General features: G+C 46.2%; 1 protein-coding gene and 3 long non-coding RNA genes across 10 annotated transcripts; 2 read left to right on the top strand and 2 right to left on the bottom strand.

The window, feature by feature from the left end:
* Positions 1-29,416: 29,416 nt before the first annotated feature.
* Positions 29,417-33,481, bottom strand: LOC129202527 (uncharacterized). The gene is made up of 3 exons (XR_008575734.1): positions 33,440-33,481; positions 32,253-32,552; positions 29,417-29,749 (listed from the first exon to the last, which is right to left on the bottom strand). It is a non-coding gene; the product is annotated as an uncharacterized LOC129202527 (long non-coding RNA).
* Positions 33,482-39,047: 5,566 nt separating this feature from the next.
* On the top strand, positions 39,048-45,113 carry LOC129202526 (uncharacterized). Its single transcript, XR_008575733.1, has 3 exons — positions 39,048-39,509; positions 41,417-41,583; positions 45,017-45,113. It is a non-coding gene; the product is annotated as an uncharacterized LOC129202526 (long non-coding RNA).
* A 17,551-nt stretch (positions 45,114-62,664) lies between these two features.
* JCAD (junctional cadherin 5 associated) lies at positions 62,665-126,803 on the bottom strand. Of its 7 annotated transcripts, none has more exons than XM_054815484.1 (5): positions 92,743-92,839; positions 79,105-79,463; positions 71,904-72,347; positions 68,704-71,825; positions 62,665-64,524 (listed from the first exon to the last, which is right to left on the bottom strand). In XM_054815484.1, exons 2-5 carry the CDS (start codon positions 79,401-79,403, stop codon positions 64,490-64,492), a joined length of 3,900 nt encoding a protein of 1,299 aa, XP_054671459.1. In that variant the 5' UTR covers positions 79,404-79,463; positions 92,743-92,839; the 3' UTR covers positions 62,665-64,489. The 7 variants fall into 7 exon arrangements, with proteins under 7 accessions (XP_054671459.1, XP_054671460.1, XP_054671457.1 ...); XM_054815485.1 differs by having other exon boundaries at positions 79,171-79,463; XM_054815482.1 differs by having other exon boundaries at positions 68,704-72,347.
* On the top strand, positions 90,534-93,795 carry LOC129202528 (uncharacterized). Its single transcript, XR_008575735.1, has 3 exons — positions 90,534-90,638; positions 92,259-92,453; positions 93,107-93,795. It is a non-coding gene; the product is annotated as an uncharacterized LOC129202528 (long non-coding RNA).
* Positions 126,804-144,179: the final 17,376 nt, after the last annotated feature.

The raw sequence follows: 144,179 nt of genomic DNA, 5'->3' as shown, positions 1-144,179 counted from the left end.
GGATGCTCCCCATCGTGGCAGCCTGTGCGGAGTCACTGCCCCACAGGGAACTGCAGCCATGGCTGCAGCCATCAGAGGTGGAAAGGTTAACGAGATGTACCTAACGCAATGCTGGGAGAGGCCAAGGAAGATTAGGGTTCGTATGTCTTTTTTTTCCTAACAATCTCATGCAGGTTCTCAGCACTGTTAGTAAATGCCTCATGCTACCGTGGGAGGATTTAACACCCCAGAGCCTGCTTTGGGGAAGCGCTGTGTGCCCCTGGAGCCAGCCCATGGCTCAGGCACCCTGTCCCCAGCAGCACTCGGGATGCCACAGGATGGGGCTCCCCAGCTTAGATCAGTGGGGACAGTCCGGGGTAGCACAAAGGCCAAAACGTGAAGCTAGAGGAACGTGCACAAGGGAGAATGGCAAAACAGTGCATGTCGGGATAACTCCTGACGGAGGCTCACTGAAAATGTAATCACGACCCAGGCAATTTTGCCAGCACTAGTAGCTGAGACAAGTGTTTGGTCGCATTTTTTTTTTTTTTATCACCAAAAGAAGGCATGGAGTTCTGCATGGAATAATATTAAGGGTTGATTGATTGCAGATTAAGAGCCTGAATAAAAGCTTAATGACGTCAATGGAAAGATTCTCATCGGCTTGAGCCAGCCCCAAGACGCTGCTCGACTGATGCAACAGGAGTTGGTGGGTTTTTTTAAATGCAATTGTTATAATGTAAAAGCTTTTGTTGGACAGAAATATCTCATAGAAACAGAATTAGAAAAAGGTCCTGAACAAAAGAACAGATCTAGCTGCCCAAGATTGCTATTTCAGCGTGGATGTATGTTTATGTGATGTTTCACAACAACGTACTTCACTCTTTACATCATACAGAGGGAAAGCTCAAGCGTGCTGGGGACAGTTACCATTTTGAACCTTGGAGTTTTCCTATGTAAACTAGACCAGATCTCTCTCATACAGTAAATGAAATGTTCTTTATAAAGATTTTTCTGTGCCTATAAGGACCTGCCTGCTATTGGGGAGAACTTTACCAGCCCTGAGTGATGCTTTTAGCCTCCACACTCACAGGAGCGTGTCATGCTTGGCACAGAGATACAGGCGTTGTTTGCAGGAAAGACAAGGGCTCTGTCCCCTCCTGCCTGTAACATATATTACTCATGAGAAGCACACATATAAATATATCCAAATTTATATTACAGGTTATTGTCCTCTTTCTTCAAAGCTAAGGAATTTTCATGAAGTGTGAGTACATCTGGTATCGGATCAATTCAAGATTACGATAAAAAAATTATTTATAGCTCTGCATTGACATTTGTTTATTGTATAGATGACATCACCATGCCAGACCGCTGCTTTAACTCAACATTTCCCACTTTTATTGCATTTGTGATCCTATATATGGCCACAGAACAAATCATTAAAGAGGATTGCATGAAGGATAATGAATACCATAATACTTTTAAGCCTCGCATACACTCTTTAGCTGGACTCAAATTCTTTTGATCTGTTGAGCAAAGTTGCAAGAAACAGAAAATAACGGACATTGAATGACACATTTGCTTGTAATCTCAGATTTTCTAAATCCCCCTGGTGTACCTGTGTTCCCCTTTCCCTCACTAATGAATTCTGACACTGAAACAGATGTTGCCCCGTAAATTCTCTTACATGCTTTTATTTCCCAGCAACACTGCTGCTCCAGATTCATGCAGTAAGAGGCAAATGCTCAAACACGCTGACCCCTTCGTCATATCTTTCCTCTTCCCCTCCCCTTCCTGTTTGCCAGATCATGGTGGACTCCATCCTGCATCACACAATAGCGACATGGGAATGACCAGCTTTTAATGTAAACCACTGGTCAAGTTTCTATTATTTTCTACAAACAAAATATTCCATTGGGTAATTTATTAAAGCAGGCAGGAAAAAACCTAATTTTTTTTTTAAATTCTATATTTCTATGTTATATTTGGAAATTTACTACCAAAGTATGCAGCTGGACCTGACCTTGAGCCCCATCACAGCTGCCGAACTGGGAAAACAGCTTTGCACTGCCAGGCTCTCCGGTCCCCCCCAAGCCCTCCAGCAGTGCTTGTCCAGCCTTGGTCCCCGAACCCGCCAAGGACCACCCAGAATGGCACCACCACCACGCTGGCTACTGCTGGTGCAGCCATCACTGGGCTTCCCCTCCACATCAATTTGCCTTTGCACAAGCAGAAAGCCAGTGCACCCTCTGTTTTGTTGTTGGGGCTGGAGTGTTGTTTTACATGACCTTACAGTTTTGCTTGTAAAACACCTTCTTTTGGGTAACTGTAGAAAGCAGTCGTTCTACCAAGGGACTTGTTCTAGCCATTTTTTCTTTCACTGTTCTAAATTTTACAGAAAAGAGAGGTTTATTTGTGCAAAGTAGGAAATGGATTGCATTGGCTCTAAAATGTTTATATTAGGGGCTTCACCGGCCCTGATCTCAGACTAATTGGCCAAATTAAGTTGCCTCAGATGTCTTTGAAGTATGGCATGAAATGCACTTGCTATTAAGGCACAAACGTCGTGGCACAAAATAATTTTATGCCTCTGTACAGCGGATCTGCCAGTGGAGTCAGAGGCTACACAAGCTGAGTGAGGGTGGCCTTTCGATTTCCATGTGGTCTGTTCAGATTTCTGAGAAAAGGCCCATGTGCCAGATCAGAACCTGTTGATCTTTTTTTCTTGAATAACTGCTGTTGTTCTCCCCACTCATCACTTTTCATTTTCCTTCTGCCACTCTCTAAATTTTCAGAACTTCCACATTTTTATAATGTCTTGAAAGCTTAGGGTAACAAAGGGCAAAGTGAAAAAAAAAAGAGAAAAGTGCTACCCTGTGGCCACCACTTAGTTTATTATATTTGGCAGCAAATAAGAAACTCAAAGCTAAACTACTAGAAAGTTGAAATACTTTGAAAACATTCCACAAATTGTGAAAAACGTAAAAAAAAAGTTCACCTCAGACTTTGAAAAATGAAAATATTTTTTATTCCATTCTGGTTAGGTTTTATTCCGTTCTGGTTTCTTATTGCATTCACTAAAAGACATAACTGTTTACGCCTGAATTGTCCCACCCAGTGTGGGCTGCGAGAGCAAGGTTCACAGGCATCCTTGTGGGTTTTGCTGGCTGGTTGTCACTTGGGAGGAAAGGCATGGCCGTTTGCCTCTGTCTCCCATGGGAAAGGCCTTGGTGGCCAAATCCGGTGGTTTCCCAGGAAAACACATGAATTCAGAGGGAGTTCTTGGAGGTGGCCTGCCCTTTACCTCGTGGCCAGCTCTGAGTCCGTGCCCTTTTCCTCTCCTCTGGTCCACTCGACCACAGTGAAGCGTGACTACCAAGGACCTGCAACTGTGGTGGCCTTCACTTGATCCATTGCCGCGGCATCATGGGGAAGTGCTGAGCGAAAATTCCCTGTCACCTTGGGCTGTTGTACATGTGGGATTCATGGAGGGCAGGAGGTCAAGGCTCTGCACTGCTTTTGGGAGCCCTGTTTGCATTTTAATTTGAATTTGCAGAGGCAGGCAGCCCTTGCAAGCAGATCCTGCTGCCTGAGGGGACAGCAACCCTGTGTGATATGGGTCTCTCTATGCCTGGGTGTCTGCTGCAAGGACCTCTCACCTCTCCAAACCAGCAGGGTTGGTGATGCAGCGTGCGAGGAGGAGGCTTGCAGAGGCCTCGGCTCCGTGCTGCTGGGCACTGGAGCTAACACCTCCAGCTAACACACCTCCAGCTACCACTGGAAGACCCGCAGACGTACAGCTCTGCCCCTTCTGCTGTCATGGGAGAAGCTCACTTGAAACCATTTTGCCTCACACTGCGTGCCCAGATGTGCAGGCAGCCAGGGGAGCATCTTCCCTGGCAGGGGTGCTCCCGAGCCCCCGCACAGCTTTACGCAGGCAGTGCTGGGCTATCGGAGGTGTCCGTGCTGTCGGCAGTCCTGGTCACCCCTGGGACTCTTGCCTGCACCTGGGACAGGGTGCCGTGCATCGTGCAGTGGAGCGAGAAGCAGCACAGCCCCATATTAGCATCTCCATTGTAAACAGGGAACAGAGAGGGATTCTTCCCTCAGGGGGGGCTTCTGGATTCACAGACGTCTGCCTGTAAGCACTGCAAATCCAAGCTCCAAAGCCTTCACTTCCCTAAAACCAACGAAAGTTTTGCCTGAGTAAAGGATTGCCATAAAACTGAGCAAGCGCTTCAGGATCTGCCTTTCTGGCATCTTCTCATTTTGTCTTAGCTGCTGCCTACATGTGCTTAGGGATATACCCCCAGAGCTCAGTTTTTGCTGCGTTTGGCTGCTAACTGCTAGCTTTCCAGCCTAAGATTGTATGTAATTTGGCTTGGGGACACATCACATGTAGCTTTACATCAGAAATGGTAGTTTGCCAATTGTAGGTATAATTAACAGACTGGGAAAAAACCCCAAACAATAGTTTCAAGTAGCCTCGAGCCAAGTTGTGGGTAGAATATTAAATAGACTACATTTTTCAGAGTGTATAGAGAGAATTAAATCTGTGGCTGGGGAGCGGCTCCAGAAAACCTGAGGGGAGCTTTGAAAGGCTCATTAGCTTGCAATGCTGACATCTAAAGTTTGGATTTGTTGGGCTGTTCAAGCCCCAGGAGTATTTCTTGGGCTTTCACAATTTAGACTCAGCCCGATTGCTCCTGTACTCATTTACCTTGAGAAAAAGAGGACATGGCAATTGCTGACATGAGACTCATCAATGGTTCATGACAGCCTGTCCTGCCCTCAGGATTAGTAGGGTAGTTGTGCACATAAGATACTCTCTGGACATCCAGGAGATTTGGGTTCAGTTATCAGCTTTGCTATGGATTCTGCAGAGTCTGGCTTCTCTTATCTGCAAAGTGGGGATAAGTAACAATTCCCTCTCTCTGCCTCATGTCATTGGATGTAATGACTTTAAAGAAAAAAGAAACTCCTCTGGAAAAAGAGGCAGTCAGATCTCGATGACACTTGGAACTAAGAAACACTTGCGATATAATTCAACAGGCACTATGGAGAACTCAGTGTCAATCAGACAAGGAAAAACAGTGTGGGATTCAGGGCAGGACAAGAACAGAATGCAAAACCGGGTGAGACAGTGTCAAATGCTTTGCACAAGTCCAGATGATATCAGTTGCTCTTCCCTTATCCACCAATGCTGTAACCCCGTTGTAGAAGGCCACCAAACGTCAGGCATGATTTGGCCTTAGTGAAGCCACGTTGGCTGTCACCGATCACCTCCTTATTTTCCATGTGCCTTAGCATAGTTTCCAGGAGGATCAGCTCCATGATCTTGCCAGGCACAGAGTTGAGACTGACCAGCCTGTAGTTCCCTGGGTCTTCCTTTTTTCTTTTTTTAAAAATTGGGGTTGTGTTTCCCCTTTTCCAGTCAGTGGGAACTTCTGCCACAACTTCTCAAATATGATGGAGAGTGGCTTAGCAACTTCATCCACCAGTTCCCTCAGGACCCGCGGATGCATCTCATCAGGTCCCATGGACTTGAGCACCTTCAGGTTCCTTTAATAATGTAGCTTTTCAAACCTTCTGGCAAAGTTTAATAAATCTGAGTTACTTAGACACATGTTTATCATATAACTATTTGTAGGAACATGGTATATATCAAAAAAGTAAAATTTGCTTGCATTCCTGTAGAGACATATTGTAAGGTGTGAGAAGAATGTCCTAGTCAACAACTGTCCTTTGCTTTCAAAAGCTGAAATATGTTCTCATATAAATAAAAGAACAAGCCAGTAAGTGAAGGTTATTTCAGTGGAGGAAAGTAATAGCTAATCCAGGAGTTAGTTTTTTCATTGCAGAGAGCATTTTACAACTTTGAAGTTTCTTTCATTCCAGAATGAATATTGTAAACAAATCCTAATTGTGAAAAAATACAAGATGGTTAAAACATCTTGTGCTAACAAAAAATCAAGACTTTGATTGAAATAAGCTTTTGGGAAGAGGTTATAGTTTATAATACAAAGAAAAAGAAAGATGATATCCAAATAGAAAAATGTTCAACGTTATTAAAATTATATTTCCATTTTTTTTCTTCAGTTGATTTTTTGAAGGCCAAAAGTATCCTCAAGACAGTTAACTGTAGTCAGCGTTTTGCAAGAAAAATCTTTCCATTGGAAGACTTCCAGGCAGGTCTCCATTTCAGTTCTGTAGAACATATAATTGATTTTTCCATCTAGTTCCAGTCTATCAGATGTATTTAAATCTGTATTATGCTGCCTGTTTAATGTGGGTGACACATTTTATTAATTTTAAAGGACAAATTTTTATTTCCAGTTTTCTCGGTGGAATTTTGCAGTTACTATCCACAACCTGGATTTTGATGCTCTTATTCTTGCTTTTGAACTGTGGCATGATCTGCCTGATGCTTGTAACTACAAGTCTGTTGGGGTGACAGCATGCACATGGACAACAAATCTAGACTGTGAGAACACAGGTTGTTCATACCTCGAGATGCTACGTGGTGGCCAGTGTGTGTGCCCCAGCCTCCAGGCCTTCGTGGTGACTGCCCACAAAAGGCATCACAACCTGGCTGTGAATCCTGGGGTGGAATTCAGCCCCCAGAGCCAAACACCTAAAAGCAGGGAGCTCTACAGGTGAAGGTGTCTGAGATCCTCCTTCTATATCAAAGGAGTTGGAGAGCCTTTGGTGATCACATGTAGGCGTCTAGTCAAAATGACTGCTACTCCACTGGCGTATTGGCTAGATTGCTAAGGACCGTAATGGGCTTTAGACACCTAGATTGCCTGTGGGCGCAAGTGTCCTGATCCACGAGCTGAATCCCACCTCTAGTTTCTTAATAAAGCGGTTGGATCTAGGAATTGTGGATCTGTTGTTCTGCAGACTTCCCTCTTGTACACAACAAAAAGGCCCAAACTCTTGCAAGAATCTAAAAAAGGAATAAAACTCCCTCTTTTTCACTTCCTTTATTGGATATGTTAACCAGGATCAGAGCTGCAGAGCCACTCTGATGTGCTGGTTTGTCGTGATAGTTCCCACAAAGATACAAATGAGGACTGAAGGGCTAAAGCTGGTTCAAGGTAAGTTTCAGGGAAGTCCCAAACTTTCAATGGCATATTAAAGTTGATATTTTCAGTCTTTGAAGGCTTCAGGATCATTTCTCTCTTCCTATCATTTCACCATTTCAGATAGAAAGTAACAGTACAGCACATGAGGGAACTTAGGCTGCTGCATGCTTAAGAGTATCATCAGCCTTTAAAGAGAGGCCACAGCAGCATTTGTAGAGCAGGAGCTGCAAGAGGACTGAACAGCATATTTCTTACTTCTTGGTCTCGCTGGTTCAACTTTCATTCCCCTTACGTGGCAGTGCAATTACTGTGTTGGGTCCCAGCAGTGGAAGGAAGATGGCAGCATCAAAATACCAAAATTCAGATACATACAAATTGCTCATCAGGGATTTTCCACTGGCTCCTCAGAGTTTTTAAATGGCTCTGGCTTAGCACAGTTTTGATGTTTCTCAAATCTGAAGGTGGACACAGGAAAACTGCTGAACGAGAACGATCTGCAATGTTTGTTAGAAATTTTACAAGGCTGCAAAGACAGCAGCAAACAAGACAAGGGGAGGGGATCTTCCACTGCAGTTGAATTCACATGTGGACAGTCTGTCCCAGCAGCTTGAGAGTTCTTTGAGAAAAATCAGTGCCAGTTATATGACTCTTGGCTACAAAGAGTCTCACTACGCATCGGTGTGGACCAGGTCCAAGCCTGATCTGGAAAGCTGAGTGATCTTCACTTCAGTGTCTTTCACATCACATATGCCTATCCTACTTCTGACAGCTGCAGAATAAACATAAGTGTTTCACAGAGGAGAGAGCATTTGAGTATTCCCTTGGATAACAGTTTTGTGCCAGTTAGATGTTAATATTCCCATATTTTTTAAACTAATAAATACCTCCATGAAGGAAATCTTAAAAGAAAATTGTCCTTTACTTGTTTGGCTACTGAGCAATTGTGGGGAAAAGGGATCCCAGGACATCCACTGCAAGCTGTCTGCATGGTAGACATGGATTATCTAAACAAGCCTTTTTTATGACTAACTAAATGCCATTTAACATGAAATTTGCATCTGTCTCAGCTGCTCATTCATTGGATCATTGCTACTCTCATGTCATTCAGTTATAACGATGAATGAGAGACAAATTGTTTTATTTCTGGCAGAAAGAATGATGATTGTAGCGCACCTAAAATCTGATGACAGTTAGTATGTGGATACGTCTGCCTGCTGCCTGAAAGAGAAACACAGAAGTAAGACAGCAGCAGACTTTCTTGTGCACACAACATGCTGGAGAATTCCCAAACACCAAAGTCAGTGACACTGACTCCGGAATGACAGTAAAATGTTCCTGCATGGCACCACCACAGATTTTGCTCTGGGAAACTCATTTCTAAGACATTATTAGCGGCAGGAACTACAGAAATGAACCAAGACCCATAATGGTGACCCAAGACTTGGGACACATACAGGATGGCAAAGAAAATTCAAGTTATGTTATGACAGCTGGAGTAAATCTTTGAGTGACCATCAGGCTATTAGGAAGATTAGCACTTCTTTTTAGGAAAGCTGGTGTCTGAAGATGATAGGATATCAAAAGCTTGTGCAAGAAGGACCCATCTGAAAAATCCCTGCCTCACTGAAAAACACCTGCACTTCAAGAGGAAACCCATGCCCACAATTAAAAAATAGGCAAGGAACACCTGAATCTGTTGATATCTGCAAATACCTGTGCAGTGCGTGGACTGCCTTTGGTATGTACGGGAAAAGCATGGAATACACAACTCACTGTCTGAAACATGCATGGCAGTAAACTTTGTCTTTTACTGTATCAGAAACATGATTCCACAGCTATTTCATTCTGCTGAGATATTGGTTTTAACGGGCTTGTTCTGGAAGTCTATAAACAGTCAGCTTCTACTGATCCTCCCAGCAAGAACTTTGCTTGTTCTCAGCCCCATCCATATCATCCTCAGATGGAAATGCTCAAGTCTTAAGATGATGCAATCCACTACATACTTTGACTCTATGTTTAACGTTTAAGTACACCACCACTCAACCAGAGTCTCCAAGCCTGCTCATCAGCTTCTTGCTGTCAATGCAAAAAAAAAAAAAAAAAAAAAAAAGTTACTTTTGTAAACAGGTAATTAGAAGACCATACCCCCATGGCAACTGGTGCACAAAGAAGATTGGTAGGAAAATGCGCTTCAGTTACGGAACTGTGCCAGATGACACTTGTGATACTGTGCATGTACCAGCCACAGTCATCATCACAGAAGGAAATCGAGAAATGGGAGCATGGTGGTGGTGGAAACCTAATGTTCCCAAATGTGGCAATTCCAAATGGGCTTGGAAGCAGCAGTAAATTGTACATTTTTTAATGCTGCTACATTGTAAGAGATAAAATAAATTACACTTACACTTCTTTTTCTGTAGAAGCTCTCTTCTTTATTCTTGTGCCAATTTTTGCTCATCATGATTTTCCAGGCAGGCTTGGTTTTACTTTGTTCAGCCTATCAGTTGCTCATATTATTACCCAAGGTCTGTACAGTGACATCTTTTGGTATATTCCTGGGATTCACTTTCTTGGAAAGAAGAATGTTAAATTTTCCTGGTTTAGACAAGGAAAAGTTTAGAAGGGAAAATGAAGCACAGCATGCATTCTGTGTAAGAAAAAAGATCCATCTGCAAATCAGGGTCATGTTTGCACTTTCTGCGCACTTTTGTGAAGCAGCTTTGCCATCTCAGTGAAACACCTAAAGGTGTTTTGCGAACAATAAGTACCAGCCAGCACCTTCTTGCGCTAAACAAGTCCTGTACCATGCAGAGGAGAAAAGAAAAAGATATACTTTTTTTTGACCAATTCAGCACTGACTATGTAATATTATCTCTATTCAATATCACCAAATAGGCGTAAAATTGTAGAATGGAACATGTTTGTGCTGAGGGTCATGCCTACACACTAAACCTTTCAAGGATGTCTTGCTTTGCACTAGCTGGATGTGGTCCCATGGACCGAATGCCTCTGCATCATTGAATGCATGGCTGAAGTACGTCCCCGTTTATCTGAAAGGGATCCAATTTACATCCTCCAAAACTCCTCTGTGATCCCAGCCACAGCATGGCACATGGAGACATTTGCTTCAAAACCCCCATCCTGATGTGCACTAAGTAAGAGACACAGCCAGCATGCACCTGAGCTGTCTGTCTGCCTGGCACCGCAGAGGCACCTGGGGAGCTGAGGGAGATGGTGACTCCCTACTTTTATAACCCATCTGGCAACACTTCCACAACTTCTGACAGTCACAGTACCAACAGGATAGTTTTCCAGCTTTAACAGCAATGGCCTCCAGGTCCATGAAGTCTGGATCTTTTTATCCCTTGAACCCTACAAGCCAACTGCGACACCACAGGATACAAATTAAGGTTATTTCATGTTCTACAGCCATGTAAGGACATTTGTCATGAGGTCTCCCCTCACAGAAACCAAAGGGATATCGGCATGGACCCTGAGCAGAGCCAGCTGCCTGCCCCACCAGCACCTTGAGGCCCACCAGTCCCCCCATGCAGCCGAGCCATGCCAGTTGAGACCAGATGGAGTAAGCACTTAGGCTGTGACTGATTAAACAGGGGTTATGGAGTATCCAAGCAGGCTGCCAAAATGCCTCATGATTAATCAAAATCTTTAAAAAATTCAGGGAATCTGAGTGCTGCAAAATCTCACTCTGTTTTTCATCTCCCGGGAAGGTAAACAAATGAGCCTGCTCCACACCAGAAGTTAACGGGCTTGGGAGACCCTGGAGCTGACAAACCTCGTAGCCATTTCCAAAGCAAATCCCTGTTTCTTTCCTAGTGACTTTTTTTTTAGCTAGTGCACCCTCTCCCAAGGCCTCCTGGAGCATGTCCCTCAGCCTGGCCCCATGGCCCCTCTACTCCTGGCCATCACCCACCACCTCCATGCAGCAGTGGCCCTGGGGGTCCCCTCCGAGAGCTCCCCTGGGAAGTGCAGGGAAAAGCCCATTGCACACGCAGGTGTGACAGATGCACAAACACACAACGGCAGAGGGACAGGACTCCTGGAAACACACAGCATAGCTCAGGCAGGGGAGAGGATCTATCCGGTTACAGAAGTAAGAGCAGTTGCGTTAGGTCATGTCCATTATTCATGAAGATTTACAATAGGTGGAATGCAGCTCTTTTCATTCAGAGGTACCTCCATGCTCCTTCCCTTCTCTCAAGTGAAGAAGCTTGAAATATTATTCCCTCTGTTGCCTGAAATGCTGCCCAATGCCTCCAAGTGTCCCGGGAAAGGGCAGCTGACTGCTCTGCCATTTATCCCAAGGCACTAAACCAGAGATCCAGCAGTCACCATGCCTCAAACACAGGGGAAGGGCAGGCAGGAACTGCCCTTAAATTAGGAGACCAGAAGTTGTAATTTTGGGCAGGAAGACAGAACTGACAATACCAGTTTCATTTGTGGTGGAATTGTCTGAACACCAGCGAGAACATGATGTTCGTGATGTCGGGCTCTTTCGCCTGGGGTCTTCTTGCACCCCTGATTATTCTTCACGGTGCTTCAGGAAGCCTGCACTGTGCTGAGCAGTTTGCTAATGACTATGGACTGTTTCATTTTATATACACCTGGCTTGCAATTTGCCGAATGTGCACGCTTGCTTTCTCCCTGCCTAGCGCCATCAGTCATGGGATGCTGGAAACGGCTGGGAAAGCAGCATGGACGCCAGCCATCATGCAAGGCCAAGGGCCTGGTGGGGTCTGTTTCTGCCCACAGCTGGCTGAAATACCCCAGGATGGAGTGCAGGGAGACACGGAAACAGCTTCGGCACATATGGGTTATGCTTTCTGCTTACATAGATTGGATAAATAAGCACCGAGATAGAATAAAGCGTTTTTCTTTTAATAATTTATGTTTACATGTCAATGATTTGAAGTTTAAAACAAACATTAGGGGAGCTAATTTTCTGCATGGCAACGCACATGTTGGAAAAACTTTGGGCTTGTGAGTAAATGGCATATGCTCATCTGGGAGACCACAAACATCGACACACATTTGCAAGCTGCGGCTTTGTCTGGGCCTGAAGCTATAAGGGGCAGAGCTGTGTTGTCCTGGCACCACGGGCATTTCTGCATTTCTGTCTCTTTTTTTTTTCTTTTTTTTTTTTTTTTTGGTATCCTGTGCGCTAAGTTTCCCATGGCACCTTCTGTGCACCTTCTGTGACTGCTCAGCTTGGGATGTATCTTCTCCCCAGAGAAATAGAAAAATGAAGTGAAATTAAAATATATTCTTTGCTGAAGTTTTGTTAATCTGCAGAGGGAGCCAGACAGGAAATCTGTACATTGGTCCTCACTGACATTGCAAATAATATAAACTCCTTATTTCCTCCACAGCTGGCTGGAAGCTCGGCCCCTTCTACACAATGAGGGGAAATGTAATTTTCTGTTTGTTGTATTGTTGGAGGTTCTCATTTTCACAGCTGCTATTTGACTCCCTCTACTTTATATAAAAGGCTCTTGTTTCTCCTCATATGCAAGTTACCTCCCAAAAAATAAACCTTTGGAGGATCTGCTGCACAGTCCCCAGCTCTCACATCCGTGCTCGCAGTGGGCATTGCGCCTGGAAAGAGCAGATGAGCCATCAGCCTGGGGTGCACCTCGCGCCCCAGCCCTCCTCCGCCCCACTTCCCAGCGCAGCCACCCCGCAAGGACTCCTCCAAAAAGTGATTGAAAACAATAACATTGGTAATAGCTGATCTGGATGCACCTCAAATATTTGCCCCATGATACAAATGCTTGTGGTTATCCCACGAACCATCCTCCAGACAAATGTTTTGAATTATCTGTTTCCAGGATCAAGCTCTCGGGAACGGCTCGGAGCAGCTTTCCCAAACACGTTAGCGGGTAGCTCTGCCGCACAGGTGAAACCCTGCCCTCGGACCCCTGTCCGAGCTGCCTGAACGCCCACCTCTCCGCAGGCAGGACGTGGGCAGGGGCACAGCACGCTGGGGCACGGGCAGGGCAGGTGCCAGATCTGCGCAGGCGACTGCTGGGCTCCGGGCAGAGGCAGGAGCCTGCGGGCTGCAGCCCCGGGCGCTGTGCTGCATTGCCAGAGCCTTGCAGATGTCCAGTCCACGATGGCAGCCCAAGGACCCTTGCAGGTCCTGACAGTCTCCCAGGTCCGTTCCCATGTTCTCCTCGGGATGTGACAGTGTCTCGTTATCGAACCTCTCCCTATGGGAGACGTCCCACACAGCAGAGTTTGACCCAGCTCTCATAACTATCACATCTAGGCTCCGGTCTGCAGACTGTTAACAGCAGCCCAAATTAACAAAAAGTCCTTAGTGCCTTACGATAATAACCTTGGCTAATAAAACTGGGGGAAGTATATAATCTCAATAAGGCTGCTATGTATACACAAAGGCAGGATTAATAAACCGTTGTCAAGCTTGGGCTAAGTCAATAAAATGGACCTGATTGGAAGCCAGGACAGCAGGCAGGTAATCATTAATCTGTATGTGCGGTGTTGAGTTTAAAGCCCAGATGTTACTAGAAACCCGCGCAGATGCATGGGGCGTCCTGGAGGGCACCGCAGCCGCTGTTACCTTACACCCCTGCATGGGGAGCAGGAAGAGCTGCATTCTTTGTGATTAACCCAGCTTGAACTTTGAAATCTGAGTCCCAAATATTTGCAAGAAAGTTGCAACTAAGACAAAGGATTGGGGTTTGAAAGGGCCTTTGGTTGTACAGTGTGTGACGAGCTTCCTACAGGGCTTGGGGCAAGTCCCTTCACCTCTTGGGACCTCACTTTCCCATGTTCAGAACACGATTCTTCTCCAAACATATTTCCTTTGCATGCCGCATTTCCAGAGGGAATTAGTACTGAAGTTTGAGAAGGGAAAAACAAAAAAGCAAACCCAAGAAATACCAAACCCTAAAACTAAAAGTCTGAAAGAGTTTTTACTTATTTCAAAGAGCACAGGTGATCACCAAAATAATAAGCATTTCCAAGTTCAAAAGAAGTCTTTTCCTAAATACCTGGGTATTGCTTTGTTACTGATCTCATACTCACAAATGCCAGTATTTGCCCACATCGTTTATACTTGTCCATAATTAGCTGATCGGTGACTTGAAATATTGTATGAGAAGGCACCATGTTTCCAGCTTCATAGCTGTAAATTTCCTACGTTGAGAATATAAGTCTTATTATAAAGGGCTTTAACAGAGCTGTTTTCCCCAGCATTGGCCAGCCATTAAAATGATCCCCTTTCCTTTCCTCATCCCGGAGCATCCTCAGGGTCTCCAACGGACAGGGAGAGCAAGGGAGGTCCTGGGTGATGTGATCACCCTGCGATGCAGCGTGCCCACCCCGCGGGCAGGCGTGGGGAAAGTCCCAGCGCGCCGGCCTCCGCAGACCCACCCCACCGGCACCCCTTGCTTACACGAGTCGCAGCCAGAGCAGACTACTTATTCTACCCTTGTGAAAGTGCTTTAACTTAAGAATAAAATATTGTTTTACCCTCTGCCCTGCTGCTCAGCGTAACACCAGTGTTAGCTTCCATAACTATAACAAACCTCCTAAGCAAACAGGTTTTAATCTCTGCTTCCAAATGAGGCTGGATAAGGAGCAAGCAAGCTTAATTAGGTACAACGGCCAATTCATTGTCCCCTCCTCTGCCTCTGCTCACCTCTGGTCCCCAGGAGCATGCAGATGGGCAGCCCTGAGGGTGTCTGCCAAAGGTGGATGTGCTGCTCCCAGAAAGCTCACCAGGGTGTGCTGCGGGTGGGTGGTATGGCATCTCCTGGATGGACAGCTAGCTGCTTTCCAAGGAACGTTGAGAGACAGGGCTTTGTCCTTCCACTTTACAGCTCACCCTGAACTGAGTAAATGGGATATCTGTCTCCTTATTTGCATGGAGAGGGGGGATATTTTAATGGCTTGGAGCCAGCACAAAGTCTCTGCAATGTTAAAGCTGTGGAGTTTGCATGGATCACTTTTCCAGAGGAGGGTGAACATAGCCCTGCTGTGTCTCCAAGCAGCTTGGGTGTTCCCAGCAGTGTCACCCATGGGACAAACAGGGCTGAAGAAGGTGGCAATGGCTGGTCAGACTCTTTTCAAGGTGGAGGCGAGTCTCCTCATCATCTCTCCAAAGAGCACAGCCTTGGCGGCAAGCAGAGCTGGCAGGAGGGCAGGGAGGGAGTGATGGAAACTTCCCAGGGGAGGGTTATTAAACAGACTGAACAGGCTCCGATACATCCAAGCACAAGTAAACGTAGCGATGTCAGGCCCAAGTACCCTGTTTTGTTTCATGACAGCACCTTCGCAAACATCTCAAACATTTGTTTTCCTTTGTGCAGCCTCGCATGCCACCACCCAGCACCAACAATTACAAGCTCCTCACTTTTTAAGCACAGCCTTATGAGGAAATATTGTTACAATGAGCCGCAGCTCAAGCCTGGCATGAAGATGAAAATGAACACAGGAATAGCAGGCAAGCAAGAGTGAGTGCAGAAGTTGCAAGGAGAAGCGGGGTCAGGAACAATTTCAATGGCTCCCAGGAGCCCCAAAGGGAGAAGAGGACTTCAGATACTGAGAAATTCACGAGACCCCTTAGGAAGAACTTGCTGTGGAGTTAGTAAAAGCTGGTTTATGACTTTTTGGACTGAGATAGCCATCAAAACTGAGCAGGTAAGTATTTTTTCTGAGGTGCAGTGAACTGTGTTGCTGCTGTAGCACCACCTTCACCAAAAGGAGCTGCTGTTCCACAACAGGGTCTGTCCTGTGGGGCACGAGCCTTGCAGAGCTTGCATGAAATGTGGGGCCAGTAACTCTGAGCCCTTGGATGTGCATCTGCTCTACTGGATGTCTGAACAGGCCTGACTCCAGGGAACAGGTGCTTAGCATGGTCAAAAGTTCACATCTTCGGAAAGACATCCCCACTAGTCATCCCAAACCACTAATGGTTTTGCACATCCTGGCCTCAAGTCAGTCTTCTCGGCAGACTAATGCCAAGGACAGCAAGGGTGGCTGAGAGAAACAGCTGATGAGGACGTTGTGTAGCCCCAAGCCATGGATTTCATTGAGTTTAAGGGCAGATGATCACCAAACTGCCTGCAGATTAGGCATTTAGCCAGTCAAGGTTTGCCTAGGCACTTGTCACTGGAGCCCATAAGCACATGGATCCTCAGGGAAGAGTGCTAATTGCCCTAATTGTCACCAGCAAAGAGCAGGATTCATGTTGCTAACAGCCACACCCAAATCTTCACCCAAAATCTCCCAGTAGGGGAACTATGTGGGGAAAAAGAGCTTCACTGTAGAACAGTGGACAGGGAAGATGGGGAATTCTCTGCCAATTTCACATCCCATCTCCTCAAGACTTATAAGGTTTTCCCCACCCCTGTGTTGTGCTGTGGATCCCTCCCAACATCCCTTGAGAAGTGTAGACAAGGAAATTGTATTTCAGCAATCCTACCAAGGCTGTGTTGGAGAAGAACTCCTTCTCTATTGCTTTTTGATGGACCTCCAGGAGACCCTGGTAGGTCCAAGATTTCTTGAAGCCTCTATTTTGTTCCAGCCCAATGTTGAGCTCCTGCTAAGGCCTGGGGAGCCACTGCTGGAGTGATGACCTCAGCCCTTGTCTGAGCCATCACTTGCATCCCACCCTGGGTTTCTGATCAGTATTTATCTCCATTTCCATTTGCAAAGAGTGGCTGGTGTGAAGGAAGTAGAAGCTGAACTGCTCACACTGTCAGTGGGACCATCCATTAGCTGTGGGGGTCACAGTCTCATACCTGCACAGGAGCAGGGGTTTGTCCTGGGCCTGGCCACCAACAGGCACTCTCCTGGAGAGCTCCCCATGCTCCAGACCTCTTGTGGTTGCAGACTTGGCAGCTGGCATAAGCTTCCCCCCGCCAATCTTTCCCTAAATATTGTGTTTTTCAGGGTGTTGGTTTTAGCTGTTGTATTTGGCAGGTTTCCTTCATTGCCTTTAGCAGCACCAACTTACTGATAGGGAGCAAAATTTGAGGACGTTAGCGGCTTATTCCACCTCCCCTACATTCTCTCCTACACACACACACACACGCCACCCCCTTACTACCATGCCCAGAAATGGGGCCAGATGGTAAGGACTGGTGCTCAGGGCAGTATATATCTGTATCTTCCTCCTTGCAGAACATTTCCAGATCAGACTTTGTGTTATGTTTTGGGTTTTTCTTATACTGTTCACCAACTTCTTGGTAGGATGAGATGTGCGGTAGATCAAGAGGTTCAGACTTCCCTGTTGGGAGACTCATACAGAGTTTTTGTCCTTCTTAACACTGCAGGCTGGCATTTCAAAACTCCTCCTTAAATGCCAAAAAAGTAGCTACTGTCTCATCAGAGTTCAGATCCTGCGTGCTGTCTGTCTGTAAGGACCTCAATGGATACAATAGTTGCTCCCTGGCAATTTCTGAAAAACTTGATCTTATTTCTACAGCTACTTTTGAATGTTTCAGGCACACCAACACATGGTCAGAAGAAAGAGGAAATGGGAGCTGGAGGGAGGTGGGAAGAGGAGAGAGAAGTCATCTCTTCTTCCTAACACAGTTCTTTAATCTGTGAATATGGGTTGTTACTGCAGCATTAGGATTTGGGCTGAAGGTTTATAGCAAAGAAAGACGTGTAAAACCCCTCCCCTATTCTGAGGAAAACATGCATAAGCGGAAATAAATACATAAGTATTCAACAGAGACATCAGATGCTACCAAGGCCACCCAGTGATTTTTTTTTTTTTTTTTATTCTAGACCATCTTTCAGTTCTATATTTGTGCATGTCTTTCACCTTGGGATGCTTGGCTCCAAGGGAGACCATGACCTACCACTGCTGCACCAATAGCAGAGCGAGGCATCCTGCGCTTCACGTGCTGAGCTTTGCTGCACTCACCTCACCAAACGTCCTCCAGAAACAGCCGGGAAGCTCCTCAGGGTGGGAAACGTAGGGGAGGAAGGCTCTGGCAGGGCTGATTTCTGAATACAGTGGATGAACTTCATCTTACTCAACACTAGCTGCTGGAAGGTAACTGCTGAGCAGCTAATCTTTCCTATTTCCATTCCCACTAGAGAAAGTGAAGAAAACCAGAAGAAGAAGAAGAATCATTTACCCTAGATCTTCATGGCCTGGGGCCTCCTGGGAGGCAAGGTGAATCCCACCCTGAGGAGCTTTGCGGGTTTCAGTCCAGTTTGGTGAGAGCAGGAGCGCAGAGTCAGCCTTTGTCTCTTAGTTCATTCTACAGACCTTGGCCTGCCTTTTAGGAGCTCCCAATGTAGCCAAAACCCAATGTCATCTCCTGGGTTTTACTCTGAAAATGCGGGTCTGTACCAAAGGGTCAGCTATTCCTAATTCCTGGTGGTTCAAGACCAGCCGGCGCAGCTTTACAGGAGCAGGGGGCTGAGTGCCCTCCCAGGACCCCTGCCTGTTGGGCACTGCATGCTCTGGAGTTCAGCCGTGGAGACATCCAGCTCCCCTGTTTATGCTGCGGCTGCCTCCCAAACACCATTTGAGGATCCAGGCGAGACAAGAGCACTTCTTGTACTGCACACAATATATACAAGTTACAGGATAATTTCTGTCTCTAGGAACTCACAGTCTAAATTAAGACAAGATTGCAGTGAGAGATGTCACGAGAACTGGCAACAGGGAGAAAGGAGGATGGGAAATAGGATTCTTGCTACAATCTCATCCTTCTTTTAGCACACTGCCTTTTTGTTTAAAGCAAACTTTCCTGTTTTCTGGAATGATCTCCCAGCACATCCCACTTCTCTCCTGTTTATCTCTGTCGATACCTAGTGCTTGTATTGCATCTCTAGATACATAATGCATCAAGTTCACATGTGGTATTAATAAGCTCTGGGTATCTGCACAGAGTGGTCGCAAAGAGCATCTGACTGATTGCATTGCAGAAGGGCGCATGGAACTGGGGTTGTTTTCCCAGATGAACATAGGCAGGACATATCTGAGACCATTTTTTTCTCCATTCCTTCTCATCACATACATATTTTCAGGACTCAAAGTCTGGACAAGCAGAACATCATGATGTCAACCAAGGGAAGATGTAAATCTCCTTAAGTAATTTTTAATGAAAAAAAATATTGAGTTACTCTGAATGCCATAGTTTCTGGGTGGCTGGCTTTAACTTTAGCAATCCATACTTAAAGGGAAATTTTACAGTCTTAATATATTCCAGATGCTCTCCTAGTCCCAGATGAAAGCTCTGTCGTCATTTACTGTTAATATTTTTGTCAGCAGTAGAATTTTATTGTAATACCCCATCTTATTTGTAGTCACTATTAGTCATGAGAGAAACTTCCTCTACAAGTAATCCCTGGGTCACTCCTTGAGTGTCCTGTCTCACTCTATTTAATTAAAAACCATTAACTGTTTGTTGTGTCCAAGACTTGTCCATATAATGCATGTATACAATGACATTTTACATGATGAAAACCTTTTGCTTCTAGCAGTTGGACTAAAAAAAATAAAGTTATACTCTACAGTAACAATAGTTGGCTTTATAACAGCTCTCCGGTGGAATGAAAACAAGAGATTTGCTTTGAAAATAAACCTCCATGAACTTGGATCAACAACAAGGGACACGAAGGTTTACTGCAAAAACAAGAAATATATTTCATGCTGTTAAACTTTGATCAGATGTTAGTTTCTCACAAGGAGAATAGTATTTAAATGTGGCAATTTTGATCCTTTGTAGTGACCGATGGTCTGATTACAGAGGGAAGGGGATTTGGGGAAACATAATAGAGCAATTATCAAAGCACAAGTCCTCTGGATGGACCTCTGAGGACCTTCCTTATTCAATGAAGAGCAGTAGAGTAAAACGAAATGGCACTACATGATGGGCTCCATATGATATTCAGTTAGTGTGCAAGTTGGAAGCTGCTATGTTGTGTTTTTTCTCACCACTATGTCTGAAGATTAACCTGGATTTTGAAAAATCAAGACTTATTGCTCCTGCTCTTGCCTCACTACCTTCCTCACAGGGCTCTGGAGCTGCTGACTGCAGCTGAGAGGAGACACAGGGACACACACGCTCCCAGTGCTGTGGCCAACTCTTGGGCCGGCTCCTCAGCACCAGCAGCAGGTTCTGCTCTTTGGGAAAAAAGTCTTCTCTGTCTAGAGCAGTGTTAGGGATTAAGTTTGCTCCATCCGGAGGTGCTGCACGGGGACATGATGAGGATGAAGCATGTCTTTTAGTCCTAGGCTGTATCATCAACATGAACGTCCTAGGCTGTGAGCCACGCTGATAGTGATCTCTCTGACACATGGGATGTTCCCATGTTGGATCCCGCGAGGGAAACGTTTCACATGACGGGAGCCTGTGCAATTATACTGAAGCAACAGAAGGTGGCTGCTGGCTTTGACCAAAGTCTCTGCTGGGCAGCACCACTCCAGGCTGTGGCATTGTCACCACAGCCCTTTCTGTCTCGTGACCCAGCCTTGCAGATGCAGCCGGTCAGTGGTGGAGTGTGTGAACCAGCTGTGTCAAACAAGTGGAATCTGGGCATGGTTGCAGGATACTGCGCAGTGGAACCCAGCTGTGCAAGTCTTGCACACACACTCTACATTTGATTTGGCTGGGAAAACTATCACTGAGATGTCCAAAGCTGTGGAGGCCTTATTTTGCATTAATTCTGACAAATTCTGGTGATGTTGAACATCACCAAGACAAAGTGAGGGCCTTCTGAAAGGACTTACCTGTGCACCCTGCTGTGGGCTACAGCAGCTGAAGGTCTCCTAAGAAGGAGATGGCTACTGGAGTCCTGCACCCCAATTTACTAACCAGTGTTTATTCCATAATTAGTACCTTAAGTCTTAAATAGAATCTAGTTTTGCTCAGTGATGGACAAATTTTATTGCAGAAAGATTCCTACTCCAAAAACCTAAAACCGTCAGAATATCTAGCGAACCTATTAAGTATTGGGGAGTATGGGCTCTGTGTTGAACTCCATATCCAGAAGAAATCCTGCTGCAAACAGGAGCTGTAACTTCCAAACGTAAGGCTGCCTCTGCAATATACTATGTGAACTGCAGCCAGGACATACACCTGTAAGAAAATTGGGATGTGGACCTCTTATTTAAAGCCATGGATGAATTTATCCTTGAAAGGTGCAAGACTGCGTGGGGCGGTGGGGGAAGGAAATGCTGTCTATTCAAACATGACTTGATTGAAGGGGTCCAATTAGGCTGGAACTCCCATATTTGCTCTGCCCTCTGTGTCTCGTCTTCTAGTTTTGGTGCTGGGACACCCATGCTACTGCAAAGCCTCAGGGATATGGCTAGAACATAACAAGATTTATTCCAAAGTCCTTGTTTATACCATCTGGATGAATGTGAGCAAGTACAGATTCCTAAAGGGATGTGAGGGCATGTAATAAATGCCTGAGGTCTCTGGTCTTTGGGTGCCTCATCTTCTTGTGCAGTCTGTTGGCACCTCAGGGTGTAATCAAAGCTTTTTTTTAACCTTTTCAAAAGTTTCCTTTTAAGTTTACAAATATGCTTAAAGCAAGACTTAAAGTACAAGGTAAAAAGATATTAGGGAGCTAATTATTATCCAGAGGCAGTATTCAGTTTACAGCAATAATAAGATAAAGGTTTGTCAGGTTTCTTCTGTCCTGTAGCTGCAGCTGTGGTTGTATCTTCATGAAGTGGCCAGCAGAAAAGCACTCTCCATTCAGCTGAGCTCTTCACCGTGTGAAGCTATTCACAAGAACATAATGGAGTCGAGACCAAAGAAAGGAAGAGGCTGGTATGCTGCAGCTATAGAACATGTAATGAGCCTTCGTATCGTAGAGGCTTAAAGAGGTCACAGCTCATCTGAATGTCCTTGAGACACTAATGTACTGTTTCTGATTTTTATTTTGGACGGCAGTACTGTGCCCTGCTAGTAATAGCAGTGAACCACATCTAATTATGGATAGTGCAACTGTATCTGCTGATGTTCAGATACTGAGAGTTTCAGAAAGACTTTAATTGGAAGGAAATAGACCCCAGTAAGTGGACTGTGGCTTATATACACTCTCCTCTCACTTTGGCTCCATTAGCATCATCCAGGTGTTGCTATCATATGTGAGCACAAAATCTCCTGCAATGCCTGCACTGAGAGATGAATGATGACTGACAACACCAAACAGGCACAGCAGCAACTTCTGAAGCAGCCTCTGCTCTTTCCTGGTGTTTGTGGTTAAGATGGTCATTGGAAAACCTCATCTCTGGCTACATGGAAATTACACATCAGTGTTTACTACTGACTTAGAATCCAGCAGACTACTGAGCCATCCTCTGACACTGAACAGATGACACCACCACTGGATATTGTATATTGCACTATCTTTGAATCCTTTATGGCTTGAGTCACTCTGATACTTTTGAAGAGAGGAACATTCTAGCTAGTTGAAACCTGTTATGGTAATCTTCCTTTTCTTTGTTACTTTCTTCAAGCCCTGCGTCTGTAAGCTGTAGGCCGATAACCACTGGTCCTTACTTGGCACTGCAGTTGGCATACATTGTGATTTGCAATGTATTAGGGGTAAGTCAAGAGAAATATCAGACTTTACTGGATGCAGGTCAACTAATTGGCTGAATTACATGTGGTCTGCTGGTTAGCATCATCTCATGGTACATTCATGGACCATTACACAGCAATCCCGTACACCAGCTTTCTCTTGCTCTTCCCCTTTCTTTTCATTCGTTTTTGTTTGGGTGTTTTTTTTTTACCTTTAGTTGCTTATGGGATCTCTTTTTGTGAGCTGTGGTCTTAATTTCCTCTTATCCTCTAATGCTTCACTTTTCCTGAATTTTGTTCTTTCTGCCATGCCTCCCACCCCAGCCCCGCAGCCCACCACCCTCTGGGCCACCCTCGGGGCCCTCACTTCCTACCTGTGTTCCCCAGATACAGGCTGGGGTGATTGTGGTTGTCAGTGAGCAAAGAGCTGCTGTGGAGGTTGGGATTTGGCAAAGCAGTGGTTGGTACCACAGACTGTATTGGTTGGAAATGTGGAACAATTCTTTGTTCAATGGGGCACTGTATTTCCATTAGAGACAATGCATTTTTCTCTTAAGTACACGTTGGTACTGCCCTTCAGTACATAATCCAGGTCTTCTTATTTAAGGTGGAACGATTTACACGAGAGGTACCTTGAGTAACCCAAAGTGCTTAGACCCAGTCTTGGGTCACGTCAGCTCTGTTTCCTGTGCACTGCCTGCATCACTGGCATCATAGCTCCAGGTACCTGGTCCATACTGACAGCTTTTAGCTTTTGGGTTTGGTGTCATGGGACACCAAAATGTCCACATTTCACACAGTGACAAGACAACTCCCTGCACAGAGGATTCATTGAACCTTTGCAAGAAAACCTGTCATCAAGTGCATGAGGTAAGTATTTGCTATTTACATACACAGCCAGAAATTTTCTCCCATGCATGCCATTTTCCTACCTGGCTTCCTTCTCTGAAAACAAAGGTCTGTAATAGTATCATGTTTTAATTGGCAAAGCCTCAAGCCCCAGTGATTCTCAATTCAAGCGTGAAAAATGTGATGAAAAATGGAGAGCCCTGATTTGTTTTTGCTTTGCTCTGCAATTAAAATCTGTTAAAATGCGGGGATTTTCTCCCTGTTGAACTCTAACACAGAAAATCCAACTTTATCAGCAGTTGAGCAGCCTAGTGTCACCCTGTGAATTCCAGTCAACTCCTCCTTCCCCTCTCATGACCCAGGAATGAAATAGGTGTTCTCTGGTGTAAATACCGGGTGCCCACCTGCACAGATAATCGTGAGCTGATCTGCCAACAGGAGATCAAAATGGGGCGGATAACTGCTGAGCACTCACTGAGGGCTTTTCCCCCAGAGCAGGCACTGACCTGGGTCTCTGCCCTTTGTGCAGCCCCCAGGTCTTACGGGACAGGGAGGAAGAGCCTCTCCGGGACCCTCATCCCGCTCCAGCCTGGCTGAGTCGGCACACCAGCTGGAAAGGCTGGCTGGAGGCTGGAGGAGAGGGAGGGAGTCTTGACAGGCGGAGTGCAACCACATGAGCCTCATTTCCTTTGGAAAGCAGGCTCGGCAAAAAGTGTACAGGCCTTTTTTTTCTAGAGGGATTTCTTTCTGCAGCTGCTAGAAGCCTGAAGAAAAATTTCAGCCCTCTTAGACCCCTCTTACTTTACAGTTTGGGCACTTATGTGCATGTTCAAGTCATGTATATACATAGGCATAAGTGACGGGCTGAACCCACCTTAGGACTCAAGCATGGTTGGATGCTGCTCTGCCAGGAGAGCAGCTGTGAAGGTGTTTGCATCTCTTGGAGCAATGGGCTCCCTCTCCGTGGGTGCAGCAGCCCGTCAGTACCCCGGGGTGGGGTTTGTGCCCAGGGCCCAGCCGACCATCCTGCGAGAAAGGCTGCTGCTTCTGAAAACCACAGGCTGTTGCCACAAATGCCAGGGTAACGCATACTGCTTGCAAAAGCCCCTGCCAGGGGAGCCAGGCAGAAAGGACCGTGCTGCACTTTTACTTCAAAATTATTTTTATTTGTTCATGTGCAAGAAAGAGACAGAAATTTGCTGTTACTTTTAATCCCGCTCAACTTTCAGTTGTAGAGGTTGGGTATAACCCATGCAGCACAAAACCACGGGCCGTACAAGATGTACGTAAACAAGGCCGTGGGACTGAGGTGGAGATGCGGAGAGGCAGTGGCACTGCTGAAGGGATGACCAGGGACCCTTGGTGGGCTCAGAGCCAACGCTGCCTAAAGCAGCTGCATGGAGTTCACGTCCAGGTGGCTTGAGCAGGGCTGGGCTGGGCACCCCATCCATCCAGCTCCACCAAGCAACAGCCTTCAGGAGCGATCACTCCAGGAGGACTCTGCAGAGCTTCTCTCCTTTTTTGCTTGCCCCAGAAGACACATTTTGTTTCTGTGCCAACCACAAACAAGAAGTGGAGTTTCAACACCAGGTCTTTGGTGAAATGAAGCCAATCACCCTGAGTTCGCAGCATATACTACACTCTCCCTCCCAAAGTGGAATGCAGCTTTGGAAGGGCAGCACTTTATCATAAAACAAGCTATTGTTGTCTGTGTTTGAGTGCAAGCAGATTAATGATGAATCGGCTTTTTATGAATGCCTCTTTTCATCCCTTCCTTATCCCTCACCTGTGTCTTGCTTTTAAGACAGATGGTGTAACTTCCTTTGCAACTTCAGTTCCCATTGCTCACTTCTCGTCTTGCCGCTGGGGAGCACTCCCAGGTAGAGCAGCTCATAAATAAATCTTTCCTTACAATTGCTCAGTGACATGTGCAGCCTATAAACAATCCAGCAATGCTGAATAAGGAGCTAATTCAAGCTGGTGACCCTTAAGCATGAACTGAATACACTGAATAGAGACAGCTGGGTTGTAGGTTTTGCTACTTTTGTAAAACATGTTTTAAATTAAAATAAATACATTAAACGTGAACTTAGATATGATCCAAAAAAACCCCCTCGTAGAGTAGAAATATGAATTCCCAGATATACAAGACTAGCAGTCAGCTGTTTAAACGGGGTAAGTAAATTGATAAGCAATTGTCATTTCAGGATTAAAACGTGTAATGTAACGAAATTAGATGCATTATAGAAGATCCTGCTTCAGTATTACTCTGTTCCAAATTAATTATTCTGAAATAGTATTTCAAAGTTTCTTTTTCTGAAAGTAAAGACGAGTGTAACATGCAATATGCTTCCACAAACAGCATGTGCAGTTCCTCAGGACTTGCATCATTAGGGTTGTTAAAAAAGCCTGTATACTGCAGAGTAAGGATTTTTTTACAGTATGGAGCCCTATTAAAAGACAAACATTTCTTCCCCCCCGAAGGTCATGGGAACTGTTTCCCATAGAGCTCTGCCCAGGAGTTTCTAGTTAAATGGCAGCCATTTTATTACAACGTCTGTTTTCTGTCAAGGAAACTTAGCACATCTTTAACTGTCAGAAAAGGCTATACAAACATATGCTATAGCAGAACACAGAATCCATATACATTTGCTAATAACATGCTCTGACTTCACCGATAAAGACGAGTTTATCAAGTCCTGGGGTTACCACTGTCATCAATAAGGAGCCTTGCACTTGGCCACAGCTGACCACGAAGAAGTACTGCAGGAAGAGTATTATCTCTACCCTCACCTTCGGGTTAGGCTGTGGTACATGCCGTTGCATTTGTTATTACTGTCTTATTTCGAATAGTGCCTGTTATAGCAGGAAGATATGAGGTATCTTTTCTTAATTGCAAAGACCGGTCAAGCCAAGAGCCTGGAGCCAGACATTGTAGGGTCCCTTCCCACATCAGTACAAAGTCACTGCTTCATCCCAGCAACCCTCTCAGCTACTCTGTCCTTCCTACGCTGAAACTTATACACTCCATCACCACATCTGAGCACGTCTCCGTCCCGAGGTCCCCGCTGGGATTAGCTTCTCACATGCTTGCCTTCTTTTACTCTCTCTTCCAGTGTATACAATGTTTTGAATTTTCTAACAACACACACATGTTATTGTACATTTAAGAGAAGGTAACATCAAAGAAACAGAGTTTATACTGAGGGCAGAAGGTGATGAGGTATTTCCTGAGGAAGTTCACACTACGGTCTTAGAATTGCTAAATATTGTTGTTCTGAGGAGTTAAATCTTTGGTAACCTTAGGAGTTTATGTAGGTTTATGATGTTATGCGTGGTGTTCTTTAACCAACGTTTAGTATGCAGTTTGAGTTATTTGGCTGGGATTTGTATGGCAACCCAGTGACAGGAGAGCAGAATACAGACTGTAAATTCATGGTACACAAAAGTTTCTGAAGTTCCCACTTGAAAAGGCAGTGTTCTGTGGTATAGCACAGGCACCCTTTGAAACACGCTGCCCCGGGCACTCTGCTGAACCCACCTTTGGCAGCTTTTGCTGGCAGGCCAAAGTTCATTTCCCTGAGTTTGTACAGCAATTCAATAAAGCCTGAAGACCAGTTAAGATGCTAACACAGTTTAAATATTTACTGCTGTTACCGGGTTTGAGAGACAACTACTAAGTTCGCAGCTATGGATAGCTGGAACTGGAAAAAGATGTCCCTTGACTGCTGAGACATCCAAGAAGTGGCAGAAAAGAGGGCATGAAAGATGGGAGAGATCCTGGACTTCAACAGAGGTCTGGAGAGAAGGTCCGGCCAGGGAGTCACTTGGTTTGTACAGACCGTCAAGAGACAGGACCCGACCAGGAGGCACAGGAGAGATGAACAGGCAGAGAAAGGGAGGTCAGGCTCAAAGCATGGACAAAATCACGGAGAAAAGAGAAGCAGGAACTGGTAGAAGCAAAACTGATGTGATACTGAAGCAGAGAGCACTCAAGCGTTGTCCTATAGCTGAGCAGGTTCCAGATACTACCTTTAACATAGGATGAAGCCATTTGCGAGGAGAGGCACACAGGCATATGTAGCCTGAGGTAGAGCGAGAACATTTTAGCACCACAGCAGGGGGCCAGTTTTGTAATCCTGCAAGAAATTTCATATAAAAGAGCTATATACTCCTTTTCTTCTTATTGCAAACAATAAGAGAACCGTCCAATATGTGTATGTGCCTACATGGCACTCTTTGAGGGACACAGAAGGAAATAATGAAACAGAATAAGCACTGATGGAGCCAGATAGAGCTGTCTGGTTGGAGAGCAAAACAAAGGAGCCCTAAGAATAACATGGGGAAAATGCAAAAGAAAGCAGAAAGCCAGGAGGAGTTGGAGGACACATCCAAACCGGGATGAAGAGACCTTGGACAACAGGCCAGGCAAGGCACTGGAAGATGCCATGTAGCGTAATGAGTGGGACTCGTCACCAGTATGTCTGGGATATTTCCATGAAGCTAATTTCTTCTGCGGGGGACGAAGGAACCGCTGCTCTGGATCACACTCGCAGTCCAGCACCTCCTGTGGAAGAACAGCCAGAAGCCATGGCCACAGCGGAATGAAGCCTGAAGCTGACATGAGGGAAAAGACGTTGCAAGGCAAAGCTTCCCCAGGAGAGATGTGATAGATTCTGCCCTATGGCCTCAAAGTTTAGATCCTTCCCATTGCTTTTTCAGTTTTATTTGGTTTAACAGTAGAATGTAAGTGGCTATTATTGGTTTTCAAACCAACATCTAATTCTCATATGTGAAAACCTGTTTAGAATAATACTGCATTCTCACTAATTACTGCACCAAATAAAATCTATTCCGAAGTATAGAAACTATCAAGTATATGTATTGTTATTTCTTCAGTATCAGGAATTCCCACTTTTTCCCTGGTTTCCTGTCTCAAAGTTGCATTGTTCTAGCTGAAGAAGTTATTTCAGGATTAGTTGTAAGAAACATCTGAGATGATCGCTGATTGAGACATAACTCAGCCCTGTTTCCACAGAAGTTCCTGCTGACCTTTCATGTGATACTTTTGTTTCATTATTTAACATATTTTCTATTTCTAGTAAGAAACATACTCACATTTTATACTGACATTATATTTTCATGGCGATACTTTCCTAATGCTCTGCATGGAGATTTTTGATTCTTGTCATTATCTATGAAGATTTTAATCTACAGTTATTATTTTTGTTTCATTTGGCGTCTACATTTGGGAAACAGCCAAGGGAGGAAGCGACAAATCCATCAGATGAAGACGGGAAACCCTGTGATTTCAGAGCTGCTCACGTTTCATTAGAAGTTGCTTTTCCCTTTGGCTATTTCATACTAACATCCTTTCATGAGATAGTTTCTCTATTCATATCATTACAATATACCATCAGAACATTTATTATATATTATTATAAAATAATATTATATATTATTATAAAACCTGACTGGAATAAGTCTAATCTTGCCCATTATATATTCTACCATGTTTACACAGCACCCAAGACAGCAGATCTTAATGGGACATGGGGGCATGACTGTATATTAAACATAACACAGTAATAACAGCTTTACAAAAAGAATGTATCATCTGTCTAATTGCTATCCTGCTTATAAACTATTTAGCCTGGAAGATACTAAGTCAATCATGAGTACCACCTTGTATGTGTATGTTCCTAACATATTTCTGGAGTATCTTTCCTCCTTTGCCCGAGGCACAGTGGAAACAAGCAGCAGTCACTCACTCTGGCTCCTTCCCCATGAAAAAGACTGGGTATTTCAGCATCAGGGAAAGGGAGGTTTTCAGTTTGCTTCTCTCAGTAACAACTCTCAGGGTCTCAAGATGTTTATTACAGTAGAAAAACAAATGAGAATAACAGCATTGATTAAATCGTGCCTAGCACAAGCCCTGGATAGCAATTCAGGATAATAATAAAAACACTGCAAAACAACATAAATACCAATGCAATTGAAAAGCCTCCCTCTAAAGCAAACAAGTCAGAGCACAGAGAAGGAGTGTAACATCTAATGGCTGCCCCGACTTGCACAATATGTAACATCTCCTGTCCGAAGCTCTCGCCATCCCTCAGAACAGCCTCCAGCCAGCAGAAAACATTTCAGTCCCCAGTCAAGGGTCCCAAGAGGGCTCGGTGCCTCCGTGTACGTCCTCTAACTCCTCCTGTTGCATTGCCACACTAACAGGGCAACCACAAGGATGTGGATGATCAGCAGCAAAGCTTGGAGCAAGGCTGCCTGAAAGAAAAGGGAGATTAGGATGAGGGCTGTGTTGAACCAGAGCCAACCAGTCAAACCATGGTACTTACACAGTAAATAATCGTGATGACAACTTCGCTCACCTTTCAGCACTTGCCCCTTTTAAACAATTCTGTAGTATCTTGCGCCCTTACTCCTAACAGCGTATCACCGTGGGTGTTGACATTTAACCTGTTTGTCAACAGATCCATTTACATCTCATTTCACTGGCACCCCATGCAAGAGGCAGTAAGTGAAGAGCATTTTAGCACGAGTGATGAAAGATGTCATTGCTGGTGCCCTTTAGCACTGCCTGCACTGCCATGAAGTATAACTACCATTAGTAACAGGAATTTGAGTGTAATGTCTACTTTCACCCAGCAAGGTCAAAAATTTATGGTTCTGACCTTTTCTCTCTCATTTGATGTTGGAGTGGGCTCGGGTCATGTTTGCAAGGAATAACATAAAATCAAATAGAGTTGATGCAGGTTCAGTGTGAAGTGATGCAGAGAAAGGATTCCACCTCTCCCTGATAAAAATGACTTCAACAACTTTAATAATGAGGGCCATAAAGTTCCACAAACTTTCCAGAAAAGTTTGTAAGGCTGTAAAATGTTTCAAAGGGGCACACAAGAGAATGCAATTATTCCAAGATGACCTGCATTTATTCTTATCATTATATAGTTTCTCAGATGTATTTCTCAAGATCTCAAACATATGTTTCAAGAAGAGCAAGTCTTGTTATGGCATAAAGGTCTGTGTTAGTTAAAGCATAGCTTTTAAGTGCTGTGCTCTTAGCAGGCTGTAAACCGCTTGGATGTAGTTTGGGTTGGTCACTTTGCACATGCGAGCTAAAGAGACACACAAGCCCTCGTGCTGCATTCCCCTGATTTGACCAAGTTGGCTCAGTTGGACTGCTGTCTATGCTGACAAGCCTGGGAGTTTTAATGGACTCTTATATTTTTCCCCGATTCTTATTTTCAAGGCCAACCAGAGTTGAACTATTTGGCTGAGTCACTTTTCAGCGCTGGAGCCGTCTGATGTGCACAGCTGCCATACGGTCTCCAGCACGCTCCTCTTGCCCCGTCACCAGCAGCTCAGCACGCGAGGAGCAGGAGTGCTGCTCTCCGTGCACACCAGTGATGGAGGGCAACTGCCCAGCGACCGAGGGGAAGGGGTATTTTAGGGACCGTTGGCTCCTCTCTCACTAAGCGTGACAGACAGGAGTCACAAAGTTCAGCCAAGATCAATCCTGCTAGTGTTTAGGATTAGGGATTAGCTCAACCCATTGCAGACGCAGTGGCTCAGTGAGAAACCATTTTCCAAATAACGAGTTGCTCTGCGGTCTTGTTATCTGGAACGGTTTTTCTTTTTTCTTTTTTTTTTTTTTTTCTGTAAAGAAGGTCAGTGCAGTGTCCAACTGCTTAAATACATGCATAGTAACTATGTAGAAATTCAAACATATATCGTCCGTGATGCTGTAGTACAGCTGGCATAATGCATTTATTTTTGATGCAGTTTTGTCTACTTTTAATTTATTTTCTTGCTGTTTTTAACAGGAGTGAGAAATCACTTTGACAAGGAAAGATTTAGACCAATTCTGGACACTCATAAAACATGCTGATATGGGAGATCCGCAGATATCCTGCAAATTTTCTGTGGTGGAGCTTTTTTTGCTTTGTATTTGTAGATGCTCCCCCTGGCTGCAGTACTACAAATCTAAGCAAACGTAACCTTCCTTGAAGATAATCTTTCCCAAACTTTCTGCTAGGATGCATAACTTCATCAATTACCCCAGTTTTGGATCTCAGTTTGGGACTTCTGCCAGAAAATATAATGTCTATTAGCATTCAAGCTATCCATTTTAGTGTGCATACAAGCTGTCCTCTGCTGTCAGGGTCTTCAGCAAGAACTGTTGCTTAACAGTGTCTTTGGAAATATCAAGTCATACATAAGCTATGAAATAGATTGTTATTGTTACATGGATATTTTTAACACACTTGAGCATTGAGCAATTAATACGAACACATTTTGATTCCTATTAGCTAAATCCCTTGGTATCTAGCGTGCTTCCTCTCTGGTTTTTGTAGTCTAGCGGGAGATATAATTTGTACCAGCCCACCCAGGGCAAGGGAGCAAGAAGTAAGCTAATATATTGCATATCTTTTCTTGCTGCTTCTCACTGCTACAGTGACCTTACTCCCTGCTGTGAAAATTCATGTCCAAACTTCCTCCCCCATACCACAGGATGCTGCAAGTACTATCTGAAAGAAATGCAGGGGAAAAAACAAAGAGAGCAGTTGAATGGTGATTAGCAAGGATAACAAGACAAATAGGAATAGCTGTTACAATACAGGTTCTAACCCCAGCGAGACCACTATGAAATTATATCCAGCAATGTTCCTTGTCAAACTTAACGGATTAGAAGTACTTTGGCTGCTCCTTATATAGATACTTTAAATTCACTTTGTAAAACCATGAGGCAGATACACTGAACACCTACCTCTGGCCATCTGCTTGTCGTCGTTGCAGCTCGTGACTCGCCTTGCATACCGCTGTGGTCCACTATGTCCGTGCTCAGCCCATCCTTCCTGGTCAAGAATACGGAGGCATGGAAACTCTCCTAACTATGAGGTATCTTCAGATATGTGGGTGCTTCCCCAGGACTAGTGCAGCAGCGTGTTGTTTTTGTTACTCCAGGTGGCCAACACTTTTCCAGGCAGTCTGATTCCTCCAGGGAATATCGTATTTTTAATGCCACTCAGTTTTCACAGTGTTGGCTTTATATGGAACGAGTCGACTCCTAGAAACTAAAAGAAAGCTGAATCTTTTTAAGTTTTGCTGTTTCTAAAGTGCTGTTAGGCTGAGCCCTATGCTTCTGTTCCTCTGGGTCCTCCCGGGCCCATGGAGCTCTTCGGGCTTAGGAGGCAGCGATGCCTGGGGCACTGTGCGAGGCTTAGCCCAGCGTGGGAGCTGCACCCCTGCAGTGGAACAGGCGTGTGAGCCGCAACGCCTGTACGTTACTGCAGTAGAATATACTTACTCAAATGCCTGGTTTTCAGAAAAAATAAGGGTAAATTTTGGTTAGCTTTTTGTGGGTTTTTTTCATGTTAAAAAATCATTTTTACATTATTTAGTTCTCTACTTGCTTGCTGGACACCAGCATTTCAAACCTCACCACCACGGTAGCTGCAAAGCATTACCCCTAGTACAGGAACATGACACCATGCTCAGAAATACAATCTTTAAAGCACTGAATATTTTATGCCTTTTGTTTTGCTTTTTGCTTAGCAATTAAAAAGTGCCCTTTGTTTGTGTTTCAACAGCATTATTGTAGTAGGACACTCTACCAAAAAAGGCAAGAAAAGAGCTTTCATGCCAGTCAAGAGTTCTCATTTTTCCAGCAATGACAGAGTCACAAAAAAGGAATATTTCAGCTGTGGGCAATCTGGAGTTTGGTTAAACAGGAATGAAACAAAATCTACAAGTGACAACTTGTGTTTGTAACAAAGATTACCTCAAACCCAGGAAACGTTACAGAGTAAACCACTCCTTGTTTGCATTTCAAAACAAAATTTGAGTTGCTAAAATACTGCTCCTCTGTACTTGAAAATACCCAGTGCATATATTCCTCTCACGCCCTCCTCAGCAGGGCTTCAGCAACGGATCCACCCCACCGACTTTTCAGACCTGAGCTGCCATGCATGTGTGTCAGTGGTTTCTCCCCGGTTTTGATGCCAGTCTGGAAGGAAAAAGTGGAGCAGTTGGGTGAAGCCCGCTCCGTCCCACTCCCCCAGCCACAGCCAGCCTAGCCCCTGAGCAGACTATTTTCTCATCGTCGCATGACTAATATAACCACAGGCACTTGAAGTGCATGGGAATTTTTCCAGCCAGTATTCAGAGGGCAGCAGCAACCTTTCTGCTGAGGAGGGTCTTATGACATATTTTCTATTCTTTTTCTTTCAGTAAAGAGTTTGCCGGCACCGTTGGTACAGCAACGCAGACCCCAAACCTGGCACCATTGGAAAATGACTCTTCTTGAATCCTTCACACACCCTGAATTTCATGCCAGCACGGGCCACGCTGGTGACAGTGACAGTCCGTGCATTTTCTCAGGCATGTTCTCTAGTGAAGCTCTGCCAAAAATGGCCGAACCGATCATTTCATGGCTACTGCACAACAGCTCACAAGACAGACAGCAAACCTCTGCTAGGCTGTGCGATACGTTCCACAGCGTGTATGTTCTGGCAGCATGTGGTGGCGGCTCACGAGGTTGGTAAGAGCCATTTTAACTCTTGCATGTGCCGACACTGCCTTTTCGGGTTTTCCTCCAGTTATCCCGGAGCCTGTGAGCCCCTGAGCAGGGTTAGCCAGCTCCCTGCTGGGGCTCTCGCTAGGAGTAGCTGAGGCATTGCTGCTTCTTCTGTCCCTCTTTCTACATCTGCTTCTGTGTTTCTGAGAAGCCTTGCCAAGAACACCCCAATTTATTTAGCTCTCACGTCTGATTTGATTTGAAGCTTCTCAGCCCGTCACCCTTGGGTCTGGCCAGATTGCTGGAGCAGAAGTCACGAGATGTCTTAAAAAGAAGACATCAATAAAAAAGCTGATTAGACAAAACTGTTGAAAATCTCCAAGAATTAATTTACAGACTAGATGTGATTGATAGCTTCCCAGAATGGCATCTTTCCAACTGCAGTGTCCCTATCACACCAGTCAATGATGGGACAGATTAGGCACTGAATTCCCGCCAGCTGATACACTGGAGCATTTCTCTTTATGAGAAATGTTGCAATTTGGTAGGCTTTGACCATTCCTTTGAACTTTGGGTGTTCACACTGCCTGATTTTGGCAAGTTTTCACCTCAGTGGATAGCTGTGCGCTGTTCAAAATCTACATGACCACAGCAATGATACCTTTTATTTATAAATGTCACCCACACGTACTTTGGCTACACGAGGTCTGGTAAACAGAGAATGCAATTACACTTCAGCATGATAAGAGACACAGAGCTGGACTAGACCAGGGGGATTTGAAGATGTTTTACATGTTTCGATTTCAATGCTGTCTTCTGACTGAAAGCTTGATGAAAATCCTATCATCTCAACCACAAAAACTGAACAGCCAATTAATTACTAACATTGTCTCAAATGACTTCTAAATAAAGGAGAATGTGGGTGTCTTCGAGGCTGATGTTTTAGGTATGAAACTCAGTTTCACGTCAGAGATCCTCCACAGCGCGCTGCGATGAACCCTCTGCGGGGCCAGCCTGGCTGCTGGCTCTCCGCCTTGCCATCCCAGTGGGAATTCAGTTCTGCAAAAACCTCTGAGTGATGCTACTAGCATCAGCCCGCGGCTGACATCTGCAAGCTGGGAGCATCACTAGCTGGTCCGTAAGATAAATATGTCAGTGAGCCTTACAGAAACACAGGAAAGTCTTCACAGAAAAGAGCTGAAAGGAACTTCTAGCTGTGAATTTGCTATTGCAGTGACAGTGTGTGGCTAAAACCCAACGGCACAGGCCAAAATCAGATATTTGCACTTTTGAAATACAGAGGAATTCATATTTAAGCCTTCAGGCCTAATTCCTGCAGACTGACATTTCTAACTAGCTCCACAATGTCCAGTCCACAAGAAGGAAAAAGAAGTCTTCGTCAAGCAAGAAGAAATTTTCTTGTGACTGTTTCTCCAATTTTTGCAGAATAACTTATGAAAATTACAGTCCTTTCCCTTGGTTCAGTTTATAACTGGATCCCTGGGATAAAAGTACAGATTTGGGACCAAACTCTGCTTCTTGCAATAGAAGAGATTGTTTTGTTTGACGTGTTTCCTAAAGAGGTCAAAGAAGGGCAGGGTTGGTTTGGGGTTTGTTTTGTTTTGTTTTGTTTTTGTTTTTTCACAAATCTAAATAGGTATCGAGTGATGGTTAAAATAGGAAGATACCCCAGGAGCTCTGGCCTCTCTGCATAGGTGCAAATCTGTAATTTAGCTGAATTCATTCCAGAGCTATATTAACCTGAGTGCAGGTCAGCAGATGGCAGGCAGGACACAAGGGCAGAGTGGGGCAGGACAAGAGACTTGTTAAACCCTGAACTTGCAACCGGATCTCTGCCAGCGGCTGTTCAAAGCCTCCGGAGACTGCAGACAAGCTGGGGGCAGGCAGGGATCCGCGCTGGCACAGGCGGCCGCTGAACCAGGGCCTTGTGCATTGATTTATTTTAGAAAGTCCAGGGCACAGTTACTGGACAACCTAAATATAGCTCTATCAAAACTGAAAAACAATCTGGATTCAGCCATGGACAATCAACAAACCTCCTCACACCTCAGGCGCTGGGACATGCTGTATAACGTGCAAAAGTCAGCGCTTTGTGGGGGCAGAGGAGGAAGGAAAGCGCCAGCCGAGGGAGGACAGGCCCTGGGCAAGAGCCAGGTCTCCTCTGCAAATGCAGCAGCAGGTAGATGCAAGGGGACTTCAGCTGGCTGCTACCAGAGCAAGAAACAGCAACGCCCCAATGGCAAAAAAAAAAAAAAAAAAAAAAGAAAAAAGAAATCTGTAATTTCATGTGGATAAAGCTCTGTTCTCCAAAGACTTACTCTGAAGCAAGATGTGGAGGAAATCTGTTTTTTACTTGTGCAAGCAGTCTCCGCCAAATGTCTTCTCTTCCCTCCCCCTTCACTGCTTCGCTAGAAATCCCCTTCATTACTCACACACAAACAAGGCTGTTGCCATAGAAGTCTTTTTGACTTGGTTAAAAAGTGATTCAAGAGGATCACCCGGTGGCTGAACCGGCTTATGCTGAGAGTAAGACGGCAGAATCCAGGCCCTCTCTGGTGGCTGCGGCTGCGGGGACAGCCCCGACTCTCCCGTCAGAGCTTGCCAATCTTCATCTCTGGTTTTGCTCAGAAAGTGAAGCTGAACAGGAAATTATCGTGCTGCGTGACACGGAGCAGTATTATGCAGTATCAGGAAGATCATGTTTATGAAATGTTATTTTTCCACTTTAACGGTTAAACCTTTGGACTTGTTTTCTTAACATAATTTTCATTTTCTGCAGTTATTTATGTTTTAATGTTCTCCTCCTCCAAAGGATAGACTCCCCTCCTCATGCACTAATGCATAAACTCTGTGTCTCCACGGCAGCCCTGGGGCTGAGGGAAGGGAAGGTGAGTCCTGAGACATCCAAGCGCGTGGTGGAAATCACCCATCCCCGCGTGCCTCTTCACTACCGACTGATGCTGGAGCTGCGGGCCAGGCTCCTGGGCACATGGGTGGCTTCGGGGACACAGCGCAAGGCACAGAGAGGAGGCAAAAGGAAGGGGCTAAGTGGGCCCCAGTGAGTAGAGATGTGGTTTCACCTCCTTTATCTTTCAGAAATGGTCTGTAGCAAAGTGCTGGCATTGCAAGGGGCCCGGAGAGTGCAGTATAAAATAATTTATCCACTTCCAAGAGTAAGGCTAAAATAAAATACACACTGCTTAGCTCACTGTAAACATTAACAACCTTCTTTGTAGCCTTTCTGATGAGCCTCCTCTAGCTACTGCTACGCGCTGGAGCAGCAGTTTGGCATTACCATTGCAGATGAACACCCTCCCAGGAGCATTCCTTCTCTTGCCTCAGAGAACTTGCGCTTCTCACGTGCTCGTTAGAGATGGAAGCTGCCAGGCTCCAGAGGTGCCACAGCAGTGATCCTGCCCCTTGGCTGCTGCATGGCGCTGCCCCAGACCTGTGCCACCACAGCGGCCGTGCTGCTGCTGCAGGCACCGAGCAGCCGCGGGCTGCCCCGTGGTCCCTCTGCGCCTGGGCACGCGCTCCCTCCTGGCCTCCTAAATGTCCTTTGCCAACAGAGTGGCAAGGGGTGGGACACAGCATCCTGCCTTTAATGGGAAGCGAAGGATGGAGAGAGATCAGTGGCGTCTGCCCGCAGGAAGGAGGACACAGTGGAAGGCGCCAGGTCTGTTAGGGCCGATGGGGATGCCTGGAGAAGGCGGGAAGACAAGCTCACCAGCTCCCCTAGGTGATGGCAACTTGCTGCTGAGCTCCAGCTGCAGGGTTTGTGGTCTGAGCCTGCCCTAGGGTGAGCAGGCTGCAGTACCCAAGGCACTGTGTTACCCTCTGAGCAACAGGATGAACCCAATCTCTTGATTAGCTGTTGGTTAATTAACGGTAGCCTGCTGTACCCTGGGCGAGACAGAGGTCCTACAGGAGATGTAGCAACCAGAGGCTTTGCTACCGTGCAGGACGTGACACAGGGAGGCACAGGAGGGTAGCGTGGGCATGGATACCGGCCTTTCCTAGCCTGGGAGCTTCATTTGGTAGCTTCAATATTTAGTAGACATATTTTTGTGTTATTTTATATTCTAAAACACACCCTGAAGTTCAACATAAACCACTGTCACAGGCCTGAAGTTGAGAAGCAAGACAGGGCTCATGGTGTATCGTGTGTGCATGTGGATCTAACTATCGGGGGAGCATTAACAAAATAATCTCTCCCTGCTGAGGCTTACTAGGGCTCCCAAGACATCATCTGAGAGAAGTATCTGACATCTTTAGAGTGTTAAAGCTAAGGATTTTTCGCATTTTTTAGAGCTAAACATGTGGGATGCATACAATACATTTTTCCATCCTAATTAGCATTTTCATTGGCTAAACTGTGCCTGGCCCTGATACTTCTAGGAGACACACTGATTCCACACACCACGAGGGCTGCCGAGGAAAACAGATACACAAAGACAGTAATTATGCAGGATTTTAAGCAGTTTCCACTTAACCAGTGAATGGTGTAATACTAGTCTAAAAGCTTCGACCAGCCTTTGATGTAAAATTTAACTGTTGAAAGAGACAGAGAGAAAAGGAAGAGACAATAAAAAGCCCCGAACAGACTTTGCAGACTGGAGCTGCATAAAAACTGCTGATCAAATGGTTTGATCAGTTGAGAGCCATGATTTGAACAGGAGGAGAGCTGAACCTCTGTTTGAAAGTTGTATCCTACCCAGATGCGAACTCAAAAGATCACCTATCCGCTTGGTATTTAATTTGCAATATTGATGCACTAAGCTGCTCCCACGCACAGTAAATCAAGGAGCAAGGAGCAGAAGATAACTGCCAGCCCATACGGACAGTGACTCACTTCATTTATTACCCAGGGAAGTGTGTCCATTTTGCAAACAGAAGTGGCATTTTCCTCGCTCGGCGGCACAAAGTGTCTTATTACAGCAGGACTGTCAGGGCGAGAGACTTATCGACAGCTTGGGTTAAAAGCGCCAGGCACCCCGTGACTCTAACTCAGTCAAAGCCAGCCTGATGCAGACGTGGCCACTCGTATCTCTTTAAAGGACATGAGTATACCACAGTGATGCCAGAAGTTCTCAGGCGTTATTTATCTGGGAAACGATGTGTCTGAAAGGGAAAATAAAATAACTTTGACAAGCTGCCCATGCCAAATGTGAAGTGCTTTGCTGTCTTCTGGAAGCAAGTGGGGGTAAGCCTGAGGATGTACGCCTTCCCTGGCCTGCTGGGACGCAGCTGGGCTGTCAAACCCAGCCTTTGCCTCTGTTAAAACAGGCCAGGAGCTCAAGAGCTCAAGAGACGAAAAGCAAGAGATACCTGTTCCATCACCCACAACAGCCCTTTTCCACTAGCAGCTTTCAAACAGCTAATCAAAAAGCAAGCACAGACTGGTACAACGCTTGAAACATGCCGTTGCCTTTGCACGTCACTGTCATCCATCCTTGCACGCTCCAAAGCCCACGGTCTGGTTTTCAGGTGAGGCACTGGAAAAGCTGTTGCCTGTGAGGCTGAGCAGAGCATGGCACAATGATTCAGGAGCAGGGCAGAAGCTTTGCACTGAATTTGTAAGGCCTCAGAACCGAGGCTTCGGGCTGTGCTTGGTCTGAACTTTTCTTGACCTGCTTGCAGCTTTGTTTTACTTTGTTTTGCTTCGTTTAGCTGTGGCAGCAAGTTCTCTAAGTGACTGCGTGTACAAAGCTAATTTGTTTTACTTTTGTATATCTTTGCATGGTATGAGCATACTTTTATAGAGGTAGCAGTTATTCTATGCAGAATGAGAAATTTATGACTAATACAATAATGTAGCGTAGAGGAAGACAGGTCTGCTACAACAGCCGTGGAGAAGTGGAGACACAGGATGAGGCGCAGAGGAGAAGAACAGGCATGGGATGATGAGAGATGGGGCACAGGCTGGCACTGGTGAACCCACAGCTATAAACATCTCTCCCATAGTCATTTAAATAGAAGTGAAGCTGGACAAAACTGGGTTTAGGGTAAAAAAGAGAAGAGAGAACTAGCACTCAACATATGTAAAAGGCACCACATATAGTAAATTCTAATGAAACATGGAGCTGCAGACCAGTGGAGAAAGAGAAAGGTGTAAAAAAAACCACGTTAGCAAACTTACAAAAATGACTCCAAGTGGATCCTAGATTGAGGAAGGAGACACTATCAACCTGAACATCATGCTCCTCCCTGCAAAGCACTCCAGATGCCCCCAACTCACTGCAACACCCCCAGCCCCACCAGACTGAGACCATCCACCTCAGGGCACAGGGGAGCAGGGGACAGGCGAGCCTGACGCCAGGAAGAGGAGTAGAAATTAACTGTGTGTGGAATGATTTTAACTGCACTGTAGTTCTTTCTTTTTCTGTAACAATTAGATCAAACTAGCAGTGATTTCTTTTCACCTGTAAACAAGATTTTTAACATTAAAAATGCTGGAATTAATGTAATGTGGTGACATCAAAATGACAGAGAGGTCACAGATAGGAAACAGTCTACTGGTCTTCTGCGGGTTTGCTCTGGGTGTCACAATTCCCATGACTGAGCCGTGGTACAGGGTGACTTCTGGAGGTCAGATGAGGCACGGCTGGGAGCTGCACAGGACACCGTGTTCCTGGGCACGGGACAGCTATTTTGGCAGAGAGCGGCCACAGTGGCAAGCTTTCAACCACCACAAGGAAATCACTGCCTTTCCCAGGAAAGGGAACACAAATAGATCCCACTGAGGAAACGAGAATCCTGGGACAGATGAACTGCAATGCACATTATTTATGTTAAAATGCTAAAGATCAGGCCAGAAAAAGCTATAGCCAAATTGATTTGGAAGAGCCAAGCTGGATTCATGAGAAGGAGGCTAGCAGAGGATGGTATGTGTGTAATTTGTAACTTAACCCAGGCTGCAGAGATATGGAGACACCAGCTGTCATGCTCCTTGTGGATGCATAGAAAACATTTAACATGATTTAACAGGACTATTTGGATCAAGTGATGTTGAAGTTTGTTTTTCACAAGACCTTTGCTGATAGTGTTTTCTTATGGACCTTCCCCTGCTAAACTGTTGCCAAAACTCAGCAGGATGCAATTTCTTCTCCGTTTTCCCTGAGAAAAAAGCACTGCAATTCAGTGGGGCTAATCAAGCAAGTATCAAGTCTTTAACAGTCTTTAATCAAGTCCTTTTTTTTTTTTTTTTTTTTTTTTTTTCACAAATGGGGAAAGGGTATTTGCAGTTGCTTGGTTAAAGCACCTGGGCAACAGCAACCACAAAAAACAGACTCTTGGGAGGCCTGGGGGGGCAGTGTCCAATGTGTTATCATGCAAACTGCATCCCATAGAGCACTGACTACCAGTTCTGTAATCACAACTTTTATGAACTCCAGGAGCTGCAATGTGCCTTGAAAATCTAGGTTTTGGATGGACATATCTGGATGCCAGATCCAAGTCAGCCTATCCAGCTCAGCGGAATGAAACTTATGGGCATCATCAAGCTTTGCATCAATAGAAGCAGAAGACTGGCAACTCTTCAGATGAGCCAACGTTTTCAAAGGTCATTGCCAATTTTGCAATACCAGATTTTTAGTCAGACCTATGCCACCTACTTTACAGATACACAGAAAAGCTGGTCTTTGCTCCAAAGACCTTACTTTCTAAACACATGGATCCCATACAGGCAGGGCTGCTGCTAGAATTAATAGTCTACTAATCATGTTAGCTTTTACTTTTCAGCATATGCTGATGCCATATTTCTGCAGCCAAGTTATCTATAACATGATGGATAGTTTTGCCTGCTTCTAATTTTCAAGTAATAGTGGGAATATTTTAGATTTAATCAGAAGAACCTGACGTTACTCTATGGTTTTATTCTTGGCATTACTTTCACAATTCAAAAACATTCCCACTTTCAAACTCTTAATAGAGATGGGGGTGGTTATACCCAAAATTTCCCGTCTCCATCATTAGGAGTGGGACTCACTCAGGAGGTGAGCTGGTTTCCCGTTACGTGCTGCAGAGCCTGGACCTCCCCGGTTGCCAGCCCAGCACCAGGGCTGCTCACGCAGTGTCCACCCCGGCAGCCACCCCGTGCCTTGGGCAGGGGCCACAGGGCAGGACAGAGGCTGCTGATGGGGAATATCTCTCCTTGAGCCTTTCCGGAAAGAAGTCTAACCGCAGGACCTGCTGCACTGCCTTCCAAAGCGGCTGGCGGTGGGGAGGGCAGGCACAGTGGCTCTCCTGGATGGAGGAGGCGGGAGGGTGTAGTACCCTGCGGCGCTGCCACGGTCCTTGCTCGAGGTGGACCATGTGCTGTCGAAGGAACGGCTGGGGAATGTTTTGCTGTGCTGTGTTCCCTTTCCCATCCTGGCAAGATCAGTCATAGAGCTGGGCGAGTTCATTATGTGCCATGTTTGTTGATCTAAGTGAGACGGAATGAACTAAGACTGACTTTATTTGGCTCAAAAGGGCTGAACAGCAGCTAATATTAAACACCTCTCATGTGAAGCAGGGACATTGGTACTGAAAGAATTATAATGACTTAATGTGAACATTAATAACGTGTTCATGAATAATACATTTTAAATTATTACCTAGATATTGGCTGGCTGGAGCTCCAACCTTAGCCCATATTTCTTTGGCACTATTTAACCTTGCCACTAATTTAGGGAATTAGAGGTACTAGAAATCCTAGCTGTGAGGCAATATGGATAGACTTAATAGTATAATCCTTGTCCCATTCACACACTGTTTCCCCTTTCCTCCTATAAAAGGGGTAACAGATAAAATGAAGTCTATGAATGAAGTCCATAAAATGAAGTCTATGCCGAGTCTATGGCCTCTCCACACAACGAGACGCACCTTCCACCAACGCAGGCCATGCAGTGTCCATAGGAGCTCGTCAGAAGTGCGGCAGCCCTTTTCCTGTGAGGCTGCAAGTGCCTCCAGCAGGTCCCTGCTGGTTCTACGTGCTGTTGGCGTGGCCAATAACTGCGTTGTGTCTAATGGAGCGGATGGCAAATTCAGCCCATCTCTTTTGATTGCAGGAGTCAAGATTAGGATTCATTTGGAAAACATCTCGCTAGCCAGAATTTTCCAAGCAATGGATGGAGGAGGCAGATAACACTGTAATACATAGGCTTGTTAAGTGACACTTCCACTGGACTTCTCTTTCCCCGTTGGCTGCTCAAGCAGCTGTATCCACTTCCAACACCCAGCACACCTCGCAGGTACCTCCTGCACAGCTGCTCCTTGCATCCATGAAACCGCACTCTAGCAAGTGCATTAATCAGACAGGGTACAGCTATGCAAACAGATTACTCCGAATGATGTGGAGGTGTGGATTTACAGTGTCAGTGTAGCTGCTAGTGGCAACTTCTCAGGGGCGGCCTCTTGCATTGGAGCAAATTTCCCTTTATGGTTAGGCAACTTTTCACTTACCCCAGACTGTGAATGGGACCTTGCTGTGGAAAACATGATGTGATGCAAATGCACATCCCCACAGTCACTTGTTTGTATAGCTGTATCTTTAGAAATAAGAGTTGCAACCAGAGTAGAGCTTGAAAAGAGCCCTGCTGCTGGCCAAACAATGCTTTCAAAGGACTTTCAAACACTGCTTCATGTGGGATTTGTAAATTGTTTTGCTGTACAAATCACTGTGAGCCCAATTCAGCCTGGGTCTGAAGCATGGTTTATAGTTAAAAACACCATGCAGCTGTAATACAATAACAAAGCAGTTCCTCTGACTAAAACTGGCTGCAGTCCTAGGGGGTTTTCTCTTGCTTTCTCAGTCACACCCTTCCCTTAAATCCCCTCCTGGGTCATGCAGCTGACCCCAAGTCCAGGGCCTTTAATGGTTAGTCTAAACCAGCAAAATTATTTTCCAGACCAGAACATTTAGGGTTTGATATATAGATAAAGAGTGAGCTCTAGTACTGTCTCATTTTTGACTCATGAGCAATGCCTGACCTCACTGATGTGCCCCCGGCTGGTTTTCAGAAACTGAGCTATCAGGGGAAATATTCCTCCTCCAATTCTCACGCACCATAGGTGTCATGCAGATGTCACTGGAAGGCCATGCCGGATGCGCACCCGCATGCCTCTCCTCCGCCTTACCCCAAAGTACGGCTCTGGGGTGCGTACACAGGCGACAGCCGCGGGCTGTGTTCCAGCCACCCCTGCCCTACCGTGTGAGTGCCCGGAGAGGTGGCCAGCAAGGACCTGCACACGCAGCCGGTCACGGCCACCGCTCCCCAGCCGGCAAAGCCATAAAGCCATGCAACGCCGTGCAGGACCATGCTCTAATCTGGGACTGGGGCAGGGCGAAGCAGAAGGGACATTTTCTGCAGAATGCACCTGTTTACATCAGAAATTTTTTTAAGATTTAATTAAAGTCAGGGAATACTTACAAATACATCTTTGCAGTAACCCAGTTTGAAATTCTTAATTTTGGAATGTTATCCTTTTTAAAAAAAAGTCCTTTAAAAAAAAAAACTCAAAATCTACATAGAAATATTCCCCAAATTTTTCAAATTTTCCCCAAACCAAAACTCCTGACCACGCCAGGCACTTTCATAGGAACAAAAACAGTAACAAAGTTGGATCATTAACATTGTGTAGAAGCCTAGTTTCAGCTGATTGTGCTGGAAATTTTGGTACTTTCAATATCTTTTTTTTTCTTTTCCAGTTCTAATAAACCACATAACTTAGGGGAAGGTGATACTACAACAGACAAAATTCTTTAGCGGTTCTCCTCAGTGCTCTGTGAACTCTCTTTTGCAAGCTAGGTGTCTGGTTTTGTCCTCAATCCAGACATCACCCCACCTTGCGTCCACCTTGCAGTACACAAATGTGCCTATGGGCTGCACCAGCTCAACTCAGACCAGCATCCACTTTCAGTGATGAAAGTCCACAGGACCAGGTGTCTCTAGGCCAAGAATTCCAGTAAGTGAAATTTATTGTTTTAATATTCTTTTCTCCCATTTCTCCAGCAAGGGATCTTCCATCACTAAATCAACACGACTCAGCCTGCTGCAGGAAGACAGAAAACAGGACAAGCACAGGCCATCTAAAAATAAAATTGAGCCAGAGAGGTCCTCTGCAATATTGAGTTTTACTACAGCACCAAGATGACTCAAACGAGCTACTCTGTGGGGCAGAAGCAGGTAGCAAGAAAAGCTTGCAATTGGTGTCAATATGACAAGAATGGGTGAAAATCATCCTGGTTTCCACATTAAAGATGGAAATCTGAGGTCCTGCACAGAGCAGGAGCAAGCAATCAGGTCTCTCCAGCCCAGTGCCTTTATCATCACGCTAGTCACAGAGGAGGGCAGGAAGGTTTGAGGGTGAGCATTTGCTTTGTGCTCTGCCCCCTTCTCTGTGCCCAAGGCCACAAGGATAAGAGCATCCGCTACCTCAGTGTCCACTGGCAATTTCTCACTGCCAGAGAAGGGAAAACTGGGCTCCAAAACACCCTGTCTTATGGATGGCCCAATGTACCACCCAAGGCAGAGGACAGAAATAGCATCCTCAGCCTTCCCCCATCGGCTGTCCGTGTGGGAGCCGCTAGATCTGCCCCTCCCCATAAGTGACCCCTCCAGCTCCTACAGGATACCTGGAAGTGCTCTATCTATTCCTAATAATGCTGAAGGAGAGTAGTGTCTGATGGTATGTAGTGCACAAAACCAGGGTAAAAATATGATCCAGAGGGTTTTACAATCTAATTAAAGAGTTTAATTCTTTATACATACTGTAAAACTGAAAATCCAGGGTAGGTCCATTTGAAAACAAAGCAAACCAGATAAATGTGAGCTGTTGCACACTGGGCTATGGGTATATTTATGTGGAAGACTGAACAAATAAATTAGTGGTTTCTTTTCTGATAATGTAAATACTCCCAAGAACGTTGGAGATCCCCACGAAGTCATCTGGACGGGGATATAATGCAGTGCAGATGTGAAAGTGCTTGAAGGGAAAGAGGGAGCGTCCAAGCCTTTCCCGAGACTCTCCTAACACCCTTATGACAGTGATCTGCCTCACTGTTGTTGTTGGCATGGCTTGCTCAGCAGCCGTCACAGCCCAGCTTCATAATTGAAGCTACAGGCCCAATTCATTAAAAGAAGATTTACTGGTGTTAAGAGGGTTTTGTTATAGATCTTGTTTTCATAAATGGGGCTCTATAGTGCATTAGGCGTGTGATTTACAGAGGAAAGAAAAAACTCTGAGTTATGGGGAGAAATGCATGTGAGCAAGGTCCTTGGAGTGAGAATAGTTTAGTATGGAAACAAGATACAGATCTGGGGGGAAGGAAAGCAATCTCCTCCTATCTGCTGGTGTCCCAGGAGATGTCACAGCAAGACGTGACCACACTGGGGTTGTTGCGGTGCTCTGTACGCCACATTGCTACTGTCCTGCGTGCTCCGGCGGCTCCAGAGGAGGTGGCAGGTGGCGGGGGGCCCAGCTCCCACAGCTCACTGCCTCCTAAGTGTAGCCTCTGCTGTCTCAGAGAACTGCTCAGCTAAGTGCTGAGACCCTGTAGATGTCTTCCATATGGAGTGACTTTCTAGCCAGACTTGCAAGTACAGCCCAACATGGTTAGCAGGGGGAGCTGCAGCTATAGTGCAAGTGACTACAGGACCTATAGTGCAAGAGACATGCTAGGCATGATATGGCATGATAGTGTTTAGCAAATAGAAACCTAGTTAATATGGGTAGTGGAGTCTTGGGCATGCCTAAAACACCATGCTCCCCAATTGCCCCCCCTCTTTCCATTGACTACAGAGGGAGCCAGTGGCTGGCCCCCATTGAGATGAAGTCCCCCACAGGTCCTGATTCACAACGTTCAAATCCCGGTTGCCCATGTGGCAGAATACAAACAGCGTGGCTACCTACAGTGGCCAGGAGCAATACAATGGCTGGATCCAGATGTGGAAGTCTGGAGGACAGCCCAAAACCCTTCTAGTCCCCTTCCTCCTCCCCTTAAAACAGCCCCCTATTTGCCTTTATGTCTGGAGTGCAAAACAATTGAGTAAAATATCCTGTTCCTTTACTGAACCCTTTAGGTTTCTGTTCTTAAAAGAGCAGCTAGATTATTTTATTAAAAAACTGTGGAAACTTCCAATTTTTATGGGGTTTGTCTCTCAAAATTCATAAAAGGCAATCATGCAATTAACAAAACTAATGAGCAATGCACAGCTTAGTACCAGCCCCTTTGGAGCTGCTCAAAATCCACAACACCCAGGAGTTAACAGACTTTTAGTAGTCAACGCAGGAAATTGCTGTGTGTTTTGATTTATGATGCTATGTTACAGTAATTTTGCTCGTGCAATATCTGATATGCCGTAGTGACCCACAAGTGACACACAGCTCTTCCAGAAGGTGTCCTGTACACAACCAAGCAATTTCCCTCGCCAGATCTTGTACATACAAAACGTTTTCTGGAAACATTCATTCACATCTTTACAAGTGATTCACTTACTATAGGAATATCATAAAGGCAAAAAAAGTTTGTAGGCATTTTAATAAAAAGGAAGTGTGAGGTGAAGCATTTACTGCCTTTAATTTCAGTTGTTCATGTTTCTCCAGCAATCAGGAGCTAGTTTCCAGAGGCCCTGCAGGTGTTCCAGTGCACATTGGATGTGATAGGGCCTATTGTTTGTGCCAAGCAGTAGATTTTTAAGCAACACTTGGAAATGTTCACAGAAAAGGGCAGTTTTGGACTTGTACAAGGGGAATGATCACACACAAAACCCAAAGCTAAGCTTCACTTGCCCAATGGGACAGTGAGGAGTAAAAGCATCCTTATGAGTCATGAATTGAGTCAGCTCAGTCAATGACCAAATACTGCATACTAGCTATAGGCTGCTCCCAAATTGCTTTTGACCAGGGACTACTGCGTAATTCTGATTAAGTAAAAATGTTCTAAATCGTCATAACCTGCATGTGACAAATACACACACACACACATGCACACAAAAGAGAAATCATCCAATTATTCCAAGAAGTTTATTCTGTTCTAATCACATGGCAACACTCAGGTACATGTATCCAGTCACATCCCACTGGCAAGCCACCAGCAATAGGACACCAGGAAAATCAGCCTTGATGCTTCAAACCCATGTTTTTCATTTGCAAACCTCTAAAGAACCACGCAGTGGAGGGAAAGATCCTGCATTTCAAATGCAAGCTGGCTGACAACAAGCAGTTAATCTGGACAATCCCCACAGGAGTCGTTCAAGGGATCCACAGATGATGGCTGAAAACCGTAGTTTTAGATCAATCATATTTGACAACCCAGTTTCAGGGCTGGGTTTTTTCTGTATTGGAACTGTAAAGCTAGAAAGAGAATAAGAAGCCTGTCTAATAATTGGCATTCCAGCCTGTCAGAGTCATATTATTGCACATAAAACTTCTATTAGATGAACAATACAAAGGTTGCCAAGACAAGTATCCAAAAGCTAGGCAATACCAGAAATAAGGTCATTACGCTCTGCTTTAGTGTTCTGAATGACACAGCCATGTTATCCTTCTGTGGCAGTCAGCATTGTAGTGTCTGTCCTCCATGGAAAACAAGACAGTCTGTGAGATCAGCATTTCCATGAGTGAAGATCCCATCTATACTCACCCATATAAATCACGACAGCCAGAACTTGCCAGAAAATGGATTGCTCTGTTTGAAGTGTGTCTCACCTGACCTTTCAGAATATTTAAGCATGGCACCTCATCTGCCCAAAGCACTTGAGGACTGCTCTGGTGTTTCAAAGGCTGTTCTTTTGCTCCATGCTCTGCGCTATACCCACTTCTTCTGCCACACTGCGAGCCCTTTATGGAGAGTGAAAGAATGGTCACTCATCCCACCCTCACTCCTCACCCAAAAAAGGGCACTCAAGAGTTTCAGGCCATGAGAAAAAAAGCATTTCTCATCCTTAACTTGGATCTTGGAAGTAGCTCAAGCTGCATATTTGGCATGGAAAATCTCCTGCCCAAACATTTTTAAGTTTGGCAAAATCACAAACAAGGAAGACTGAGGTCTTATAGCAGGGAAAACTGTTCAACACAAATAATAAGTAGAGGTTCTAGACCTCTCAAAAATAGCACTTGATATAAGATCTATAAAAAGAGTTTCTCCACATAGGGTTCAAAGCTATTAAGCCAAGGACTGTTTTTTTTTTAATAAAGACCTAGAAGGACTGCAGAGAATCCTCTACATTTTCCTGTAGACATTCACTGAGATTAGACTGACACCAAGAGTTGTACTGAACTAAATCTGCAGTCAAAAAGTGATAGTGTCTCGTGGTTAATGTGAGCAGCCAGTCTGCTTAGATTGAATCGCTAGATTTCTAGTCCACACTAACAACCTGTAGGACTAATTCATGGACTATAATTGATCAAGATGACAACAAATATTCACACAAATCAGCATCTTTTTTCCTACAGATGGCTTCTTCAAAAATGTTACAGTTCATTTGCAGAAAGCCATGTTTGGAAGTGAAAGGAAAAGCATTAGTTTGACATCCACTCTCCCTCTGAGCATTGCCTCCCCTTACCTGCTTTTCTCTTTCTAAGTGCTAAAATGTGGGAACTGAAACAGTGACTCCAAAAAGGTTCTGATTTAGATACCTAATGTGAGGTAGATATGCTAGAATATTTATCATCCCAGATGCTGCTTTGGGTTCTCTGCTTTACGCTCATCTCTGTTCTTTTGTATTTAGATTTCACTGATACATGTTTTCCTGAAAGCCTCTTGCACTGCAGGAGAGAAGAGCTCCCTTAAGTCGGTTTGTGTAGATCTTTAAAATAATACTGGTTTACACATTAAAAGACAGACACAGCTGCAGTGAAGGGCAATAGGCTTTTGATCTTTAACAAAAAAAAAAAAAAGAATAACCTGTGTTTAAAGAACATTCATTTTATGCAAATAAATCTGTGCAGGAAAACAGTGTAAGAGAAATGTGTGCCCTTTAGAGACCGGGGAGAGCAGCTGGCCTGGCCTCACGCAGGGAGCAGCCTGCAGGTGCTGGGAACCAGCCAGAGGGTGAGATTCTCAGCTGCCGGACTCAAACCTGGCTTTTGCCGCAGCGGGAGCAGGAAGATGTGCTTGAGGAAGCAGGGGTCTTGTGGTAGCTGTCCCTGGAGAGATAGATGTTCATCCCTTCCTGGCTCCAAGTGCTTGAAGGGAGTTGCTTGGCTCTTTGCATCTAACAAATGCAGATATCTATCAGGCTGGATGTTGTGTTTTCTTTTCTTGTGAAATAAGACTTAATTTGAGAAATATTTGTTCAGAGGTGGTGGCTGGCAAGAATTTCCCTGTAGGACAGCCTGTGCTCTGACTTTGGTCAGCTCAGAAAAATGTCAGATAAATGCTTCTGGAGAGCTGCAGAGGAGAGTCTGATCTAATACTCATTTGAAACAAGAGGAGTTTCTATTTGCAGAACTTGAAACCTTTTCTGTTTATTTCTCATTTCTTGCCCTGCTGTCATGACTATGGATTTTCTCCCTCTTCAGTGTCTTTTATATGAATACCCTGCCTTATCATAGGCAGTATAAGAAGGTGAGGGGAGAAGGGGTGACAAAAGGAGTGCAACTGCCATGTGTTTCTTTCCCATCCAGGCAGATCTGAAGTGCTCAGCCTTCATCTCCCTCCTATAGTCTGCAACACCAAAGGGATCAGTACAGGTAAAAAAATTTATGCTGTGTTGTGTGACTTGCAAGGGGCTGGCAATTCCAAGGACCATTTAATGAGCCGTGTCTGACAGCACAGGTAATGTGACGGCACTGCCTGCCTTTTGTGTCACCACAGCAGAGGAGACGGACGTAGGCATCTGCCCATCTCCCAGCTAAGCCAGGAAAGAGAAGATGCATAGAGAGTTGGGAAAACAAACATTTTAAGAAAAACAAATGAGAAAGAATGGGAAAAACACTGATAAATAGTGCTAGTACAACCTTTTCCTACCTTTGGATCTCAAAATACTTCACCATTTTATAAGATGGAAAGCACACAAAGCCTATTGCCAAGTTCATGGAACCTGTTTACATCAGAACCAAGGGTGAAAAACTACCTTCATGTTACTGCTCTCTTGAAATGTTCTTCTTTCTTCCTCCCAGCTCAATTGTGACATGTTTCAATATAAACATAAAATATAATCCCCTTTCCCACAACAGAGGTTCACTGTGTTCAAAGGTTGGAGAAAATCTAAGGTAAACTTGGGACAGATGGATTTCAGGAAAAATGGAGTTAATTTGGCAACATCTCTTTCAGAGATCTCTCAGATCTTTGAGAAAAATGTGTAAAAGTGCTGGGTGAGGTTACAGAGCAGCCGGACAATTGTTCAGTTCAGTGGGTGTTCCCAGTCATCCTGGGACCCAGCTCGCCATGAAAGGAATGCCAAGACACAGCTTTCCTCCTCCAGCATCAAGCTAACATGCCTAATCCCTTCCCAGCTATTCTTTAGCCATCTCGACACAATCAACAATGAAAACCAAAGCCAACCTCCATAGACTTTCATTTTACTCATTTCCCTCAAGCTGTTTTCCATACAAGTGTGAAATGTCAAATTTGCCTATGCTGGGTCTGAAACCACAGGACTGGGATCGGACAATTCAGTTGTGGTATCAAAGTCAAATGGGATTATGGGTTATATATTTGGGACTGGGGTATGGGATGCCTGACATGAAAAGAGCTATGGAGCTCTGGCTGCTACAGTTTGGCAAGTGAGAAGAAACTGTGGTTAATCCAATTTGGAAAACAGGCTCTTATTGCTTTGCCTCCATGAGAACCATCACTGGAATAAACCCCAGATCTTTTGAAATATTTATTAAAAATAGATGATTCTTCCTTGCCAGAAGAGTCCAGCAGCCTGGAGTATGTAAACCCAACCTCATAATCTCGGTATGTACCAGGCAGAGCAGAGTTTGGCTGCCATGCATTGGCTTTTATTCTTTTTTGAGATTCTGGGTTACGTCTCAGTCCCTCCTTCTAAAAGTATCCTATTTTGTATAAATAACTTGCTGTTTGGTAAGAGCAGGAGAAATTGTATCTGTATAGGCCATTAGTTGGAGTAAACAGATCACTAACTACTGACATCTCAGTTTAGAAAGAGGAATTAAAACCAGGGGGTTTTGGCCAGGGTGCAAGGTGTAAATGAGAACAAGCCAAGCATGACACCAAGGGCAGGGAGGAGGGATGGTTATGGGAGGAAAGCAGGACGCTCTGAAAGGGTTTACTGAAGAGTCAAATGTTGATGATGTTGTTTTGGCCAAAGTGGAACTAGAGGTGTTGTGTTCTGAACCAAGAGCAGATGTCGATGAAGTAGGGACAGATGTTTCAAAAGGCTAGTGGTAGCCAGTTAATGTGGTGACACTGATGAGTAATTTCACATACATTTTGTTGATGACTTATTAGTCCTGGGAAATCCTCTCATAGTGTAGTTGTGGGTCCCCATGCCTTTGGGGAAGTTGCTAAAGCTGAACACACATGTCTCAGGGAAGCTGGAAGGGCAAACTTGTTGATAGAAAAGCAATGCTGAGCCAGGTGCTGTAACAGGTGCTTCTACAGACCTGAAGGGACCTGCTGAGGTCAGGTACATGCTCCCAGGTAGACCTATCCTAAGTAAAGTCACAGTGAAAGTGGTTTCAGGACAGACATATATTGATACATGCCTCATCGGTAAATCCAAAGAAGTGTGAGCTCCAGTGGAAGGTTTTCTGAATTTTTTCTCTTTCTGGATCTGCAAAATGATGCTTCTAACAGTGTGTCACAGAACCAGCTAGAGCAGCAAGCCACCACACCTAATCCACCTGGCCTCCCCACCTCACCTGCCACTGGCTCTTTCTGCCCCTTGTCCAGGCTCCAGTTTAACAGGACTTGGAGCCCACCAGCTCCCACCTGTCCCATGTGTCTCCCACCCAACCCCAACCTATCTCTGAATGTTTCTGCTAAATCCTATTGCATTATCACAGCTTGTTTGCATTTCAGCTGTCTTGCAAGCCCCTTTAATCTTTTGTAAAAGGTGCCTGGCCAGCAAACAATGCCCTCTCCGCTGCACTCTTCCCCATCCCCCATGCTGCTCAGTACCAAGGCCAGGATGAACAGGAGCAGGGTCAGGGTGGCGAATGGCCTCCTGGCTAGCTTGGCCTGTCAGGGCTGAGCCGCTTGGGTGGGCTGGTCATGACAGGCCTGGCAGCAGCTTTTCAAGGACCACCCTACTCCACTGCCTGGCCAGGGTCTCTCTTCTGCCTGGTACCATCTCCCCAGGGACCCTCAGGACTACCAGGCTTACTGCACCCTCTGCCTCAGCTCACCCGTGTACCTGGGGAGGGGGTGTGTGGTTGATCCCCAGCATGCCCACCATGGTGTCCCCGCCAGACCCAAGACCCTCGCTTCACGCCTGCTGGCCCCTCACGGGGCCGGGGCCATGTCCTCAGCCCTGCCTGGGAGCCCCGGCCCGCGGCGGCCCCACAGGCGCTGAGCTGCCCCAGGCAGCGCCCAGCACTGCCGGGCCCGGCCCGGCCCGGCCGCGGCGCGCCCCGCAGGTGGCGCTGCAGCAAAGGCTGCCGCCGGCGGCCGGCTCGGCGCAGCGGGACGGTCGGTATCCGCGGCGAGGAACGGCCCCGGAGATGCGGCGAGAGGAGAGCGGCGAGCTCTGCCCGTCCGCCGTCTGCTTGGGGAATCGCGTCCGGCAGAGACTGCGGCGCGTTTTTTTGCAAGGCTGCGAGGAAGGCCTGGATTTACCTGGATTTACCCCTCTCTGGAAAAGCCCCGTGATCCCGAGGGACGCTGGGGGACCCTGTGTGGAGGCTATGCAGAGCGGGGCTGCCATGGGATGGGCAACAGCCTTAAAGACTTGACAAACTATGGCCTCTTCTTGTGACATTTTCCCTTACATAAAGAACACCAATAAAACAAAACAAACAAAAAAAAGTGGAGTAATTTTTCACTGACAGACTTTCTTCTGCGGAAAACAAACCAACAACCAACCGTGGCAGCAAGCCCGAGGGCAGCCTCCCCCAGATGACAGACCTGCAGCCCCCCGGCCACAGCATCAGCACAAAATGGCACCCACCCCAGCAGCAGCGCAGCAGCTCCGGGTGTGTGAAACCCTGGTGTTACCTCACGAATTTTGGCTTAGGGTTGGGACACATCTCAGGAGGGATCGGGGTTGTGTGGCAGCCCTGCGTCGGGCGGCACGGACTGCCAGCTTTGCAGTTGCAGTGGCATGGAGGCTGTGGACCGGGGGCTGTGCCTCTGAGGAGACTTGCGAGGAAGAGGTCTCCCTGCTTGTCTCTGCTTGGCTCCTCTGCGTGAGGGAGAAATGGAGAAGCAAGATGTGAGTCCTGATGACCTTCAGCTCTGGGCTGGCCAGACAGGAGGGGAAAGGACTAGCTCCCTGATGGGCCACTGAGGCCTGTGAACATGTGTTGTGCTCTGCTGTGTAAAAAAGAGGGTGGACACTGAAAGGAGGAACAAGTGCTTGACAAAGATAATCTGAAGTTAAGGGGAGGATACTTCACAGCTGTGATTTTTGTCTCTTCTAATGCCTTCACCCTTGAGGATGAAGGTCTACACTCTCATGGGTGAAGAGTCCTTGAGGAGGACGTTGGGGAAGGAGTCTGCCACCGCCTTCCCAGGGGTTTCCACTGAAGAGCAAAGTCACTCCCAACTGTCACAGCAAGAGCAGTGGTTACGAACCACCTGTAAAGGGGAAGCACAAGCCACCAACCACACTCCAGTGAGGTTCATGGCTGACAGATCAGAGGTCAGCTGCAGCCGTTTTAAACAAGTGACTCTCCTGAAAGGACCTTGGCTTTTTTACTGCCCTGCCTGCATGTAATTGAGTTTTTTGTTTCCCTTCTCAGCTCGATCTCTTCGCTTCACTGCTCCACAGCTATTATGAGCTCCTTCAGCTATTCATATGGTTCAAATGTACTGACACTGCCTAAAAAAATCCTTAAGCCACAGTTTTAGGAAATTGGTCAGAAGTCTTAGAAACTGAGTCATTGGGGATGGGTTGAACTTTGCTTTTTTCTTCCAGCTGCCTGCTGTGTGTTTGTCAGATAGGGACTGAACTGAGAAAGGGTCCTGGAGTTCAAATGCCTTCCCCGCTGCAGTGAGGTGGAGCATGGCACAGGATGCTGCTTATCACAGATAGCAGCTGTGTGTATCAGGGGTCTCCGCTTTCCTCTCCCATGCTGCTTGCTCGACTCCCTGCCTCTCCCGCGCACACTGCCTGGAGGGAGGCTGGGGTAGGATATGGTTTTCAGACCCATTAACAGCTCTTCAGCCAGCTAAAGTCTGTGTCACAGGGCATATCCTGCTGATTCAGCAGTGGAGGGCAGTTCCTATCTCCGGGTGAAGGAGAATAAAAAAGATAAATCCTCTTTGACTTAGGAGGCATGAGTTACACCTTTCAACCCTGTCTGGTGAAATGTGGGCCTATATTACAAAACTCTACTGCTTCACTCACATAGTTAAAGCAGTATAATTTCTCAGCAGTCAACAAAACTGTACAGATTTAAATGTAGTCACCAACATTTACCAACCACTGAGTTATGACTTCAGCTGGAATAGATACTCTGCTCCGTAGAGCTACGTGCACACCAGGCTTTGGTGGTTGTGGTATGAAAGGTTGGGGGTGGGGGGGAACCTGGAGGTGTAAGCTGATAAAAAAAATGAAAAATTACTTTTGTGGGGGGAGAAAAGGGGGTTTCCAAGGAGCATTTCACAAGGTTTGAAATGTATCCACAACTGTTTCATTATTCCCACTCCCCCCAAACCCTCTTTCTAAATCTGTTACCAAAAACATTATCCAGAGGTTATTAAAACACCAACACCGTAGCCAAAAGTCATTTGATAATGAAAATGCAAAGTACACAACAATAAAAGGCACAATGTTCTCCACGAACATCCTCTTGCTACAAGAGTTGACAACATTAATGAATTTTGTTTTTCACTTCTCCAGGGGAATAAAAGATGATTTTTACATAAGGAATGTTTCTCTTTAAAATCTTATGGCCCAGGAGCTCAGTGGCCTCTGTTTGTCCTGGCTCACCTCTTCACAGTGACTATGACTCTTGGGGGGCAGGGGAGAGGGCCTTGTATTTTTGGCATGGTGCTGATATCCTTCAGGGGACCTTTGGCTGAAGTGACCAAATTGTATGAGAGCTGCTTGGGGTAAGAAGGGTGTTGCAGGAACATAGAGGTGTGTCTGCACTGAGAGGGAGAAGGAGCTGAAAAGTAACGCAGAAAGAAAATGTTTTTGTGGATATTTTTCAGCCCTGGGGCTGAGAAGAGGACGCTGAGAAGGAAAGGAAATAAGAAAAGCAGCACATCACAAAGTGAAGAGAGCGGTGTCATTTTACAGCAGCTGAAGATCTCCTCCACGGTGCTTATAGTCCTTTCATGTGGTGTTATCAGAGTTCTTTGCAAGGGTTTATTATCGTGTTCTCCCAGACAGAAAGCAGACAGCCATCCTGTGACCCACATCCTGAGTTTTACAGCCCTCCTTGTCCTGTGCCATCTGGGGTATTTATAGTGTGACCCACCACTGGGAGAGCAGAGGACTTCCTTTATACTCTAAACATTATGCTACAATAATAATGAGAAACTAGGACAAATGACAAGCCTTCCTGCCCACAAAATGTCATAACCCTGCCACTTCACATGACGAGAGTTGGCTAGGTCACCACGCTGTTTGCTCAGTGGGTTTCAGGTTACTGGCTGTTGTTGCTACTGTAGTGAAACTGAAGCTAAAGGCCATACCTGGGGCAGTACATGGAAAGAGTGTCTAAATAATCTGCAGGCTAAACAGAGTGGGGAAGGGGTAAGAGGAGAAGGTGAAGCTCCCCAGTTAGGTCAGCATCTGTCCACCCTGCACTTCCCAAGGACTGGCTGTTAAATCAATGGCAAAGCGAGATACAGCTAGTCCTTGAAGTACACTGCTGCAGAGCAGTAGTATATGCCCTCAAAGAGATTTAAGGGCTTTTTTCCTATTGTTTTTGGCAAACATTTGCCTTGATCTCAGTTATCGTTACAAAAAATGTTCTTATTTTAAGGGGTAAAAGGAGGGAGTTGGCTTCCTTCCTTTCTGCTTTGCCCCCTGAGGTATGACACTTCTGCAGGCTGGGGTTAGCACCTCACTGTGTAAATCGTGCAAAGGGACTCCCAGGGGGCTGTTTTTTCTTTCCCCCAAGAAAGGGAAGATTCAGAGCAGAACAGAGAGAGAGAGATAATACAGCTTTAATTGAGCCTGGGCATGCATACCATTGTTACCCAGGAAAGGTCAAACTTGCTCTAGGGCTGTAAGAGGTCAGTGGGAGAGATAAAGAAGATGAGGTGTGTGTAGAGTAAGATAAGAGCTAAAGGTCTTATACAATTAGCCAAGGGTCAGGAGTGTGTGGGCTGGTGTGGCAGAGGGTGAGTGAGCTGGTGGCTCTCCAACTAGCGCTGGAGAGGGGGTGAAGGGAAGCCCTGCAGTTGGGAGGGTTTCTGGTTGACTTAGCAAGAAACCTTCTGAGTGAGGGCTGAGCTCCATCCACTCATCCTTAGCTGCCCCTGTGTTTCCCGTTGACTTGCTTTGCAGGCCAAGGTGGGCCTGAGCACCTACAGATTTGTCTAGAGGGAGCATAGCCTATGTTGGCCAGCCCCTGTCCCTGTCCAGTGGCAGACAGCAGAACATCTGCCCACCTGAAGCATGTCTTGGGAGTGCTGGCCAGGTAACATCCAAGAGCAAAAGTGAGCGATGGCTCCCTGCTGGTGTGGGCCAGTGTCAGCCTTGACACAGCTGTCCTCCTCTTTGCAGAGACGGTGGGAGCCAGTGCAGAAAGCTCTCATCCCTCATGCTTTCACCTTTCCTACTGGGCTCTGTGTGTAGGTTCTCCAACACATGGCCAGCCCCTGGATTTGAAGCATCAGGTCTTGGGGTAACAGGATGGTTTGGTCCCCAGGCACTCTGGGGACTTCCTCCTGTTGTAGCTTATAGCAAATGGGCCAATTCTGTCATGTATATGGCTAGTTCTGGAAAAAGTAATGAACAATATGTGTGCATTGATGCAGGGACCAAAACTAAGGTGAAGAGTAGAAACAAAAACCCCACCCATCAGTGACTGGAAAGAACTGAATGCCTGCCTTCTCCTACTGGCAGAAAAAAGTAGGAAAATTTGTTTCTAGACTCAAATTGTGTGGAAGGTGGGATTATGCTGGACTGGACATTTTTTATACTTTAAGGAGGTGGGGAAAGAGAGGGTATAGTGAAATCAGATTGGCTGGATGATGGAAAGAAAAGGAGAGCAAAACTGCCGCAATGATTTCCATCTTCAGCCTCCCCAGATCTGCTGCGTCTTTTGTTCCACAGGTTTGTTGGTGACAGGTAAGGAGTACCAGGATGAATCCATTGCTTCTATACAGCAATACATGTGAGCATGACAGTAAGATCTAACCTGCTTGTGAGCCAGTGACAAAAGACAGAGCTGCGCATTCTAGGCATGAGCAGCCTTTTGCCTGAAAAAGATACTTTTTTAATATTAACTTGATAACTTAGCTCTCTTGAAGTCCTATCAGCACAGATACAGAGCATGCCATTCTTTACTGCAACGTAGCCAAAGTAAACTATCCCTGTGCCATATCAACTTGTGCGAAGGGAGTGGAAAATACTCACATGGAGTGGAAAATGCTCTGACTCCATAGGTTTACTCAGTGCAAATGGCTGGCTGCCAGGCAGTAAAGGAGGAATCGATTCTCGCACAGAGGCAGAACATACCCTAAAGGTAGCAAACAAACAGAACACGACTTGGAAATAAGTGACCTACAGTCTGTGCTGATCTGAGAAAGTGTGGATGTGGGAAGTAATTTTTTCAAGTAAACACAATTTTGGTACCTGATGGTGTAACAGGCCAGTCACAATGTCAGGTTTTGAAGTAGCAATCCCCTGGAGAATAATACTCCAACCTGTTAATGCTTCACCAATACATTTATCTTTCTTGAAGGCAATGCAAACATCCGAGCACATGCTCCATTTTGCCCCATGATAACATCATCAACACCACCACAAAGGAGCATATCCATGCAAAAATCTCTATTTGGAGAATGTCTTCTTTTGAATAACGACACCCCTCCAGTTTATATGTGAGCCCAGAAACACAGTATTTGGATTGTGCAGAAAAATTACAAAGAAAATTCTGAAAACACATTCATCTTCTGATACCGGATATGTATAGTATTGTAATTGCTTACCGTTACTTCCTCTCTTTTTATCCCTCTAAATCAGCCCTTGGGCTAGTTAGAGCAGAAATCCATGGCAATGAGCTAGTATTTGTTTTGGAGTATCTTGAAAGTCAGTGTGGAGAATTGTCTGCATTGTGTAAGGACAAAGACACAAGGATACTGATATCCTGCCTAGCACATATATCTCCTTGTTTTCCTTCCAGGTTAGGAATGGCTTTTGGAATGGTTCTGATTATTTTCTCTGCTGGTCCAGAGCTCGAAAGAAGGCTGAGATTGCTGCTGTTGAGGGTGGAAAGTTCCTCCATTTTATAATCTGTATGTTATTGCGGTTTCTCTTGGCTGGGAAATTTCATTTTTATTTCTAATCTCAGCCATGTGTTGGTCAATTCCAACTTCAGTTCCCTTCACCCTCTCCCTGCTGTGCAGCTCTGCAAGCCATATTGCAAACATATTTCTCAGCATGGGCGGGAGGTATCATTGCGGTTTTGGGCTTTGCTATTGATATCAGGATTTCCCTTTTTCTTTGTTTGAAACATTTTTTCCTTTAAAAATAGAGTTGATGGTAAAAAGCTTTCATTTAGTCCCCGGAGGAGGTGCAGCAAACATTTTCATGCAAGTTTGAATAAGAATTAAATCACGATTTCCCAACTTTTCTAATGAATTCAACGATATAGTCATCATCTCATGAAATCTTCAGCTTGATCCATTATTGGGATTAAGCAGAAGAAGAGAAGTTTAAACTTCGTAGACTCCACTTGTAATTAAATCTCACTCCAGTAAATTAGGACTGCAGCATTGCGGCTTATTGCCAGTGGATCGTTTGATCCTCAACCAAGAAAATACCAATGTCCTCCAAAACGACAGCTTTACAGAAAACATTCAGAAGGCTGACAGGCTGTCAATCCTTTCTATTCCTTTTAACGCTGTTTTGTCTCTCTTCTTCAAGCTGATGGCTCCTGCCAAGATTGACTTCTCACATATACTTGCCTTTATCAGATCTTGAACCTGGACAAAAGTGCCCACTTTGCACTTGCAAGAACTTCTGCCATTTAAAATGCAAGAACATTTTGCTTCTACTTTTCCCGCAATCACTCTACTAGATTTTCCTTTGAAAAGGAGCAGTGAAGAAAATATCAACATTTTAATCCAAAGAGAAGGTTGAATACTATAAAACTAACATTCAGCCGGCTGTCCATGTGGCAGAGGCACAATGTTGACCCTAGATATTAATATTGATTTATGATATTAAACAAACAAATATTTTACTAGATTCCAATGTTTATATGTGAATAGATGGGACTGGTTATTTTTGAAGGGTGACAGATTAATTCTGTTACTTGACCACTTTAAGCATATGCTGTCCTTAATTTTTTTTCATGCATTATGGGATGTTTCAGTATATGGACTGTTTGCTCCCAACATCAGGAGCTGAGTGAAGGAAACATGATGGTTTTGAGAAAGGATAGTTTGCAGCAAAGACTAACCTGCCATAAAACAACAGTCCTTCTTATGCCTAGCGAAGATTTCTTGAGTTACTAGCTGCCAAGCGATGCTTAGCCAGACGTATCGTCGGGCGTTTCAATTACCGGTGATGGTGAGTCTCTCAAAGGGGTTTCCCTCCTGTTTAGCTGTGATGGTAGTGGGACTTGAAACACAGACGTAAGAGCTCTTCTCGGACCACACTTCTCTGTAGCGTGGAGACTGGAGTGGGACCCCAGAACAGCGATTCTTCAACCAGACTTCCAGTTTCTGCTGAGGGGAGCCGCACGAGGGAGCGCTTTCACCTTCAAACCGCGGCACCTCCCGCCGCCCCGGGCAGCCCCCGGTCACCTCCTCCCTGCGCACCCCCGCTGCAGCGCCCGAGGGACGGGACTTGCCGTTCTTGGTCCGCATGGGCCAGTAAAGCTGGACTCGGACGATTCCGTGGCCCCGAAGCTGACGGGTGACTCTTCGTGCTGAGACAGAAGATAAGAGCCTGGAACTTTGTGTGCGTTGTTTATCTTCCCGGCACCTCGGCGCTGCCGCCGACTGCTGCTGTTACTGCCACTAACCCCCAGGCGGGCGATCCGTTCTGGATTTCAGCAGGGTAAATGGACGGACATGGCAGGATCTATTTAGCCATCCATCTCCTGAGGAGTCTCCCCATTAAACATTTTTTAAATGTATAAACCAAGCATGGAGTTTTTGCATGAATTTCTGGGAATGCTCATGAAACCAGTATTTTCCCAGCCGAGCACTTTGATAACCTGTCATCCAATCCCAGCTCCCCCAGCTGCAGCAGTACAGGAACAGCACAAGCTGGATGCACAACAGCGTGTGGCGTGATTGCTGAGGTTCTAGCTCTGCTCTTCCTCCTGAGAATGAAGATAAATTCACAGTTCTTCACTGCTGCTCTGCAGCCACACGACTGCATTGCAGGAGACACTGGAAAGAGACTCCACATCTTCCTCCTCTGCATCCACTCAGATCCTGCCGTTGCCTTTACCAATGCAAGTCAGGACAGCTTTATGCACCCATTGAGATAGGCACTGAAAATCATCATTTACTGGTTTTTAACTACACCTGGTGTAAAAGGAGCTTTCTGTTGACTGCTGTTTGCAAGTGGCAAAAGGTTTTTGGAAAGGCGTTCAGCTATGGTACCATCCAGCCCATTCTGATAGCTGACATTTTAATTACGGTACCATAGAAACACTGAGCCACAATCATTCATAAAATTGTGCTGCATGTATTTCTTAGTTGTCTGTATCATAGTATGAAATGAAACAACCAGTGTTGTTAGAGGAATACACCATTTTTAAAGCAGTACTAACTCTAGTCTTTCATCCACTGATCAGTCACATACTACTGCAAAAGAAAGCTTACTAACTTTCTAGGGTTTAATTTCTCATTCTTAGCCAGTAAAACCTTCCCTGCTATATTGCTGCTTCCTATTTCTTTCTTCTTTTTTAAATTTTTTTTTTTTAAATCTTGGCTGTTTATGTGCATTGGAAAACTAATTACTTGACATGACTGATGAAACAGACATGTTGGAGAAGCAATTATCCCACTCCCCATCAGAAGAAAACAAAATGCACAGAAAACTCGTTCCACAGAAACATGAACTAAAGGTAGCAGGACTGGTTATATGGGACAATTTACAGTTCTCCAGAAATCAAGGATAAATTAAAACTTTCAAGTTATTGCCAGGCATCTCAGCTTCACTAGGAAGTGGGATGATGAGAATTGAAGCAATTCTTTTTAAGAACTGGGGTTTTTTGTGGACAGAATTGGAGCGAGATTGGGGGGAAGCATGTTTTGTAGCCCCCAGATGTCCCTAGATGGTGATGAAGAAAGGTGGATATAGTAGAAGTGGTGGGAACAGTTTGTCAACAACTATTGCTACACAGCATGCACAAGAGTTAATAAAATAAATTATACACCACATTTTCTTCTCAAACGAGCTTTAAATAGTCCATATGTAACAGAATCATGTGTTACAGACAAGAAATTCTTGCTGCCAAAACACAAGATGAGTGTTTTTCCCTGTCGTTCTTTCCAAATTACAGACTTAGGAAAAAATATTTCAAGAAATTAAAAGATTTTTTAAAAATAAAATTATGCTAAAAACCAGAAAAGGTCAGTAGAATAGACTGGTGAAGTACATGAACAAGTCATCAGAAGAATGTTAGTACACAGGTACTTACAAAAAAAAAAAAACCACACAAGAGTGGACATAAAGGCTTTAAAGACACAGATACTATGCAGGCTAATTCAGTATCAAAGAGCAGAGTGCATAGGCTTTATTATAAACTCTGTAATTCATGCATTTGTGTGTGCAGATAAAATATACTTAAAGCCATGTATTTAAATGCCATCAAGAAGACACCTGAACTCCTCCCCAGCAACATCAGTTGATTTCAGGGAAGAATTAAACCCAGTTTTGTTTATTTTTATACACTGGCCTAATCCAAACCCATAATCTGTAGAAGAGAACAAAGTAAAAGAAAGAAACCAGGTATTTTATCTGAGCCGCTCAGAGACACCGGGACAAAGATCCAAACCCACTTTTTGGAAATCACCATCACTGGAATGTAATGGCAGGAACACTGGCCCGGACAGTTCTCAGCTGTGTTTCAGAAAGTGGCTCCAAGAACGATCCAAGGGTTGAGTGGGGAAAACTAGAAATTAACCCTGTAAGTACATACATACATACATACATACATACATAGATGGCTCTTTTCAGAACAAAATAAGGTAGCACTACTGAGTATGTGGCAATATGGAGTGTGCATTAAGATACACAAGTGAAATCTGCTTGGGGCACCTTCACTCAGAGGGATAAGTCTTCTTAAAATATAATAATAATAATAATAATACTTCTTTATACTTGCCACTTGTTAGCAATTGTTTACATCGTAGAAAAATAGATAGTATTCTGTAACAAGAAATATAGTTACTTTGTTAAAATGGGCTATTTTAAACCAGCTACTATTCTTTCATATAAAGAATTTCTAAACAGCAAAACAAAAATAGGTAATACTGAGTGCAAAACAGCCAGTGGTATACTTTGCATTGGTTTGAAACACTAGTTGCCAGCTACTATAATTACACGTTCTGTACACTGTACTACAAAAGTCTTCCATCTTTTAGAAGCCTTGGGGGTTTTGCTTTTCTTCTCTCTAGGTGGCAAGTAAGTATTTAATCCGAGTAAATTCAAACTCTGGAAGTCAGAAATAATTTCACAATCAGTCTTTGCTACCATTCTCTCGCATTCTTTCCCCCACATAGTGCAGCAGCACTTTCTACTTATGGCCCAAAATCCCTTAAGTTAAACAAAGTTTAGACTGTAGATACTTAGAAGTTTAGCTTATAAATTCACATTCTTTTAAGAATCATTTCACTGATCTCCCATGTTTACATTTACACCAAAGAGAAAGCTCAAAAGCCTCACTTCATGCATTTCATCATCCCCGTTGAAGACTGAAATAGAGTTCAGATAAAAACTCTTTGCCAACGGTAGGTATGAAGTCGCTACAAAACCAGATGGTTCCAATGTAGAAGTCAGATTTTTCTGTGGTCTCTGCAACAGTTTCAGATACAAATAGCTAATTCCTAGTGGCAGTGGTAAAGGCATTATCAGTACACCATGAACAACACAAATGGAGGCAATTTCCAAGTATCAAAGAACAAAAATTGAACAAAAACCACACAGAAAAAAAATTAGTGAAACATTCTTAGTAGAGCAGAAATCTCTATTTCTTCATTCATCTCACACCTTTTCAACTTTGGTGGGGTCATATGTATCTGAAAAAAAACCCAAGAAAACACTATTAATAATGTATTGTGATATCTATTCAACATTGCTAGCTGCGGAAATGAGACATCTTTTCCCTAGTTTTTATTAAAAAAAGAAGCTAATACTGGACTTACAGCTTTAAAGATACATACTACAGTCCTGACCCAAATTCTGTATTTACACCAGTGTAATTTGGGAGCAACTTGGATCAAATGCATGGAGATAGAATTTGGGAAGCCTTGGGTAGGTAGGAACAAGCGCACTGAACACTAAGTGATTACTTCTAATTTTCAGCTGCTTTGTCAGGGAAAGACATAAGATTTGCCCCCCCTCCTGTACTGAACACTAAGGACAAGTAAATGCTTTAAGCATCCTAGCAGGGTGTTTAAGACTGGCTGAAGAAGTGGTGATGCCTTCCCGGCATCAAGGTCTTTTTATTCAATTGTAAATCCTTGGTTTCAGATTAATGCAACAGAACACAGGAAAGCACAGCTGTGTTGCATCACTATGGTCAGACTGTCTCGCTTCAGTCTGCAAAACTGCAGCTCATGTTTTGAACATTATTCACTAAAGCACTGGACTGGCTTACTAACATTGGTCTTCATTTTCAGCCTACCTCTTGTCAGTTCACAGGACAGACTACCCTTTGGTTTTCTTTTCTTAGAGCCCCAAGGACACTTTTCTATCAGATTTTTTTATTGGATTTACCCCAACATTGGCCATGAAGTGAGCAGATACGAGCCTTTTCCTTCACCCTTGTGAGTCTGGGACAGGATTGCAACAAAAGGGCTTTGCCTTGTGAGATCTGCCTGCCCTGTGCCATCATGCACACGTCTGACTTACCCTAGGCTCCTTGGGATGCGCGGTCATGGTGTGGAGGAACCAGGGCCACATGTGGAGGAGTCTGCAGGCACGCGGGGGCCTGGACGAACAGGCACTGCAGCCCATGCTATCCTGTGCTACTTGCTGGTCTTACACAACACAGGTATCTGTGCTAACCTTAAACGTCCCTCCTGTAGGCTGTACTCCCACAGCACTTGCATTTAAACAGTTGAGCATGAAAATAGTTGCGCACATAAATATCACACTTTGGAGTAAAACGTTCACCCTCAGGACTTTTATGTTGATGTCAGTGAATGTCTTCATTCAAACAAGCATAAAATCCTCAGAGGGAAATTTCTACTCCTGTGTGCAAGTGTCCATCTGCAGCATCCAGACTCATATCAAGAGTTGGCTAAGAAAGAACAACTGGATTTGGCCCCATTGGGTGGATTCCTGGTGCAGGATCCTTTATTGCTTCTCTTGCCCACTGTCCTCAAGTTGCTAGGCCAGGCAAGAAGGAGTCTGTGCCAACACTACCTATGTTTTCAGAACTGTTTATCACTATTCAGCCTCTTCTGGTATTTCCAAACTTCAAGAACAGATACCACATGAAAGCAAAAAAATCAAGAGGAAAAATGTTTTTGAAGGCTAGTACGCTCCAGGATAACGCTGCATCTTTCTAAGCTTAACGCACTGATTGTGTGAGAAGACGCCTCTAAAGAAGTAACATTTTTTTCTATTGTAAATATTTTGCCATCTAAACTGCTAGAACGTGCAAAAATTCTGAACTTTTCTGTGTGAGGTTGACCTAAGAATAAAAATGGATTTATATTTCAGAAACCTGATTTTCCTAAGGCCAGACACATTCACACTAATAGAACTCCCCACAAAATTTCAGGTATTCACTGTTTCGGGGAGTGGTGTTGTGTGTGTGGGAGAAAATCAGGCCCCCAGACACGGAGCCTCTGCGTGGCTGAGTTTATTCCTGGAATGCTTACGCACACCCTCAGCACCTAACCCAAGGACACATAAGGGCCAGACTGCCAGGCTACATCACACTTCTGGGGAGGGACAAACATTGGAGTTCTAGCATGGATACAGAAATGTCGATTCAACATTTGGTTAAGCTCATTTGAAATGCTCTCTACAGAAACAAAGCCAGATCACCAGCCTCATGGAAGCAGTCTTCAAACAGCAAAGGAGAAAAGACATCCAGTGCATTTGGGAACATTTGGAGATGTTCTTTTAATGGCAGTATTTGCATAGTAAGAGCAGCTTCTTGCACTGAGTTTCGGCAGAGCTCTTACTCTGACAGATGACTGTTCATCTGCCAAGCTGCATTATATATGTGAAAACTGGTTTCTGGTATGGCCTCTAGCCTCTGCGATGGGCCCAGTCTGCAATTATAAGACTAACATCACCCGACCTCACTCCAGATAGAATGGCCTTTAGCAATATTGACTCTTTAAAAGCAACAAATACAATGGTTTTCCAGGACTCTCATTTTGGCTTTCAATGGTACCAGTGAGCTAGTCTGGAAGTTGCAGTGAGACTTAACAGAGGAAGACACAACATCGGGCCTTTCTACAAACATGGATCGTAGAATCATAGAATCACAGAATCATAGAATCATAGAATGGTTTGGGTTGGAAGGGACCTCAAAGATCATCTAGTTCCAACCCCCCTGCCATGGGCAGGGACACCCTCCACTAGACCAGGTTGCCCAAAGCCCCATCCAGCCTGGCCTTGAATCTTCAGTCCTGCCCCGTTAAGGTATGGTGAAGATCTTGTGGCCATCAGCAAATCAGGGTGTCTTTGGATGGGAAGAGGCCAGTGGAGGAGACACCTTCCCGCCCCAGGTGAGTGCATGTTACCCGCTATAGTGGATGTGTGCAGCAGGAAGGGACATCCACACTATCCAGATGTGGGGAGGGCTGTTACATCTGTGAGGGAACTACTGCAATGGGAACACACTGCAGAATTCAAGCCTGGCATTGTCAGCAAGAAGGATAAACTTAGACCTAATTTACTGCAGAATAAATCTCCAATAAAAGACACACAATCTGTTTTGATACATCTCTGAAGTCATGTCACCACAACAGTTATTTTCTTCTCTCCAGCAGAAACCTCAAGGGAGGAAAGCATATGAAATGCATGTGGGGCACACTAGACCTGATGGGTACAAGGAAGCTAAATTAGTCTCTTTGGAAAATCTGGTCTAGAGAAATACAGTTCAGAGCAGAAAGAGACACAGAGCTGTGGGATACAGAAAAAGACATTAAGGGAAAGGCTGCAAGACTGCAGGAGTCAATACTTAAAACTCATACAAATATTTCTCTTCAGATGGAAATACATAAATCCACTTTAAAGTATGCTCCATTTAATTTCAGTCCCTCTGTAGCAGAAAACTGTGAACAGATTTATATCGATGAGGTTTAATGAATAACCTGTGCAGATTTTAAGGTAGAGTGTCAGCTGTTACAGTGAGGATGGAAAAAGGAAGGAGGAGATTAATATTAATTTAACAACTTTCACACCATACATTTGCTCGCTCCAATTAATTTAATGGACTAGACAGGTGGCCTGGGAGATTTATCCCTTTACACAGATCTATGGCAACAACTGATTTTCAGTTGTTCAACACAATGCTGTATGAAAACTGTTTTGGAGAGAGAACAGCTCACGTTACTTTGGGGATGTATGTGGACTACACAAGTATATATACTTCTGAGAGATGAGGAAAACCAAAAAAAAAAAAAAAAAAAAGGTGTTCACTGAAAAAGTCAACTTTCCATTTGACCTGGGGATAACAGTTAGTCTCAACATCTGATCTGGAAAATATTCATGAGAGAGAGAGAATTTTCCAGGCCCCTTAACACAGCCATTTCCCAGAGGTTTCACAGAAGAACAGATTTTTATTTTTAGTTTCTTCTGAACTCTGATATAGTATGTATCTACTTAAGTATTACAGAGGGAAAAAATAGGTATTCGAGGAGAGGCTATGATTAAATCACCACGTGTTCCCAAACACTGGCACTAGAGTGACTATCTTTGAACTCTGCTGTTCGAAGCTGGCCTTCCCTGAAACAATTAGAGAGAGATGAGATCTCAGGGAGCACTCCAGCCTCTGTGAATGAGTTTCAGTATCACAAGTGATTTTTCCAGTAACTTTTCCTAAAATGGGATCAGAGAACATTCATGCTATCTCTTCCACAAGGAGAGCAAAGGGGGTGGCAACCAGATGGGGGTAGTACCACCTACAGCCTGTTACTATTTGAGCAGCGTTATGTGGGCATAAGCAAACTGATCATACCTATTACATAAAGAAGCAGTACCCACTTGGATCTCCCATAATAGGTTCTTACCTAAAGAAAAATCTCTGTCAATCTTCTTCTTGTCCATTCCACCTAAATATCCGTTTTCACTGAGAGAGATAACACGCTTGGAAACAGCCCCGGAGCTTGCCAGTTTGCTTCCTCTCTCCTCTTGTACCCTCGACAGCTTCTCCTCATCCACCTCCTCTCCCGAGTCTGCACTCTTAATGCTCAGACGTCTCATCCGAGACACAGAGTCAACTTCTTTCATTCGCACTAAGCGATCCATGGCAGTCCGGCTTGGTGGAGATGTGAGCTTGCCTTGGAGCGTCTCTATCACTTTTGAGGTGCTTCTTACTCTCTTTTCTGAATGCTGATACACAGCTGACTTGCAAACCAAGTTTTGGTCCTCACCTTGGCTGGGACTTACATGATGCTCAAGAACTTGCTCAGTTACCAGTGGTTTAGCACTGGCTTCCTGGTGAGATGTCTGGCATTCATCAGGGTATAAAGACCGGCCTCCTGCTCTGACAAAGAGAGCACTCTCCGTCCAGCCACACTTTCGTCTGCCTTCATAAGAACCATCTTTTTTTCCTTCTTTGTCACTTACTGCGCTCCCCACTGATGACTCAAAGTCCTGGGCACAGTTTGCAGGGCTAGTGCCTGGGTGGGGCCCAAGGTGGTCATCAGGAAGGAGAGACTCCACTGCTACATCTATACCTAAAATTCTTGCAGCTCTTGCCTGCAATGACTCATTCACAGGGATTTCCACTGCATTTGCATTTGAAGAGGGATCAGAATTGTTAGCACCAGGTCCCGGGGCTACCTCAAGTCCCACTGACCTCAAATCCGGCTCAGAGCGCCCATGGTTCTTCTTCGTTAGTGACAAGCGCACTACCGAGCCTCTCTCTAATACTGCATCCTTTGTGGGAGTTGCACCTTTGCTCAGTTTAACAAAGGCTAGGTAATTTTGGTCTTCACTCATCTCCTGCAAGACAGGGTTATTGAAAGGATTACTGTGACACGAACTGCTTGGGCTACTGGACAAAACTCTCTTGAGAGGGCCCACACGAACTGGCTGCTTGCTTGTTCTGTTCTTGGCTTCCCCCATCCTCATTTCTGTTATCAGACTTCCATCTGCTGGCCTGACTCCTTCACTGCTCCCTCCTGGCTGCGAGGAGCCTTGAGAGCCAATGCAGCCCGGCTCGCCACCATGCTCCGTCCCCATGCTCCAACTTTCAGACTTACTTTTAACTCTTCCTGACTTAAATACAGGCACCTCTGGCACAACCGTTTTCGACTTCCCACTGTGTTTTGGTTCCTGGTTTGACTTCTCATTTCTGGATGCCCTCCTCTGCATAAGGGCACCTGCGTGCGGAGAAGTCGCAGCACTTTCCAAATCTTCTTCACTGCTTGTGCTCTCCTCCTGCCCTTGCAGCTCCTTGTTAAAACTTTCTAGCTCACTTATTGCATCCCAGGGACGGCGACTTACGGGTTTCAACAGGAACTGCCCAAACAGCTCTTTACTGTTGCAGGGAGCGCCTGCTTCTCCCTTAACTACCTCTCCCTTGGAAAGAAGGCTGGTTTCCCTCTCCTGGGCAGGCATGGGCTGGCTCTGGTGGGCTTTTAGGGAGGGGGCCTGAAGAGCCGAGGTGGCAGTCCTGGAAAAAGCGCTGTTGCTAGACTGGCTGAGGTACATCTGACCCTTCATGCCGTAAGCGCTCTGTCTGCAGCTTTTCTCATCAGAAGGTAACCCTGTCTGTTTCGACCCTGTCATGGATGCTGTACATCCTAGGAGCTTCGGAGACAGCAGTTTGTTACTGTTGGGCTGCTCAGGCTTTGTACCATGGAAGAATTGTGAGCTTTTAGGTTCTTCGGTGAAACTGGTCTGTGTCTGCTGGTCTTTGTACTGATCACCTGGCCAGGAGCCAGAGTATTTGAGCTCTCTGTGTTTTGTAGGCTGAATAAATCTGAGGTCATTCATTTGTTTGAACTCTTCTGGTCTCCACAGCTCTTGTTTTTGTAAGTCATTTTTATTGGTCATGCTTCCTGTAAGCGCTTGTAACTCCAAGTCCGTTGAAGACATACTTAAGAGACTTTGTTCTTGCAAAGCCCCATTGTTATCAAATCCATTCTTATCGGGGCTCTGGGTTATGTTGTTGTTCCTATCTGTATCTGGCAGATTGGATTCTGATTTAACTGGGATAGAAACCAAACAAAATATAGTTTCATTCATTTTTTTCTTTGAACTCTTTTTGCTCTGCATCCCAGTTCCAGGTTCAAACTTTTTCACTTTTGTAACAGTCTCACAGGTGCTGTCCATATGTGAATTTCTTACAGAAAGTTTGCCTTTTGTGTACTCTGTGCTGGCTTCATTACGGGGGCTATGATTAGTTGTGCTACAACTATCTCTTTGGTCCGGCAAGGCACAATTTTCCTGATCTCGGGTGGATGGTGCCAACCATCTGTTGCTATGGGTGGAGCTGTTGGAAGTTCTTTCTCCCTTTGCAGAATTGGACAAGTTTGATGCATCTAAGAAGGCACCGTTGTACTGTACTTCAAGATCTCTCTCTTGCAAAGCACTAGAACTGGGACTACGTGCATTTTCAGTGTTGTCCTGCAGACCTTCCAGTGGTGCAATTTTAATATGTCGTATCCGAGGATCATCGAAGGGAATATACTGAACAGACTGCAGGTAGTCAGCGGGGCGCCTCGCATGGCTTTGCTTCCCATGAGGAAGATGGTTGTCTTTGCAAGGGTCACCCCCTGCTTCAAAAGCATTTGCGGCTGGTCGTTGGCAGGGGACAACCCGCTCCGCAGGACCCTGCTGATCGCTGCTGGCATACGCATTGTTGTTAGGCACTTCATTGAGGGGCTGTGGGGTCACGTTTTGGTGAGGTGGGGATTTGTAAGATGGAGGAGGTACGTAGACCGGGGGCTCCAAACCAGAGTCTTGAATGCAAGAATCTTGCCTTGGCTCATTGACTTTGGCTAAGTAGGGGGTGGGTTCGTCTTTGTGGTAGTGGTCTTGGAAACCCACGGTTTCCGCAGGTGCCCTCGTCTGCCGCTGCAGTTCATAGGACGGAGGCTTGAGAGGTCTCCCATACTTGGGTTTCACCAGGGGAAGGAAATGGCCTCCTGTTTCATGGTGCTTGGCTGGTTCCACACTCAGTCTGTTTGGGGGATAGGAGGGGGTTTTAGTTACGCTCAGCGAGTTGTTACTGTTAGTGAGGGAGGGCATTTCCACACACCTCATACTCTCTGGCGAAAGGACCCTCGGCAAGGACTGCGATTTCCCCTTGTTGTGGGCGCTCAGCACGTTGTCTCCCAGGGTCAGTGAATACAGCTCTTGAAGCAGCTTCTCCCTGTCACCCTCGGACATTTGCCTCCCTACCTTTTTTGGCTGGTTCCAGCTTTCCATTCCCAGACTTTGCCATTTGCAGTCGCCGGGCACTTCGCAGCCCTCCTGCAAGCCGCTTCTTCTAACGTACCCCGCGCCTGTGCCCACCTTCAGCTCTCTGTCCTTGGGGTGCCGGGGTGCCCCTGGGGCTGCAGCCATGCTTTTCATTTCCACACCGCCTTTCTGGGAATAGCCCAGTAGCACACTGAAGTCCTGTCCTCGTCTTCTCCAGTAGGCAAGATCTTTATCTGTCTTGGGCTGGGACGACCATGCTAATTCGGGCCTGTCATAAACCCTGAAAAAGAAATGGAGCATCACAGGCAGTTTGCACAGATGCCCTTTCTTTCCCTTGTGGGTAAGGCCGTTAGGAGGTCAAATGTTGAGTTATGCCAATGGGGTTTGTGTAATCTATTTGCAACCAGATGACTTTATGATTTTAATGAGAGGATTTAAAAGTCAGTCATTAACATGAGTAAAGGAAGGGACTGATGCTCTGCTGGCACGTTGTTAGCTATGCAAAGCTGTTAGAGAGAGAAATAAATGCACACAGTTACATGCTGTGCAAACATGCACAATCCTCCTCAATGGACACCAGAAAACCAGAAATGATTCTGTTGAACTTATTTCTGCACTCTGCTACAGCAAAATCTGTAGACGTCAAGGGGACTACTGTGGTACACAAGCGTAATAGGAATCCCAAGCTAAAAAGCAGAGGCAGGGAGAACAGGTGGGGGCTATTTCATAAGATATATTCTGTAAGAAGTATGATTTGCATCCCAGTACAAGAGTTGAAATTAAACATGTCGTTTCCAGTGTTGATTCTTGTTCATCTTTCAAAGGGAACAAATTTCTTCAAAGTGCTTTGGATGAAATGATACATGCCACAACAATGGTGATGTATCAGTACAGTTCTGAATAAGATGGAACCAATATTTGAAATCTGAAATACCTCAAAAGAAGTATAACACTGTTAAATAAATGAGGGATTAACTCCAGCAATCTATTACCGAAAAATGAAAGACATTAGACATTTTATTGTGGATTAGAAATTCAGAACACAGATTTACATGAACAGAATAGGTTCTCTGTGTCTTCTGAACAGAGTGTAAACTATTTAATATATTACTGCTGAACAAAATTGGTACCTTTCTATATAAATAATTAATCTTCTACTTGAACCGCGTTCTGCTATTCTTGTACCTAAGGTGTCCAACAATGTAACTGCCTTTACACTATGTAGCTGCCACCAGCATAAGACTGGAAAGAAAAATCAAAATTGACAGAAATAGGACAAGTATGTAGATAGAACCCAAGAATTTCTTTCTTTTCCCTCCACCCCAAGGTATGTAAACAGTGTCATCTGGCTCTTTTTTACTAAAAACAATGATCTATTCAAATAGTAGTTTGTGAAAACATAATACAATTCAAAATTTGGAATGAAAACTAAGCAATCCAGATCCACAACAATTTTCTTGTATCCATGTTAACTTCACCCTATGAATATAAAAGTTTAAAAACCAAACTGGGATAAGGAGCATCTTGTTCGTATTAATTCAACTGGATTAAGACTTAACATCTGAACTAAATGTTCTGCCTCTGAAGCACAAAGTACTTCGATCACTGAACCCCAAGAAGTAACAGACGTCTTCATTAATCAGTCAGATATAAGAGGACACCTTCTATATTGGAAAGTTGATTGCTGTAACAACGAGCATTTCCATGCCTCTCTGCATGTGTAAACATGCAGCTGAACAAATGTGGTCATCTTCTGAGATTATCAAATCTACCTTTCAATCTCATCCCCATGCTGCTATGGCACCATTTGTATCTGCGTTTACAAAACGAGGTGAGAAACAGGGTCTGGCAATAGTGAGGAGGGAATGGACAGATTGCTCTTTCTGCTTGATTGTAACGAGCACCAAAAAGGGTCTACAGGAATCACAGGAAGTACAGAGTCATAGATTCTAAAATCAGGAGAGACCATTATGATTATTTAGTTTGACATCTTGCTCAACGCAGGCCATCAGACTTCCCCGAAATGATTCCTGCTTCAGTGGTAGCATGTCTTTTAGAAAAGCATCTAAAAATCTTGATCTTTAAATTTGTTGCAAAGCTTAATTCACCATTAAAAAAACCCCAAAGTAACCCCAAATTCTTATCAACCCAAATATAAAAACATTGGGGGAAGAAAGTATGGCAGACAGTAATACTGAGCTTTGCAACAATTGCAACTAACAGCACAGAAATGGAATGGGCTGGAAGTTTAAAGGATTTAATAGGAAATCAGGAATAGGGAAGCAAGCATTACTCAACTCTTTCCTAGGAAACCACTAAAACAGAAGAGTTTTGGTTGGTTTGCTTTTTTAAAAACAGACAAAATGCAAGCTCAGATATTCATTAAAGTAAATTAGCCCTAAGTTAGGACAGCTTCAGTTACAGAAAGGATGTTCCTCCATTTATTAAAAGCTGTTTAAAATATTAAATTTATTTTTACAGATTAAAAGATTAATAACTAGGCTCCGGTAATAAATTTCTGAACATGATACAAACCACTATCCCCTGTACTATGTCATCATTGCAATGTGAATGTAGAAAAGACATTTAAAAGGAGGTATTTAGAGCATTTAAACCTGATCTTTTCTATGATCTGCTCACAAGGTGGACAATATCAGTCTCTCCAGCTTCTGGCTCAGGTGCTAGAGGTGGTTACACAGCCAGCCTGTTTCCTGCGCCCCGCAAGCCTCTGGAGAGGATGGCACTGCACGGCGCAGTGGGAAGAGGGTGCTCCATGGTCTCCCCAAGGACCCTCCAGCTTAGCTCCAGCCTGAAGACTCCTCTGCTCCCAGAGATGGAGAGTGGCTCCTGCCCACCTGCACGCAGAAGGCATGGCAGGCAGCAGGCAGGCAGCACAACCACACTGCTTGTGACTGCAACTGCGGCAGAGTGACTCCTCCCGGGATATATGACACTTTTGGGTATTGCAGTCAACTGAAGTGGTGGGAAAGGGGAAGCATCCAAGAGCTACCCCAAGTTCGAAATATTTTGCTTCAGCCTCAGCAACGCTACATCTCTGGATGGTGAATTCCAGCCATGTTGCAGTTTTTACATCAATGACATTTTATCAATGAAGAGACTGCACAGCCCCTCTTAGCAGCAGCTAGTCTCTGACCGTGCCACTACACAATTCTGTCTCACTCCATGATGCAACAGTACTGATGCATGAAGAAATGCACACCCGGATACAGCAGCTTGCAAGTGCTCCACAGCTGGGAGGGGTGCCAAGGACGGAGTGGTCCCATGAGACCAACCAGGAAAATTTAAGTGCCGGGACAGAGCAGTCCCATGGGACCAAGGAGGTAGATTTTAACATTATAAATTCTTTTCTAACAGGCTTGCTTCTAACACATATCACATTTGCTGTCATAAAGTGCTTTCAATTGATTCTTTATAAAATTAATCCAGTGAAAACATTTTTTTTAAAAAAATAGCCTCTCTCGCTAGCTTTCTATGAATTTTAGGCATTTGCAAGAAATGAGGCCATCAGCCCACCCTGCACCGGCTGCATGACTGCATTTCACTGAGCTGCTACTCTCAGAGCAATGGGTTGGAGCTGCCCAGCTCCCACAGGGCAATGCTGGACCAACAGGACCTTGCACAACCCACAGAACGGGGCTAGAAGTGAAGGAGCATGGCACAGGCTATGAAGTTAAAACCCTGCAGAATGAGGTCACTGCAGGGCTATCTAGCAATACCATGGGAGCTCCTGTCCCTGTTTCTGGCTGCCAGCATGCAAGCAGCAGGCATTAGGCACCCAGTAGCTCAGGGTGGGTGAGCCACAAGCACCGGACAGACTTTGTGCCCAACGAGGAGGCACTATTAAGAAATTTCCAGGACTTGGCAGCAAAGGGGAAAAAATTTCAGAGGGCTGTTCTGGACACTGGCAACTTCTGTTCTATTTTGGGATCCTATGCTCACATACAGTCTTCCAAGCCTCAACATTGGAAAACACCAGTACACTTTTCTAATTTTTCCAGTAGGTAATCTCATTAATGATGCTATCTATTTATCTCTAAATCTGCTAGCTATCAAAACAGTTCCTCCCACACAAATAGCCAAGCAAAGCACCTCTTCTCTCCACTCAGAAGACAAGCAGGAGGGAGTTCTTCTGTGAAGTCTCTCATCTCTACCCATAGGGTCAGCTTTCCCATTTTCTTTGCCTCATCTCCTCTTCCAAACCTTTACTCTGCAGCTCAGTTAAGCAAGGACAGCCAGGACAGGCCTCCCGCCATCAGCTCCCCCATGCTTTGCCTGAAGAACAATGGGATGGAGCAAAACATCACTTCCCCGCTCTGCCGGGGCGTCTCTCTCCCCTTGCAAGCAGCAGTGGTGGGCGGTGTGATATGCCCACATGCAGTTGCTATGAAGCCTCTCTCCTCCTCCTCCTCAGCAAGGTTTGATCAGTGGAACAATCCCAATGAGTGGAGACAACAGCAGCATCATGCCCTGCTGTCATGAAACACCCTCAGCCCTGAAAACTTGTTTGCGAAGGCAGCAATGAGGTGGGCAACATCACTCACTTCTGTGGTGTTCAGAGGGTGATTAGCTCTTCTACTTCAACGGTCTAAGCATGAGTGTGGTGTAGATAATTCCCTGGCTAAGGAGCTTGAGTCATGCTCCAAATTGCCATGGAGCTGGTCAAGGTCAGTGAGGGCAGCTGGGACACACATTGCCTCTTTTGGTCCTCTCCTGCCACTGTGCTGTGCTGTGAAGGCAGCGTCAGGAGATGGCTGCCGGAAGCCTGCTGTACCCAAAGAGCAGTGTCTTCATGCTGGACCTTGTTGGGTGGTTGTTCCCTCTTTGGGCCCAAATGGTCCCCCAAGGCTCTGCAGGGTGCAGTTCTGGCCCAGCCTGAGAACCAGGAACCTATTTCCTGCGACAGTCCAGAAACCAGGCAGCAAGATCAAAGTTCACTGTGGCCTGCCCTCACCAGGCCAACACACCCCAACGTGGGCCCTTACAAAACTCTTCTGTTTCAAAGCAGCTCATGTCTGCATGGCAGCCCCACGCCTCAGATGCTTCCCCAGGGCAGGGGAGCGGGTGTGGAGCGGGATCGTCACCCTGGAGCTCAGCAACCGAAGTACAGGTGCTCCAGCACTCAAACTGCAGACAGCTTTCCTGGATCTGGCCCAGGGAACTTGCTCCTCCCTTCCTGCACCAGCAGGACAGCGGCCGTCTCGTGCTCTGCACCGGAGGTACTCTGCATACCCAGGGATGGCAAGAAAGGGACGGCTGATACAAAGGTTTTCCACTGTTCATAGCTGCTAGTGCCTTGTAAGGGTTCCCAACAGGCTCACTGGGAATCAGAGTTTGCTGTAACAATAATAGTAAGAAAAGATTTCTATTTCTGTGAAAGTGTGACAAAGCCATTTCCAAGGTTGTGTTCCCTATTTTATGGGGAAGAGCCACTTTTTAAAACCAGGATATAATATCTAACTGTGCTACAGACTGACAGGTTTCACCCCTTGCATTTTGAGATGCTAGAAAGAGACATTTAAAATGTCAGAGAGCATTATTTTGTATTTAGCTGACACCAGCAGTTACAGATACCTCTGGCATGTCCGAGACGCAGGCAGACGTGCGAGCGCCTGCAGATGCTGCTGGAGAGGCAGGGGGCAGGGGGGCAGCAGGGAGCCGCGCACCCACCCAGGCTCTGCCTTACAGCGCGCGGGAGCAGCAGTGCCGCGGTCGCTTCCAGCCTTGCACAGCCATGTTTTCTTCACACCAGTTTTTCTCCACGCCGTAAACTCTGCTCCAAGGCCAAGTGTCATGTTCCTTGACACCCCTGCACACTCTCTTCCCCTGCTTCAAAACCTTTTTCACTTTCAGTCTTTTTCAGTGTCTTTTCTTACTTTCTTGTCGTCCAATTTACTTCACCCAAAACACACTATGAAGGATCCTTCTTATTACCTTTAAACCTGTGTCCTCTCCTTCCTTCTCCAGAAGGGACAGTTCCACCTGGGCACCTTCACCGCAGCTGGGACTTGCTGCCCTAGGACTGCTTTACATCTCCTCCTGCCCATTATCCTAGCTGGCAGCCAGGAGCCATTCCTGCCCCAGGCAAGGAGGCTCACAAGGGGAAGAGATATGAAGAGAAAGAGCAGACGAGCCCAGCAGTCAGGGGACACGTGGCTTTGCCACGTGTTACTGAAGGTCTTCGTAAGAGGACAAGCTCCCAAGGCGACAGCGTGTTGCCCTGCTTTCAGTTTCACGCCCGTTCGGCAGGAGGAAGGGGCTTTTCCTCATAAACCATCGTCACACTTGGGCTGGCTTCCAGTGCTGCTCTAGCCCCTTTCCTTTGTTCATCTGCAGCACTCAAATAGCCGCAGAACAATGGCCGAGCCGCAGTGTGTACACACAGCTCTTCCTGCCCGGCCTGCCCCAGCCCCAGCGTGCACGTACTCCGTGTTAAACAAGCCACGGTTGTACGAGCACGTTTTATGGAGTGACGACAAGAGCTTCCACTGGTTTTGAGCTGTTTTTAAAAGAAACGCACAGGCACCTTCTCATGTTTACTCCACGAGAGCGGCCTTAAAAAAACCAAGAAAGTCCTCGGTGCATGTAGGAACACCCACCGAGAGCTGCACATGGGTGAATCTGCAGCAAACCCCAGGGCCTGTATGTGGCAGAAGAAGCTGTTGGGTTTTTTTAAATGAAGAAAAGGAAGAGCTTATGCCCCCTTTTTTTACTGTCCTTGGACTATGCTTTTCTAAGCCCATCAGAAAGGTCTTTCTGATGCAGACCATGTTAGTAAATGAAATTTTGCCCCACTCGGGCACTTCCCCTCACCCCGATACTCTCAAAGATCTCTCTCTAGCAGAAGATGAATGGATGCGCCACTGCTTCCATGGATTTCCAGCGCATGGAAATGGTCACTAATATGGGAGCAGGAAAGGATCACAGGAAGATGGTGTCAAAGGTTAGGGTCATGCTTAGTTATCTGTCAGGACCAAAAGGAAGAGAAAGCAAAGCCATGGCATGATGCTGAAACTTACCCCCCTTCTGAAGTATGAAAAGTGGACAAACCCTGAAGGTCATGGTGGTAACCAGGACCCACTTGCCTCCCTTGGCTCCCATGGCTGCTTTCGGTGCTGCTCGAGTTGGTTTTCACCAGAGGTTTCTTGCTGTAAGCCCCAGCTCTCGATTCTGCCTCAAACCCGTTCAGCGTTCTCTGAGAAGATCTATTTCCCGCAATTTCATGCCGGTATCCGTCATACCTGCTCTCATATGAAACAGGGGGATTTTTTGACAATTTGTATCCATGAGAAATCAGGAGGTCCTCGACACTGAACATATTGTGCTGGTTTCACTCACAGCTGTGCCATCAAAAAGCTCTTTCCAGCAGGACCCATCACTGGAAAATAAAACCAAAAACAAACACAAGGTTGCTTTAAACAAGGAAAAATATCTTTGATCAGCTGGTAGGCTGCTGAAACTAAGGGTCTCATCCCCTGGTCTCAGTCTTCCACCCTTACAATAAAATAGATGAAGCAAAGTGCATGCAGATGCTGATGAATCATGTGCTGACCTTCCCCAGACAATACACCTCCATGCACTCAGCCAAGCAGCAGATGCCATGCTGCTGCTGACTCAGACCGTTTCACTGAAGAATTCACTGGTGTTTGCAGCTTTCACATTTCACTAAGTGATCTCAAAAAAAAAAAATCTTTGCACCGGAGGTAAGCCCACAATTTGAGTCAGGCATTTCCTTAAAAAACAATTTTTCCCCAGTCATGGAGAGGTGTGCTCTGTATTACGTTTTAAGTTGCTGCAGGAGAAAGGGGCAGATTACAGGGCAATATGCCTCTCCCTACAGATCTACATATTCCAATCAAGAAAAAAATGTTCAAAAGGCCGAAATAGGAGAACAAAAATTAATTATGCAACCATATGAGAAACCCAGGTAACATCATGCAATACAGTTTAACAGTTTAACAGTTTAACAGTCCTTTTTACAGACTTCTTTCTTTTTGGCCTGCATTGGCCAGCTGGGAATCAGTAATTCTCAACTAGAATTATACAAACTCTAAGATTTCAAGTATGGTCTATTTTTACAGCACACTTCCACTGCGTAAAATGACTGGAAACAACCTGAGATGCCTGTGTCTATTGCGTCTCAATGATTTCCAAGACACGAGACAGTCAAGATTTTTCTTCCCAGTGACAGCCCTCAATTCTGCACTCTCTACAGCAAAGATTCAGCAAACTGAATTAGCTGGCTGGAAACAATCTCTATTGTCTATACCACTCTCGCAGCTTGTTATGGCAATTACGGAATACCCATTCTTCTAGAGTTTTAAAACGAGCGGAAGGTAATGATCTATTCTGTAGGTTGTGCACAACAACAGACCCATTCTGGTACATTCCTCCTTGCTCGAGCTGAGTTACCAAAAGAAAGAAAGAAAGAAAGAAAGAAAAAAGGGTGCATAAAAAAGTGAAACACACAGAAATAGATTTATTATGTAAAAGATAAAACACTCAAGATCATTTTCCCTGCATGAAGTGTTCATTTAACATGCTTGGTGAGTAGTGTGCATCCTTAGTGGCAGGTCTACCTGAGGGACAGGACCCCAGCATTGGCAGCTGCTCAAAAGGAGAATGTCTTTGCAAAGATCATGAAAAGCAAGTGCATTTTCTACAGCAGGCTCTAGTGCTCTCCTTGGGCAAGAAGAAAGGGAGAATTTTGTTCACTGCTGTTTACAATAATTTACTTCAGATGGAGCAACTACTGAGGTGGCTGCTGCATATTTATTAGTACTAAATCTCTTAGGCTACGTATATGCAGGAGTTGATGGGTTGGCTTAGAATATAAACCAGTTTCTGTGGTGCAGCACTCCATACGTTATGGCCAGTTTTTGCCTATCCAGCGCCCCATCCATTTTCTGCTCCCGCCCTGTCTCCTGGATGCTCTGCAGACTGCGGAGCCGGTCCGGCCGGCTGCTCCGGGCCAGCTTGGTGTGCAGCTCCTGGGCACGCAGGGACCCTCCAGACGCCTCTGCCCTGCACTGCCCGCAGCAGCCATGGCACTTGCCGAGGACAGCCCACAGTGTGGAAAAACACGCACAATTTTTATGCAGAGCCATCATTTAACTGGTAACCTGGAACGCTGCAGAAGTGGCTTTTCAGCCTGAAAGCCTGCTGAGCACTTAAACCGGTTTGTCTCAAGAGCTTAATGAATCTCTTCCCTTCGCACACATGTAACACTGCACAGCCTTTAATAACAGAAACAAAGCTCTGTGCCAAAGAGATTTTAGGAGTATCCCTTGCTAGAACAGGGCTTCAAATTCCCAGTAAGTGCTCTGAGTAAGTGAGCCAGCAGTAAGTACAACCAGGCAGAAAGCAGGGAGGAGTGGGACCCTTCCCTCTTGGAGGGAAGGGAAGGCTTTCTGGGTTATTTTTGAATGCTGACCTAAAAGGCTGATTTTCCATCCACCCGCTGCCCTGGACTGTGCAAGGAGCCAGGTACGAGCAGAGCAAGGGGAACAGCTGGCTGCTAGAGCTGTTCACCCTCTAACAAGAGACAGATCTGATGTGACTACCATAAACAGCAGAAAGCCCATCGGAGCACTCACAGGTGCAAGGAAGAAATGTGCTTTTCCTGCTATTATTGTCAGGCTGGCTTGGACTGCAGCTTAACCCCCTCTCTGCCGCCTGCTGCAGTGACAGGGCCATCAGAGAGGTAAAAGCAAGCGGGCAAGAAACCTCCAGCCCATGGGGTTTACTCTGATCCTCCTTTTGGCACCCATGGTGAGGAGCAACAGGGTGGAAATGCACCATGAAGAACTGGTGCAACCGTCTCCTCCTGCTCTGCAAACTTACCACGTGTGGAAGGGAAAACCCTGCGGTGCTATGGGCGGCGGGAAGGCCTGGCTGGGAGCGGGATGCTATCCCTGTGCCCATCACAGCTCCGCTATGGGAACAAACAAGGCAGAGAAGCCTGCACCCCTCCGCCTGCCATGGTGCTCTTGGCACCAAACCCCCGACAAGCTCTCCCCAGACCCACCACATGGAGAAGTGTTCCGTGCCCATGGTACAAGCTCCCAGGAGCCGGTGGTGGTGGCGGGTGACCGCTAGCCGGGACGCTGTCGGGACACATGCCTCAAAGGGCTGTGCAGAAGTTGCAGGGAGGTACCGTCCCCTTGCAGTGGACCTGGGCGGGGGAGCTGGAGGCGCTGCCCGAGTAAAGGCTGCAGGACATCACCCATGTCAGCACCCAACGTCCACAAGGACTCTGGCCAGTTTTCCAAACCTGGCTGCAGTGCTCGGATGCTCTTCCCATCCTCCCTTAGATAAATAAATCTAAAAAATAAAGTCAAAGGAATTGGATTGGCAGGAGTAACAAAACCGTTGCTGCAGCGCTGTCTTGTAAATAATCTGTTAGACTGGGCCAAAGAGTAAAGGCTGTGCAGAGCTTCTAATTTGAGGGAAGATCAACAACGCTGGAAAACAGTTTGTTTTTCCAGCGCTCATTTGTTTTGTTTGCCAATGACATCAGTGCTTTCTGATAGGGTTTGCTTCCTGAGGATGCCTGCTATCTTGCCAGTGTTTCCGACTTGTCCCCGTCAGTCGGTACAACTCCACATTACACTGGAAACAGGGGCCAAGCTTTTCTCTGGAAACTTCTCAACAGCACACACAGATGCAAAGAAACAAGCACAGCCTGAACGACGGAAATCAGCATCAGCCCCTGTGTACACAGACACAATGGGGATCCGCAGCCTCAGTGAGTGGGACACAATGGGACCACCAGACAGAAATGTCACCAGAGCACCTTGTCTCAGGGGGCTCTGTACAAGAGCAGGGATCCCATCGCTGGCCCTGAGAAAAGCCCAAAGCACTCCTGAAAGACACCCTGAAGAAATCTAGTACTAGTTTCCTCTGAGCTGCTTCTGGAGCTGATTCTTGGTGAGGGAAATGCCCTGGTTTCTGTTGATGGTCTGCCTTTATCTGCAGGTTTTTTCAGTGGCAGCCTTATTATTTTGGGGGGTACCACCACCACCTGTATGATGACCAGGGCCAGTGATGATGAATGCCAACGCTTGCAGTGGCAGAAGCAGCTTTTACCTCCATGCTCTGAAACGGCTTGTGTGCTGCTGAATCCTCTCTGCACGGCATTTAGAGCAGCCCATCGGCGTGCTCCTTTGGTTAGCCCTGGTTCCAGAGAGCGTCCTGGCACAGCACCCACGTATTGGGTGGGAGACCAGAAGTGGCAGAATTTGGCCCTGGCTGCCCTCTGTTACATCTCTTCTGCCCTCTGCTACTTGAAATAAAGTGGAAGGTGGCAACCCTTAACTGTTCGAATACGACCCCTGAAACTCCTTGTGCATGATTTGCCCTGCCCAGCTCTGCAGAACTATTTATAACACTTTTGTAAGTGATTCTGTACAGCTTTACAGAAAAGAAAACATCAAAGGAACATGATTTGTATTGCAAAATGAAGCATACAAACATCACAAATTGCCAAAATCAAGGCATCCTCCACAGATGCATGAGTTGCCGCAGTCTGTGATTACATGACTTCAGGCTACTGAAGTCTGCAGGACTCCTGCCTCGTTTGATATGCAGGCTAGGGGATGCTAGTCTTCCTGGGCTTTATCTACAGCAGCTATCCAAACACTGTCCTGAAGACAGAGTTACTAACAGGCATCTGAATTACAAAGCATATTATCCAGATAAGACACAATTTAAACTAGCTTATCTTCACTTATGTCTGGGTGACATTATTCCCATTTCATATCAGACATGTGCCAGACAGAAGCATTTATGCAGACAGACTAAAGCGAAACAACCCTCTTCATTCTAGGCACCCAGTCTGAGGTGTCTACAACCTGATTTTTCAAAGCACTTAGCCTTAAAACTGAACTAGGTATGTTCAAAGCAACATCTGCAAGAACCTAGTGCCTCTGCATGTCAAGCCAAGGGTAGCAAGTCAGGTGCTCATACAATGAAGACATGGGATGCACCAAAAAATCGGTTGCAGTAATTTGTCTACCTTGTTCTCTGTCCCTCTGCCCCTCTAATCCAGCACCAACGCTTTTGTCCAGGCAGCCCCTATCTCCCTCCTGCCCCTGTCAGCTCCTCACCGCCATGCACACCAGTGCCTTCATTTCTCGCTTCCCAACCTCCTGGGCAGTCAGAGCCAGCATCCCTCCCATCCCAGCGCCCCCCAGCATCCCTCCCCTGCCTTCCTGTCCCCGGGTCCCACCAGTCTAGCCAGTCTTCCCGCACAGCCCGCTGCCGTGCTAGCCAGCTCGCCCTGCCCTCCTGCAGCCCTTACAGCTTCTCCCCACCAGTCCTCTGTTCGCGTCCCTCACCCCAATTTTCCTCCTTCCCCTCCTAATAACCAGCCTCTGTCCCATCTATGTTTCCAGGAGAAGCGCCTTTGTGCCTGCTTTCTGCTCCCAGGTCCAAGAACCCGTCTCACCTGTCCCCGGAAAAAGCAGGAGCTGTCATTACAGGGACAGCCCAGCTCCACCGCCGCAGCCCTGGGCAGGGGCACCGTGCTGGGGCTATGTGGACATGCTCTGCTCGAACATCTGTTGGAGCGGTTAGGGCATGAGTGTCGTCCCTGCACAGGGCTGGGTCATAAGTGGGCTGCTCAGCACCAGAGGCTGTGAGGTGGTGATGGATAGGAGGAAAAAATCTTCAGAAAACAGACTGGCTAGAAACAGAGACGAGTCTGGCGAGAACATGCACGGACATCTCCGAGCCCTGTCACCATAGATCCTGTTCCTGAACATGATGGCACTGCAGCTCTCAATCAAACATCTGGAGGATTTATTTTCTTTCCCTTTTTTAATGTGGGCAAAACAACATTCCTTCTCTCCTCCTTCCTTTCCCCTAGTTTTCCTTGGAAATGGTTGAATTGGTTTAGCTGACGATATTAAAATAAATTTAGCCCGAGAGAGAGACACAACCTGAAAGTCTCAGATCAAGTGATAAAAGCCTGACAGACTACAGCAATGGAAAACAGGTTCTCGTAGTGGAAGTTTTAATACTAGATGGTACTACTTGCTCAGTCTAAATATAACCCTGAGCTACATCCCAGGAGAATATGTAAGTCTTTGGCCATTGTAATCACTCCTGTTTTCTCACTCTGGTTTTTCATGTGTGCATATGAGACAGCTTATCAAAAATAAATACATTAAATGAGGCTTTTGCCTTAATAATTTCATCTTTTTTGGGGACAATAAAGTCAGATGGGACTGTAAATGGCAGGCTGCTGTGCTGCTGTGCGTGCAGCCGCCCCGGCGTGCCGTGCCCCTGCCCTCCGCTGCGGAAACAAGCACCACCACGTTCACTGGGTTGCAGACACACGCTCCATCGGGAAAGATAAAACACATGTGCTTGAAGAGCCTTCAACAGTAATGTTCGCTATGATAAAGTATTAGATATTTAATGAAAGATAGTCTAGAACACAGGATAAAGAGATTAGAGAATATTAATGTAAGTTGGATATATTCAACTCAGCGGGGCTTAATGAAGTGTAGGCTGAGAGTAAGGAAAGAGTAGGGAACTAGCCAGGGCCGCCTCCGAGCCATGAGTAAATACCTTCCAGAAATTCTCAAAGGATAGGTGAAGGGCAAACATATTATCTAACTTCAAACAACAGGGGGGAGACAGATCTGAGGTATCATAGACCAAACAGCCTGGCTTTGATATCAACTCAGACGAATTATTATTCAACCCACTTGTAAATACTTATAACAGGTGTCGATTTATTGTGGAGCAGGAGGGAGCAAGCGTGCAATCCAGGAGGAGCAGCAGCATTTCCAGCTCCCTGCTTCCCGCCCCGCACTGCAGCTGCATCCACTCCCACATGATAAAGTCATGAGAAAACAGAAAACACAGACTTGTCAAGAACAAATTAAGTCTAATTAGTTTAATTTTCTTTGACAGAGTTGGGAGCATAGTGACTAGGGAGAAAAAAAAAGTAGAAGTCGCGCATGGGAACGAGGAAAGCTGCGGGCGGTGGCGTGGGGCACGGGGCACGTTTCCAGCCATCCGGTGGTCGCTTCCACCATTGTAAGTACGTAGCGCTTGCCTTGGCGGGTTTGTGGGAGCGTGATACAATCAATCTGCCAGGCCTCCCCATATTTATATTTTAGCCATCATCCTCCATACCACACAGGCTTGTGATAGTCTTATATGCAAACCAGGTGAATACAGTTTAGGTATAATTTACTCTAGGTGGGTGTACAAATGTTTCAAATCTGTACTCAAGGAATAGCTAGCAAATTCAATGTCAACCTGAAAAGACACACGAGGTCTGTGCCTGGGGTCTTGCTCTATTTGGTATTTCCATTAATGACTTGTAAATTAGAATAAAGATTACAATTACAAATCTGTAGGGAGTGCTGTGAGCATTTTCAGGGATTACAATTAGAATAAAATCTTAATAAATTAGAGACCCGGTCTGAAATGAATGACTGAGATTCAATACAGGCAGGTGTAAAGCACCATGTTGAAGAAGAAGGATGCAATGCAAAAGTGCAAGATGGAGTGGTATGGCAGAAGAGTCTCGAGGGCTAGAGCCGCAGAGAGAGAAGACATCAAGAGTAGCACAGGGCTTGGTACACACAGGTGAATATGCTTGGAGATACACTAAGAGGAGCATCACACATCAGGCTCTTTACTCCTCTCAGCCCTATATCCAGTTTTGGGCCCCACCTCAAGCCAGATGCTGCTCCCTGCCAGTTGCTCACAAGAATTAAAAGTTTAGGAAGTGTGACCCCTTGAGAAGAGGCTACAAGAAGTGGGTTTGTTTAGCTGAAAGAAAAGGGAGGAGGAATGAGGGTGAGAGAATGAGAGATGATAACAAGTTTCAAATACGTCAGGCTGCTAAAAGGCAGTGCTAATCTTGTCCTGCTCCCTGCAGATGTGGAAACTGAAGGGACTGGCTTAGCATGCAGCAAGCGAGATTTAGGTTAGATACTAGGGGGAACTGTCTAGCCATGATGATAGTTAACCACTGGTTATGCTGGGAGGCTGTGAATTTCCATCAACAGAGGTTTTCAAGAATAGGCTAAATGAAGATTTATAAGGAACAGTGGAGATGAAGCAGATCCTGCCTCAGAACCGAGGGATCTGGGATTGAAACAAAATATTTTTACCTTCCTCCTCTCCCTCCCTCCCCCCAAAAAAGGTGTTGTTTTGTTGGCATGCCCCACTCCTGGAGTTGCCGGACTTCAAATATTATTTCCTACCTTGATTCCTCAGTTATAGTTCGTTTGCCTCTGTTCCCTCCTATGGGGGCTGGCTCCCTGGCTTTGTATGCTCACATGAACCTCCACGTACCTCCATGGTGAGCCACATACAGCTTAGGAGGAATGGTGCATTGGAAGTTGAAGTCCTCTGGGGATGTACAAAGAAGTGGGGTCTGAAGCACAACTCCCCAAGGTAATACATCATACACAAGACTTTGTTTACCAGTCTGATCTTCTATCCAACAAAATCAAAACCCTTCTGTAGAGATTCCCAGTCTTACAAACAGCCACCCTGCCTGAATTACAATGTGGCTTTTTCCTCGATGCTACTGTCCAAAGGAAAACGAACACTTTATCACAAAATGCCACTAATGATGTACTTGCACCCCCCCTGTCCTGACATCCTCTCCTCTGCAGGGAAGAGTGAGGGGATGCCAAGGGCAGGCCGGCCTGGCAAGGTGGCAAGCACCACTTAGTAGGAAGAGGAACTTTGCCCCTCCTCCAGGGATGGAAGGGATGGGGAGACTGAGACACAAGGGACACGCTCACATTGAAGGATCCCACACAGAGAAGAGTCAGTAGATGACCTGAGTGGAGGAACAGGAATAGAGTCCTGACCAGAGGACTTGTATCAGATCATGGACACACACCAGACAAAGCTTCAAAAAAATTCCCATTGCAGCCAACACCGCGGGCTTCAAAGCCACTAGTGCTAAATGCACCATCATCTCTGCTGACTACGTGGGAAGAAGACGTGCCAAAGTCATTGAGCCAACTTTACGTTGGCTTCGCACGTCTTCCCAGGCCTGCATGTCTCTCCCATTCATCTCACAGAAATTAAAAAGAAATCTGTGAATTTCTGTGTTTAACCCTCATTACCTGTAGGCAGGAGGGTTCACATTTTTTCTCTAACACAGAGATTCACAGACAGTGAAAATTACAGCTCACATCCTCTTTGCATTCTTTGAGCAAAAAGTCCTTACTGAAATCACCAAGGAACTGTGCCAGAGAATAAATTAATGATACGACGTGTCTCAAATAAAATCAGGAAGTGGGGAGGAGAAGAGGAGCGAGTGTTAAAGAGTTTATTTAACTCTAAGAAGGTAGTTATTCCTGTCTTGTATCTCACCGGTGCAGATACATCAGCAAACCCACTGTGGCATGAAAGAGAGTGCAGAGCATCTCCTGGGGGAGACCTTAACGAGTGACGGCTGCTCTCCAGGGGTTGCCAGCCCCGTTTGTTAGGTTTCAAGTCATATTTCAAAGCTTGCCTTATCAGATTTGCCAAGAAAAAATGGTAGAGAGTTAGATTTTATTTTTTTTTTAAAGTAATGTGGGTGTTTGAGTACTGGGTTCACACAAAGCTGAAATGTGTGTCTGACAGTGCATGGATGGGAGTTTGTATCCAAAATAAGGTTGATTTTTAAATTTGCCATAGACCAATCCAGCCCCAACTGAGCACTGATTCGCTGAGGCTCATAGGCATCCAAATAGAAGTAAACACATAAAAGGGAGAGAGGAAACGTCCAAGTATCCACAGATACCGCTGCTCGTATTAGCTGGTTTTCAAAATGTCAACAGCTTGCTTCCACCGATGACAGAGCAGCACATTACTCCACTGAAATCGGTCCAGATTTTTTTCAGAGAAGGGGCAATTGTTAAAGAGCACTCACTGCTACTCTGTGCTCCAGATATAACCAGTCCTTCGACCAATTGGCAGCATATGGTGTATTTCCTCAAATGACAGCTTTTGTTTGTCACAACAGGAGAACAAAATAGTACATTTATTAAACAAAGTGTAATTAGCCAACTCTTTCCCTCCCAAAAAGGAACTGCAGAAGAGGATATTTTTTAGGACTTGGATGAATGTTTCCATGCTGTTAATGACACTTTGGTAAAGAGCAATCCACTCTGGTGGAACAAAGCACACAGAATCACATTTGTTGTTCACATCTTAAAATCAAGATGTTAAGGGCTAATCATCCCACCTAAAATACCTATGGGCAAAGTGCTAATAAGCTACTCCCACACTAGGACTACATTATTATTGTACTAGGATCACTATTATCGTTTGCATGTTTTTAACAGAAAAGCTCTCCATCTGTTCAAGCCAAAAAAAAAAAACCCACCCCAAACCTCAATAATAACTGTATTAAATCTTTGGAAGTACAAATTTTTAATAAGGGATCCATCACATATAGTTGAACTTCTTTGAGGTGACAGTGACATGACTTATAGAGCCTGGGCTCCGTGATCAAAAGGATTACACACATCAGCATCCTACTAATCACAGCAGGACGGGCCAGCCCATCAGGCCAGGACTTGGGGAGGAGAGATCCGTAAACAAACACTTTCTCCCGCTCACAAACGTGGCTGGGAGAGGAGGCGCTCCAAGGTTGGTGTGGTCTTCTCCTCTTTCAAAGAGATAAGGATTGTGTCTGCTGGAGTAAATAAATTCTCAGCATAGCCTTATGCCTCTGTTTGTTTACCCATTTTCAGACATTACCATCCTCTCCTCTGTTGTTATCCCTTTTATATTACCCTTGTATGTATAATCAAATGCCCTCTCTTTTGGATTGACCCTCTGCTTCTTCCTGCATTATAGATGCCTTTGATCTTTCTTTCTTGCATCTGTGTGTCCTGCCTTGTAGTCTCAGCAGGATTTCCCTCCGACCCCTTGCACTACCAGAAAATAAATGCCAAAGTAGCATTTGTATGCATTAGCGTAGGAAAAAATAAGACAGACGCTGGAGAAGCCTACCCGCCAGCGCCGCTGTGCTGCTGAGGCATTGCGTGTGCTGGGCAGGGCTGCCTGCCCGTGAGGCAAGCCCAGGCTGGTGGGAGGTGACCCAGCTCCTGAGCATGGATGAGACCCCTGGACCAACAAGGTGAGCAGCCATCATCATGACGGGGCAAGAGGGACCATCCTAAAATTTCAGAAATGGCTGTTAATTTTTCCCCCTTCATCATGCACTTGGTGACTTGCAGGGTACCCTCGGCACTTTCAAAAAACCGAACTCAGTCTTTAACATTTTTTTCTGGTTTTGACTAGCTTAGATTTCAAAACCCCTTCCCTTACCCCACCATTTGAAATGGTCCAAGTAATGGCTGACAAATACTATTAATATCCTAACTGTAACACACTTGGGTGATGAAGAGGCTGCTGCTGATTTTTGTTCTCTGCAGACACTGCCAATACCAGAAGAACTGAGGGTTATCTCTAGGTAGATGTGCAAAGATGCCATCAGTTCACATAGTGACCTTAAGGATCGCATCAAGACTGCTGAAAGGCTGACCAACCCCTTCCTTCATAGCTGGAACTGGTGAGTAAGCTTCCCCAGCAAGCCTGAGTCCGCTGGTTCTTGAAACAAAGCACAATAACGAGGTTGCAGAAAGTGAGATAACCCTTTCCACTCAAGAAGTGGAAAACAACATCTGTTAAAAAACCCAAATAAACCGCTGTAATGGCTTCAGCAAGAGACCCAGAGGATTTTAGAGATGCAGCTCATGGCTTGGTCAACATATTGTGAACAGCAAATTACAAGAGAACAATTGTTTCATACCAAGCTTTCCCACCCCTGAACTCCCTCAAGGTTAATTAGGATGGCCTCTGGCCAAATTAATTAGAAGAGAAGATTTGGGCAGGACTTTGCTATGCACTTGTAACTAGTTCCAAGGTGACCGAGAAGTTCAGAAATGCCTCACCTTCCAAATAAAGCCTGCTTGGCAAAAACCAAGCTCACATGTGCCATGTCATTTCTCTGACAATCAGGAGAAACACTTAAAAGTAATCTTTCCCTAACTAACGGCTAAGGCAGAAGAATTTTCTGCATCCTTCCCACCAAACAATATGCCCTTGTTTATTTTCTGTGTGCTTTTTAGGTCATAAGAGGCCAGCGAAATTATGCATCTAAAGAACAATATACTACTGTAATATGCCACTTGATACACACAGCCAGGCAGACTCTGAAAGATCCGTCTTTTCCAAGAGCTGGCGTGTATATGTTGCAGCATGGAGAAATCCTGAACATCACCATAGGAAGGGAGGATGCAGAAGTGGGCCCAGCCTTTGAAACAACAGACTAAGTTGATATTTTAGTTGGTATTACAACATGCCCCAGTGGCACTGCTTAGGCGAGCATCCTGCCTTGAGGGCGACAGCCCTGCCCGGCTTCTCTGCCTCGCAGCAGCCACCTGCCCTGACCTCCTCTGGACTCCTGCTGCCCTCAGCATCCTTGGCAAAGGGAATAGCTGGCATGACCACACTTTTTTCCTCCAAGCGGTACCATGCTGAGTGGTAGAACTGCAAGAGCGTTGTAGGTCTAGCCTCTGTGATTACAAACTAAGCACTGGCACAAATTGAGGCTCTCGCAGTGGCTGCGTCTCTCAACTGCAGAGCCCTTCTCTGTCATTAATCTGATATTCTTTAGTTTGAAGCTGGAAGGTTGCTATTTCCCATGTGTCTGTTACCACAAACAGCAACAGCGTTTCTGGGCAGAATCAGAACTTTTAAAGTAACAAAGAGAAAATGCTTCAGCTCACGCAAAGAAGTGCAGCTGAATACTTTTCAGCAGGACACAATTCTCATTGTCATTAGCCAAGATTTAATGTCTTGACTGTGTGGATCAGACTGACTACTCAGAACAGTTATATTGTATTTTCACTTAAAGACACAGAGTAAGTTAACATGTAGGGTCCGTGCCACAAAAAAGCCATTATTCTCAACTCCTGACAAAAAAAGAAAGGAAAAACCCCACCAACCTTAATAGACGTAAGAGTCCTTTGGCGCAGATCCAGCGGCAGACTAAGGCCATAATTTGTAATTCTGAGGCAATTATGAAATGACATAACAGCACAGATCTCCTTCTGACATGACAGCTTTTTTTTTTTTTTCTCCTCATCTCCTTTGCAACTGTGCATGGTTTAAAACAACCACCAAAAAGGAAATAACCCCAAAAGATCCATTTGACTGCTGTGTAAATATCAGAATAAGAACAAACACCGAGAGGAGTGGTGGTTGATGTTTCAGACCTTGATGCCACATCCCGGTCGGTGTCAATGGGACCCAGCACCACCGAGTCGCAGCCGGTTCCCCGGTCCCGGGCGCAGCGGACGGCAGCAATGGGCGTTAAATAAAGGTGAGCGGCTCCAGCGAAGCGGCACCGACCAACTTCCCTGGGACTCCTGCTCAAGGCGAGCTCCCCGGGGGAACCGGGCCCTAAGCAGGGCTCGGGATGTCGGCAGAAAGACGGGGGGCGATGGGGGGATAGAGAGGAACGAGCAGGTGCAAAGCGGCCGGAGCAGGGATGGGAACCCAAAGGATGTGTCCCCCGGTACCCTGGAACACCTCCGAGCCCTCCCATCGTTCCCCCACCACCCCGCTCCTCCAGCTACCCGCTACCTTCTCCACGACCTGCCGGGACTCACCTCTCCGGGCGGCCGCCGTAAGACCCTCGGGTGGCGGCTGGGGCCGCCGCGCTCAGCGGCCGCGGCAGCCGGGAGGCGCCGAGCCCACGGCGGGGCGGGGGGAGGCGGGACGGGGCGGGGGGGGGGGCGGGCGGAGCGGTACCGCCCCGCCCGCCCCCCCCCCCGCCCCGTCCCGCCTCCCCCCGCCCCACCCGCGGGCGGCTCTTTGCGCTCCCCTGGCCGCCGGTGCGGAGCATCCCAGCCGAGAAAGCGCCTGTTTCTTCACCGAAAAGACGTTGGGGGATTTTTATCTTTTTTTTTTTTCCTTTTTCCTCCCCTTTTTATTTTTTCCCTTGTTTTCTTTTGTTTTGTTTTCACCCCGCAGGGTCCTCAGCACACGCCGTGGGACTAGGGATCCTGCCTGGGATCCACCGATCCTCCTCTAGTCCATCCCTGGAAACATAGAATCATAGAATCATAGAATGGTTTGGGTTGGAAGGGACCTCAAAGACCATCTAGTTCCAACCCCCCTGCCATGGGCAGGGACACCCTCCACTAGACCACGTTGCCCAAAGCCCCATCCAACTTGGCCTTGAACACTTCCAGGGATGGAGCATCCACAACCTCTCTGGGCAACCTGTTCCAGTGCCTCACCACCCTCACAGTAAAGAATTTCTTCCTAATATCTAATCCAAATGTACCTTCCTTTAGTTTAAAGCCATTACCCCTTGTCCTATCGCTCCATGCCCTTGTAAACAGTCCCTCCCCAGCTTTCCTGTAGGCCCCTTCAGGTACTGGAAGGCTGCTGTAAGGTGTCCCTGGAGCCTTCTCTTCTCCAGGCTGAACAACCCCAACTCTCTCAGCCTGTCTTCATAGGGGAGGTGCTCCAGCCCTTTGATCACATGTTGCCTTGTGCACTGGGGAGCTGATGACCTGTACTGGTGGTGAAGCATGCATGAGGCACTAAAAAAGCCGAACCCTGGAAGGTCTGGTTAGCTTCAAGCACCAAAACCTGCCTGTCACAGTCCTGTTCCCTGAGTGCTTAACTGCGAAGCTGGGTTGAGGACAGTCCAACTGCAGTGCATCCTTCCAGAGAGATAACCCGGAAGGGCCTGACCCAGGAGCTCACCCCGGCAGCAGCAGCAGCTCTGCTGGGAACACGCTCTTACACGGGGCAGGTTGTTTTCTCTGAAAAGCTGAACAGGCACCTCCTGCCCCCTCCCTCTGCAGCTGAGCTCGACACATGGCTCAGCTGGAAAGACAGACATCAACTTTCTCAGCACAAGGAAAATCTGCAGAAGGGAAGACTGGGGTCCATCAAGGATGGAGAGGGACCCGAGGAGACCCTTTCAAAGCTCACTGTGCCTTCCAGCATCTGGACGCACGCCCAAAGGGCTTGTCCTCACCATGGTTTTCACTGTGACATCCACAAGCATTTTTGAAGTGTTGCTTGTTGCCTGCTCCCCCACCTCTCCCCTCCCGGTCATTTATTCGGCCTCTAGAAACAGGTGAATAATTTGCAAATCTGTTTTGGTTTAATGGCACTCTTGAAAAAGTATGTTTGTGAACCATTTACTTCAGCAATTGCTTGGGCCCATCAACTGCTCACCATGTCTTAATTGACTTTTACCCTAGGCTATCAAAGCTCTTTACACATGTTCATAAATTGAATCCTATTCAATATGTGCTCTGGTTAATTGAGGGAAAACAAGGGCAGTGAAGTTAGATGATGAGTCCACCAAGGTCATGGGACAAATCTGCAGGAGAGCCCAGAACCAAGTACAGGTTTCCTGGTGCCCCGGTTTCATAGGATGCTGGGAGTAATTGTCATTGACCTGCTTTCCTACCAATATTTCCTTTTGTCTTCCAGCAGGGAGGCTCTGAGCCTGCAGCCGCTGGCACAGGAAGCACTCACCAAAAGCAATGCCACCGGCGGCAGGGGGACCTCCAGCAGGACCCTGCGCAGGCATCTTACACCCCATCCCTGCAGGGTACCTGTGGAGTACTCTGTGGCTTTTCTGGTTGGGAAGCCCCCATACTTTCCCATGGTAAAGCCTTGTAGCTGACAAAATAATTCAGTAGAAAGTTTAGTTTTTGTCACAGAGCAGCTTCTTGTGGGTGTGACGATAGTATGGATTTCCATCAAGGAAGCCGTGCTGGCACAAGTTACGGTTTATTATTTAAATACCTTGACTCTGACAGGCAAATTGGGAGTTGTGGGGTTTTAAAATACCTGTCTCTACTGTCTTGTATGAAAAAATTCCAGGATAATTTTCTCGTCTGCATGTCTGCAGCTCTGAGCTGTTTGCTCTCCTTGGTTGCAGGAGACAGTGCTGTTTACATCCCTCCTTCTTGAGCCAAAAAGCTTTTGCTCCCCACTGGGTAGTTACAATGCACTGTGCAGAGCAGGTCCCCGCTGCTGGAGCTCTTGGCTCTCCGTTGGGAAAGCTGCTGTGGCACTGGCTTTAGGGGATGGAAGAAGTGGGGGCACAGGCCGGAGCTGCCACTGCAGCAAAGGAAATCTGGATCATTTACTGGACAATGTCAAGGTGAAGGGAAGGGACATCTTTTTGTCTTCAGGAGGTCACAGCCTGCAGAGAGTACGATAAAAGCGCAGAGGAGAGCACACCTCAGAGCTGCCTCTCTGCACCTGGGCATATTTTTTGTTACACCTCTTCTGAAAACACTTTCTGGGCTGCAAAGGGAGGTGCAGGCCTTGGAAGGAGGCACTTCTGCGGATTTGTTTGGAGTCCTGCAGTCACTGAAGATTTCCCCCGAGTGAAGTCAAAGGGCCCTGAGTTGAGAAACAGACCTTTCCTCCTAAAAAAAGGAAAACAGCCGTCCGTGCTTATAGCTCTCCAGAAAAGCCTGAAAACCTGAGCTGAATATAGCCCCATGGTCAGACACCAGAAAACAAACTGCAAGATTTTTGAGACAATCTGAGGTATCATCTCTTGGGCTGGATTCACAATTAACGACTGATGATGACTGGCAGCCCCAAGTCACATCCAAGCAGGATTGCCCAGAGACCTGTTGTAACACATGAAGCCATCAGTCTGTGGTTTTGGAAGTCTGAGTGCTGTGCTTCCCAGCGGCAGCACGGCTTTCAGGGACTCCCTTTGCTCCTGCTGCATCTTGCCCTCTGCCTGTTAGACAGCAAACTCTTTGGGCAGGTGTTGTTTCTGATTTTGCCTTAGCTCAGTGCCCAGATCAACAGGGTTGTGGTCTCAGGTGGCTACTGCAATGCAGACCGTGACTGCCAGGAGAAGGGCAAAGATGAAGAAAAGCAGAGGAGGCAGGAAAGCAATTCTGCTTTTTGGTGGTTAGAGTAAATGTGCACAACTGATGAAGCACTGCTCTCCTGCAAAGTCCACGGTCCTGCTGCTACCTGGGGAGATCTCTCTCTCGTGGCTCTTTCTGGAGAAGGGGACCATAGTCAGACATTCTTCAGTTCAGAGCTTCAGCCTTGAAAAGGCTGGAAGGACTAAATGTGGCTGCGATAGAAGCATACAAATGGGGTTTGTGGAAGAGAAAAGAGCGCTAAAGCCTCTGCCCTGCCACGGTGGACTCCTGAGATGGGTGAAAATCAGTGTGATGGGTCAGGGTGACACGATGGGGCAACAGAGGAGAGAGCTGATATTACCCATCTGCTTTGCATGGCTTGCAGGGGGCAAGGAGAAGGGCAAAGAAACCATGAATCAAAAGCTGACGGTGTCTGTGTGCGGCAAAGGTGAGTAGCTGGACAGAAGCATGGAGGGGCTGCAGAAGCCCAGCAAGCCCTAAAGCCATCCCCTGTGTCACAGCGGTCAGGTTCAGATCAGCATCCCGTGGGGTCCGCATGCCGGGGCAAGCGGGGAACGCCAGGGCTTGGCTCCTCGGGAGATGAAGAGCAGCGCCTGCAAGTCTGAGTGAGTGGCCATTATGGACAGAAATCATGGAAAACAGAAACACACAAACACGAGAGAGACAGGCCAGATGGGGGAAATACAGATGAATTAATGCGCAAGGAAAGGAAAAGGAAAAACACAGAGGCATGCTGCACGCCAGCCAGCTCTTCAGCAACAGCACTGCTGCGTGCCATTGCTGTGGTGAGTGGATGGGAAGTCCTGCTCTGCTCAGTGCAAGTTATTGCTGCTTTATGCCTTTATAATTCTCTCTGGCCTCAAAACCTTCCTGATCGGGAGTCCTCTGTTTATGTTTTATGTCCCATCACCAGCGCTGCTGCTCGGGGCCAGAGCTTTCCTGCCATTCCTACCAAGCTTGTTGCAGGCTTGGGGCCTCATTTCTGGAGGTGATCTTGTATTAGCGGGTTTTACGTTGAAATCAGAAATCAAGCAGATTTCTTCATAAATTGGTGTGGTTTGAAGTGACTAGGTGCATTAATTATTCCCTGAAAGACTGTAACAGTTTTTGTCTTAGATCCAGTTGCCAGGAATGTATTTAGGAACATATGCTGAAATCACCACATACCTGAAGTTTACCATAACTAACTAGCCACAGATGTGCTATTAAACCCGTGCTTATTTTTTCCTCTTGTCCGTCCTATATGGCGTGTTACAGCCATGATATATTAAACTTTCTTAGAACAGATGCTAGCCATAAACAAAACAGCTATTACCCTTTTGCAAGAAAACATGTCACATTACCCATCCCACCAGTAATCACCTGTTTATAGAATTGGCACCTCTTTTTAGTTTGGAACAGAGGAGCTTCAGATATTTTATTGCTACATCAAGGGAAACACTAAGCATTGCCGTGGAGAGGGGATGTTTTCATTTGCCAGTTCTTTGGTGCTTCTTTAGCTGTATTTTGACCTGGTATTGGAGATTCAATTCTTGAACTGCTTTATTGCTTCCTAAGCATCCCAGAGAAGCAGATGGGATGGGAGTGTACTGAATAGAGGGAAACACTTCACTCAGCTATCGTGTCTGTTAGATATACCTCAGAGTCCTGAAGTAGGACACATAAATGTGTGCTGGAGGGAAGGAAAAATGGGGGGAAAAAAGCTAAAAAATAAAAGACTAGTTAACACAGAGGGAGTTCACACCCACACTGTGTGTGTTCCTGAGCACTGTGAAAATTGCCGAAAAGGCTAAGAGGTGTGGCACACAAATTACCCTTCAGAATTTAGTTGGTTTACATTTGGGAAAATTAGGTAGCGCTTCCAAAACTTTTGAAGTGCTAAATATTGTTAAAATAATCCTCACAGCTCTTTCATTCAAGGACTTGGCTCAGGGTACTCAGCAAATATTAATGAGTTTCTCATCATAACACCCAGGAGAGATGGGAAGTTATCACAGTAATTACCCCCGTCGCCCCGCTGAGGAACAGAACAGTTAGGCCTCATTTTTCAGGAGAGTTTCCCGACCAAAATATTTATACAGTCGTTCAGCTGAAAAGCTCTCAAGAAGCGTTAGAAGCTCCAGCTGGCCTCCCAGCAAGGTGTTGAGACTGGGGAGGGAGAGGGTCATCCCCAAAGGTAGGGGAAGATGAAAGGGGAATAGCTACGCAGCAGTAAAGCATATTGGTGTTGGATCTATTCTATTTTTCCTAGTTTAAAATTTGGATGCTTACTACTCTAGAGAAGGCTAATCCTTGCATTCACTTAATAAAGTAATACACATTTGATGCATTACGTACAAGGGTACACAAATAGTACAGTACAGAAGTTATCGCAGATCCATCGATCTTCATGAGGGTACATGTGGAGGTTGAGCTGTGACTGCCACATCGTCATTCCTTCTAGTGATGTAAAGTTCACTTGTTAAGTCTCATGGACACTGGGAAGTGAGGTCATGGCTGAGAGATGTGCAGCTGGGAAGTGGTCTTTTTCCAAGCAGAGACAAGGTTTTAGCTTGATTTCTCTAATCAAAAAGAACGGGTTAGCAAGAGCTGTGGATCCCATTAACATCACTGTGTGGACTAGTGCTGGTGGAAAACACACTTCAGATAAGGTAAAAGAAGAACAGGCCCTGGTCGGATCTCATGTATTACCACAAGATGTTGATGGTCTCCAGGGAAATGTCCACTTCACCATTACTTGTGAGTGCTCAGCAGCTCCCAGCCAACACTCAGCAGCCCATCAGGACATGCCTGATACCCAGTGCAGGTCTAGTCAAGCAGTAGGATCCACCCTGTCCTCCCACCAAATTTCTAGCTACACCTCAGCACCATCCAACTGCGACTCCAGATTTACCTTGGCAAGTTCAGATACTGACCTGTGAAGGATGAGAGCAAACTCAAGTTGCCCACAGGTGTTAGTTAAAAATTATTTTCCTTTTTCATGAAACTAATTGCTGAAGATCTTAAAGGTCTTTTCCAACCAAACGATTCTATGATTCTATTTAATCTACTTTGGGAAAAAAAAAAAGCAACTTCACCTTCAAAACAGTTGCAAACTTATTCTTAGCAATACAGATAATTTAACTTGTGAACACATAGTGTGTGCTGAGCAGCTCTTTATCTGGGAGAATAGAGTCTGAAATAGTGGGGCAGGAGATGCACAAGGGACAGGGTGATAAAGTAGAAACAGGATAGGCGGTTTGAGAATGTCTCCTCCCTTTCCTGAATGTATATGCATAAACAATTAGCTGGAATATGGCAAATACAGTACTGATAGAAGGATTCTTATTTATTTACACTGATACAGTTAGGCTGTGAAAATCACTGCTGTAAGATATAACTGAAGCCCTGAGGTTTAGAAGGAACCAACAAAAATATATACTGATGGCAAAAGAACCTACAGTTACGGCAGTAAATATCAAGAAATAGAGTCTGGAGGGGTTGCACTCTTCAAAGCTTTGGCCAGGCTGTAATGATTGGGAAAATAAAGGCAACCTGCCCCAGAGCAGGCTGCGCCCTTCCCCCAGCCCCAGTCACTGCCATTTAGAGAGGCATGGGGGTGCTGAGGGACCTGCGCACAGCAAGGCAGCGGCGCGCTGCGGGATGGGGCTCTAGGCTGTGGGCCAGCTATTGGCATGGTAGTCCTCCTGCTTGTCTTCAGAAGGCAGGAGATAAATGCCTTTGAGCGACCGTCCTTCCCACAGCACTCGCCATGCTTTGAGCAGCGTGGCTTTGGGTACCGCTGGCGCTGAGCCTCTGCAGCAAGCCCTTCCTGAGGAGCACAGCTTCACGCTGGGGAAGGGGGAGCATCGCCGAAATGCTGCGTTTTAATACAAAACCACAGCACATAACAGAAAGGCTCCTTTATAAATGGTCTGTCGCGTAGTTCCTACTAGCTCCATAAGGACTTAAATAATAACTATTTAAGTTTAACTCACCAGTTTCAGCTTTTAGCTGTGGTAACATTAATTTTTAAATCTTATGTTTCAAAAGGCAGCACTGTTCTTTCTGAAATACTGCCTCCCTCCTGTAGATCTGCATGAGCTGGTTTTATGAGATCAAGGGGAGAAAACTATCTGTAGTAGGTTGTTTGGGTTTTTTTTCTTAGGAGAAGTTGAGCACAGTAGCAAGGGCAGAGCATGACGAAAGTCTTGTCTGTAATAGCAGTACTCAAAAAGTTCAATAAGAGTTTGCAAGACCCCTTCATGCCAGTGTGTTCCCACAAAAAGCCTCACCCAAAAAGCTGAAATTACAGTCCTTCTCTGTTAAAGAGAAAAAATGTGAAAATGGCTTGTAATTTTTGAACCAGAAAAGCTATGTTTATCTTCCAAAGAACAGCCCCTTGAAGATGTGACTCTCATCCAGGGTTAAAGAGCAGGCAGAAAGCCCACAGAGGGACGAGCCCTCGGTGGCTCAACACCCAGCACCAGGCATCTGTCTCCTTGGGCGAGGGGATGCTCCTGTTATCTAGCTGACATACACCAGAGTGTCGCGGCTTTCTGTATCCAAACACATCTTGACACTGGAGATTACACAGATCCCAGAACTCTGGAGGGAGGCCAGGGACATGCGCCCGCCCCGGAGCAGCTCACCGCCACGGGAGCAGGCAGAGGCAGCGTGGAGAATCGTTATCACAGAGCAATGACATGTCATGGCCATCTTGAACAGGCCAGGGGGTCAAAGGATTATGACTCAAATCCATTCTTCATAGAAAAATCTTTTCCAAATGCCTGACTTAAAGCTATGAAATCACACAGGGAGTGTGCTGTTATCTGTGGGGGTGGTACAGACCCACCTCTGCTTCAAGTGGGAATTCAAAAAAAGAAAAATATAGCTGTGCAGAGCATCCCCGTTGCACAGAGTCATGCTCACCAAGCTGCTTACCTTCCCCCTCACACCCGCTGGTGGACAGGTTTAGAGGAGTGAGTGGGGATGTATCCCACAGTAATAAACTTGCCTTGTGCATGTATATTTTAGTCTTGAATTTAACTCTTATTTGCTTTCATGTTATTTTGCAGCAGGGTATGCACTCCTGCAGATACTGCTGTCATCCCCATTTCTTACCTGCTCTCCACTTGAATTGCTCTTGGAGGGACTAGAAAGGAAACACTTTTTTGGAAAAGTACTTTTGCCAAGAACTTATCTGTGCATCATTACGGAAACATGGTTTGCTCGATAACCTTTAAGTTACAGCAACTGCAAAGGATTGCAGCACCAACACCAGAATGTCTGTAAAGGTTTGCAGGTCTGTAGGGATTGTATTTGGGTTTGAAAGTCATTGAAATCTATTAATTACCTTGTAGAAGTTGATACTGACATTACAAAGAAATCTTGTTTGGAAGGTAGAGAAATCCAAGCTCTCATACCAAAATGCTTTTCTTGTCAAGGCAAATTCTTCCATTTCCCCCCTTCTATCCAGGACCAGAGTGAAAATGGAACCAAGCACAAATGTAACAGAAGATTTTTATTAGGCAAAGCCTCGTTCAGATTAATCAGAAGGCCTCCATGTGCATTTTACTAGGTTATTTTGGTCTGAGGCCACTTTCTGTACAATTTAGGCAGCCCCCTGATTCACTAGAGGGCTCTCAGACTCATCAGTGGGAATTACACCTCTACTTACACCATATTTTCTGTGCTTTGGATCAGAAACAGTCACCATGGAAGCCTTAATTTATCACATCCTTTCTTTTGCTGGCTCAAGCTTCATCCTTGATATTTGGGCGTACTGGAGTGCTGTGATAGAGAAGTGTCATGCAGGCTCCTCTCAGGAGGCAGGCTGTTTAAAGACCGGGGTGCTGCGGGACATTTACACCAGGCACACTCTTTAACCGCATCGCCACCCTGCCCAAACCCAGTCATCCCCACAGGCAAGTCACTACTCGGGGGGGGGGGTCCCCACATTCCCCTGCCCAGGCTGGGTGGGACCGCCTAAGACCTCCTTTCACTTCCCAAAGACCTGAACCTAGGAGGAGATCCTTTTTTCAAGCTGTTTGGGAGCGCCTTGCCTGTCCTCAGGAAGGCTGTGGGAGAAAAGCAGCCAGACAGCCTCCGAATGAACCGCTGCTTGAAAGGACATTAAACCCTCCCCTGCACATGCAACTTACAGTCAGGCAGACAACATCAGAGAAGCTGAGCTGCATCCACTCCAAGGAGAAAGTTAAAATAGAAATGAGTCTTCTTACTTCAGCTCTGCCTTTTGTTGTGCCCTGCAGGCAATGTGCACCTGCGACCGTGTATCCTCCAAAGTCAGAGTACACTTGCCCAAAGTCAAAAAAGGCACATGCAGCCTTACATTTAATTCCCAGCATTTGTAGAAGAGCCTCTGTTCTTCTGTTGAACGTGAACCTAGTGGTCATGAGCAGCACCACCACAAATCATGGAAGTACTTGTCACATCTCAGAAGGGAAGCTGAAAAGCGAGTTGTGAAGCTCAGAGCATAGGTCAGGTCCTTACAAGTGGCCACTCCATATTTAAGGAAAGAAGCAAATAATCACTACAGAAATAACAATACTGCTGTAAGATGCCATCCTCTTCTGCCTGCCAGGAGCCACCTTCTTCTCTAATAGGGTCAGAAGTATGGATGGTTGGAGCTGCAAATCCATTTCTACACCATTAGTGGCACTAGCCTGGCTAGTTTTCTGGAGTGCACTAGGCTGATGGTTTTGCAGTGAAGCCAGCGAGGAAAGCTCTGCTGAGGGGTATTTCCTTGTAGAAGTGATGAAGGAAACAGCTTGGGGCAATGACACCACAACCCAGTACAGCTGTTTCTGCAGTGATCATTTGTTCACATCCTAGGATGCATTAAAAGTGCAACTTGGAGCATTTCTGTTGCTGCTTATCCTCTGACTGGGCTGTTGTTAATGCAACACTCACTCAATGAAGTGTTTGGGATGAGGTCCAAAAAAGCACTTAGGTGCCTAAATCCAAGACAGCAATTCACAGCTGCCTAAGGACTTAGGTTCCCCCTTTTGTACACCCCTTCCCAGAACCTCTTTAAAAACTTGGACTTCTGCAATGGGGTGACTCTAGGTGCTGCCATCTTAGCTGGGCTTGGCCACCAGAGCCTGCCTCCTGCCTCTCTGCCATCCAGCCCTGCAGACGAGGTGGCTGTGTTCAGATGCTCTGCGGCTGTGCCCCGGGCTCTGAATTCAGCAGCTGGACCTGCTCTTGCTCAAACCATGGCTGGTGCTGCTCTTTCCCATCAGTATAGCCACCATGGGGGAAGTAGTGCTGGCTGGCTCTTTGCAGCCAGGAAGTCATGACGAGCATGGCACAAGGGTGACAAGGAAAGAGGCTGCCACTAGCCTGGCTTGGGTACATTTTCCCCCATAGAGCACTCCCCTTCTCCTACTCCCCAAGAGGGGTCCAGGATAGAAGTGATGAACATACCCATCACAGAAAACAGGTATTTCCTCTTTAGGAAATTTACCCTTTGCTACTGATGACTTGATAGGGAAAGGTGGAGCCAGGTAGACTCTGCAGTCCGGCGGCTGCTCCATGTGTGGAAGCTGGATGGGTCATGGGACGCCAGGCTCAAAGCCACTCATACTGCCACCTGTCAATAAAGCCGTACAAGAACTGCTTAAAGTCATTCCTAACACAGTATGAAATTCCTCCGTTAACCAACTCTTCCACTACGCTGCAGAGTATGTCTGTCCACGTGCCTCTTTCCTCAAGATAGAGCTCAAAATAGTTACAGAAATCTGGTTATCAAACTCCAGTGACTTACAGGGACTGAGACAGAGCATAGTTGTTCTTCTACTACAGCCTATTCACCCTGCTCCTGAAAGAGCCAGTTACCTCCCAAGAAGCTCTCGGGGTAGATGACGAGCTGAGGCGTGCATGCTGGGAACTCATTAGTTGGGATGGCAGCACCCCTTCCCGCAGACTGAGCATCCGTTTGGGTGATCTGACAGACATCTTTCAACAGCGTTCACATGTCTTGCTGTGAGATCATTAAGCTTTGCTAGGTTTCTGTCCTGTCTGATAAAGCAGTTAGGGGTCTGTGTAACAGACACTTGCACTTTTCAAATATATGTCTCAGGTAGGGCTCTACATGTGCCAGCTGTTTTTCTCATTAAGCCCTTTACTTACTGCAGTTTACCTAAATCCATGCTGGACGGTAAAAAGCTTAATCGATGTAGCACATTCACTCCCAATGATGTCAGGGAGCCACTATACCAATCTAACAGATGAGTTGATCTGATAGCCAGTAAATTAGGGATGACAAACAAGGTTTATCATGTTAAACGAGATGCCGTCAGCACCCTTCAGTCCTGCAAAAATGCTCTAATTCTTCATAAAGCTATTACTGAGACATGTGAGGAAAACATGAGATCTGAGTTCCTTCCTGCTCCAGCCTTCTGCCCCTGGATCCTCTTCCTGCGATGAGGAGGAGAGCCTGATACGGAGGCATGTTTCTGAAATTATTTCAAAGACCAGATTTTTTGTCTTTTCTGCCTACATGTGTCCTCAGCAGAAAAACTGCAGAGCAGCCGAAGAAGGAACATGAGGGCTACTGTGGGATGGAAAAAGAATAGTCTGTAGATCTGTCCATGCGTGTGTAACTGGCCAGGGCCTGTACTCCAGCCATGCTGCGATCCGCATTTCAAAGGGACCATCATTCCTTCTCAAATTACTGGTGCTGGCAGAGTAGCAGAGCTGGCAAGTGAGCTTTCAGGAATGTCTTTATCCTTCACAATCCATATGAAATAGGTCCAAGCAGTAATATTCTTGGAGAGCCAGATACACAGCTTTTGCAAAGGTTGGGAGCAGCAAAGCACACTATTAATAAAACAGTCACAGTGCTCTTGGTTTTGTTCCGATTGTGATAATTATAAGCAGAAGTTTTCTTTTGTCTAGGTCAAAGTCTCCGTTGCTTCAATTTTAGAGCTGTCAGAGGCAGCTGAGCAAGAGGGCTTCATTCAGTGAACAGCAGTATCCAATCCAGCAAATGCCATCACTCTACTTTGCTAAGTTCAGTGGAAGAGTGAAGAGGAGAGCTTGTCTGAGGACCTGCTCCCATCCACTGTTAACACTATTGCAGCTCAGAGTAGCTTACCAAAGCTGTCTCGGCTTAGAGAAAAAAATGGATTTTTCTGGATGTGTACAAGCATATCCATGACCATATACAATGGTAAAAGCTAGTATTACATCAATTGTCCTATTCGTTGTTTTATCAATGCTGGCTTCTTTTAACAGAGTACCTTCAACAGGGAGAAATAAAGGTCATATTCTCAAAATACTGGGAACAAGATACAAAAAAGAAGCTGCTCATTAGTGTCTTTTTTATCCTCAACCAAATGTTATGAAACAAAGTTGGTGCCTTCTGGCAATATGAGCCTGCTTAGGAAGGAAGATTTTGTCCTGGTAGCCAATAAATTTTCCCTACACGTTTTCAGAAGATAAATCTCAATAGTTACCATTAAGAATCAAAGTCTTCATTGTCCAGAGGCCAAAGCACCCACCATTTCACCTTATTTGCAATTTAACAGGTTTATCATTTACACTATGGTGTCTCTCTTAAAGGAAATCCTGGTGGAATTAACCAATATTAGATTTCAGGTGTAGCAGGAAAATGTGCAGCAAAGCATATTTATGCTAGAGACAGACTTTTGTGCCTACGTACGCTGCAGCGGATATTGCTGAAAAAGGCAGCTTTTCTGCAAAGTTCTGTTAAATCCCCCTCAGCAGGAAACAATTGTCTGTGATACCAATTTCCCACAGAATTTCACAAATCCTTCCCTACAGGGATTTCACCTTTCATTGTTTCCCCTGCACAGGACAGAAAATCTAACTGCAGTGGTACAAAATCAGATCTGAAACATATTTTTTTCAGCCTCTGGCAGCTGAAGGGAATAATCTCATGTTTGACTGGAAGGAGATGGGCAAACAGGGTAAAGGCTGTCACCTGAGTCCCAGGATGACCTCTGGAGGTCCCTTCCCACCACACCCATTCCATGGTGTGATGCCCACAAGGAGAGGGGTGTAGGTTGCAGTGGTAGGGTCTCTGCTTTGAGGGCACTCATGCCTTGGCAGCGGAAGGGGTCCAAATCCAGGCACACCAGGGGCCTGAAACATCGGTGGGAGGGAGCACCGCCGTAAGCAGTGCCTGCCAGGAGGAGCCCCTCACAATACCTGTCATCCCCCCATGTGTCCTCTGAAGGCCATGGCATCCCCATGGCAGAGCCCCTGGCTGCCTTGAACCTCCTTCTCTTTGTCTTTCAGCTGCGGTGGTGTGGGGTTACAAGGAGGATTACAGCCATGGCAACCGAGAGTCACATTTTCAGCGCATTTTCTGCATTTTTCACCTTTGTCCCTGTCCCCTCTTCCAAAGTGAGTTATCACAGCCCTGCCTGTGCAGGCAGCCCCAGAACCAACCCATGGCACATGTGGGAGACTGCCACCTTCTCCCACGTTGGAAAGAAACTCTGAGCTCAGCGTGGGGGTGCTCAGGCCCTGTACTGGGCAGGATGTGCCCAGGGAAAAGGATGCGTGGGATTCTCCGGGGAGGTGGGCGCACTGTCAGAGCAGGGACTTCTCTCTTCGAGCAGTTTGGCATATTCAGAGCTGACGTAGACCAAGGTTTCCTTGCAGAATCCATCACTGTTTGTCCCCGTCCGTCCTGAGTTCTTTATTAACTCCAGCCCAGATGACCTGACATTCAGGTAAGCCAAATCGGAGGGAGCCTTCAGATCTTTACTGTTTCCAACCAGATTTCATCGTGCAAAAGCACATTGTTTTCCAAGGCCTGATCTTCAATGCCAGCAGCAGAGAGCACCGAGTGCGCCCAGCTGCCGGCTAAAGGAAACTCAGACCTTTGCTAAGCCCTTGCTGCAAAACAGGGAGGAGAAGGAGCAGAGGAGCAGCCCCTGGACACTGCACCCAACCAGGGGTCTGACCTGGGGTGTCCCATCAGCACCCGTGGGTGACCTGGGGCACAGCTCCTCCCCTGCATGGCTGGCACAGGGGGATGCTCACCCCTCTCCAAAATGCAGGTTATGCCAGGGGGACATTGGTGGTGAGGTTCTGGTGCCACCCAGGTGAACTGATTTGGCAAGGTATGCGGGAAAGGCAGGAGGCATCCAGGCAGTTGCGGAGGCTTTGGGGGTAAAAGAGAGGGACAAACAAGTGGAAAGAAACAAATAGAAAGAACTCTCTTTGGTAGTTTTGAGCTATTAGGTACCTGGTATCAGGGATGGACAAATGAAATTCAAATTTCTCGAGGTATTTTCTTTTTCAAAAATTGGAAACATAAATTACAGATATCATTTTTTAAATCCACTGGAAAAAAACTTGTTCAAAAGCAACATTTTTCTGCAACAAGTGACTTAAAAAAACAATGACAAACCCCTTTATTTTGGGCAGAACATTTTTAAGTCCCAAAAATCGAGTAGCTCTGCTCCCCACTGTGGGTGCTTTCAGACATGCCCAAGGCATGTGCATGTGTGTATTGAGCTGTGATTTGCTCTTCTTAGGATGTCTTCGTTGGTGGCCTTGAAGCTGCAAGAGAGTTGCCTTGTTTCCCTCTCAGTGGAAGGGGATACAAAGTAGGATGCTACCGTCCAAGAGGTGTGAGTACAACTGTGGAGGCACATAGATGTGCAACACTGACGTATAAAGCTATGGAGCAATTCTGCAGGGCTGTTAATATCATTTGATGTTCATCCCTGATCATCCATTTGTATTCATGATCTTTTTACTTGCTAGAATCCTCTAGCAATCTGTAATCCAAAAAAAATTCATTTTTCACTTGAGATCTCAGAGGAACAGGGTAAAAATGTAATTTGCATGATAATCAAGGTCTCCTTCAAGGAAAGAGTAGGATCTGGATAAATTAGCCACAACCAAGTGTTATGGTGAGCTCTGTATACTGGAAAGCCCTGCTGAAGTGGTCGCAGGGGAAGACTGAGAATAATCACAGGCTGCCCTCCCTGCCTGTGGGAAGCAGGAGGTGAAGTGTGGCAATGAGGGAGGTGAATCTGCCCCTCTACTCTGCCCTGGTGAGACCCCACCTGGAGTACTGCATCCAGCTCTGGGGGCCCCAGTACAGGAGAGACATGGAGCTGTTGGAGAGAGTCCAGAGGAGGCCACAAAGCTGATCAGAGGGATGGAGCACCTCTCCTATGAAGACAGGCTGAGAGAGTTGGGGTTGTGCAGCCTGGAGAAGAGAAGGCTCCAGGGACACCTTACAGCAGCCTTCCAGTACCTAAAGGGGCCTACAGGAAAGCTGGGGAGGGACTGTTTACAAGGGCATGGAGCGATAGGACAAGGGGTAGTGAAGGAGGGTCGATTTAGATTAGATGTTAGGAAGAAATTCTTTACTGTGAGGGTGGTGAGGCACTGGAAGAGGTTGCCCAGAGAGGTTGTAGATGCCCCCTCCCTGGCAGTGTTCAAGGCCAGGTTGGCTGGGGCTTTGGGCAATGTGGTCTAGTGGAGGGTGTCCCTGCCCATGGCAGGGGGGGTTGGAACTAGATGGTCTTTGAGGTCCCTTCCAACCCAAACCATTCTAGGATTCTATGATTCTATGAATGAGGCAGTCAAGGGGGGTGGTGGGACAGGCTGCGGGGTAGGGTGGGGGATTGTGAACAGGTTTGACAAGTACTGGGTGGACCATGTGGAGCTGAGCCTGCCTGGGAGAGGGGGAGAAGCTGGTGAGCCTCCCTGGGAGCTGGTGAGTCTCCCTGGCATGCAGTTCTCCAAGCAGAGATGCTCCACCTTGCCCTTGCCCTCATCCCACTGAAGTTTGTGAATGGGCTTGCAGCACCAGGTCTCTGCACCCTTGTAGACAATTTGTATTTTTCAGCCTCAGTGTCTAGTTCTTATCTGAAGTTGGACATTTTTCATTCAGTTGCAGTGTAGCCATGATGTCCCATGACATGCCACAACATTTACAAAAATCAACAACAGTCCTAGGGCAAATAGTGACTTGGTTGATTAGGAGCACTCCTGGTTATTTCCGTGTGCAATGGGAGAAGCAGAGATCCTGGCCTTCCTCCACAATATGTCCTTGAGGAGGATGTAATTACTGAATTGGGTTTCATAGTCTTTCTGCTGGGCATGCTATGACTGACAGCCTGGGCCAATCCGCACTTCTCTCCTCATAACAGTGGAAGCTTATCTGTCTGCAGTGCCAATAAAAATAAATCATCTGGTTGCCTTATGCTCTGTGCGGATGAAAACAGAGTCATCAGTGGTCTGTGTACTTCTATGCTAACTTTACGCCCACAGATTTCTTTTTTTTTTTAAATCAAATTACAGGGTTTTGAAGAGGCTACTATGTATTGGAGAAGAATGGAGGGCTGAGGCTCAGTGTATGTGAATGATGAGGTTACAATACATTCATTGTTCAGTTTAAATAATGGTTTTTCAAATTAGGTTTGCATGCATGAGTGTAATGTTCTCATTGACTAGAGCGATGCACAATAGGCCACCCACAATTTGGGAAAGCGCTAGGAGTTTGTCCTTCTGTGGGCAGGCATCAGTTTTCCATCCCCATTCTGTCAATATATCTTCAGCCTGGCCTTAATCGTTCCTTCTAGATGAGCTGGAAGCTTATCTCGTTCACATAATTTTCGATGGTGGCCTCATATGCAGTTAAAAGATGATATCAAGTTGAGAGTCCTCAAAGCCTAGAAAGTTGAACCTGTATCACTGATCCAAAATCCAACTTCAGCATTTTCCACTCATTCAGTGTGGGAGTAAATCAGGATTTATTCTTCTGAAGTCAGATTTACATGACTTTAAAGCAGGAATAAGTGAACATGCCCCATCTGTCAAGGGGGAACCACGTAGCGGGTTAATTTTTTTTACTATATACTAGGAGTCTCAGCTGCTTTGCAGTAGTTTTGACATCGTCCCTGTTACAAGTCCCCCTACTTTCATAAAAAAGTAAGTGTGCAAGCAGCCAAATACAATGCAGTTTGTGGAGGAATCACTCCCACTCAGGTTGCACTGAGATAAAATTATATAACTCGAAGCCACCGAGGGCACAGCCCCCGGTTGTATTTCCATCTGGAACATATGTCCTTCCCCCTTCCCCCGGCACTTGTAGGGGAGATGCTTGGACAGGTTGTTATTTATGTCGGTGCAAACTGGTGGTACCAGGCATGTCTCCGTGGTGGTGAAGGAAAGTATTAGAGCTGACATCTTTGTGCAGCATACGTATGTGATGAGATAATAGACATCTGGCACTGAGCGGCTACTGGGGCTCTGTAAATCCCTTGTTTTGTAGTTTTGTGCAGAAAAGCGACCTCCAGCACAGTATATGACTGTATAGTCTGGAGTAATACATTAAATACCGTGTTAGTCCTCACAAAGGACTGAGCTGTTTGACGCTGCTTTCGGGTCCCTGGCTTCACACTTGTGCCCGGATGCCCCCAAGGATGTCGGTGCCTGGAGAGGAACTCAGGGAGCTCTCAGGTGTCTGTGGGCTTGCCTGTAAATCCCTACGGTTTGCTTTGCTTTCTCGCATCCCAGCATTTTGGCTGGGCCAAGCAGCTCAGCATCTGCCCTCGGGCTGGATGTCTCCCACCTGAGACCCCGCACCCGACGCACGCTGCCTGGCTGAGCCTTCCTGCGCGAGCGCCCGCGATCGCAGCCCAGGCACCCTACGTCGTCTCCCCGTCCCACATCACTGCTGGCAACGCGCTGTCCAGGATGTGGGATGTGCTCACCATTGTCTGGGCCCGAACAGATGTGAATGCCTCATCTCCCACTTCTGGGACAGGAGAGAGGAGCGTTCAGGTCCCTGCTCCAGCGCAGGTTGTGCATTGCATCCAACTCCTGTTTAGGATACACACCCTAAAAACCTGTGATATTAACTCAAGGTTAACGTGTAGTTAATTTTATTCCAAATCAAGGAGATTACAGATGCCATTAACATTCACCACTGTTGAGAAGCACAAGAGTAAACAATTCATTAGAGAGCGCTGTGACTATGGCGAACCCGCTGCAGAATATGCAGCACCTTCAGTTCTCTGATGGGGTGTTGCCAGCTCAAAATCCCTCAGGATGGGTACGGGACCAAATTAAACTCTCTCTTGCACTGCCCTACAGCTAAACTGACTTCAGTTTGCATCCCTTTGGCTTTATGTGGTAAACTGGGGGGGGATATTTGACCTCCAGTACCAAGAATAGGAATGAAGTGTCTGATTCCAGTGTATGATATTCTGCAAATATCTATTTGAGTAGCCAGGTCTGAGTGAAAAAAAGAAGTGAAATAGAAGGATGTGGAAAAATCTCTTTATGCCTATAAAAGGATCACTTCAAAACCACAGGATTTTGTATAGGAACCTTTTTCCTTAAATAGTAGAAACAGTTGTCGGGTGCATTCCATCAGTGTAAAAAATGGGGGTTAGAGGAGAGCTGCCGTGTCCAGCAGCAGTTTCCTCTCCTTCTGTCTCTCCCTTTCCTCCCCCTGCCATACGTGTACCTTGTCTTAGCCCCAGAAACTGTGCTTGTAGGAAGCATGAAAACAGTATAATTGCAATATATATATTTATACACATAGATATACTCAAACTTGTATATATGCTGTGCAGTAAAAGAGGAACTGCACAGTGGGATTTTTCTGTGTTCTGCAGGAAACACCTTTCTGTCCCATTTTCCCACTGAGATAAACAAAACCTGGCAGTGAATTTTGCTGGGTGGCTGAAACCCCAGCGCAGGCTCCTACCGCAGGCTCACACCTGCCCGCCACCGACTAGGAGGCAGGGGAATAAAACCCGAAGCTCTTCAGCAGTGCTCGTACGAGGGCAGTGGGCCAAATCCTGCCACGCAAAGCCCTGCTGACATCACGGGGATTAGATGGGCTGCTAATCAGGACAGCAGGATTTGTGTCAATCTTTTACTTAGGATGCGATGCCGAGTCCCGCAGTGGTCGGCGTGGGGTGGCTGGGGCGGCGAAGGGACCGGGTCTCCCCGGGGGGAGCAGCTGTGGGCGTGGTGCCGAGCTTTGGGGTGCCCTACGTGTGCTGCCGTGGGGAGGAGCAGGAATGTGGGACCGGCTGTCCCAGGGCACGGGACCCCGGTGCCTCTCAGAGCAAGGCTCCTGCCGCTGCCCCTTCCAGCTCGGGGCTCCCAGGGCAGCAGAGGACAGGAGAGGGGAGAAGATTTCTGTGACTTTGGGGTTCAGCGGCCCCTTTGCAGCAGGTTTGTCTGAGGGTGGGATGGGGAAAGGAGTCAAAAGATTTCCATCTTCAAACTGGAGACAGGCTCAGTCGAGACTGAAATCTTTTCTGGGGGCTGTTTAGAAACCAGGGCGATGTTTTTAGTACTTTATAAGAGCAGTCTCGTGTGTTCACATTAATACAATGAAAATGTCATGCGGAAGGGTCCCTGGGGACTCAGGCTGGCTCCGGTCCATCCCTCCACCCCATTCCTAGGTCAGTCCTTACAGATGTCTGGATAACCCTAAGGTCTTAAAAACCTCTAATAACAGAACCCCCACAGTCTCCTGAGACAAAGTATTCCAGCGTTTTACTACTCTTACTATTAGGAACATTTCTTAAATCTGTCTTAAAACTTTCTTAACTCCCTCCCAAGCCAGACCCAGTACACACCCTCATTGAAATTTTAGGATGTGGCTGCTATCTACAGCAGTAGAGAGCAGTTTATTTACTTTCTTTTTGCTCAGCCCCTTATATGCCTGAAAGCCATTATTTCTCCCTTCAGACATCTGTTCTTTAATCAAATGCAGTTTCTTTAGCCTACCTTCCTGCACATACCTGTATATACCTTTCTTGAGAATAGCATCCGCATCCATACAAATATTTCTAGGCGAAATCTCATACTACCGGGGGAGCTGAACAGAGAGGCAAGGGAAATGTCTTGCACGCTGTGTTTCTATTTATGTACTCCACAATGGAGTTTGGGGTTGGTTTATTTTGCAACAGTATGACATTATAGGTACTCAGTCAGACCATGACCCATCACAGTTTGCAGGTCCTCGGAGCTGAGCAGCAGCCCAGGCAGTCAGCGCCAGCCTGGCCCAGGGACACTGGGGAGAGGTGTGCATTCATCCCTGCCAAAACACATCTTAGGGCTTTTCAGTCCCTATCTCCAGTTTGTCATTCCTGCAACCTACAGCCAGCACAACACCCGCTGTAGCTGCAACAACCACATAGCTCTATTTTTCCATTGCCCAAGATGTCAATGAAAATGTTGGTTAGGTCTGACCCCCAAGGGTCCCATTCTCTAGGGAATTCTCTCCTAGTCAACAGGGAAGTGTTGACACCTTCCACATCCAACTTTGTAACAGCTTCACCCTTCCCATAACAGTCTCACTCCAACCCCATTTCTGCTGCTTGCTCATGAAGGGATGACACTATCAGGGCTGGTGGAAACCAGAAGGAAAGGATGCTGGGGTGAGAGTGCACCCACTGACACCGCAGGCAAAGCCTGGGGTGGCACAGCAGGTAGCACCCACAGGGTGGGTGCCGTGGGAGCTGCACCCTGCGCCGCACTGTACCGAGCAGAGAAAAGGGGGAGAAGCCACTCGGACCATGGGCCCTGCTGTCGGGAAAGCTTTGTAGACCCCAGCCTTAAGGTCCACAAGGACATGAATGGACTGGCGCAGTCAGGGCTTCAAATGGGGCAGGGGCTCTGCTGCAGCAGGGCAAAACATGTGAGGGGCTGGGAAGCACAGGTTAGAAGCAAGGTACCTGCCTTTTGGTGCGTGCAACTCAGTTCTGCTACTGTAATAAACAGAATCATAGAATTGTTTTGGTTGGAAAAGACCTTTAAGATCATCCAGTCCAACTGTTAAATATCAGCAACCTCATAGTGGTAAGAGCCGAACATATGGCTGACCACCTCCAGAACGGCTATGTTTCTACTTCACGGCTACATTTCTACTTCCTACCCTCTGCAGAGGGCACAGGTCTTGTGCTGCACATGCACAAATTTCTAGTAAAGTTGTTAGTGCAATTAGAAAAGGATAAAAAGTGCCTCTGATCCAATTGCTCAATCTTCTTTTCAAAGAACAATACATCATACAGCTGGAGACACACTGCTGGAGAAAGCGCGCTCCGTGTACTGGTCTAGCAAACACCTCCAGAACAGTTTTTAATGTGACCTGGCAGCAGACCAGGGTAAATGGCATGTTCTTTTTCCAGTGCTTTGGCCCAAAGTGTGTATTTCAGAGGCTTAAAAGAACAGTCAGTCAATTAAATGTGATAAACGAGGCCATTTGTCACCAGCATTTTAGCTTTTCTTTTAAAGTATAAAACGAGATAATGAGCAGGGCTTGAAGAAATCCTTTGTGGTGTTGGGAGCCAAGGGCACATGATATACAGAACGGATTTTCTGCCTCTCCCATCATGAGAATGCGATCTGACAATACTCCCCCTCATGACACAGAAATCAGAGACAATGTTAAAAGGGGGAAAAAAATCACTAATGGATGAAAAACCAGTGACATGTTGCAAGGAAGATAAGAAAAGAAATGCACTTAGTTAAGGGCAAATCTACCCTCATTGCAAACTTCCCATTGTAGGTGCTGGTCAATAGGAACACAGAGACAGAGCTGAATAGTATCTTTAGCTTACAAAAAACCCTCAAGTAGCATAGTTACCAACACATCACCTACTCATAAAGAAGCCAGCAGTCTATGCATCCAGCGGCAGGCAGTGGTTCATGGAAAATACGGATCATCCCTTTCCCCAGGATGGGAAAGGGGAACATGACTGTGATGGGCTATGTGAGCTGTGGGTCCTGCACAGTAGGGGAGCCCCTGGGCTTTGGGGGTCCAGGTGGTGGGAGGATGATCCTGCTGTAATGTCCACAGGTACATGCAGCATGCTGGGACACCCTATTCACTGACAGCCACGTAGGCAATGCAATACTGGTATGTAGCCCATAAGAGTGGTGGCACTTAGGTGGCGTCCGCATTGGTGCAGGTGAGTATCCATTGCTGGAGGCTAGAGCTGGATCTGGATCCAGAGCTGGAATCTTTCCACTCTCTTTTAAAAAATAGCACCTTTCTTTTTGGCAGGTTCCCTGAATGTGTTTCCTTCTGTGCGCTGTCCTTTTCTATCATGTGTGTCTAGGAATTAGGAAACATTTACTCCAATGTGTGAAACCTCTCCGCACCTGTGAGACGTGAACATATTAACTGTATTGACTGCATTTCACATTGGCGTGCGTGCGCCACCGAGTCAATGTTACTTCTGCACCCTTTTCCCATCTCCCCTCTGCATCTACCCACTTGTGCTACCACACTAAGAAATTACTCTTTTCTTTAAACTTGTTTTCTCAGTTAATCACCAGTTTATACTGAATACATTGAGGCAGGAGCACCAGTAAATGTGGTTGTGCACAAACATGAACAGAAATTTAAGATGAGGACCACTGACAGTTTGTCTCTACAACCTATGTTTTATTTATGTCTGTACTGTGCTGTCTTGGCAGCAGTTGATTTAGTCCTGCGATGAAAACCCTGCCTTCTTGCAAACATGAACAGCCTCACACACACCTCTGACATTAAATAAGTAATACACACAGTGCACAGAAACATGTATTTTAAGAAAACTACCCAGATGCATCAGCAACAGGAGGTATCAAAGTAACTCAAAAGACAGAATTAAAATCTTATTAAAGGAATTGCATCAAAGGAGGTCTCACTCAGGTAGCAAATGAGTAAACACCAAACAGGCAGTTGAGCCAATGACTCAGTGTCAGGTTAGCATCAAGTCAATGGTTTTCAGATAATAACGAACTTTACACGTGGCCTTCGATGGGGCTCTCTCTGCATGGAGTGCTGTCCTCCTCGGCACCCAGCAACCAACAGCAGCAGTGTGCAGCCAGCTGCACCCACGCGAAGGTTTCCACCAACACCCATGGTGACTACCACATTAGTGAGGTCTCTGCCAGAGGGCATTTTTCAGATGAGGCTTCAAACAATGGGAACAGACCCTGTGCTGTATAAAAACTGCTGGAAAGAGTGGTCTGTCTGTCCCTGCCTCCCCTGGAAGCAGGCTCAGCCCCAGCCCACGGGTTGCCCCGGCTATGGCTTGCTGAAAGAGTGGGATAATCCTGCCGAAGCCCTTGGTGGGCTGCCCAGTTCCTCTCCTTCCGACTCGCTTGCTTCCAAAACAAATTCCTGTTGCAAAGGCTCAGGCCCTTTTAACTCTGCATTCCTGCTTGTAACAGGATCCCTTCTGAAAAGGAGGTGAACTGGTACAACTCAGTGAGCTTGAAAGGAAAAAGATCCCAAATAATTGTTGGAAATGATTGGAAAGAAATATCTCATAAAACAACATCCTAAACAAAACAGAGGACTGAATGTTTCAGAAGCATTTAGCTGTAAAATGGCATGTTTTCAAAACCACAGTGACTTACCACAGGCAGGCAATGGAGATGTGGAAGTTGATGCCAACACCTTTCCCTTCCTCAAGTGCAAAGCCAGTGGGACTGCTGCCTGCGCTGCGAGGCGGTTGTGCAAAGGCACTACCATCATCCGCCTTCACCAGCAGTGTGAGAGACCCACCACTGCGGTCTCTAGCTGTGGCCCAAGGAGTGAACGGCCCATGCCTTCTGCAGCAGAGGTTTGCTGGTATCAACCTTATTTGTTGGGTTAAGTGAGGAGGATGTGGAGAAGGAGGGGGAGGCTCTGACTCCACAAAGTAGATTTATAGCTTCAAGAAGATAGTTTCTTTGCAAACAATTTCTATGGTTTTCTTCCTCCTGTTAGCTCTACAGAAAGTTTAGTGTCTTTAAAACTACATTAGCCTCCCTGAGGGAGGCTTGTTTTCAGATTCCCTTCTCAACCCGATTTGGAGCAGGGACATCAAAGGCAAGGCAAATCTGGTCCCCTGTTAACTTGGATCCATTTGGAGCTGGTCTGGGCAGTTGGAGCTTGCCATGGTGTTCACAGTCTTTCGAAATATTTACTTATCTGACTGACAAGAGAGTTATTTAATAAGTTATGATGTCTGCAGTTTTGTGTAAACAATTTACAGTGCCATGATTGATGCTGGGTGCTGTTTGGAGAGAGGCAAGACTGATTGTATATACTGGGCTTCGGTTTGGAGAGTTCAGCCCCAGGTCTGGACAGTATTGTACCTAATAAATAACAACAGTTAATCATTTGGACTCACGCTGTTTCAGTGCTCATAAAGCCACACAAACATGGCCGAATGAAATCAATGCTTCTATGAGCAGACCTTGGCCACACAAACATCAGGGACTTCTGCAAGGGTGCCTGGTACAGCAGTCACGGTGCCCGGCTCTGCTCTTGCCCTGTGCCTATGGTGTCCACAGCGTTCCAACATTTGCTGGGCAGAAGGAAATACCTGGGTTTGTGGGTAGGACGGCCAGTGCAGATGTGGGGCATCACACTTCAAGACCCTTCTCCAGATCTAGGAGGGTGGAGGTTGAGAAGTGAGTCCTACCGTGTCCAGGAGGCAGGTCCAGACCCTGCAGAGTACAGTGAAATGGGTGGGCTTGCTGCTTCTGGCACAGCTTCAGGTCATGGTCTATCAGTGGGTTTCCCCAGTCTTGCATTTTTCAGTGCCTTACCTCAGGTCTCCAAGAACTTCCAGGAGGAGATGGGATTTCTGCTGCAGTGCTTTGGGTCACATCACCAAAGTCTTTTTTTCTGAGTGAATATCTTCCGTTAAAAGTGTGCCGTATCACAGGAAAAGCCTATTCCTTGGTGGAAGAGGTGTTCCCACCTCCAGTGGAGTGACACAGGAGTGTTATTGCTGTGGCTCATGGGTGCATGCAGCCCAGCTGGTGAGCCACAGCTACTGCAGATAAGCACAAGGCCCATGAGACACCAGAGCAGAAAAGAGAGGGTATGGACTAATGTCAAACCTAGAGGAAGCCAGACAGTTTGGTTCAGTTCAAACTGGAAACAAGTTGTTTCAGTTTCTGAACCATCAAAATGTTTTGGTTCTGGACTTAAGTGACCTGGACATGTCTGAAACAACATTTTCAGGACCCTGCAGCTCCCTCAAATTTTCTGTAATTTGACTTTCTGACCTGATTGTGTACAAAGACAAGGGTATGACTCTCAGAAGTTCCCGTGAAATGGAAACACTGCGGCCAATGCAGCCACGTGCAATGCAGGAGCTATGCAAGAGCTACTACTGAAAGGCAAAAGCTTGGAAGGAGAGGGAGAGCGCCCTGTTATGCTACCAAGCAGCTGTTCAGATTGACTAGTACAGGCAAGACATTTAAAAAAAAAAAAAAAAATGTTTAAGAACTTTGTTCTGGAAATACTCTTTCAGACATATTCACTGTTAAAGGTCTACACCAGGTGCTGTGAATAAAGAACAGGAGGAAATTAAAAGGAGTCAGGAATTGACCCTGACACTGACACAAGATGGCTGGGTGGATGCGAGCTGGATAAAGGCTCAGCATACCCATGCAGACAAAACTGCTTCCTCTGAAGAGAGCAAAGTAATGAAGTATTGATTTGAAAGTATTGAGCTGTGATACTACATTCATGCTGCTGCTGATGGCCTTGTCTGATGGAGAGAAAAGTACAGGAGGTCTTTCCAGTTCAGACTGGAAAAAGGAAAAGGATGTCTGAGGCAGACTTTCCACATATTGCATTCACCAGGGGAGGAAAGTAATACTCTATGTAATACTCTGATGTTCAAAATTGTTTCTGCAATCAACCCCAGCCACCAGAAAAGGCTAATTGATCCCCCAGCTTCACCAACAGCATTTGCTCTCAAAAGGATATATCTTTTCATTTAGTCTGTTGAAATTTGCACTCAGAACAAGAAGGATCTTGAGCAAAACACAGCCTGCCTCTTCTTCCCAAGGGACCCTCCAGAGATGCACTGCACTTAGGAAAGCACGTGAAGGTTTCAGGGGCACCTGAGGGACAGCAGGCTGATGGCACCACTCTCGGTCTCCATGGAAATATGCATTGATGTAATTAATGATAAAGAACTGGGACAAGAATAAAAATGATTCAGAGAAGCTCTGGTACTTCTCCCCTGTTTAGCTCCCGTGATTAAACCTACACAGAGCCTAGAATGGGGAGATGAGCCTCAATTATATCTAAGGAACAGCATAATGGATTATCTCCTTTGCACTTACTTTAGCTGGTGAGTAATCCAATTTCTACGCAAACCCATGTTGACTACGGAGATTTTGCCAATATCCGATCCATCAAGATGGTGGAATAATGTGGAATTAGAAATGCAGAAGAAGGGCTGTTGCTCTCCACCACTTTAAACACTGACAATTTTGGGCAAACTTTTCAACAGATAACATTAATACTGTTCACCAATACTTTGGTGAAAGTTCACTTTCAGCTAAAATTAAATACAAACAAATGGCCTTCTAAGTGAAGAGTTTGAATCCTCTCTTTTATGTACAATATAAAAACCTTTTTATTTTGGATGGTGAGTCCTTCTTAGATTTGTGGACTCCAACTGAATAGTACAGAGTGTGTTTCACGTGTCTTGAAGGTCTTTTGCTCAGAAAATGACCAGAATTGCAGGTGCTGAAGTTATAATATAATACTATTGAAAGGTATCAGCAGCCTCAGCTTCCCCCCTCTGGTTGGAGAGAGTCGTGGAAGGTTGGCATCCCTGTGTTTCCAGCCTCAGCCATTTTGTGTGGGTACCAGAAGGAAGAGACGGCTCTCGGAGCATCTTTCCTGTGTCTGAAAGGAGCCTATTCCTGGAAGTTACAGGGTTGTTGAGTTCCTGGGACAGAAACAATATGACTGCTGAAACTCTGCCCTGTGGCTCTGGGAGCTGCTGGCACGATTTCAGGGCTGGGTCTGTAAGCCCTGCGGAGCAGGCACCAGTTTCTGAGCTGCGGGATGTGCAGCCCCGGCAGAAGGAGGTGCTGGCCCACAGTACAGTGGTGAGGTGGGAAAGAAGTTAAAATAAATTTAAAAAAAAGGTTGGGGTCTTTTATGAAAGGCAACCTTGTACAGCAATTTATAAAGAGCTCAAGGGATGTTATTGATTAAATAAATATTTAAGGGAGATTCCTCTCAATTTAAACACATCGAGCTGTAGCATGTGGAAAGCAGCAGCATTTGATTTCATATATGCAAGAGGCCAAAGCAAACTGTAATGAACAAAGGCGGCGGAGGAGAAAGCAATTTCATTTGATTCTGTTTCTCTAAGATAGGTTATTGACAACACCACTTCTGCCTAGTGCCAAAGCACAGCAAGGGAACAAACCCTGGCAGTCCCAGCAGTGGATGCGTGGTGCATGAAAGCCATTCTGCAAGCCCCATTGGCGTTTTGTCCGATGAGATGGCTGGGGACAGAAGTAAGTTTAGCTCCGCAGATGATAACCTGCCTGGCAGCAAGTGACCTGACCTGCAGCAGCAGGACCGCGTGCCCGAGGAGAAGGGGACCAAGGTGGGCATGGCTGGTCATGCATCACCCATCACATGCGTTGGCCGGTCTGTGACAGACACGATCACAGCCTTGATACTAGAGGGCTGGGCAGTGCAACATGGGTTCACTTTAAAACCCTGCTTGATTTGGTTGGGGGTCAGGGATGGCAACTCAGGTGAGACTTTATTGTGCTCCGTGGCTACAGAGCTGGAGTCACCTTGTGCGGTGAGCTCGGCACAGTCAACACCGTGCGCTGTCAAAGGTTTGAAACAAGGAGGTTCTTTCTGCCCTGCAGGTAGAAAATGCCAAGGGCATAAACATCCAACTGCTAGTAGCAGAAAAGAAGAGAAAACAAGAGAAATTCACTGCTGAGGGACAAGATATCTAAATAAAAGTGAAAACATGCTAAAAGGCCGTAAGCAGTTAAAAAAACCTCAGTGAGTTTGAGGTTGTTAGGGACCTGTGTATGTCGTAAGTCTCATACATAGGTTTGGACTATGGGATTCACAAGGGTGTTATAAATGAATTGATAGAAAAGGACTTAGGGGAACCCACAACACTCGCCTCAGGGTGGAAAACCTGAATTTATGTCTAGGTAGGAGTTTCCCAAATGGTCTTCACCAGTGCAAAAAGATGAAATGCTCGTCTTCATCACCCCGTGCTAGTCTCCTTTTGAAAAAGATAAGGCCTTTGCCTTATCAGAAATGCTTTTCTTTTCTGATATAACTGTGTATTCACTCCCTTTCTGATTTTAAGTCACAAGCCAATAGAGCACCAAATAACTCACTTTCCCAAAGTGTCCCTGAAATTGGAGGATTCTGTAAAGGTCACACAGCCCAGGTGACACATATTTCATGGGTGCACCTGAAGACATGGCAGATCCCTGTACAAAGTAGGACATGATTTAGATAGAACACTGCTTGGATTATCAAAATGGTTGCTACAAGAGTACTCAGCCAGGGCTTTATCTTGGTAGGAGGCAAATCTGTGCACCCCTTCATGAACAAACTTCTTTGATGTTTCACCCTGTCCCATGTCACTGGACAGCAGAATAACATGAAGACAAATTTATATCTGGGGTGCAAGTGCAGGAAGGTAGCAAGCCTCTCTCAGGCCTGGGATCAGCCTGGCTCTCTCCAGGCAAGGGATCTGTTACTGTACAAGTACCTTTAGAAACCCAGGACCCTGGCATGGTTCAGGACAGAAGACCTGGGCCACACAATCTGTGGAGACACTGGGGTCTGCAGAATAGGTCAAAGCAGATCATTTGGAAAAAAAAAAAAAGCATTAATTTCTGAGACAAAATAGTTCATGATTCATGAATATTTGGAAACAAATGAGAAATAGGAATTACACAAAGGCCCCATTTTGTCCATTGATGAACTGCAGAATTAATTGCATGTACTTTAGCTTCCAGCAAAGGCTAAGTCCCAAGGCACAGTGTTGTGATTGTTGAACTAGTCATGTCACACATACCGGTTTAATTCAGACCGAAACTGCAGGAAGAGCATGATGGGATCTAGCCAGTAGCTAGCTGGGAATAGAGGTGGGATAGGAGAGGGTCTGAGTCTCAAGTAGGTCAAGCAATTAAGGTTTTGGGTTAGCACCCATGAGGTGACCTCGCTCTTTCCCTGGGCTGTGTGCAGTGAAAGTTGCTGGCTGGACCAGCCAGGGTTCCAGATTAGGAGGCATCAGCTCTTCCAGAGCTGAGCAAGAAACCTTATGCACAGACCTGACTGCTTCATTCATGATGTTTCTCCCCATTTGTAATCATCACATCAAAGTTGTAACAGCAACAGCTTCCTGGATTTATTTCTTTTCTGATAACTTCCACAAGGACATCCCCAATAAGCATCTCCGGTCCTTTGACGGTCCGTCTCCACTCCACCCATCCGCTCTCATCCAGCATCAAAGTTTAGGGCACTGTTTGCCACTGTCCAGACAAGCATTTTCTTGTTTTCTTTCATGACACTTGGAGCAGAAGCCCATAAGAATCCATCATTCTTCTTCCTTTTCTGTTTCAGTTCTCCTGCAAATCCCTGCTTAAAATTCATTCTTGTGACATCCTTCACAAAAGCGAGGCTGTCAGTTTGCAGCAAGCACTGCCTGCTGCGCTGGCCAACGCCATCTCACAGCTTCTTAGAACTCCTTCATCTCTCAGTAGCTGCCTGTAGGCAGCTCTGGTCTTCTCAACGTGGTCATCTCCTGTTCTTCTGGTCTTGGTTTGTACACTATCTCACACAGTCCTGGTGTGTGCGTGGGGCTGCCAGGAGCTGATGAAGGTAATGGAACTTCACTGCCTGGCTTTGTGGAAGGAGAGGCTGTACAGCATGCTCCATAGCCCATAGCCATAAAAAAAGTGAAGGAAACCACCTCTCCCTGCTACTCCAGCAGGAGCGGAAACAAGCAGACTGCAGCTCCCTACCTTTCACTGCGGAAATCACATCAAGTGGCAAAATGGAAACCCTGACATTTCACCGTCTGTCTGCAAATGCTGCATATGTCTTGCATGCAAAAATAGGCTATAAGAATACTGTTAAGACTGAAAAACCCATGAGGCAAGAGATGCCAGAATTAGGCCTCCCTTGTGCTATGTGTTATGATACACTTGTTAATTAGATGAACACACAGTATTTTGCCAGAGGTCTCAGCTTTATCCCATGGTACAGGATGGACTGTCTTCACTGGAGAAAATGTTATATAGAATTTTGGTTTTTCCTTAGTGTTCAGTGTGGTCCAAGACTGAATTTTCTACCCAAGTCCTCCTCTAAATAAAAATGACTAGTTTTCCCAACACTGGGAAAATTTCAGTGGCACACCTCCCTATAGTACCTGTGTGCTTCACAAGTGTCTCTGAGCTCTGGTACCTCTCTCAGGGGTGTGGTGGTGCTTTAGCCACTTGAACAAAATGGAAATGAAGGGAAGAGACAGATGTGCAAGCAACCAGCTTGATCACATCAGGCACTGGTTTACCAGGGGTCTGGCTTGGTCACCTATATCCCAGCTGTCACACACCATTGTGGCCTCCTTGCAGCCAGATCCATGCCCACATCCACCCTTGCAGGCTTTACAGGTCCCACAGCCCAGTGCTTCAAGGTCATGAGCTGAGACCAAGGGGTGACCAACAGACATAGCTGGGGCTGTGCAAGCGTGCTCAGCATCAGGTGGCACTGGAGGTGCTCGAGGCAGAGCTCCCATCGACTCCCATCCCTGGACCAGACATTCAGTACCAGGGTCTTATGGCACGTGCAGACAGGGGGGCACACCCCACAGCTACTGACTGCAGACTGGGGAAAGCCTCAGCGAGACCCAGCACAAACGACCCTGCAGGAAGAGCAGGAATAAAGCCAGTTCTGCAAGGCAACACTCATATTCCCAAAAAGGGATCACAGATGGGGTAGCTCAGGTTTCGTGTCAGGCTCTGTCATATCCAGACTCTCCCTATGGCTCATGCCTTGACACACACCTCCCTGCCCCACTCCCGAGCCCCCTGAGCCCCTGACTCCTCACTTGTCCCATGTATTCCCCATCCCAGTCCCATGCTGTCCTTCAGCTTTAGGATCCCAGTACCAGACCTTCCCTTAGCCCAGCATCCCCAGGGTCCCTGGCTGCCTCCTGGCTGTGTGGGGAAGGTGTCAAAAGAAGAGTGTTGTTCCCTGCCTGCCTTTCCATTGCCCAACTCCTCTGCTCTGAGCAGCATTATGGGGAGACCCCAGCTTCATCCAGCTCCTAGAGCTGGGGGTGGCTCTTGGGCTGAAAAGAGGGGACAGGGGTAGCTCAGTCCCTGCAGAGCTGTGGGGAAGCAGCAGGAGCAGCAGGAACTTGGTAGCACCAACTAGGTGCACAGGAGCACGGCGGTTGGCACCGGGAGCTGCTGGGATGCTGGGCTGAGCTGGCTCACGTGGGAAGGAATCTCAGCAGATTTTGACTACTCAGCCCTAGCGTGTCCCTAATAAATTGCTATTTTTTCCCTTCAAAGGCTATCACTAAGCCAAATTGGAGATTTACAAAGTAAAAAAAAAAAATTGCAGTCCTAACACAAAGCTGCCAAATTTCAGATCTCTACTCCAAAGTGCAGAGGGATAAGAACTATCCAAGGAAAGGATCACCAGGTTCCCCCCTCCTGTTTCTTCCTTTCTTTTTTTTCCAGTTGGACAACAATGCCTTTTTCCCTATGCTCATTCTTGGAAATGGCTGGACAGTTTTGGCTGAAATTTTCCAGAAAAGAACTTTTAGCCCAAGGCAGACAATCAAGTTGGAAGAACTCAGTCTAAATGGTTCAAATCTGGCAAAATCATAAGCAACTGCAAATGTGGTCTTATAGCAGGACACATATGAGTAACCTTAATCGTAGGAGCTGCATGCAATCCCACCTTTGACGCATTCAAAGTAATAATAGCTGATGATGCTGTTCCATTCAGGTGCGTCTTATCATGATTCAGATATGTCACCAGGAAAAAAGCTTTAACTCAGTCATCCCACTGAGCCTTCCCACACCCCTTCCTACTTGAACAGCTCTTCTCATCTAACAACTGGTCGTACAAAAATCACAGTTCCCTCGCCTCCAGTATTTGCATTTGAGCTTCGGCTTCTTGGATAGAGGCAGCTGATGCTAAAATGGGATTGCTCTCTGGACTAATGTATTCAAAATTAATAAAAGAAATAAAGGAACACACTCCTCTGGCAGGTTCCCATGCATATTTTCCATAAAAGTTCATTTTTCCACAAGAACAAATTGTGAGTATGTGGGGGATTTGCACTGAATCTTGATACGGAGCTTAGAATTCTTGGCACTGCTTGGGACGTTAAAATGACATCAGCTCCACTTTCTATATTGAAATTTTATAGTCGCTGCCTGACCGCATTTCTTTGTTCTGCGCATATTCTCTCTCCTTCAAGCTGCCTCTCTGCCACGGCATGCTGTACACGAGTGTCATGAAAAGCTGTGTGTTTGTATTCCTTGTAGCCCTGCTTGCCCCTCCCTGCACTGGGCACCCGAGTGATAAAGCTGCATTTCTTCCTCCAGGACAAAGCAGCATTGTTGGCTCAAGGGGCGAGGGTACCTTTGCCAGCTGAGAGGCTTCCCCGCAGCACGGCAGCTCTGTGCTGCGAGGGACCTGGCGTGCCAAGCAGGGTCCTCCTCTTTTCTCTGGAGGAGCAGAGGAGTGGAGTGTGTGCTGCCAGGGTGACAGGGCTCTGGGACAGCGGGGACCAGGGAAAGTCAGTTGTTGCAGGCAGGACACTGTCTCACTCAGGGAAGGAGAGGGGGAGTGGAAAGAAGGGGAAGGGGAACGGGAGCATCTCTGGGTGGGAGACAAGGCTTTCTCCAGCACTGGCAAGGTAGCACTTGGAGCAACATTTCTTCAGTGCTACCTCAATGGAGGGAGAGCACAAGTGCCCCCCCCCCAACGCACACACTGCCCCATGCCTTGGAGCAGGGAGTGGCAGCATTTTTTAAAATTAAGCAAAAACCTGAGTAAAGGTGTTTCAGTATTATCCAGCAGCAGGACCCACTGTGTTCAAACACCATGGTGCAAGAGCACTGATTTGGTGCTCGGGATGCCCCGTGAATCACGGCACGGGGAGAAGCGGGAGTGTCGGGGCTGGGAGAGTTAACAGACTCCGGCGCTGGGAGTACAGTTCCACAGGCATTAGCACGGACATCACACTTATTTCCTGGATTTCAAATGAAAGAAGGTTGCAAGGAAAAGATGATGCTTTCCTACATCCCCTGTGACTTGGAAAGCAGTAAGAGCAAATAAAGACAGTTAATTATCTGGCACGCCACGTCCAAACATTTCTGAGAGCACCACTCTGCCGTTACTGTAAGAGTCACGCTGGAACGGCATTAGCATATACTCTGTAAACAGACTCAGTGCCATCCTCCGGCACAGCCTCAGCCTCCCGCACGGGGATTACAGCAGCTGGACAAACCCAGGAGAGACTATACCTGACAGTCAACAAAATGCCAGTTTGGCTTTAGCCTGGCTTGATCACAATAGTGCCCGGTTTTGTTATTTCCCACATTGCCAACATGCTCAGCCTCTCTAATGTGTGACGGAGAATCGCTGCTGCTTGCTTATCTGTGCAAGATTATCATTTCATCATTTCACTGCCGTATGGAAATAGCCACAAGACCAGATTAACAGTTAAAGATTGTGAAGCCATTTGCCAAACGCTTCTTGCTCTATAAGCAACAACATTTTTATAATTGCATTTGCAACAACATTTTTGCAATCACATTTATGCGCTCCTTTACATGCACATGCAACCATACACAGAATGCAGAAAATCTTTACCTTGCGTGCCCAGAGGAGACAGCCTGGTTTCCTCTCATGGATCAGAAGTAGGATGAAAAACAAACCCGAGAAAGATCCTTGAACAGACTCATCTGCTGAGAGTTGCCTAAATCCCAAGCCTGCTCCCGCTAGCAGCTCTAAGTTTGTGCTCTGAATAGAGGCTGTGTTATTTTAACCACAGGATTTCTAGTCATGGGGGAGGAGAGATGGATTAGGTACGTTTGCAATCTAATGCTTCACATTTACCTCGACTAAAACGATCTACTTTAAGCCTGATGTAAATAAGTACTGCTAAGATATAAATTTCAACAGCCCACTAACCAATTATGCTTAAACTAACATGCTAAATAACTGTGGAAAATTCCAGAGGAATAAGATAACATACTTTTGTGTTCTTTCCTAAATAAAAGGCATGTGTGGAATCTCATGCTGGATACTACAACAAGTGAGGGGCAGCAGATGAATTGCACAAACTAACCTATGTAAGGTGCTGTACCTCGTAAAACAATTTTCCTAACACCTGTTAGCATGGATTTCAGCAGGCATCCCAGCAATTTGGGTTTTCATGGCTTGTAAAAAGTACAGATATGAGGGATTTGAATCTAATATTTCAAAAGAGCAAATAAAGCTCTTTAAGGTAATAAGGCAACATTTTAAAAGGCCACGAGGTCTGTAGTTCTGTGGGAGCACAGGCATTAGCCCACTGAACAAGTGCCGTCTCCAACAGCTGTAAGCTTGATACCCTCCCTGCAGTTCATGGATTGCTACGGAGATTGTTAAATGTAGGCAAGATATTGTGCCCAGGACACTGGTTTGGGGTTTTTGTTGTTTAATCCAGCTCAAACTCTGCCTTCATTTCCTGGTTTATGACACTTTGGTGCCACAGCTGCTGTGGTTGCAAACCATGGCTACAGTCCAGGCTTCCAGGACCACCTCACAGCTGATGGAAAAGAAATCTATTAACTTTCTGAGAGGTATGATTTATAAATAAAATGCATTCTTAAACTTTGGGCTGAACTGAGGAAAACAATTTGGAAGCAAAACACTAGAGGAAATGGGACAAATTCCAATTTGTCTTTGACAGCAGAGGCTTCAGGAACACAAGTTTAATTCCATTTTGAATAAAACCTGGCTCTATAAATAACATTATCTTACACTTACATAATGCTCTTCATCCCAAAGCATTCCCGAGTGTTTTGCAGATGTAATCATCCCGTCTGAAAACCACGGGCGGATCTCCCGCCCCGGCGTGGAGGATAGCGCCGTCCGGCAGCGCTGCCCGTGCTGGGCAGGAGGGAGGCAGCGGAGCATCCAGCCGCATCCCGGCCGGTTCCTGTCCATCAGCAGGAGCTGGCAGCTGGCTGGGCCGTCACAGCCAGTGCCCTGCTCTTGGGGTGCTGGCTGGGAGCACGGGGCATCAGCTTGTTGGGTCACCCGGCTACCGCTGGCTCCAGGAGAGCTCGCTCTGATGTACGGATCTGGTATCTTTAGCAACCAGCAGTGGTTAAGAGCCTGTCACCCAGCTCAGCACGCAGGTTCCCAGAATGGACTGGGGCATCTCCGGAGAAGCCAGCCTGCTTCCCAGAGCTCAGGCTGAGCCCTCTGAGCTCCCTCTGATGCTTGGCTCAGCCTGGCTCACCTGAGCTTGGGTTTTTGCAGGGTAGGCAATTGGGATCCCAGGCATCTGTGCCACGGGCAGGGATGTGCACCTGAGCTAGAAGCAAAATGTCCCCAAACCTCCCATCAACATGCCTCTGGCCCACCAGCCAACTTCTCCTTCCACCAGTTAAGCTGCTCGCTCCACCTCAGCTGGCTTTCTTTGGCATTGCTGTAATTGCCGTAAGATCAACTCCACTGATGTTTCTCAGCTACAGGTTCTACCTGATTCTTGCATGGGACCCCACAAGAAAAGCAGGCACGAGAAATGCTCCAGGGCAGGGGCAGGTGTTGCTACAGCCCTCCTGGGGGGAGCTCCAGCTGGAAGAGCCCAGGTCTCCCAGTTTGCAGAGATACTGGTATGACAGGCACCAGACCTACACACCAACTTTACCAGCTGCTGGAGAGGACTTTAGGAAGAAAACAACCCGTCTCCTTTTCTTGTGCTCCCTGCTCCACCTGGATGGAGAATCTTTGCATGCACAAAGGAAGTTTCTGTGCTGCAGAGGCATATATTTTTCATTTTTGCTTAGCTGGCCTGATGGGAAACAGCAGGAGGAAGAGAGGCCAGCAGAAGTTGCTCTGCAGGTTGACCTGAAAAGAATCCATTTTTCCAGAAAAACTAAAAAAAAGTGGGAGGGGAGAAAGCAAAAATAATTTTGAATTAAGTGAAAGCATTTGATCCTAATGTATGGTTTGGTTTTTCTAGTTTATCTCTTAGGTCAGACTGTACTCACTTTACAAAGAAACAGCACTTTAAAAACAAACATAAAGGAAATGAAGAGTTTTATTTTTAAAATGTCAAGGCAAGACATTTCACCATTCCACATTGCTGCTGTTTCTTTGGGATGCAGAGAAAAGCAGTAACAGAGGGATGGGTTTAGTGTTGGTTTCTTTTCTCCTCCTAGACAAGTCAACAAATTGGACCCCAATTCACAAACCGGTTCCTTCAAGTTCATATTTTTTATCACAAAAAAATTTAAATCATTCTGTCTGAGACCTTTGCCAGATTCAGGCTCTGACACAGCAGCCAGCATTTGGAAGTCGAACACCTGCCTGTCAATGAAATTCATTATTTTTCTCTTGTGTCCTGAGGCAGCTCAGACCTGCTCCCCGCCCGACATGTCCTCTTGCCACAGTGCAGACCACAAACATGCCCGCTGCCTCCAAAACAAAGTCAGCTCTGCATAGTTTCCTAGACCTCTTTCCCTTTTCATCCAACCCTAACATTACAGATCTTAGCTGGAATGGCTGTTTCCCAACTGTAAACAGCAACGAATTATTCCCGGTCTGCAAGAGGAACATTCCCTTTCAGCACCCTCTGTGCGATGCTGGATATTTCTGCACTGTAATCACACTGGGCTGAGGTCTGTAAGCTGCAGTGCTCACCTGCCTTCCATTAAAGCCTGCAGAATAAAACACGGCCCATGCTAGAACTATTTAGGGATTCGGTTTTGCGTTTCAGTCAGCGCTTAGGTGAATCGAGCAACAAATGAAAGGAAATGCAAAGCACAATGAACTGTACAATGAAGTACAATTTTGCAGCAGCAAGAACTCCTACACTGGCCTCCCCTTCTGAGATAATGGATGAAGAATTCATAATAGGCTTTGCCGATGGGATATTACATGTTAAAGGAACCTGAGTAGTTGCCCGTCTATTTTGCATGTTTTCTCTCTTTTTTATAAAGTGAACTGAGAATTAGAGATAAAAAGTTCTTTTGAATTAGGGAACCACTGCTAGAAGTGATATTGCCAATCCACGCTGTTAAAAGATCTTCCATTAGGATCTGCACAAAACAACATGATTGATCTAGAAAACACAAGCTTTTGGGCAAAAAGCCCTTTGGGAATGGTAGTAGACCACATTTTCACACTTCTGCTCTGCAGTTTTGACATCTGGTACTTACTTCTGTTGTAAAAGAAAGCAAATGTTTTCTTTAATCAAACTACTCTAGGAACTGAGGCCCTGAACCAGCCCTTCCCAATATCAAGTACCATAAACCACAAAATTTTGATAGTTGTCGAAAATAAAAAAAGTTACAAGAAAAAAAGTGAATTTAAGCTGATGCATTTTGAATTATTTTCTTTCTGGATTGCAGTGCTTGTTTCTGTTCTGTTTCTTTCTAAAATTATGTCAATTGCAACCACTGATGAACAGAAAACACCAAATGATGTGATGAGCTAAAACCGAATGAGCTTACAGTTAATTGCAGGTTAACCAAAGGAATTCCGCCAAAGAGTTTCCCCTTAAATGAAGTGTGTGCAGCTCTCAGTTACAAGCCTAAGATAAAACAGGTGGACGCCTGGTTTGGGGGATCCAGGCCCTCGTTGCTGGCACAGGAGGGGCACTGGCAGCCATTGATCCTATGTGGGCATTGCTTCCCCTCTCCAAACCCCCACCAAGGAGGTCTTGCCCCAACCACGAGGAAGTTCCACCCAACCCAGCAAGAAGCATCTCCCAGTTAATGGCATTAGGACTCTGACTCCCGTTCAGGGTTATGTGGGACACTGCTCAATGCAGGCAGCCCCAGGCAACCACAGGGAGGTGGCAGGTCCAGGGGACATGGAGCAGAGGTACCTAGGAGATCCAGGTCTGCTAAGCAAGACAGATGCTGGGGTGCGCTGAGCCCTGCAGGCTTTACCATGGCTCTGACATGATGAACAAATCGAAATCAATCTCCTTCTGGAACGAGTACTTGTGGAGGAAGGTTTAAGTTTCACAGCTTACCACTGTCCCAACAATCAACTTCATTTCACATGGTGGAGACCTCTGAAGTTGTATTGAATGTTAGTACATAAGTACTGGGCAAAACCTAAAGTATAATATAAACTAATTGTAATGGTGCAGTTTCTTCTTACCTGCAGTGGTGGATCTCGGGGAACTGCAGGACTGCAGAGGAGCAAAGGAGCAAAGAATTAAGTGACTAAATCACCAGGCGTGAGCTGAAGACCTACTGGGACTTCAGCAGAGGTGACCTGCTGTGCTCAGCATGTGATAAGGAAAGCTGTGGTCACCGTCAAGCCTTGAGTACCTCATGGTCGTCCCAGGAAGGGCTCAGTGGCAGTGGCCAGGGCCTTGGGACAAGGCTCACTGTTAATTATTTGAATTGCCAATAACAGAAGTGTAAGCTGGGCCTGTATCTGCAATTGCTCAGAGCAGGGTGGGAATTTGTGTTGCTTAGCAAGTTCTTTTGGTTAAATTAAAAAATTTAGAGAAAATAAGGATAATTAGCTCTTCTCCACGGATGCTTATTGTGACTGTAGCTAAGTTGGCCTCCCAGTTGGGTGTATCTCTAACTCTCCTCCCATTCATACCAGAATGCCTGCATTTGATGGTGCTTCAAATCTGGGCTAACTGGCCCAGTGCAGGTACGGAGTTGAGTTCAGTGGTTGCTTTTGCAAAGGAACACCCTGCTTGCAAAGATGATGAAGCCAAAATCTTTCAGCTGCTGGTAGTCTTCCCATATTTTGCTGCATGCCTAGAAGGCACTGGGAAGCATGCTCTCCCCAGTGTCCCTAGAAGGATGGTTTTTAAATGTCTTACTAGGCAGGTACCATAGAACAGCTCACCTTCTGGCAAGGCGATGGGTTTTGGGGGACCCACACAGGTGAGGGCAGCACTACGACAGCACAGTAAGGTCGGGACAGTTTCTGGGGTGACTGCTGACTTGGAAGCCAAACTGGCCCAGGAGCACTGCCCTTGATGCTAATCACTGGCATTAACACTATAATAAAGACATAACCAAGCTCAATTGTATTGAGCCAGATTTTTGTCCTAATTATTTTCTGGATATAAAATTTTATTATATTGCCCTTATGTTGATTTGCTTCAGAAAGGACTTAATTTTGATGGGAGGATTTCAGTTAATAGATCCGACTGGAAAATTCATATCTAGTTAGAAGTATTTTATTATAATATTAGAAAGAAGTATTATGATCTTACTATGTCTTATTTCAGCTTTCTTACCCAATCTACCTATCTGCTCCCCCCCAATCCTCCTCTACATTCCATCTCCCAGCCTTTTCTGGCATGCTGTGAGTATGAGACAGACTGAGAAAATCCATGTGGATCTCAGAAGGAAGAACATGCATTTCCTGAAGGGAGCTTTTGAATGAGATAGCTGAAACCCAGGCTGTATAGACGGCTAAATTTCACTGGGGACAACACTGAAAATACTCCTACAGAAGAGGTGGTTTTGCTTAGCAATAGTGAAGTGCCAGTAGCAGTGCCCAGCGAAATCTTCCACTCTAGAAGATGTTATCTTCTCCCCCAGTCCCACCAGACAGGCAGATGCAATTGCTACTACTGAATATGCGTTTGTTATGAGGTGCCTTCTGAGGTCCTCAATCATATTAAATCCCAACAGGCAGGCTCAGCCGTCAGCAGGGAGCATTTGCACTAGATATGTGACTGCTATAAACTGGAATTTCTGCCTTGGAGAACTTGCGTTATTAGAAAGCTCTTTGCATCTCCTGCAGTGTTTATATACTCATCTTTATTGTGGAAAGCAAGATTACTTATTGTGACATTCAGGATCAAAAATGAAGGCAACTGAGTTCTGATTTATGAGATTAAGGGTTTTCTCCGAGTTAACAAAGGGTTATTCACATTCTTGCAGTCAGGTATGTGTATCCTTATCACTGTATTACATAACGATACCCAAACCAAAGCAGTTTTTGGGTGCAGCAGGTAGTTTTAGGGGTGTCAGCTCCTGCTTTACTTTGTGAGCAATGCCCCTTTGAACGCCCCTGTCTTGTCTCGTACCCTTTGTAGCATGACCTGCTCTGCACATGCAGTAGAAGCCACCATGGCAGTGCATCCAGGCAGTCCATCCAGGACCAGGAACGACCAAGCCAAACTGGGGCAGCTGGAGGCCTCTCCTGCTCTTGTGCTCCTTTCTGAACTCCTGCACAATATGGGCCGTATTGGGTTTGCGTGGCAAGGTTTTGGTAGCTGGGGGGGCTACAGGGGTTTCTTCTGTAAGAAGCTGCTAGAAGCTTCTTCCGTGTCTGATAGAGCCAATGGAGGACCCCACACTGGAGCAGGTGGATGCCCAAAGGAGGCTGTGACCCCATGGGAAGCCCATGCTGGAGCAGGCTCCTGGCAGGACCTGTGGTCCCATGGAGAGAGGAGCCCACGTCGGAGCAAGTTTGCTGGCAGGACTTGTGACCCCGTGGGGGACCCACGCTGGAGCAGTTTGCTCCTGAAGGTCTGCACCCTATGGGAGAGACCATGCTGGAGCAGTTCGTGAAGGACTGTAGCCCATGGGAGAGACTCATGTTGGAGAAGTTCATGAAGGACTGTCTCCCGTGAGAGGGACTCCATGCTGGAGCAGGGGAACGATGAGAGGAGTCCTCCCCCTGAGGATGAAGAAGAAGCAGAGACACCATGTGATGAACTGACCGTAACCCCCATTCCCCGTCCCCTTGTGCCGCTGAGGGGGGTTGAGGTTGAAGCCGGGAGTGAAGTTGAGCCCGGGAAGATGGGAGGGGTGGGGGGAGGTGTTTTAAGATTTGATTTTATTTTCTCATTCCTCTACTCTTTTTTGCCTAGTAATAAATTAGATGAATTTCCTCTCTCAGTTCGGTCTGTTTTGCTCATGACGATAATTAGTGAGTGATCTCTCCCTGCCCTTATCTCGACCCACAAGCATTTCGTTATACCTTTTCTCCCCTGTCTAGTGAATGAGGGGAGTGATACAGTGGCTCTGGTGGGCACCTGGCCCCCAGCCAGGGTCAACCCACCACACCTTTAAATAACTGAAGTGTGAACAGAAGTAGCACAAGAGCATGGTGGGCCTCAGGAGGCTGGTGTACAGCACTTCTGGTGACTCAAAAGAAAAGTATGGTCACAACGATGATCCCCACAGCCCACAGACTTCTTTCCCACAAACTTGTCCAGCTGCAAGGTGGCAGGATAAAGTCCCTGGTTTAGAGGGTGCATTCAGTGAGTCGGGAGCAAATAACAGAGATCCTTCTTCAGGTGGAGGTGTTAGGGCACATTGTGGAGGAAAAATGGAGAAACAGCAGGCTGAGAGGAAAGGAAACCAGGATTTTGGAGCAGGAACCTCAGAGGTCCTGAAAATAGAGGTTAATGAGGAAAACGGAGTTAGCAGAGCTCTTTGCTGAACTGAAGAAAATGTCGGTATTCAGGCAAAGCGTGTGATAGTTCTTGTTAGGCAATAACAGTGGTTCCTCACTTCTCTCACACCTCTGATTGCAGGAGCCCAGGGATCTCTGGCAGGTCCCTGTATCACAGACCGTGAAATGAGCCACCTTAGTGTAAGGTGCCATCACACCGCCAATGCCCAGTGGTGGTTATGGCCTGTCACTCTACGCCATGAGAGCCAAACGCAGAGCCAGCCACCAGGAAGAGAGCGGGTCCGGCCTGATGGCTGCTCCTCCGGGTAAAGGACTGATTGCTGCTAATGAAAGTAGGGGTGGTTCTGACATGAATTGGAGTCCTGTCTTGTGGCCTCTGTGGCTCCTTGGCTATTTTCATGTGACTGTTCTCCAGGATTTCAGCAAGGCAGGAGGCATCCAGGCAGCTGGGAGGGAAATAAGTCTCTTTTTAATGCATCCCGAACTGCAGCCTGCATCTCTAAGAAAGCCTGTGTTCCCATACCTTCCCTTCAGGCACTTACCTGTAATTATTTCTGTTACAATTAGCCAAGTGGCTGTCCAGGCTGCAGCATGAAAGCCTGTCTGAAGGAAATGCTGAGCTAGAGATCCTACTGAATAAAAAGGTAGGTCATGAATAAAATGCAGAAAGTGTGGCACCACACCAGTGCTTACCCCTCACACTGCTTGCAGAGCAGCATTTCAGTTTTGCCTTTGATTTTTGCAAGAAAAGTTATCCTGTGTATAATATCGTAAGAGTTGGGGAAAGATGCTTCACCAATCTGCTCACAGGCATTCTCCAAGGCTTCATCACACCTAGCAGCCCTGAAGGAATTTGTTCAAAAATTATGAAGTGTGCATGGAAGATCTAAAATCTTACTGAACCCCGAAGTCCTTTTCACTGCTCAGGGTGGGCAGGATAAGGTGGGGCTATCTCTACCTCATCACAGTCATAGCAGCCCTGAGGACATTTCCTCATAGAGAGGTCAGGTCCTTCTCTAGAGTTCCCCAGGGGAAATGTGCAAAAGACTCCTAAGGAATTGCAAGATCTGCTTTGAGCTCTTTTTTTTTTTTTTTTGTCTAAAGCAAGACACTAAGCCAAGGCCAAATCTTGTGCTTTCCAGACAAGAAAGAGGCCTGAATAACGTACTTTGTCCCAGAGATCAGGATTTGATCCCAAGATGTATGGCAGACTCCCTGTATCACTTTGGCAAGTCACTTTGTGATGGATTTTCATACAATTGGCACTAAAGCCAAGTCGTTACAATAACTATATAAGGCAAGGTCCCCAGAAGAGCTCATTTCCTCTTGTCTGGAGTTCTTTGGAAGAACTAGCCCCTTATTTTACTTACTAGATGGGAGCTCAGCTCTTCTGAAAACCTGCCCATGTTTGGCAGACCTGAGTTATTAAGAAACTCTATCCCCACACCTCTCTGCCTCCATTCCAATCTACATGCTGAAAGAAACCATCTTTCCTTGGAGCCCTTCCTCTGGCTTTTCTATTCCAACCATGTGGTGAGACCTCTCTCATGAGCAGTGTCCAAACCTCTCTGTCACGGCAGGGCATGAACCTTCGACTCACACCTGCCTGCCACTGTTACACAAATATACACTGTTGGTAACAGGTATCGAGGTTAAAGAAGCAAATTGCACAGAGGAAGTACACTAAAAAGGGAAATAAAACATCATGTTAGATTCTTCTTTGATGAACTTTAATCTGTTTTCTCTTGTAAGATCCTGGGTGTTTGGGACCTATTTCTGTTTTGTACAATTGGAGGATTAGAAGGCACATTTTCCGGGAAAGGCACTGTAAATCCTCTTCAGGTTTTTTATGATGAAGATGAATAAGGATGAACATGCTCTGTCCAGAGTGAGTATCAGAAGGAACAAAATACCAGGATTTCCCAGGAAGTATAAAGAGATCAAAGCTTAAAGTCAGAGCAAACTGAACCTTCCTCAATCTCATGGCCACAGTACTTCTGCTTGATTTTTTTCTGAAACTGATGTTTAGCACAGGATTTCTCAGATGCTGGAACTGCTCCTTTGAGGTATGGAAACTTAGAAGCAAAGCTACAAAGGTAGTTGCACTCAAATTATACACTGCTCTTAGCAGATCAAAACTCATTCCTACATGTTCATATTCCAGAAAAGCAAGCCTCACACTGTCGATGTGGGTCACTTGCTGATTGGCAGTGCACAAATGTTTAGAGGTGATAGAGAAAAACAAGGACATTTTTGGCAAAGCTTGGATAATCTGACTCAGATTTGCGCTAAGACCGAAGAGCTCACAGCAATATTTCCCACCAAAAATTACAAGAAAGCATGGTAAAATTAAGGAGAATAATGCAGAGGTTGGCAGATGAGCTCCCAGCTCCATCCTTCACAGACACAACCTGCAGGGCTGACAGGGCAACATTTTTAAAATCTCAAGTGCCTTGTAGAAAGCTTGAAGTACCAGTGGCTCCTTCTAAAGCCAGAGTATTTGGCACTTTATGGGCCAAATTCTGCTCTGAGGGCAGCCCTGCAGACCGTGCTGTGGATGTACCTGCACTAGCTGCCGGGGAGCTTACAATGAAGCGGCTGCTGATGGAGTCAGGGTCAGCCCTGTCTCATGGCCTGCCGTTCCACCTGCCCACCCACAGCAAGTCACAACACTCACAGGAGGCCACAAGTCTTATTCTGGGCACTGGTCAGTTCAGTATGGAGAAAGCGTCCCGAAAAGATTAGCAACTGCATCGACATTGCATGTCTTCATACCGCACAGAGCCGCACTCCTGTGCTTGCCCCCATCGCTGCCGTTGCAATGCAAGTTTTCAGTGCTTAGTCGCCATTCAAGGTGTGGTCACAGAGGACTCCTGGACGGTGACAGTGATGCAGTGAAATTTCTCCCTGAATAAAAGGGTTTATGAAGGCAGGAGTAGGAACATTCACCTGAGCAAAAATAAGGTGCAAATATCTTAGTTGCATGCGTTACCTCCCCATACAGATGCTCCTGAGTTTGAAGCTGGTTTTGTTATACTTTAAGTACCAAAACGGGTGAGTCTCTTTCCTTACCACCCACTTTGCAAAGCATTTCAGAACTCTACAAAAACGTGATGTCAGACTGTGCTGGGCTGTACGCAGGGAACGGCCTGGATACGGAGTCTTTCGCTTTTAGCTAATCTCTTCAAATCTATTTAAGACAGGAGCAGTTTGAAGCTCTTACCCTCTGAGAAGTACTTGGCAGCTCAAATTAAATGAATTAGGCCAGAGTCCAGAAGATGTGACGTTGTCACAGCGGGGTCAGCAGCAGTCCTAGACAGCATCCTGATCTCTGTTTGCAGATGGGGCAAAAAGAAACGCTACGCCCTGTCCACAGCCACGCGAGGAGGTGGGTGAGGTATCACAGGCGTTTTGTTCTCAGAGCATCACTGGCTCTCTGGGCACAAAGCCAGGCTACTGTGCCCCACCGCTGCTTGGTGGCACCCCTGCCCAGATGTGAGAGAGCCGGGACCCAAGGGCGGCAGGGGAAAGGAAGGCAAGGTGGTGTGCTGCTGAACTTCAGGCCTGCATTTTCCATTATTGGTCAGGTTTGTCTCCTTGATCTCATTAGAATTATTAGAATTTTTCTTTTACTTTTTGTTTACATCTTTGTTTGAAGGAGATATGGTTGCACTTGTTACCAATACTCAGAAGCAAAGCAGTTAACCAGCAATTATTCTGATGCATCTGTGTGTGTTGGTATTCCAGAATGACAGAAAGTCTATAAACAGGGGTTTTTAAAGGATTATTATTTGAGGCAGGGCAGAAAAACAATCTTCCACTCTGGGAAAACTCCTGAGATTTGAAAAAGCTTAGGAAAGCTCTGCCGTGAGGAAGCAGAGGTGCCTGCCCGCTTTGCCTGCACAAGCCCAGCTCCCCTAGGAGGGCTGCTCGGAGGAAAACGGGGAGGGGGCTCTTAGGCAAAATTGGCTCCTGATCGCAGCCCTGCAACTGCACGAGCTGCTGTGGAGACCTGAGGCCCTGGGGTGTGGAGGGGCTTTGCACCGAGAGCCCCCATGGCAACGCTAACAAATTTTAACTCCCCTGCCTGCAGCAATCTGTCAAAATCGACACATTCCTGCAGAACATTCCCATTTTGACCAACTGGCTTTTTCAAATGGAAAAAAAAACATTCAGCTGGAAAATATCCAACCGGATCTAGTCCTCACGATGCGCTGCACTGACACACTATTTATGCACTGGAGGTTGGCGTAGCTTTCACAAGGAAATGAATCCAAGAGGAGCCTTAACAATGAACCGCAGCCAGCGTCTGTATATTAAGATAGCAAAACTCTGTGCATTAGCAAACCCAGGCGGTGCCATGAATGTGACTGTAGCAAGTCCACATCAGCTGTTGTAGTAATGATGTTAACTGATCAATAACGCAAAGTCCCATGGAAACCAAGCTGCCTGAAAACAAACCTGCTCCTTCTCCTCCCATGTAGACTCGACTGCTAAGCAAAACGGCAGAGAAAAATTGTATGAATTGGACACTCAAAGTCCCAATCTACTTTTTACTGCCCCTTCATGCCTCCTAAAGAAAGGCAACGTAGTGTTGCCTGCATCAATCCGAAGATAAAAATGATTTCTGAATTTAGGAAACCAAAGACCCGAGTGTTTTGTTTATTTTCATTTCCTATGCATCTGCGGATATGAGATTCATCATAACACTGCTTTTCAGTATGTCACACAAACATGAGTTTCAGGCTTTTTTGAGTGAAATACTTCATTTGCTCCCTTTTACTAATCGAGAAACAGAAACATGGGAGGTCAAATTGCTGGCTTTAAGACAACCCTATGGGTCATTGTCAGATTGATGACTCAGAGAGCAACTCTTGACCTGTGCCTGAGTCATCTGACCCTGTTACCACACAAGTTCACAGCAGAATAATTCAGGTGATAGGTCTGGTGTCGGTGGTCTTACCAATGCCTGCCTTAAACCACTGGCAAAAACCAAGTTCACAGATTTCAGCATCAAACTAAGGAGTCTCTGCCACAGCCAGTTTCCGAGCACTGTCCTTCCAGTGACCCTGCTCTTTTCACAGTTTCCCTTCTCCATCTTCTGCAGTCTCATGCTGTCGTGATGTGCTGTCCTCCTCCTGCATTGCTCTCCCACCACCGCTCCCTTGAGGTTCTGAGAAAATTTGGGAGGGGCTGCTAAATGTTCAAGAAGCTAACTGGATCAAAATGCACATCTTAAAAATGAAGGATAACCCTCCTCCTGCAAAAATGTGCCTCCCATCTATCCAAGCAACAGCACTATGATGCTCGGGGGATTCTGTGTTCGCACCTCATGTAACAGGCTCTGGCTTTTCTTTAAGACTCTGTTTCCTGGAATAATCTGATTATGTGAAAATGCCCAAGTTTATTTAAGGAAACTGTTAGTAGCTTTCTTGTTTGAGAAGAAAAGCTCAAAAATATGAAAATAAGGGCATCGAAATCCAGGTGGCAAATTAAAAAGCTGTTGGGTGACTTCTTTTAGCTCAGCTTGCACTTGCTTGTGAGGTGCTGTCTCACTTGTGAGACCTTCCTCTGCCTGTTGAGAAGCTCTCTGAGCCACAGGCCATGTGCACTTCTTCTGTGAACTACAATTAACACGATATAATACGTCTGAGCTGAGGGGAGGTGTCTGCACCAGGAGTGAAGTATGAGGTGTGAGGTGTGCATCAGGAGCTCTGCTTTGAACTCGGCAGGAGCCCACTTGGTGAGGGTGGTGGGCATGGCACAGGAGTGTGCTGAAGCACAAACTGCCCGGGAGAGACAGCGAGGTTGCACTAGACCATGTCTCCTGAATCCTGAATAGTCTTGCCTTAGGCACAGCCAAAGTCCCAGCCTCTCACCTGTGACAGGAGTCTCTGATACAGAAGCATGTATACTGGATCCTCTTTTTTCCCATTTCAGCCAGACAAAAACAAATTTATCTTTAATTTTCCTCTGGAGCATTTGCTTCTGCATGCTCAGCCAGTGGTCACTGTAGAGAAGAGCCAGCAGCAGATGTGGTGTAAGCAGATGTTGCCAGTAATGTGGTGTTCATCTTTGGAGCAGCGTGGTGCTTATGGTGCACTGGTGGCATGCTGTGTTTTTCATCCAGCTCCCCACTGGGTATCTCTGTTGAACTGTGCCTGCTGGGCTCCCAACCGCATGGTGTGAAGGCAAGTCTGCCTTGTGTGCTGGTGGCCACGCTGGGGAGGCTGTGCTGCAGGCAGGGAGGGGCTCAACCAGGGTGCCCGGCGGTTTCACACCACCAACTCCTGCTCAGGCTGTGCTGGCAAGGGGACTTCTCTGCGTCACTCTCTTCTACAGCTTCAGCATCCCCAGCGAGGCTGGTCTCATCAGCCAGCAAGAAGTACCTCACTGAAGAGAAGATGAAAACCCTTAATCATTTCCTTGCACAGATGCTTTTTTGCATGAGGTTTACTTGTCTGAAGCTCAGCCCTCAACTCTGGTCCCACAGGGGCAGGATTAGCTGACCTGTGGGGCACGCTGCAAGGCACATTTGCTTCCAGGGCTTTTCCTGGGGTGGTAGGGAGGGACATGATGGGGACAATCTGCAGCATGCCCAGCTAAGGGAATGCAACACTAATAAACAATGCTAATTAGTTGCTATGGGAGTGCTTGAAGCTATGGATGGAGATGGCTGCTCCCATGCACTGGGATGCTATGCCTTTACTGTGCCTTTCCCTGGCCAAGCAGCTTAAATCCAGCCACAGCATCATGGCCCCTGAGCATCTCCTGCTGCTCACAGAACTCCCTGGTGACCTCCTGGGGGAGGAAAGGCTGGAGTGAGTGCCCTGAAAGCCAGAACTGGGAAGAGCCATGTCTCCTTTCAGCCTCCATTCATTAGTGGTGTTCGTTACCCCAACCTCAGAGCACTTCCCAAACGCTGATGAGAGAAGAGCAAATAACTGGTTCAAGATCATGCTGGGGGATTGTGCCTGTGCCCCTGGCCAAGCTGGGCTTCCCGAGCCTTAGCCCTATGCATTAGTTGTACAGCTGTCCTTACTCTCTCCTGCATTCTTAGAGCATTATCAATTTAAGTCCTTTAACTTCTCCATCTCCGAGAGCAGTCATTTAGCAGTGATATTTAAAAAAAAAAACCAACAGAAATTTGCCTCAGGAAGTTTTGCCAGTTTAGAAGCAGACATGGCAAGGCTGATCAGCCGGAAGAAGGAGTCCAAAAAACCAAGTTGTTCCACTGGTCACATCTGTAGCTAATGAACAAAAGGCACCCCTGGGGCATCCCCTCCAATGGGTCCCCAGCCCTTCGGGGACTGGATCCTGGCTGTTTCCATTTTGACGGCTATTGTCCCTCACTGACAAACTAATGTGTTTCCTTGAATATTTTTATTTATTGATCTTTAATAGAGAATAATAGTTTTGAAAAATATAATTCCTCTTACCAATATTAGATTTTTTTAACTACTGATATATTTCAACATACGGTTGGAAAATATCAATGTAATGAAAATATTGTGTTTGAAAGCTTATAAGCACCACCATAACTTTGCTGAAAGAAGAGCAGGTAGATATTTTTGGCCTGGCAGTTAGATTTATGGGACTGCCTTGCAAGTCTGTATCTCGGATTTGCAGTGTGACAGTACCTTTGCAGGCAAGGTACGGTGCCAGAATGGTGAAGGGACTACCACCGAACACAGTTTTTACTTGCTCGTATTGGCGGGCTGACAGCAAAGCAAGAAAGATTTTCTTTTCCCTTTCTTTCTCCTCCTAATTTAAACAGGAGGAAGCCATCTTAAAATGATTTTGCTTCAATGTGGGACTGGAAATTGTTTAAATGACTACAGTGAGGAAAAAGAACAAAATAACAGAGAAAGGACACCAGGGGAAAATGGTGCAGAAAGCAAGGAACATTTTCTTTTTGCTGTTGGTGTAATGGCCAAATTACACATGTATGTTGTTCATAGGGCTTTTGGAGATAGGAAAGCTCCGTCCTGCCAGGCTGGTAATCTCACCCCCTGGAGAGGTGGTTTTGGAAGGAGGGCCGGTGCTATGAGGGTGGGACGTACCCATGGGAGCAGGGTCACCTACTCCTCCACAGCACATGGAAGGGACTGCAGCAACCCCAGAAATGTAGGAGACACCAGAAAGGGGCTGTCTTGTGTGCTTTACAGGACCACTTCCCACCATGAGGATACTACACCTGCGTGTTGGCAGACACATTTCTGAAAATAATGTGCTTTAATGCATCGTTACTCATTAGCTGAAGGACAGCAGTGGACTGCAGGTGCCCTTAGTGTTCCTCTGTCCAGAGATGCCACAGCACTGCTGGGGTCTAAGTCCTGCTGGCAGCAATGGCAGGGAGCAGCAGCGGCAGCTGATGGTGGTAACCTGGTTGCTTGTAGCTTGTTCGTGCCCCTCACCCGGAGGAGGGCGTGAGGAGGTTGGTGCAGCTGGTTGTCACCATGGTTAATCCCTGCCAGTGAGAGGTGGGAGGCGCTTGATCTCAGCGTCAGAAAGCCAGTCCTTTGGGACAAAGAGCCATCTTATCCTGATGCATGTCCTCATTTGGGCGGACACCAGACCGTGCCAAAGCCTGGTCAGGTCAAAGGTGGGTTTGGTGGAGGGCAGCTGTTGTGGGTTAACCCAGCAGGCAGCTAAAACAACTACACAGCCGTTTGCTCACTCCCTCCCCCTCGCACCAGAGGGATGGGGGAGAGAATCGAGAAGAAAAAAAAAGGTAAAAGTTGTGGGTTGTGATAAAGACAGTTTAATAGGACAGAAAAGGAAGGAAAAAATAATAATAAAAAGAATATACAAAACAAGTGATACCCAGCACAATTGCTCACCAAACAAAACCAATACTCAGTTAGTTCTCGAGCCAAACTGCCTCTCAGCTTACCTCACAGTTATATACGGAGCGTGACGTCATATGGTATGGAATATCCCTTTGGCCAGTTTGGGTCAGCCATCCTGGCCGCATCCCCTCTCAGCTTGTTGGACACCCCCCTGCCTTCTTGTTGGCAGGTCACTATGAGAAGCTGAAAAGTCCTTGACTGCTTGGCAACAACTAAAAATATCAGTGTGTTATCATCATTATTCTCATCCTAAATCCAAACCACAGCACTATACCGGCTGCTAGAAAGAAAATTAACTCTATATAGCCAAAACTAGGACAGCAGCCCAGCAGCCAGACGTTCAGTTGGCTGAAATATGCTGCCAGCCCCACAGCAGGTGAGCACCCATCTGCCTGCACTCCTTTCCCCACAAATGCTACATCAAATGAGGGCAATGCTTGTGTCCTTGCTGTAGATGAACCTGGGGTCTAACCTTAAGGTTTGGGGCTGACCCCAGATTGCCCATGTTGACCTCTGGATAGGCGGTCTCCCCAGGCAGGTGCTGGGGACCCTGGGAGCGACCCGACATTCAAGGGGTCCTTAAGTATTTCAGACAGTGATTGAAGGTTCATTTGTGAAGTGTTCAGAAGATATCAGATAGCAAAAGCAACTTTATTAATTACTTATACTTTCAATATGTTTTTCTGAATCTGTCAGTTGGGAGCCACTATTGCCAAAGGTTTGGTTCTTGTGCAGCATGCAGCACTGCACTGTTAGAGGGACAAGGGTCTGTTTTGACAAGGGTGGTATTTAACAGCTGTCAAGTGTACTGACATGGAGGAGAAAAAGCTACTTACATAAAGCTGTTGCAAAAATTGAAAACGATTTAGCACTAATGCCTAGATTTC

This window comes from Grus americana, chromosome 2, assembly GCF_028858705.1.
Source record: "Grus americana isolate bGruAme1 chromosome 2, bGruAme1.mat, whole genome shotgun sequence".
In the NCBI taxonomy this organism is placed as follows: domain Eukaryota; kingdom Metazoa; phylum Chordata; class Aves; order Gruiformes; family Gruidae; genus Grus; species Grus americana.
The sequence above is the reverse complement of the archived record's forward strand: the minus strand, read 5'-3'. Positions and strand labels throughout refer to the sequence as shown.

Bases quoted from the DNA above. Each gene is read 5' to 3' on its own strand.
- JCAD (XM_054815481.1), bottom strand. From the start codon at position 79,403: ATGTTCAGTGTCGAGGACCTCCTGATTTCTCATGGATACAAATTGTCA. The intron at 72,348-79,104 runs GTAAGTTTCAGC...TTTCTTTTTCAG, and splicing joins TTTCATACTTCAGAAGGGGG to GGTTTATGACAGGCCCGAAT.